The sequence below is a fragment of the Idiotropiscis lumnitzeri genome, unplaced genomic scaffold (genome assembly GCF_059441095.1).
Source record: "Idiotropiscis lumnitzeri isolate Australia: NSW breed Sydney's pygmy pipehorse unplaced genomic scaffold, RoL_Ilum_1.0 HiC_scaffold_118, whole genome shotgun sequence".
NCBI lineage: Eukaryota > Metazoa > Chordata > Actinopteri > Syngnathiformes > Syngnathidae > Idiotropiscis > Idiotropiscis lumnitzeri.
In genome coordinates this window covers 2743-146921 of record NW_028283656.1, presented here as the reverse complement: position 1 = coordinate 146921, position 144179 = coordinate 2743, and the positions used below count along the sequence as shown (strand labels likewise).

At 42.7% G+C, this 144179-nt stretch overlaps 1 long non-coding RNA gene across 1 annotated transcript; it reads right to left on the bottom strand.

Moving 5' to 3' along the window:
- Window positions 1–18121: 18121 nt before the first annotated feature.
- Window positions 18122–19421, bottom strand: LOC148315116 (uncharacterized). Its single transcript, XR_015841257.1, has 3 exons — window positions 19091–19421; window positions 18471–18524; window positions 18122–18381 (listed from the first exon to the last, which is right to left on the bottom strand). It is a non-coding gene; the product is annotated as an uncharacterized LOC148315116 (long non-coding RNA).
- Between the last annotated feature and the right edge of the window lie 124758 nt (window positions 19422–144179).

The following is a 144179-nucleotide window of genomic DNA, read 5'->3' as shown; positions in this document are numbered from 1 at the left end:
AAAAAACCAAACTTTTATAACAACTAAACCAAACGTTTCCAATGTAAATTTCCACCTTTATATAGTGTAAAAAGACATCCTGGAGCCTGGGCAGTCATTAATTTGATTGTCCAATATTTCCCTTATGAGATAATGCCTCTCATAGCAAATGTGTACAGCGCGAGCTGAAAATGCATTTACAGCACTAAAAAAACAAACTTTTATAACAGCTAAACCAAACGTTTCCAATGTACATTTCCACCTTTATATAGTGTAGAAAGGCATCCTGAAGCCTGGAAAGTCATTAATTTGATTGTCCAGTATTTCCTTCATGAGATATTGCAACACTTAGAAAAAGTGTACAGCGCCAGCAGACAATGAATTTTCAGCACTAAAAAAACCAAACTTCATTAACAGCTAAACTAAACGTTTCCAATGTAAATTTCCACCTTTATATAGTGTAAAAAGACATCCTGAAGCCTGGGCAGTCATTAATTTGATTGTCCAATATTTCCCTTATGAGATAATGCCTCTCATAGCAAATGTGTACAGCGCGAGCTGAAAATGCATTTACAGCACTAAAAAACCAAAGTTTTATAACAGCTAAACCAAACGTTTCCAATGTAAATTTCCACCTTTATATAGTGTAGAAAGGCATCCTGAAGCCTGGAAAGTCATTAATTTGATTGTCCAGTATTTCCTTCATGAGATATTGCAACACTTAGAAAAAGTGTACAGCGCCAGCAGACAATGAATTTTCAGCACTAAAAAAACGAAACTTCATTAACAGCTAAACCAAACGTTTCCAATGTAAATTTCCACATTTATAGAGTGTAAAAAGGCATCCTGAAGCCTGGGAAGTCATTAATTTGATTGTCCAGTATTTCCCTTATGAGATAATGCCTCACATAGCAAATGTGTACAGTGCGAGCTGAAAATGCATTTTCAGCACTAAAAAACCAAACTTTTATAACAGCTAAACCAAACGTTTCCAATGTAAATTTCCACGTTTATATAGTGTAAAAAGACATCCTGAAGCCTGGGCAGTCATTAATTTGATTGTCCAGTATTTCCCTTATGAGATAATGCCTCACATAGCAAATGTGTACAGCGCGAGCTGAAAATGCATTTACAGCACTAAAAAAACAAACTTTTATAACAGCTAAACTAAACGTTTCCAATGTAAATTTCCACCTTTATATAGTGTAAAAAGACATCCTGAAGCCTGGGCAGTCATTAATTTGATTGTCCAATATTTCGCTTATGAGATAATGCCTCTCATAGCAAATGTGTACAGCGCGAGCTGAAAATGCATTTACAGGACTAAAAACCCAAACTTTTATAACAGCTAAACCAAACGTTTCCAATGTAAATTTCCACCTTTATATAGTGTAGAAAGGCATCTTGAAGCCTGGAAAGTCATTAATTTGATTGTCCAGTATTTCCTTCATGAGATATTGCAACACTTAGAAAAGGTGTACAGCGCCAGCAGACAATGAATTTTCAGCACTAAAAAAACGAAACTTCATTAACAGCTAAACCAAACGTTTCCAATGTAAATTTCCACATTTATAGAGTGTAAAAAGGCATCCTGAAAGCCTGGGAAGTCATTAATTTGATTGTCCAGTATTTCCCTTATGAGATAATGCCTCACATAGCAAATGTGTACAGTGCGAGCTGAAAATGCATTTTCAGCACTAAAAAACCAAACTTTTATAACAGCTAAACCAAACGTTTCCAATGTAAATTTCCACCTTTATATAGTGTAAAAAGACATCCTGAAGCCTGGGCAGTCATTAATTCGATTGTCCAATATTTCCTTTATGAGATAATGCCTCTCATTGCAAATGTGTACAGCGCGAGCTGAAAATGCATTTACAGCACTAAAAAACCAAACTTTTATAACAGCTAAACCAAACGTTTCCAATGTAAATTTCCACCTTTATATAGTGTAAAAAGGCATCCTGAAGCCTGGAAAGTCATTAATTTGATTGTCCAGTATTTCCTTCATGAGATAATGCCTCACATAGCAAATGTGTACAGTGCGAGCTGAAAATGCATTTTCAGCACTAAAAAACCAAACTTTTATAACAGCTAAACCAAACGTTTCCAATGTAAATTCCACCTTTATATAGTGTAAAAAGACATCCTGAAGCCTGGGCAGTCATTAATTTGATTGTCCAATATTTCCCTTTTGAGATAATGCCTCTCATAGCATATGTGTACAGCGCGAGCTGAAAATGCATTTACAGCACTAAAAAACCAAACTTTTATAACAGCTAAACCAAACGTTTCCAATGTAAATTTCCACCTTTATATAGTGTAGAAAGGCATCCTGAAGCCTGGAAAGTCATTAATTTGATTGTCCAGTATTTCCTTCATGAGATATTGCAACACTTAGAAAAAGTGTACAGCGCCAGGAGACAATGAATTTTCAGCACTAAAAAACCGAAACTTCATTAACAGCTAAACTAAACGTTTCCAATGTAAATTTCCACCTTTATATAGTGTAAAAAGACATCCTGAAGCCTGGGCAGCCATTAATTTGATTGTCCAATATTTCCCTTATGAGATAATGCCTCTCATAGCAAATGTGTACAGCGCGAGCTGAAAATGCATTTACAGCACTAAAAAACCAAACTTTTATAACAGCTAAACCAAACGTTTCCAATGTAAATTTCCACCTTTATATAGTGTAAAAAGACATCCTGAAGCCTGGGCAGTCATTAATTTGATTGTCCAATATTTCCCTTATGAGATAATGCCTCTCATAGCAAATGTGTACAGCGCGAGCTGAAAATGCATTTACAGCACTAAAAAACCAAACTTTTATAACAGCTAAACTAAACGTTTCCAATGTAAATTTCTACCTTTATATAGTGTAGAAAGGCATCCTGAAGCCTGGAAAGTCATTAATTTGATTGTCCAGTATTTCCTTCATGAGATATTGCAACACTTAGAAAAAGTGTACAGGCCAGCAGACAATGAATTTTCAGCACTAAAAAAACGAAACTTCATTAACAGCTAAACTAAACGTTTCCAATGTAAATTTCCACCTTTATATAGTGTAAAAAGACATCCTGAAGCCTGGGCAGTCATTAATTTGATTGTCCAATATTTCCCTTATGAGATAATGCCTCTCATAGCAAATGTGTACAGCGCGAGCTGAAAATGCATTTACAGCACTAAAAAACCAAACTTTTATAACAGCTAAACCAAACGTTTCCAATGTAAATTTCCACCTTTATATAGTGTAAAAAGACATCCTGAAGCCTGGGCAGTCATTAATTTGATTGTCCAATATTTCCCTTATGAGATAATGCCTCTCATAGCAAATGTGTACAGCGCGAGCTGAAAATGCATTTACAGCACTAAAAAACCAAACTTTTATAACAGCTAAACCAAACGTTTCCAATGTAAATTTCCACCTTTATATAGTGTAGAAAGGCATCCTGAAGCCTGGAAAGTCATTAATTTGATTGTCCAGTATTTCCTTCATGAGATATTGCAACACTTAGAAAAAGTGTACAGCGCCAGCAGACAATGAATTTTCAGCACTAAAAAAACGAAACTTCATTAACAGCTAAACCAAACGTTTCCAATGTAAATTTCCACATTTATAGAGTGTAAAAAGGCATCCTGAAGCCTGGGAAGTAATTAATTTGATTGTCCAGTATTTCCCTTATGAGATAATGCCTCACATAGCAAATGTGTACAGTGCGAGCTGAAAATGCATTTTCAGCACTAAAAAACCAAACTTTTATAACAGCTAAACCAAACGTTTTCAATGTAAATTTCCACCTTTATATAGTGTAAAAAGACATCCTGAAGCCTGGGCAGTCATTAATTTGATTGTCCAGTATTTCCCTTATGAGATAATGCCTCACATAGCAAATGTGTACAGCGCGAGCTGAAAATGCATTTACAGCACTAAAAAAACAAACTTTTATAACAGCTAAACTAAACGTTTCCAATGTAAATTTCCACCTTTATATAGTGTAAAAAGACATCCTGAAGCCTGGGCAGTCATTAATTTGATTGTCCAATATTTCGCTTATGAGATAATGCCTCTCATAGCAAATGTGTACAGCGCGAGCTGAAAATGCATTTACAGGACTAAAAACCCAAACTTTTATAACAGCTAAACCAAACGTTTCCAATGTAAATTTCCACCTTTATATAGTGTAGAAAGGCATCTTGAAGCCTGGAAAGTCATTAATTTGATTGTCCAGTATTTCCTTCATGAGATATTGCAACACTTAGAAAAGGTGTACAGCGCCAGCAGACAATGAATTTTCAGCACTAAAAAAACGAAACTTCATTAACAGCTAAACCAAACGTTTCCAATGTAAATTTCCACATTTATAGAGTGTAAAAAGGCATCCTGAAAGCCTGGGAAGTCATTAATTTGATTGTCCAGTATTTCCCTTATGAGATAATGCCTCACATAGCAAATGTGTACAGTGCGAGCTGAAAATGCATTTTCAGCACTAAAAAACCAAACTTTTATAACAGCTAAACCAAACGTTTCCAATGTAAATTTCCACCTTTATATAGTGTAAAAAGACATCCTGAAGCCTGGGCAGTCATTAATTCGATTGTCCAATATTTCCTTTATGAGATAATGCCTCTCATAGCAAATGTGTACAGCGCGAGCTGAAAATGCATTTACAGCACTAAAAAACCAAACTTTTATAACAGCTAAACCAAACGTTTCCAATGTAAATTTCCACCTTTATATAGTGTAAAAAGGCATCCTGAAGCCTGGAAAGTCATTAATTTGATTGTCCAGTATTTCCTTCATGAGATAATGCCTCACATAGCAAATGTGTACAGTGCGAGCTGAAAATGCATTTTCAGCACTAAAAAACCAAACTTTTATAACAGCTAAACCAAACGTTTCCAATGTAAATTCCACCTTTATATAGTGTAAAAAGACATCCTGAAGCCTGGGCAGTCATTAATTTGATTGTCCAATATTTCCCTTTTGAGATAATGCCTCTCATAGCAAATGTGTACAGCGCGAGCTGAAAATGCATTTACAGCACTAAAAAACCAAACTTTTATAACAGCTAAACCAAACGTTTCCAATGTAAATTTCCACCTTTATATAGTGTAAAAAGGCATCCTGAAGCCTGGAAAGTCATTAATTTGATTGTCCAGTATTTCCTTCATGAGATAATGCCTCACATAGCAAATGTGTACAGTGCGAGCTGAAAATGCATTTTCAGCACAAAAAACCAAACTTTTATAACAGCTAAACCAAACGTTTCCAATGTAAATTCCACCTTTATATAGTGTAAAAAGACATCCTGAAGCCTGGGCAGTCATTAATTTGATTGTCCAGTATTTCCCTTATGAGATAATGCCTCACATAGCAAATGTGTACAGTGCGAGCTGAAAATGCATTTTCAGCACTAAAAAAACCAAACTTTTATAACAGCTAAACCAAACGTTTCCAATGTAAATTTCCACCTTTATATAGTGTAAAAAGACATCCTGAAGCCTGGGCAGTCATTAATTTGATTGTCCAATATTTCCCTTATGAGATAATGCCTCTCATAGCAAATGTGTACAGCGCGAGCTGAAAATGCATTTACAGCACTAAAAAACCAAACTTTTATAACAGCTAACCAAACGTTTCCAATGTAAATTTCCACCTTTATATAGTGTAGAAAGGCATCCTGAAGCCTGGAAAGTCATTAATTTGATTGTCCAGTATTTCCTTCATGAGATATTGCAACACTTAGAAAAAGTGTACAGCGCCAGCAGACAATGAATTTTCAGCACTAAAAAAAACGAAACTTCATTAACAGCTAAACTAAACGTTTCCAATGTAAATTTCCACCTTTATATAGTGTAAAAAGACATCCTGATGCCTGGGCAGTCATTAATTTGATTGTCCAATATTTCCCTTATGAGATAATGCCTCTCATAGCAAATGTGTACAGCGCGAGCTGAAAATGCATTTACAGCACTAAAAAACCAAACTTTTATAACAGCTAAACCAAAACTGGGTTTAGCTAGTCAGTAAAACACTCTTTATAGTGTAGCAACGTTAGTAACGCTAAATTCTTACCTAGTTTATGAGACGAGTGCTGTACTTGACTATTTTTTGTAATTTATTATTATTTTTTTTTTTTAATGCTTTATAGAGCAAATTGCACCTATGACAGTTGTTATTACCACAGAAGCCATCTCAAATGGTTGCAAACTCTGAGGGTGACTTTGAACCGGAAGTCCCGCCTCAATCGTCATCTGATTGACAGCGGAATCCTGGAGCCAGAGAAGAGAAAAGAATCAGACACGAAGTTGAAGAAGCGAAAAAAAATAAACATCGAATCTTAAAGTTCTCGCAACGAGGGTGACTGTTGGGGTCTGGAGAAGTGACCGGGAGATGGGGAGCCCCGTATTTTGGTCTTGGTAAGAGGGTAACTCACTTGATGTTGACGAGGGAACCTATGCCGCTATGCTATATACCGCCGTGAGAAAACTACGGCCTGGGGGCCACATGCGGCCCGTTAAACGTTTTAATCCGGCCCGCCGAATTTGAAAAAAAAATAAATAAACCTTGTTAATGTTTTATTTTCAAAATAGTGTGGTTTTTCAAAGACAAGCTTTTGTTCACTTTCATTTAAAATTAAATGTATTTTTTTTCTCAGATGAGATGAGGTTACCAAAACACTCCATCCATCTGCTCCTGGTCCAGCCCCTCTGTCAAATTTTAGAACCCATTGTGGCCCGCCAATAAAAAAGTTTTCCCACCCCTGCTATATACTATAAACTATGTTAATGTCGTCAGGCCATTATAGAGTATTTCTTCTGACATTTTGAAGGAGAAATAATACTCAACGTTTTATTTTTTTATGATGTTTGAGGCATTCTGACTGAAATACAGTTAAATTGAGGTTACCAGTAGTCATTTCCATTACCTGTAAATGTAAATTAGAATGTAACTTACTACAGTGAACCCTCGGTTATCGCGGTTAATGGGGACCGAGACCACCCGCGAAAACTGAAAATCCGCGAAGTAGCGGCGCACCTTCAAAAATGCTTAAAAAAAAAAAGTGCGAAGTAGCGGCGCACCTTCAAAAATGCTTAAAAAAAAAAAGTGCGAAGTAGCGGCGCACCTTCAAAAATGCTTAAAAAAATAAATAAATAAAATAATATATATATATATATATATATATATATATATACGGGTAGAGAGAGAGAGGGTGAAATTCATGTTATAACAAAAAAAAAAATTATTAAAACATTTTTTTATTCCCCAGCCATTATTTTTGTATTTATTCAATTACTTCTTTTTGTATTTATTTAATTACTTCGACTTTTACCTGCTGGTACGCCGTCCGGTGTGCCCTGGCATTCTTCATTTATTTATTCATTTATTCATTCATAACTGACAGCCTCGCGCTCCGCTCATGCCCGGGCGGAAGGTGTTCCTCTTCGGCTTAACAACCACGCACGCCGGCCGGTCTCCTCCGGAGCTCTCGCACGGTCCCGAACGGAGCGAAATGTCGCCCCGCTAGTGCCCGGGCGGAAGTTGTTCCTCTTCGGCTTAACTGCCACGCACGCTGGCCGGAGCTCTGGTACGGTCCGAACCGCGCGAAACGTCGCCCCAAATCGTGCCCGGGGGAACGTGCTCTTCTTTGTCCACTCTCCTCTTCGCCCACGTTCTTCTTCGGCGCACGCCGGCCGTCTAACCACTCCAGCGCCCCGTCGTGCCGCTCGGCGAAACTACAATGCCCCCGAATATTTTTTAGACCCGCGAAGCACTGAACCCGCGAAAGGTGAACCGCGAAGTAGCGAGGGTTCACTGTATTGCAGCCAGATACCTATAAAATGTCATTTAATTTGCACTGTTTTGATCGCCACTGTTTTGCTCATTGAACAACAAATGAAAAGATGAATCATACACAGTGTTTGTAAAGATAATTGTCAATGTTTTATTAAATGAAATTCCAATGTAAAATTGTGTAATATTGTGTTATATAATGGGTCTACAACATACATTTCTCACAGACAAGTAGAGCTTTTTCTCATGAAATGTGTTGAAAAAAAACTAACATTTGAACATTGTTTTGCGTTACAACATCCGTGTTTACTGGTCATAAATTATTAACTTAAGTTTAATATACACTACACGAGCTGGGTAGCCACCACGCCTCAACCACCATAACAAGTTCGCTAACCCTTTAAGTCGAACGAGGTAGCTAACATATCGGGTTCAATTTGTACCAAAAATATGCTGTTGTGCCTTGTGTCTCTGTATATGTCGTCATGACGTGTCATTTGACAAAGCCTTGTGTCGATGTTAGTTGTCGATGTAACAGTCTTTGTTAGATGTCAATGTATGTCTATGTTAGATCTCAATGTGTCGATGTTAGATGTCAATCTATGTGTCTATATTAGATGTGTTTATGTTAGATGTCTATGTAAATGTTTGTTAGATGTCGATGTGTGTAAGATGTCTATGTAAAGGTTGGTTAGATGTCGATGTCTATGTAAATGTTTATGATGGATGTCGATGTGTCTGTTAGATGTCCGTGTTTGTTAGATGTGATTGTAATGGTTTATGTTATAGACGTCAATGTAAGTGTCAATGTTAGATGCCCATGCATGTTTGTTAGATGTCGATATATGTGTCATTGTTACATTTCAACGTAAATGTTGTTCGTGCAAGTTTCCAGTCCTCCAGCCACGTGACATCATGCGCGTCAAAGTGATAACTCGTACATTTCACGGAGGGAAAAAAAACAGACACCATTGGTAGTTTTGACCGGGAAAAAAAAATCATTTATTTTTTTCGAACACCTCATGTCTCTTTCAGCGTAAGAATAAACATGACACGACCAAAATAAAATATACCAACACAGGCAAATATTTAAGGAGCACTCAAGAGATACACTTCAGCTCATTTAATCCCACCTATTTTTACTAACGCAAACCCTTCAATTCTAGCGCCCACAGAATAGTGTGCTATAATGCTATAAAAATATGGAGCCTTTACCTGACAGCGTTTGAATATAACTGAATTCCCATTGCTCACGAAAAACTGAGAAACTAAGAACAAACATTTCAAGCACAAGCTTGACTTGACTTCAACAGTTCTATTTTTTCTTTTGTGACAGCTCAGACATCAAAATAATGCTTTCCTTCTATAAAATAAAAACAGCATGACAAAAGGTGCTGAAATAAACTATATACGGAAGTGCGTGAGTGACAGTGTGTGCATGTGTTTTTGCAACGCATGTGTACACCCCGCCATACAAATTACACAATTCGTTGGGTATGTGGTATACACTTAAAAACAATTGCCTTGGAGCAAGTGAACACAACACGTCTCACACTGTATACATGCTGTAGAAGGGCTGGGCGATATGACCTCAAATCAATATCGCGAGAAATCGAGCAATTTTACCTCGATAACGATAAATGCACAATAAATTCCCACGTGGACTAAAATCAAAATAAATGCAGGAATTGCATATTGACTGTTTTTTTTATTGACCAACTGGTACACTTTACTTTCAATGAAAAATAAAAGTACAAAAATCATTTGTATGAACATTCCAAATAGCTTGCAGGGTTCGCGGTTAACTTTAAAAACTGCTTGCCCATAGGGCAAGTGCCACTAAAATTTGCCTTGCCCGAGTGGCCAAATTACTTGCCCGACTTGGGCAAGTGACAATTTTTTTTCTCTAAGAATAAAATGTTTATGGTTGTAAAATGTGCGCCACAAATGTAAATAAACATATAATCTGATAAGCATAAATTAATCTTGTTTTCATCGTCAACCATGAAACCCTACTCACAAGAGCAAATGTATCATCCTGTGCAGTTATTGAAAATGTTAATTGTAGTTTTAATAATTAACAAATCTGCATGTTAAATTGGGAAAATGATATTACAGCAATCCAGATGATCAATTTTAAGTCCAGGAGAGCGTATTAATTGAGGAATCACATGAGTAAATTATGAGTGTGGCAAATTTGTGTATTCCTTTAAGACCAGTGCCTGTGGTGCTGCCTCCATAAGTTTCATAGCATAAACAGAACACAGTCACTGACACTATGTCAGGTCACATCATGGAGCTAATGAATTAACAGCCAATAATCAAATATTACTCCCTTCCTTACTCACAACTGAATTGTCTACTTAAAAATATTCGAGCTATTTTAGTCATGTCAGAGGAATCCGAAATGTTCGGATTTGAACGAACTCGTCGCCAATTTTCGGCCAAAATATCGTAGGTTTTTGTTGTGTTTTTCAAACTTCAAATGAGGATGCTACGACAGCGAGTTCCAATACTGCGGGATTTATTGACGTCCACTTTAACTCGACATTCACTGAACTAACTGATCCCCGTAGCGCCCGCCCATTGCCCCCGATAAGGCCAATGGACCATACCAAAACATAAGGGGTTGTCTGGGTTAAACCATCACCATACAGTGCACACAAACAGATCACACCACCGTTTTCGTCAAAATTAAAGATATTTGGCTGCTTTAAAAAATGCTTGCCCGGTCGGGCAAGTTGCCCATAATTTTACCTTGCCCGTGGCCAAATTTCACTTGCCCCGGGCAATCGGGAAGCGGTTAACCGCGAACCCTGAGCTTGCTTTGCATGACTTGAACAATGTCACAAAGAAAAAGGGTACCTCTTGCGAAATCTTTTTCTGCAAATAGATTGCGCCAAGATGCTCTCATGATGTAAATAATGGCAAATAAAAAAACGCTAAATAAAATGAAAGAAAATGTCAATGCAAGCCAAATAAACAAGTGGGTATTATCGGGGAAAATGTGCCGTCTCGAGTACTCTGCTGCGCAGTCGCCACTTGTCATCTATGTAATGCACAGTTAGGCTCAATCAGGGATCCATGTTGCGACCCGACCACAAGTCGGATGTAGATGCAAAATGCTTGACATGTCTAAGCTCCCGGCCCGATGTAGTCCATATCGGGAAATACGGCTTTCATGAAGCGTTTAAATCCTGTGCGCGCCACGTAACTAGAGGAGCTTTATCTTTAGCTATGTGCTAAGCTATCGCGTCCACCTCTGAGACGTTCTCTCGTATGGTGTCGCCTCCGTTCATGGGCTGTTGTCACTTGTCGAACCTTGCTTCTCACTTTGAACTTTCAGCACAGCATGGTTGTGTTGTGGGTGGTGAGAAAGCTTCTGGATTTGAATCGCCAGCAACGAGAGCGACAGACGGGTGGAGTCACATGACTAGAGGCGCTGTAGCGGTCTTAAAGGGGCATGAACATTGCCGCAGACAAAAGGCTTTTCTTTTTTTATTCATCGAATTTACCGACATGGGCAAAATGATTTCGGTCATTGTAATAAATTTCGGTAACGGTAAATTTTCGGTTTATCGCCCAGCCCTATGCTGTAGCATGGCTTTTTTTGCCGTGGGTGTCAAATATTTTACTTTGTTTTCAGAGTGCTTACAGACCTCTTGGTTTTGCCTCAAAATAATTGTCTGCAAAGCAGTCTGTGCCATCCGCATCATTGATGTGCAGGAGTAGCTTGTTGGTAATAAATAGCTGCAAGAAGTCCGCTGTTTGCCGCAGCATCCAGTGGTCCAGCGCTCGCAGTGAAAGTCTTGTCTGGCAGCCCGAACCATCCCCAAACATTTCGAGATGCACGCCCACTAAATTCCAGAAATATAAACATGGACAAACTTGACATTCTTCCAGATTCTGTCTCTTTGCATTGTTTTGAAGTTACTCCTGCAACTTTTCCACTTCTTCGATCCTCCCCATTGTCTGAAAAAGAAGTGTATATTTTGATTTGAAATAATGACCTCAACATACCAATACATTTGTTTATCATCTGAACTGGATTATTTTGAAACAACATTTGGGTTGGACATCTGGGATTTGTTGTTGTGTATATTCAGAGTAATCCTTTTCTTGTATATAGCTAAAGCAATAGTCGCTGGCCTTGAAAATGGGTACAAGACTTGACCAAATTAAGATGCCATAAGGTCTAATTTGCCCCTTCTCTACCACAACTGATTTAGAGGCCATTAGTAACAGATTTGAGAAGACCACTTTTAAAGATATGAAGCCAGAGCTCGGCACCGGACCCATTTTAATTATTTATTATAATTTTAATGTATTATTGAGCAAATGACACAATATGTCAGTAGTGATTACCACAGAAGTCATGTCAAAATAGTGCAAATTCTGAGGTCGACTTCAAATCAGACAGGCGGAGACGAGCGCCAGAGAAGAGATGAGAATCAGAAGAGATGTTGAAGAAGCTAATAACAAAAAAAACAAAAAAACACATCAAATCTCCATGTAGTAGCAACGGGGATGGCTCATGGGGTCAGGAGAAGTGAGCGGGAGATGGGGAGTATGAGGTGCCGTTGGGGACAAAAGTCAGGAATCGCTTCACACTTCTGAAATGCACTCTTACACACCAGTGAAATTGTTGTTGCTCATGCATACTTATGAAACGCTATCATACATACGAGTGAAACGCTCTCATACACACTAGTGAAATAGTTGTTGCTCATACACTCGTCAAATGCGCTCATACACATAGGTGAAACATTCTCATACACACCAGTGAAAGGCGCTCAGGCACAATTGTGAAATTATTGTTATTCATAAATACAACTGAAACATGCTCATGCCCATACACGAGTGAAATGCTTTCATACAAACACCCACACTGTTGAAAATGCTGTCATGAACACAAGATCGCTTACAAATACTAAAATGTAAAAATTAATCATTTATTTAGCAGGGATGCATGGTGGGCGACTTGTTAGCACGATGGTCTCACAATGCAGAGGTCGCGGGATTGATTCCGGCTTTCCTGTTTGGAGTTTGCATGTTTCCCACACGCCTGCGTGGGTTCTCCGGTTTCCTCCCACATTCCAAACACATGCATGGCAGGTTGTTTGGACACCCTAAATTGGTGTGAGTGTGAGCGCGGATGGTTGTTTGTCTTTGTGTGACCTGCGATTGGCTGGCAACCAGTTTAGGGTGTACCCCACCTACTGCCCCAAGATAGCTGGGATAGGCTCCAGCACCCCCCGCAACCCTTGTGAGGAGAAGCCGTACAGATAATGGATGGTGGGATGGCATTCATAATGGACGGCCGCCACGGTGGGCGACTTGTGAGCACGATGGTCTCACAATGCAGAGGTTGTGGGATCGATTCCGGCTCCGGCCTTCCTGTGTAGAGTTTGCATGTTCTCCCAAGCCTGCGTAGTTTTCTCTGAGTTCGCCAGTTTCCTCGCACATTGCAAAAACATGCATCCATTTACTCTGATGCCAATGTTTTCTGTACCTTATGGCAGATTTTTCTCTTTGCCGAAGACTATTAGCACTTGTAGAGCGAGGACCTGTGCCACAGTCGTCAACTGCACCCTAAAATCAGATCATTTTGTATTTTAGACATTACACACTACACAGTTAAAGATGGTCCAAAAAAGAAAAATGGATTAATGTATTTCAACTTACATAATACTCTTTAAAGAGCTGACCAGCTCATTCCCAGAGGTACGTATTGGGGCGTATTGGTCGTCTTTACAGAAGACTCCAGGAGGTAACTCAGGTTTGACCTTCAGCCACAACAGAGTGTTGGGTGTGAGTGCTTCCAAGTCGTTGAGGTCGGAAGATGTCCTTGTGATAGGCCTGCTGTTTATAACTGCTTCAGCCTCACCAAGCAAGGTATATTGACTTTCTTCACCCGAAATTTGTTCTTTTACAGTGACATTCAGGATTTTTCTCACAGACCAAATAAGTCGCTCACAGCTTCCTCCGTGGTGGGAACCTGCTGGGGGATTGCTATGCCACTGAATACCTTTTTGCAGCATGTGTTTCTCGATTTACTTAGTGTTCCATTCTTTGATTGATTTCTTCATTTCACTGTCAGCTGATCTAAAGTTGGTTCCGTTATCAGAATACATCTCTCTCACTTGTCCTCTTCTGACAAGAAATCTTCGGATTGCGTTGAGACAAGCATCTGTGTCACGTGAAGATGCAATTTCCAGATGTACGGCTCGTACAGCGAGACATGTAAAAATCACGCCGTATCTCTTTACTTGTCCTCTAACCCTACTTACTTAGAATGGACCAAAATAATCAACGCCAATTCTCTTGAAAGGCGGATCGTCAGGTAGCACTCTTCTGATGACTCTAGCAGCTCGAGGTATCCAAAACTGTTGATGCAGATTAGCCATCATGTGGTTCCTTCCAGCGTGAGCTGTAATCTCATGAATGTATCTCAGGACTAGCTTTGTGTTATGTGAATCCTTGGCAAGATGGCTTGCTGTTTTGCTGTTTCAGGCATGGCTGCGTGGCTCAACTGTCCACCAACCCTCATGACACCATCTTGAAGTACTATATTGAACTTGTAAAGTGGGCTACTTTTCTTCACCCTTTTTTGTTTTTCAAATATGGCTAAATCTTTTTTGAAACTTCGCCTTTGACAGTATTTCACAAGTTCTCTTTCTGCTTTATCCAAGTCGTCGCAGGTCAAATACTTTCCTTTGACAGTTCTCTTGAATAAATTCATCTTGCCTTCTTCACCTAATGTGATTAACTCCTTTCTATTTTCCTTTACTCTGTCAGTAAGTCTTTCAGCTTTAGAAACCAGGCTACGGCCTGCTTCAATGCTGTCCAAGACGAATAATGGTTCATCCACTGGCCCAGAGAATCTTTGGGCTACAGTGACTGAATTACATGCACTTGAGTCACTCATTTGACCTCCAGGTCATTAATTGGTAATTTGAAGTGGTTTTTGTGTTTAACTAAATTCCTGGACACTGCCTGATTTTTTTCAGAGCTGTACAACCACTAGAAAGGGTGGTTCCCACAATGTGAGTTTTGCTCAGGTGGCCCAACAATGTCACAAAAACAAGTAGGGGTGTGTGTGTGTGTTTGTATAAGCTACATGTTGGGGACCAACATCGGACAGCACACCCACTGTAGGGGACCAAAATTTTTGTGGGGACCAAAAATCTGGGCCCCACAAAAAAGAGCATTGAATTCAGTGATAAGAAGCTCAGGGGGAGGTCCTGTCAAAGTTTCAGGGCTTCCCAGGAAGGTCACAAAAACAAGACGAGTGTGCTAGAAATGTGTGTGCGGAAAAATTACTCAGGATCGCTGTCTAGTGGTCGGTCCCGGTACTGCACTTACGCACACTTCACACACTCGGCTGGTCTGCGCATGTGCAGGACAGTCTGCTTTATGTCAGGCAGCCACCCTCCCCTCCCCCACAGCCCAACCCGAAAAATTGAGATGTTAGTTAAGTATTTATTCCTATTATTGAGTGAGATTACATATTTTTACTTGGCAGCTGGCACAACAGCTAAGCTTGGAGCACAGTTATTGCAAAATAAAATAAATAAACAGTAACAACAATAACGATTGTTAATATTGTTATACTTTATAGCGTAACCTATTTATACTAATTTTCTGTATGCAATTTCAAGTGCAACTAATATAGTTGTGCATATAGATAGCCACCAAACTCCATACATTAGATAAAAATAAGAGCCACGATGTTAACCAATTAACAGTTCAAGAAAAAAGCAGACATCCAAGAACTTGCTTTGTTACTTTTGCGTGGCCAGAACTACAAACCCCAAAGCAGAGCAAACCCAAAACATCAGAGAAAGTACAATACTTTTGTCAAGGAGTGGTGCTGCTGCTTTGCGATCGCTGCCACCATAGTGAACGCGCTCCCACATTCGTGCACACGCACACATGCCACACACCTGTTTTCCACGTCCTGTCAGTCCACTCCGTCGGTCCGCATTTATTTCGTTGGTCAGCCATCACGGTTGGGTGCGCACTAGATCGCTGTTAAACCATCTTCTACGCCACAGTCCTCGTGTTCAACAAACATTTCTCCCGAATTCGCCTACCATGCACAACTCTCCACTTTCAAACCGAGCGCCGCTGTTACTTCCGGGTTTTTAGCGCCAAGCACTTGACGCTAGCGTGTGACGTCATGGCGAAATACTAGGTTTTAAAATAAAAATTTTCTTTTTTTTGTACAGTCTAAGTGCATGGGGTTATGATAGATCGAATGAGTATACCTTTATGTACTCACTAACATTTATGTTGATCATAAAATGTTGTTTTGATGAAGAAAACTGTTATTTTTTAGAATCAATTGGCTTAGGGCACTTGGGCAAACTACGGCCCGGGGGCCACTTGTGGCCCGTTAAACGTTTCAATCCAGCCCCCCAAACTTGAAAAAAATTAAATGAATAAGCCTTGTTAATGGTTTATTTTCTAAATACTGTGGTTTTTCAAAGACATATATATTGTTGTAATGCTTTTGTTCACTTTCGTTTAAAATTAAATGTATTTTAGGACTCATTGTGCCCCCCCCCTCCCAATCAAAAAGTTTGCCCATCCCTGGCATAGTGGATGGGCCGAGGAGTTTAAAAGGCACACATCATGCATTTTTCAGTCAGTTTTAGCCAGGGCTTGGTATGTGGAAGACCAGCTGGTTTACATGTAATCATTAAATTTTCCCAAGTTTTATTTAAGTTAATTGGACAAAACAAAAAAAACGCAATATTCTTCTGCCAGAGAGTATGTAATATTCTTCTGCCATTTTATTGTAGAGGGCCATTTTGAGCCCCTAACAATATTATTCAACCAAGAGATCATGAGTCGTCGCCCACTTACTTTCTGAAGTCAGCTGGGATGTCACGGCTGTGACCCTCGTGAGGATAAAGTGGTTCAGATGGAAAAGTAGGACTAAGGGCTTTTTCTCAGGTTTCCATGCGCAAATCCATGTATATTAGGTTAATTGGAGACTCTAAATTCTCTACTCATCAAATGACATTCGTGACCCTGATGGATAGATAAAATAGATTATTAATCTGCCATGGGAAGTCCAAGGTGTCTGGTAGAAAGAAATGCATTCATACACTCATTACACAGTCAACCAAGCAAAGACACAAAGCCTAGGGCAGGGGCGGGCAAACTTTTTGATTGGAGGACCACAATGGGTTCTAAAATATGACAGAGGGGCCGGACCAGGAGCAGATGGATGGAGTGTTTTGGAAACCTCACCTCATCTGAGAAAAAAAATACATTTAATTTTAAATGAAAGTGAATAAAAGCATTCCAACAATAATATTTGTCTTTGAAAACCACAGTGTTTAGAAAATAAAACATTAACAAGGTTTATTCATTAAATTTTTTTCAAGTTCGGCGGCCCGGATTAAAACTTAACGGGCCGCATGTGGCCCCCGGGCCGTAGTTTGCCCTCGCCTGGCCTAGGGCATAAACACATACATGTAATATCCAATCCGCTTATTCTCACAAGGATAGCGTGCTGGAGCCTACCCAGCTGTCAACGGACAGTAGGCGGGGCACACCCTGAAGTGGTTGCCAGCCAATCGCAGGGCACGCAAAGACGAACAACCATCTGCGCTCAAACTCACTCACAAATGCAACCTCCACACAGGAAAGCTGGGTCCCGGGATCGAACCCTGCACCTTGGGACTGCGAGCCGGATGTCCTAACCAGTCTTAACTCATTAAATACCAGCCATTTTCACTGGAGCAACCCGCTCAATCCCAGCGTTTTCCTGGGTTTTGACTAATATTGCAAGGCCCACAGAATATAGTATTCTAATGCTATATAGACATGGAGCACACCCGAAGAAAGATGAGACTCTCTTCTTTCAACAGAAAAAAATGTTTGTTCCTATCTTTTTCCATTCTTGAGCAATCGGCATTTGAAAATAGCTAAATTTCATGAAAACTCCAATCCCTGGGGAAAAAACTGAGAAAATGAGCTTTTTGTAAACTGATGCATTTTGACCATAATTTGAATTTTGACACTATTATTTATGGCTTTTATGACACCTCTAACATCTAAATAATGCATGCCTTCTATAAAATAACAAAAAAAAGCACAAAAAATGTTTTTGATAAAATAAATTTATTTGCACATAACACTAAACGACTGAACTGTTGAACTATGTACAAAAATGAAATACATCAGTGTCATACATACTTTTTTTTTGTGTGATATAAAATAAAACAGTTGCCTTGATGCAAGGGCACACAACATAGTTCACACCACATTCTTGTTTCACTCCGTTTGCCTTTGCACAAACAGACCCGACACTTTCGTTGTGGTCTGGCTTTGCTGGTCCGTGGAAAATAGGCGAGCTTGTGTTTGTCCACTGGGGTTTGTGTGAAAATAATTGTCTGGGAAGTGATTGCTGGCATCCGCGATGTGCTGCAGAAGCTCATCCGTGAGAAACAGCTGCAGGAAATCAGCTGGCTCCTCAGACTCCAAATGGGCAGCGGCATTCAGTGGTCCAGGGGTTGCTGTAAAGTCGATTTTCCTCGGTTGCCATCCAGTGTGACGCCATCCGGAACCACTGCTTCCTGATGCACAACCTGTAAATTACAGAAATACAAACAATTGGAAATATATATTTATTGCTGCATTTTATTGCTGGCGTGTGAAGTTTCATATTATAATTTACCTTTCTTTACACCAACAAGACGAGGAGGAACTTTCTTGCCGCGGGATGCACAATCTGTGAATTTTAGAAAGTATGCATGATTACCACACCATTCAGTATTGTTGTTTCCTCGTCGGGGAGGAGATGCGCTCGCGCGTAACTGCACATTTACGCGACATTTTCTGCCCGCAAGATGCATGATATGTACAATAAAAGCATGAGGGCTAAAACCACATGTTCAATGGTAACTTGCGAGCGTTTACTTCCTCGTCGGCGAGGACTTACGCTCGCGTGTAATTGTGCAATAGGCGCCCGGACGAGAAAGTCAGCGAGCAAGCTTGCGTCTAACTGCACATTTACGCGACATTTTCTGCCCGCAAGATGCATGATATGTACAATAAAAGCATGAGGGCTAAAACCACATGTTTAATGGTAACTTGCGAGCGTTTACTTCCTCGTCGGCGAGGACTTACGCTCGCGTGTAATTGTGCAATAGAGGCGGCCGGATGAGGAAGTCAGCGAGCAAGCTCGCGTCTAACTGCACATTTACGCGACATTTTCTGCCCGCAAGATGCATGATATGTACAATAAAAGCATGAGGGGTAAAACCACATGTTCAATGGTAACTTGCGAGCGCTTACCTCCTCGTTCGGGGGGATCTGGTGAGGACTCTCAGCTGCTTTGGCTATTGTCCGAAGGCAGGCGATGCAGGCCGCAAGGCACGCGCACCCTCTTTAGACGCCGTTTTGTTGTGACGACGACGAAGCGTCATCCTCTCAACCAAAGCGTCTCCATCGCCTTGATGCTTTTAGGAAGCTTTTTTTTAAAAAAAAAGCATTCCTCGATCGTCATTTGCTTGGAGGATTTCATTGCTAACGCTACTAATGCGACTGCTGCTAGTGCTGCCGATGCTGCTGCTACCCACGCTGCTCTCCACACTTATAAGTCTACCCCAGGATCCCGCCCCCCCATTTGTACCTCTGGCGCAGATTCAAGGCGGATCTTTTGCACCTCTGCCCCCTGCTGGGTGATTTTTACATGATTCACAATGCGGACAAGGCTGATTCTCAGTCAGAGGTTGCATCAGACCCTTATGTACACTATGACGTAAAAAAGACAGGAAACGTACTTATACGTCTTTGGTAGAGGGCGCCATTGCATTAAAAGACGTCTTTGTACGTCTAAGGGAGTAAATGAGTTGAACAAAGTACAGGGTCCTTCACCTGACTACAGATGATCTTCTGGGGACTTTATTTGGTTTTAATCACTTTTGGGGTCTGTATCCATGCACACTCCCTGGTTTTGCTACCTTCCCGGGTACCACATACACACTGCTTAGTTTCTCTGCCTTCGTGGGTACCACATACATATTGCTTGGTTTCTCTGCCTTCCTGGGTACGACATACACACTGCCTGGTTTTGCTACCTTCCTGGGTACCAGTCACACAAACGTCAGACGACTCAGCACATACCGACTGTCTCAGCACTACACACTTTCACTCCAAGGCAGTGCTGTGAACCAACTTACTGACAAGAGGTAGTATTTAGAATTTTAAAAAGTGCTTGAAAGGTTTTGTTCATGTAAAACCAACAGATTATGACATTATTATTATTATTTAAATCAGTATTAAACAGCATCAGCATAGGTTAAAGATATTATACAGACTATATACGATAAAAAAATACTAAACCACCCTTGCTTTTCCGTCATTTCTTGTATAAGTTAACACACAGATGTATAACATTTGTTTATACAAATATAACGATTAAAAAGTAGCTGATTAGAGTTTTAATTTTGTATTCATTAATCTGTAATAAAAATGGACATATTTTGGTTAATAAAATTAACAAGAAATAAAAGTAAAGGGTGTTCTAATACTTTTTTCAAGATTGTCCTAACATACATTTACTGTTTACAGTATATGTCTTCGGAAGAAGCGCAGCATTAGATTTTTTTTTTGTTCTCTCTCTTTGACTTCTGAATTTGAATTTCTGTCACAGATGTGCTTGAATTCTATTTTGGATGATTTGTGTTAAACTGCACAAATATTTGAAGAGCCATAGAATTCAAGAATCACACCAGTGCTGCTACTCCTCCGAACGGGTGAACGCCCTTGATTAACAACCTGCGTTGAGGTGGCTTTTGAGATTCGTGGTGTGGGAGAAAAATCTCTGAAGGCATTCTTAGACTTCAAGAGAGGGTCCACAATTTTCAAAGATTCACTTCCGTCTGAATCAGAGGCCTCACTTGTATCCGGAATATATTCATCTCCACCGTCATCTGAGTTGGAGTAATAATGCTTCTCCATTCCAAAGTCAGCCTGTTTTTTTAATCTAAAAAACAACAACAACAACGAAATATAAAGGATAGAAGGCAGGAGACCAATAAAATATATGCAATTTGCTTGTAAGATTCCCTGAAATCTATATGGGTTGTTTACCTGTATACTTTTGGTCCTCCTGAGCCTTGGGATAGTAATATGGTCTGGGTCTGAGGCACAAAGTTCAGGGGCAGGATTTGACAATGATTCGTCAGAATCTGTGTCGTTATTCCAAGGAAGATTCAGCCCATATTTTTTGTCCAAGGGAGGAGACTGGGTTGCATCAGAGTCCAAGAGAAAATTGAGAACCCATTAAATACTTAATCCCCAGAGGAATCTGCACAGAAAAAGGTCTTAATTCTATTTGAAAAAAAAAAAAAACTAAAATATTGATGAATGATATTATGACAAAATAATGTCATAAAATTAGAATGATTTTAGGAAATTATTTGCAAAACCAAAACATTGTGGTACGATAATAATGCATATAATTATTCTACGCAGCTATATTTAACAAAAACACTTAATTGACCGTAACAAAAAGCTCCCGGGAGGAAAACTACATTAAATGTTTTTTTAACAGGGCAGTGAAAATATTGGAAAATAAAAAAAATAATGAATAAAATAATACGAAAAAAGAATTCAATGTGTATCGATGGACCCATATGAAATACTTATATCGCTATGTACTTATCAGCCATATCGCCCAGCCCAATATGTAACTGCAACTTCAAAACCTCGGGCCATAACAGGATTGTAACATGGGATGCATATCTTCATTCCTAAATTTGTAGATCCCGAGGAGGCTGCTCAATGGTCCTGGTAATGTAAACCTCAACCAATTCGGTCACAGCCAATGTTCTCCATCCTTGTTAAGAAGTTTTGAAATGATTTAATAGATATACTATTGCAAACTATACCAGAATTTTATACATTTTAAACTTTTGATCACAATTTTACCTATTTTCTAAAAATCTGAAGAATCCACATGCCAAATCACCTGCTGTGGACACATAGGTTCTGTTCTGACAGATAATTCAGTTACAGGTTGTGTACTTAAAGCCAATAAGAGGGCAATGCAGCAGTCGACAGCCTGACGAAAGCTTAAGTCTCCCAATGAGAGAACTGTAGTGGCTGGTAGGTTCTTAGATTGTAACATAGTAAAGACATACACTACGCATAACTGTATATCATATGATGATGAGGGAAAATATTATTAGCTACGATTTATGTCCAGATATATTAGAAAACTTGTCCAACCAGCACAGGTCTATCTAACTGTAATTTTAACATCTCAAGACACGACAGGATGACCACATGATACGCATACCTCCTTTTCAGAGTCTGTCAAACCTTGAGAAGGCTGCTTCGATGTTCTGGTGGCATCAACCTCAGCCGATTCAGTCATTGTCGGTTGTCCTCCATCCTAATGAACAAGTTGAATATTAATTTAATGAATTCAAAAAAAGAAAATGGATCAGAATTTTACACATTTTAACGAACAAGTTCACGAATGAAACAAAACCAATTACTTTAGCGCATGACAATTAATCTTCAGTAGAGATATGTTGTGACTGATATTTCAGTCACAGGTTGTCTTTTGAACGCCACCAGGGCCGCAATGGAGCACAGGACAGCCAAAAGTCTTCTTGTCGGACAGCTGTAGTGGCTGGTAGGTTCTAAGATTATAACATAGTAAAGGCACATACAACTCCTAACTGTATTTCATATGATAATGAAGGAAAAGATGATTAGCTATGATTTATGTCAACAATAAAAATGGCTCTACGGGGTCCCCACGAACGCAAACCTGACAGTTGGGTGTCAGATGGCCAACATACCTGACTCGCAATTCAACTCAACTGGACCCCACAACACAAGAAAAAGCTGAGTGAGCCTCAAACCAGACATACACATTCACTGACAAATATCCTGTGACACCAGATATATTAGAAGTCTTGTCTAATCAGCACACGTCTATCTAACTGCAATTTTAACATCTCGAGACACGACAGGATGAGCACACGATACGCATACCTCCATTTCTGAGTCTGTAAAGCCTGGAGGAGGCTGCTTCGATGTTTTAGTAGCATCATAAATTTATTGAATTAATTATATTTGAGGTTGGATTAGATTTTTACACATTTTAAGCCTTAGCCACCCAAAACAAAACATAAGCTCATGAATGAAATAAAACTAATTAATTTCGCCCATGCCAATTAATCTTCTGTAGACACGTGTTGTGACCAGTGTTGTTTTTGGCAGGCATTTTAGATTTTGTCCAAGTCATTTGGACAAAGTGCTGATTTGTTTACATCACATTTAGTCATCCCAATTCGTTATAGTTTTAGTCCAGTTTTAGTCAACGAAAACTAAAAAAAGGGTTTTAGTCCAGTTTTAATCGACGGAAACGCAAAAAAAGTTTTACCCTAGTTTTCGTCAATTTATTCACAAAGGTTTTAGTCCAAGCGGCACGGTGGCCCAACTGGTTAGCATGATGGCCTCACAATATTGAGGTCGTAGGTACGATTCTGGCTCCGGCCTTCCTGCGTGGGTTTCCTCTGGGTAATCCGGTTTCCTCCCATATTCTTAAAACATGCATGGCAAGTTGCTTGGACACTCTAATTGCCCCGAGGCATGAGTGTGAGCGTGGATGGTTGTTCGTCTATGCATGTCCTGCGATTGGCTGGACACCAATTCAGGGTGTACCTCGCCTACTGCCGAAGACAGCTGGGATAGGCTCCAACACCCCCCGCGACCCTAGTGAGGAGAAGCGGTACAGATAACGGATGGATGGATGGATGGATGGGTTTAAGTCCATTTGAGTTAAAACAAGGCATTCAAGGTTTCCACCCAATAACAAAGACTTTTGGATGGACTACTAAGGATTCTTCATTACAAACAGAAAAAAGTGGCAACAGTGGAATCAATACTCACTACTCCAAAATAAGCAGAGAAGCAAAACATTTTGTTGGGCAACTGTTGTGGCTTTATTTCACTAAAAGCAACATAAAATAATTTATGAACCACATGCTAACAATTTTGTCTAGTCAACGAAAAAAATTCATGTACATCACGTCATGTTTTCGTCATAAAAGAACCTCGTATAGCTTGTCATCGTCATTAAAAAAGGGGCGTTAACGAAGTATTTTCGTCATAGTCATCAGTGACGAAAACAACACTGGTTGTGACTGATATTTCAGTCCCAGGTTGTCTCCTGAACACCACCAATTGGGCAAGGGAGCGCAGGAAAGCCTGGGGTCTTCTATTTTTACAGTATAGAAAGGCTAAATATCAAATTGAAACAGTGTTTTATATCATGAATATACAGGGTTGGTGCTGGTTCTGGTAGGGAAACCACAACATAAAGATGTCCTTAATTAGTCCCACAATGGGGATATTTGCAATATGGCATATGATGGCCTAACAGGGCCACCGCCCAGAAAGGAGTAACGCAGAACTTTGTAATACTGTCACTCCCTGACCAGTTCGTTGTTCCTGCAGAGCCAAACTTTGACTCAGACCCACAAATTTGAATTACAGATAGTGGACAATGGAGAACTCCCCCAGTCAGTCATCATGTTCAACTTCCATAGAAACTTCACATACATTTATTAGATTGCCAAACTAATTGGAAACTACATCACCAGAACACCACAAGTGGGCTCTGTTATTGTACTTAAAGATGCATCTTACAAACCTGTGTTCTCCAAGGCCAGCTGGTCCATAGTCTTAAGTTATTTCTTCGCCAACATCAATGTCTCGGAGCGCAAACAGACAGAGGTGTGGTCTGTCCTCTGTTGTCATCTTCTTCATTTTACAGTTGGGGTGCATGTGGTCATCATTAACCAGTCTTCCCAGACTGCCATCTTCTTGAGCTGCATCAACACTTAAAATAGATTAAAAAAAAAAAAAACAATTATTCAATCAATGTCAGAAATTAATCTTTGAGACAATCTTGTGTACACAAAACATAAAAATAGGAAATCCACAATTTTTAAATCTAAATCAAATCATACAAGAAATTTCTATTGGAATCAGACCCTATTAACAGCTTGTCTTTGAGACTTCATGATCTATATTTTCATTTGTACAGATTCAACGCATGAATAAAAGTAATTATACATTTTTGCTTAGAGAATGATTTTTCCCCTAACACTTATGGGATGAGTATGTGTTTATTTTTTTAAATAAAAACAAAAATAAGATAACATCTCAATCTTTGCCTCACCTCCAAGTTTTTTCTTGCCGGCGGAAGTCAAACAAAAAGACAGTGCCTCTTCCATCCATCTTCCTGCGTTGAGATTCATCAGAATCTATCAATTTTCCTCTGTACTCCATAATAAAGAATAAAGTCGTCTTTCCTGAAAGGGGCCTTGGTAAATACTCCTCGACCTAGTTAACAGGGAAATCAAGTTAGCTTCGTCATATTTTTAAGCACACAAATAAGGAGTCATCATATTCATTTGGGCCACTATCCTAATGTAGGGTGGTTTGAAACATTGCTTCTTGTGAGGGATAGAGCAGAGCCCTTCTTTATGATTTTAAAGGAACAGACCAGCCAAAATTCATTTTCCAGCATTGCATTAGCCAGTATGTATTAGGACTGAAAGTACAAATGTCAATTGCACCTGGTTACGTAAAAAAAAAACTTTAAGATTATTTAGTTTCAAAACAATGACATACACTGTACACAGTCATATTGGATCGCGTCACGTGATCTCTGTGACGTATTACGTGCTTTACACTAGACTATCAATATCGGACTTGTTCACCGGTCTATTGTGGTATAAAAATGCCGGAGGGCGTCATCAAGTACAGCCTTAATTTAGATAGAACTCCTACCATCAGGTTTCACACTCACTGAAATAACTTGAAACTGACAAAAGTGGCAAAAGAAAAGGTCAAGACACTCTTAATGTAAAATAACCACTTAAAAAACGATGTCAGCTTGGTTATCAGAAAACAATAATATATCTTAGCAAAAGCGTTAACATCATACCTTTAAATTAGTTTATATACTTCGCTTCTAACTCTGCAGTCTTGTCCAGACCCTTGACTGCATGTTCAATAGTATCCTGCTTTGGGGACTTCCTGCATCTCAGGGAAGGCATTGTTTATTCTATAAAGAAAAAAGACAGTATTGTGTTGAGAATTATTAATACTATGGGCTAAATGGAGTTTTAACAATATCAGTGTAAGAAAAATAAATTATAAATTAAAAAAATATCAATTCCTCCATCCCAATTAACGATTTCAACCATAATAGTTTATATTGAAGTTTAAACAACAGACACAGACAGATTTATGCAGTGCGACTACAAAAATCTTACCAAAATTGCATTCACAGTAACCTTTGCTTTAAGAATCATGTAATTAACCAGTGAACATCGTGTCTTACACAAAAATTAATGACAGAAATTATCATGGTACTTGCATTCTGTGGTTCTATAACAAAAGTGCAAGCTGTTAGCTCCGCAAAGCTAACGCAACAAGCTAGCGTCCCTCGTGCTCACATTCAATGCAAACCTGACCACCGGATGACAATACGCGTCGGTTTAGTTCTTTAAATGAGTAAAAGCACCATGACGTTTTATAATTATTCAATGCTTAACTGGAGCTCGTCAATTATGTCGATGTAGGAGCACATGTTTGCTAGGCCAGTGTTGTAGGCCCACATCCATGGTGCTACTTTGTATAGTGTTTTCCACACAACTATCTCTAACTATGAACAAATGCACTCGACGCATGTTTTGAAAAAAACCCAACGAAAAACACTTACCTCTCCGTTTCAACAGCAGTTCGAACTTCGAAGTGGTGATATTCTCCAGCGTTAAGCACCTGCTCGAACTGCGAATAGGTCAAATTCAACAGCGTCTTTTTTCTGTCTTAATAAGGACGCGATGAGAGGAGGAGCGCTTGCCTTTTCGTCAGCACGCCCCGCGCGGGTGGTGCTGCTTTATCACTCTCTATCTGTGCCCGCCCGCCGGCACGTCGATAGAAAAATAATATTCCTTCAAACATTACTTTCATCTTCTTAACGTTTTGTAGTGAATTTAACAGGTTCACCACTTTTTTCAAATACACCAATGGAAAACAGGTCTTAATTGAGGAAACATACAAAGAGCGTCTCACAAACACCTTATGATGAGCAATGTAATTTGATCACGTTTTTTGTCACTGCCTGGACGTTGGGTTCACTGGCCTGGTGGCAGTGGCTTGTAGACACTGTCACTGAGTGGGAACGGATCTCAAGGTGGGTCAAACTAACCCAAGCAGTGGATCGGTCCGTTTTTTAAATTTATTAATTTTTTTATTTTATGTATTTATTTATTATTTAATACAAGGGCTTCGGCTCACTACCAGTGGGCGGGACCAAAGAATTTGGGTTTCCTTTGAGCTAGGAGGCAGTCAAAGGCAGTCCAATCCCCGGCAACATAAAGCGCCTAGCTCTGGGGACATGGAATGTCATTTCTCTGGTAGGGAATGAACCCGAGCTGGTGTGTGACGAGACCAGTGGTTCTCAATTATTTCCTGTCATGCCCCCCCTACCAAGAAGAAAACAATTCACACCCCCCCACCACAATTTTCTTTTACATTTCGTACTAATGTACATGTTCTTTGCATATTAATGTTAGATTGTCAATAAAATATCTTACCTTAACAAAGCTAAATTGATAAAAATAAAATATCATTTTGAGAACGACTATTGTGAGGATCTCGAAACTCAGTACTCTGTGGTGCTAATATTGATGAGATGATAAATATGTTGAAGCCACAGAACAAAAAGATTAGATATTGTTTGGAAATTAATGACGTACATAAAGGAATATCAGCCTTGATTGGAGTACATTACTGCATTTAAATTTTTAATAAAAATGAAACAATTATTGATGTTATGACCACTATGAAGAATTTAAAAAACAATATATAGGGATAATTATAGTTTTCATTTTGTTATGTGTAGTCTGTTCATGTTGCATTATTTTTATGACAAAGACGATGGTTAATCGTAGGTTTGTTGCCCAAATGTACCATTACAACCTGATTAATGTTGAGAATGACGAACTCAAACTGGACACTGAAACGTAAAAACACATGGACTTCTTGCCCCTGTCCTCACACGTGCACACACACACACACCATACACGAAGATCCGGGAGGTAAGGACGGCTGTCCTACAGGATGCGGATGGAAGAACAACTGCAGCGGAACAATGCCAGGGATGTCTGGAGGGGCCTGAAGACCATCTCAGGCCACGGACAAGCAGGTAAGACCCAGAAGGGGGGGGGGCTTCAGTGGGCAAATGAGTTGAACCTATTTTTCAATAGGTTTGATCAAATGTCTGACCCCGCTCAGGCTTCCCTGATGCAGCCCCCACCCACCCCTCCTGCCACTGCGAACAAGACCCTCTCTCCCCCTCTCTCGCCCCTCTCTCTCTCCACAGGCTCCAGTTCCCAGCCTCATCAGACAACCACCACTTCCTCCTGCTCAGCCTTGTTCCTCACAACATCTCAGGTGAAGAACCAGCTGAGGAAGATGAAGGCGAGGAAGGCGGCAGGCCCAGATGGGACCAGCTCCCAGCTCCTCAAATCCTGCGCAGACCAGCTGTGTGGAATCGTCCAGCACATGTTCAACCTGAGCTTGAAGCTGGGCAGAGTCCCCCAGCTGTGGAAAACATCCTGCCTGGTTCCGGTTCCAAAGACACCCCATCCGAAGGAGCTCAACAACTTCAGACCAGTGGCGCTGACGTCTCATCTGATGAAGACCCTGGAGAGACTGGTCCTCGTCCATCTGCGCCCCCTGGTCAGCTCCTCAATGGACCCACTCCAATTTGCATACCAGCCTGGCATCAGTGTGGATGATGCCATCATCTACCTGCTCCACACTTCACTCTTCCACCTGGAGAAGGCGGGGGGCACGGTGAGGATCATGTTCTTTGATTTCTCAAGTGCTTTCAACACCATCCAGCCCGCCTTATTGGGAGACAAGCTGGAGCAGGCGGGAGTGGCCCACCACCTCATCACATGGATTCACAACTACCTCACAAACCGGCCACAGTACGTGAGAACACAGGACTGTGTGTCTGACGTGCTCCTCTGCAGCACGGGAGCGCCGCAGGGAACTGTGCTGGCTCCCTTCCTGTTCACCCTCTACACCTCGGACTACAAATACAGTTCCACAACCTGTCACCTGCAGAAGTTCTCTGATGACTCTGCGATTGTCGGCCTCATCACTGACGATGACGATCGGGAGTACAGAGGGGTTACGCAGGGGTTCGTGGACTGGTGTCAGCAGAACCGCCTCCAAATCAACGCTGGGAAATCCAAAGAGCTGGTGGTGGATTTCCGCAAGCGTCGGCACTCTCCACCTGCACCAGTGAATATCCAGGGAACAGACGTTGAGAGGGTCTCAACTTACAAGTACCTGGGTGTTCATCTGAACAATAAACTGGACTGGAGCGACAACACAGACGCTCTCTATAGGAAGGGTCAGAGCAGACTCTTCCTACTCAGGCGGCTGAGGTCCTTTGGCGTTCGGGGAACACTCCTCAGGAACTTCTATGACTCGGTGGTTTCATCAGTCATCTTCTATGGAGTGGTCTCCTGGGCAGGAGGCATCTCGGGCCGAGACAAAAAGAGACTGGACAAACTGGTGAGGAGGGCCAGCTCTGTCCTGGGCTGCTCCCTGGACTCTGTGGACTCAGTGGGGGGCAGAAGGATGACGGCAAAACTGTCATCAATGCTGGACAAACCAGCCCACCCATTCAATGACACTCTGAGAACACTTTACAGCTCCTTCAGTGACAGACTTTTACACCCTCGCTGTACCAAAGAGAGATTTCGCCGCTCCTTCCTGCCAACTGCTGTCAGACTTTTTAACAAGAACATTGGGTCAGGCCTACAAACGGGAGGGCATTAGTGCAATTGTGCAGTCCTAGGATGCAATATTAACTACTACTGTACTTTCAGCCAAGGGTGTACTTAAATATTGACCAATGATGTATTTTGTTTACCATTACAGTATTCTTATTACAATACTTCTATCACTGTAGTATTTCTACCACTGCAGGATGTTCACTATTACAGTACTTTTATCATTGCAGTACTTTTATCATTGCAGTATTTTTCTATCATTGCGGTACTTTTACTATTACAGTACTTTTACCATTGCAGTACTTTTACCATTGCAGTACTTTCATCATTGCAGTATTTTTCTATCGTTGCAGTACTTTTACTATTACAGTACTTTTACCATTGCAGTATTTTCTATCATGCAGTACTTTTCTATCATTTCAGTACTCTTACCATTACAGTACTTTTATCATTGCAATATTTTTATGATTGCAGTATTTTCAATCATTCAGTAGTTTTTATCATTACAGCGTTTCCCCCTCCGTATAATGGACAAACATTAGGAGTGTTTCCTTACACTTAGATACGTTTATACTGTGTATATTTGCATGCTTTTTCTGAATGTCTGCTGCTAATGTTATACATTAACGGCTACATTACGCCGCCGACTCTGTGTGATATATATCTTTGCTGCTGTAACACCTCAAATTTCCCCATTGTGGGACTAATAAAGGACATCTTATCTTATCTTATCTTATCTTATCTCTCCTACAACGAGGCAAGGGCCTCCACCAAGTCACCCCAGGGACAAGTTTTATTCCCTGATGGTCATCAAATTATGAGGATCTCATTCTACGCCGGAAGGGAGGAGGGGAATTTTTCCCTAATGTGAGGTTTTCGCTCCTCCACTGATGATCACACTGTTGTATGATTTCATTATGATGATCTGTCTTAAAGCCGTAAGGACATGATTTTTAAATCCACAACAGGGGGGAAATGTAAGATGGGCTGAGGATAGGTAATCAGTTTGTGTATTCATAATCATGTTTTTATACACTCATTAATGTTGAACACACACAGAGACACTTACTTGTTATTTTAACACACACACACACAGACACCGTATCCTGAAGATGTGTTTAGTTAAACTGACCTTGGGTTATGATTTTCTGCCTGCTGGAGTCCCTGGTGATTAGTTATTGATGCTTTAGTTAAACTGACCTTTATACCGTGAGTTATTGATGTTTTCTGTCTCTTGGTGATTAGTTGTTGATGCTTTTCTGTCTTCTGGTGATTAGTTATTGATGAGTTAGTTTCAATAAAAAGGCAGAACGGAGGGTGAGAGTCAGAGGGTGTGCGGGATTGAACTGGCAAGACGGCTGTTTCGCCTCCTGGCTCCCTCTCCCATTCTGAATGGCACAAAACGAAAACTTTAGTAAGTTATTTCAGTCTAAAAAAGGCGTCAGGGCATTTTTAAACCGGACAGTAAGTCGCCACTGTCTTGGTTCCTTTTTGTGCCTTGACCCATACCGGAATTATTGAAAGGATGCAGTCCTATTTACAGGCCCAAGTGACACCCCAGGTTTCTGTTGTTTGTACGAGGGCGCTTAATAGGTACTGCTATTCACAATCGTCTTAGGCTGTTTCTTTGCAGAAGTTTATGGACAATGTGTAGTGCTGTAGGATGCAGTCTAGAGCATTCTTGACATTGAAGCTTTTGTTTCCAGCAACTGCTAATGCGACCGTGCATCAAACATGCAAAACACAGACCCTTGCTCCTCAAGAAGTCAATCTTATCCTTGTGATGCTTTCTCCTAAATTCCTTACCAATTGTGAGACTGTGTTGCTCTCCATTACAATTAGCACATGGTTTGGCAATAGCATCCACTGAAACAGGTTCTGCCTTTGGCGTGGTGGTTTTGTTGTTTTCCATCTTGGCGGGCACAATGACTGTTGTGAAGACTTTCTTTGATTTTGTTGTTTCTGTGTGTTGTGATTTTGTTTTCTGTTTTATAGAAATCTTTCGTGCTTGTCAACAAAGTCAACAAAATCCTTAAACTTCACTCTTCTATTTGTTCTTTCTTGGAGATTGCAGGCAAATTTTCTCCAAGATTCTATAAGTCTGTATGGAAGTTTGTTTGCCAATGCCTTTATATTAGCCATGTTGTCCAAGTCCTCCATGTAATTAACATCTGCCATTATGTTCGAACAGCCCATAAGGAATAATGTGAAAGACTGAAGTGCAACACCATCTTCAGACTTGATTGTTGGCCAATCCATGGCTTCCTTTAAATATGCTTCTGCTATCATGAAGTCATCACCATAAAACTCCTTCAAGATTTGTTTTGCTTTGGTATATCCTGTCAGAGGTTCCATATGGATGCAGCTCTTCACCAACTCATGTGGTTGTTCACTAGTATACTGCAGCTAAAATTGAAGATGATCACGGTTATCACTTGTACGGCCTTCAATCCCATGTTCAATGGCACCTATACAGGTTTTATAATGCAGAGGGTCGCCTGTAAAACGTAGGAATGGAAAGTTCGGGAAGAAGCGATGCTTTTTGACTCTTTGCTAAGTATTCTGCGACACTGGCTTGCTGTGAGATTGCGTGGCAAAGGCCATCAAGCACATGTCCCTGTTGTTCTCTACTTTCTGTCTGATGTGGAAATCTAGCCATTGGAATAGTCGAAGTGGGAGCATTTCAGGTCAACACTGCTTGTTGCTCTGATAGGCTGTGATGGTAATTGAATGTTTTTCCTTGTTTAAATTGTAACACACTCATCAGGAATGTGGATACCATCCTCCTGGGTATTTTCATATCTTCTCAAGACATCCAATTTAGCATCAGACTCAGGGAGTGCCGTTTGCATTGCATGCATTTCCTTCTTTGCTTTAATTGCAGCTTCTTCTTGCTCAAGTGCCAACCTTTGTTGTAAATCAGCAGCCTTTGCCTTTAAACATGCTCGTTCCATTTGAGCCTTTAATTTAATTGAAGACGTTGACAGAAGTGAGCTTCTGTCTGTTAGATTCTTTACTTCTACTTCTGTGGGTGTAGTTAGTTGATGCAGATCTACTATCAGCAGGTGATATTTGTTTATTGCATCCTTCCTCTGCACGTTTCAAAACGTCCTTCTTCCATTGCTCACATTTCCATTAATTACATTTTTTGGATCAAACCAGTTATTTTGGTCATCGGCAAAATCCTCTTCAGTCTTTAAATTTTGCAGACCGGAATTGAGGTCCACAAATTCTTGCTCCATGCCGCTAAAGCAAACACGAACCTCAGTTTTTTACAGCGTCAACATTTGCATCATCCTCCATCAATTGTTCAATTTGACGTTGCATGGAGGTCAATTGAGCAAATTTGCAGCTGCGTGCCTGCATCCGTTTAGGCTTGTGATCTTCTACAGCTTTTCTCCGTCATTTTTAATGTCCGCTTTCCACTGTCTTGTTCCTCCATGTCAATCCACAATGAAGCAAACAAAAACGTCAAACTGACTGTAGCGTCTCAATTTGCAGGTCAGCCGAATGACGATCAAAGTTTTAAGCAGTTTACTCACGCACCTGTTACGTGCGCGTCCTTGTTAACTCGCGATGCTTGTCAAGTATGGACGCATGCTAACAGCTAGCAGCTCATTGTCCCGACTGGAAAGTTGCTCCTTAGCTGTGATGTGCCTAGGGTTACACTATCTATCATTAACAAACACAGCCAGCCCTCCTCTTTCCTCTTACCGCTTTCCAGTGTCCTGTCCGCAAGTAGTATTTGGAAGCCGTCAAATTCCACAACGGTGTCCGGCGTTAGCTCTGTTAGCCATGAATCCGTGAACATCAGCAAGCTAGCTCATTGGAAGTTCCTCTCGTGCCGCGTTAGCGCTGTTAGCTCGTCCATTTTCTTGGGAAGGTATCTAACATTTCCCATAAAAACGGACGGGAGGACGGGGTGGTCACGCCTCCTCTTTGCCTGGCGTTTCGCCCCCGCGCGACATCCCCCGTCTCTTCCTCCTCAACTCGTGGGGGATATCGGGTCTCGCTCCGGGAGTCGGCACGGGGTTAGCACGAAGTGCTAACAGCTGATCTCTTGTGTAAACGATTGATCCGTAGCTCCCAGTGACATCTCCGGACACGATCACGCAAAAAACAGCCCTCAGCAGCAATAAAACCACCGCAATTTGGATGTCCATTGCTGCGATGAGGTAAAATAAATAAAACTGGGTAAAGGGAAAAACACGCGAAAAAGGCTCAAATAGTGAGCCGTGCTGCTCTAGCAGGTAGCCACTCGCGTGGCGACGGAACCGGAAAAACAAATGTGGTCCCATCAAAATCTGATTGGATATTTAAAAATAAAAGCGTGAAAATTTGCTTATTTGTCTGTCGTCACCAATGATTAAAAAAATTAAAATCATTACAAAATCCTCAAGCTATCGTGATACCAGACGAGTTCTGCGGGACACCAGACCACCCCAGTTGTCCACAAAAAGTGGTCACTTCAAAATTTGATGTGGCATTTCAAAATAAAAAAATCACCTGAAATATGCACTGTGATCAACACTGATTTAAAAGAAAAATCTTTAAAAAATATCCTCAAACTATCGTGATACCAAACCAGGACTGGGGATACTAGACCACACCAGCTGTCCACCAAAAGTGGTCACATCAAAATGTGATGTGGCACTTCAAAATAAAAGTAGCCTGAAATTCGCTTATTTCACGGTCATCACCACTGAGTTAAAAAAAAACATAGCTCGAGCTTTCGTGATACCAGACCAGTTTTGTGGGACACGAGACTACCCCAGCTGTCCATAAAAAGTGGTCCCATTGAAATCTAATTTGTAATTTCAAACTAAAAGTTGCCTGAAATCTGCACATTTCACTGTCATCATGCCTGACTTTAAAATTTCATTAAAAAATATCCTCTAGCTATGGTAATACCAAACCAGGTTTGGAGGACACTAGACAACACAGCTTTCCACCAAAAGTAGTCCCATCAAAATGTAAGGAGGCATTTTAAAATAAAAGAGCTGGAGCTGTCGTAATACCAGACTAGTTTTGTTGGACACTCGACGACCCCAGCTGTTCATCAAAAGTGGTCCCATCAAAATCTGGTGTAATTTCACAATAAAAAAAAAAACACCTGAAATATGCACATTTCATTGTCATCAACACTGATTTTAAAATAATCATTTCAAAATACCCTCGAGCTATCGTGATATCAGACCCATTTTGGGGGACACTAGACAACCCCAGTTGTCCATCAATTGCGGTCCCACCAAAATGTGATACGGCATTTCAAAATAAAAGTAGCCTGAAATCAGCATACATCACTGTTATCACGCCTGACTAAAATATCATGACAAAATATCCTCCAGCTATCATGATACCAGACCAGACATATTTCACTGTCATCACCATTGATTTTAAAAAATTAATTAAAAACTAGAGCTGCGAGCAGCTATAAAGGGCCCTCGCCACCCGGACAACGTTGGGGTACTGGCACGTTGGAAATGTGAAATATTTCCGAGAAATAACGTGAGGAATCTTCAAGAGGAATTTGCTTGTAGTTAAAGTTAGAGCAGCTTTTGTTTTCAAAGCCTCGTCAATGTTTGAAGTAAATTTGTTGGCAGGCACTACAGGTGCATCAAATCAAAGACTAATAGACTGAAAAACATTTTCTTTCCGAGAGCCATCACCATTCTGAACTCTCACACACATGCACACACACACGACCACCCTTACCTTGCTGAACAGCGACGTATTGTGTTGTATTTCTCCAATTTCATACTATTTTCCATCACAATATTTATTCTCTTATTTATCTAATTTATATATTTGATTAAATTATTGTTGTATTGCACTGGAGAGGGGAGCTCCCTAATCTTGTTGCACACTGTACAATGACAATAAAAGGATTTCGGATTCTGATAAATTTAGAATGGCCGACTTCCTGTTCAATTTAGCATACGGCTCCATGAGACTTTTTATTAGGTCTTGGCTTTGTACACACTTCATCAAATTTTCAGTTTGGTGAAACAGAGATATGGGGCTGTTTTTTTTTGTTGTTTTTTTTTTCTAGGGGGCGATAGCGAGCCATTTTTAAACAACTGTACGACAAAATAATAAAATATTGTGAATATTGAATCAACTCCCGGTTGGGTGGACGCTGGCACGTTTGGCTGCCACTGCTCACCGGTAACTCTCAGAAATTTTTTGGATCCGCTTGTTGTACCTGCTTTAGCAGTTTACAATCCCTCCAGTTACAGTGATTTTATTTATTATCTGTATGTTGAGCGATCCCGATTCTCATGAATGCCACCCACCGATTGCATAGTCGCTGACGCGTCTACTGTGGCTAAAGTTTAGCTTACCTATCAAAGTTAGCACCTTATGTACAGGGTAAGTTTGGGATTTTTTTAGAGCATGAGCAGGGGAGTTTTTAAGCATTTAGTCCATTGTGGTGAACCGCCCCCATTTAAGTAAATTCAAAATGGCCGACTTCCTGTAAAACCTAGCGCATGGCTCCAAGAGACTTTTTTGTAGGTCTTGGCCTTATACATACTCCATCGAATTTACAAAAAGTAGGTGAATCACTCAACCAGGGCTGATGTTTTTGAATATTTCTAGAGGGCCATGGCAAGCCATTTTAAAAAAGCTGCACATTCCATTCCGCAGGATTGCTATGGACATTGTGGGTCCTTTGACAAAAAGCAGTGGTGTAGTGTGTGACAACGCCACACGTTTCCCAGAGGCATTTCCATTGCGCACAATCACTGCTCCGGCAGTACTTTGTGCCTTGGTGCAACTCCTTTCCAGAGTTGGCATACCAGATGAGATTCTAACAGACCAGGGAACCAATTTCACTTCAAGGTTAATGCAACTGTTCAACAAACAACTGGGCATCTCCGCCATCAAAACCACTCCATACCACCCATAGACTGATGGACTAGTGGAAAGGTTCAATCAGACCTTAAAGAAGATGCTCCAGAAATTTGTGGATGATACTGGAAAAGACTGGGACCGGTGGCTGCCCTTTTTGCTGTTTGCCTATCGCGAAGTTCCTCAGGCGTCAACAGGTTTCTCTCCCTTTGAACTCTTGCATGCTTGGGAGGTTCAGGGGCCATTGGACTTGCTCCGAAAGGCCTAGGAGGCACCTTCCACCACGTGAAGTGATCGGGGGGTGGTGAAATTTGTGCTGGAAATGAGGGAGAGACTGGCCAGGTACCAGTAGGAGGCAGAGGTCAACCTGCGGGAGGCCCAGAAAAGCCAGAAGACCTGGTATGACCAGCAAGCTCGCCACCGGGAGTTTAAACCCGGCCAAAAAGTATTGCGGCTTCTCCCCACATGCAACAACAAGCTTTTAGTAAAGTGGCAGGGGCCATATGAGGTCACCCGGAAGATGGGTCCAGTGACCTATGAGATTTTCCATCCGGAGAAGAAAAAAAATAAACAAACTTATCATGTGAACCTCCTCAAAGAGTGGAAGGAGCGTTCAAACCAGGCTCCAAAGGAGGTCATACTCGCGCGGAAGGTGGAGGAGGACGACGACGACGACAAGGACGAGGACGACGACAATGATGATGATGATGATGATGATGACGAGGCAGAGCTGGAGTCCTCGACGACGACAGATGCGCCTGCACTGGCACGTCGGAAACCCAAGCAAGTCACAGAGATGTGCTTAATTTTCAAGACGGTGCCTTCTCTTTTTTCCGCCAGCCCAGGGAAGACGACGGTGGTAGAACACGTCATTCGTCTCAAAGAAGGATTACCAATTCGTCAGCGCCCCTACCGAGTTCCGCAACACTTGGTGGAGAGACTAACCAAGGAGCTCCAGGAAATGCTGAAGCTTGGAGTCATTGAGCCTTCCAAGTCGGAGTGGTGCAGTCCGGTGGTTATCATCTCCAAGAAAGATGTGTGCTGATTTAGAAAGAGAGTGAAAGACGTTTAAGAGAAGAAGCAGAAAGTACTTAATATGGAGATAAAGAAAGACGAAGAAACAGGAGCGAGAAAAAAAGGAGGAAATGCACCAGCCGAGGATCAAAGAGACAGTGACAGTGAAAAAGGAAGTCAGGGTGAGAGAGCTGAGGAGGAGGGCCAGCGAGAAAAGGAGCCGGGATTGCCTCAACAAGTGGACAACAGCGCCCTGGGAAGCCTGCCACAAGAGATGAATGCAAAGCGGCCTGCCAAACAATCACACCAATCCAAGATAATATGCGTAAATGGGCTGCGGGCCTCACGACCACCCCGTCAGCACCGATCTTCTACCAAGGACGTGGAAGAGGAAGAGGACACCTGCCAACAAAAGACGACGTCTGCTACAACTGTAGGAAACATGGCCACTTTGCTCGAAACTGCCGTCAACCACCCAGGAAAACCGATTACAATTTACACAGACAGAATCAAGTTTGATAAGAAATTTGTGATTTGTCAGGACCAGTCGTGAAAGCAACGGAGGATCACGTGACGTAAAAAACAAACAAAAAAAGCAAGTGGAGAAGCAGTTCTACATGAACGTGCGTTTTACTTATTAGGCCGTGATACACTGACACAATTGGACCTTAATATCAGAGTCAATAAGCAAGGGCGAATTCAAACAAACGTCAAAACTTTAAAAGGGCACATTATTATCGGTTGCTACATTTGGAAGAACAAAATAGGACGTCAATAAATTATTAGAAGTAGCTCACAATAGAGTCTGTTTGGGCGATGACGTGCAACACATGGTTAGTCTGCAAGGGACTATCAGATACAATGTATCAAAAGTAAGTGAAAACGCAACTATGGTTTCGTGCACCACCACATGCAACACTTGCACCATTCTCATGGAAAGACTCTCCCTGCTGGAGGGACGTGTCCGCCAGCTAGAGCAGAGTACTGTGGTAAGCGTAAATGTGGCGGACAGCACCGGTTAGCATTGGCCGTAAACGGCTTGCTAATCGCGTTGAGCCTGTTAAGACACAGAGCAGTTCCATTCCACCTCGGTCTCCTGGCTCCCGCACTTTAGTGAAAGGTGACTCCATTACTCGATACATTAAGCTTGAAAATCCAACCACAGAATGTGTATTGCTGGGGCCAGAGCACCCGACATTGAAGCTAATCTTATGGAGCTAGCACACAAGAGACCTAGACACCAGCGCAGTGCAAACAACGCTAGCTATTCAGATATAGTAATACACGTCGGCTCCAATGACACTAGTGTTACTGCCGTTTCAATGATACGCTGGCTAAAGAAAGTTTTAACGCGCACTCACTCACCATGGGTTGAAGTTGCGATGACGTTCGCTCGGCTTCACTGGTCTTGATGTTGATGTGTAGTTATGTATGTCACGTCAAACAGTCAAGGGTTAGTCTTAATCGTAGTCATTTCAGTCCAGATGTCATGCCGTGAAGTCAAGTAAATCAAATAAATAAATCAATGGCTACGGTCTTCCAAACTTCAAATCAAAAACATCCGCGCATATGCGGTAATCAATACAATATACTATCTTCTATCTTCCAGTTTGTACATAAATAATGCGTCTTGAGTAAGTGCGGTTGAAAAACGGTATCCGACCAGCGTTCCCCCACCTGTCCTGCATTTGTTATTTATGGATGAACGCAACCAGTGCTGACGTCATCAATTGCCCTAGTGGTGGTGTTGCCATACTGCATTACTCAAAAGAAAACTGCTCCAACAACTAGGATGAAGCAATCAGAGATCACAAAGAAAAAACATAGCAAGGACTTGTGATCTCGCCAGAAAGATGAGTCTGAGTCGAGTAATTGTCTCTGGCCCCTTGCCTGCGAGAGGCAATGATGAGAAAGATGGGGGTGTAGCCCTCATTTCCGAATTTAATCTAAAACTTAGTCCTCGTCCTAGCAATTCCTTCAAAACATTTGAAGTTCTCATTATGCGATCCACGGCCGCACTGCCGTTTTATCTTGCCGTTTTTTACCGTCCCCCTGGCTCTTACTCAGGCTTTTTAGATGAATTTTCTGAATTTGTGGCTGATTTGGTAACTCATGCGGATAATATATCATGGGCGACTTCAACATTCATATGAATCTCCCGTCGGAACCACTTACCGTGGCGTTTCGGACAATAATTGATATGTTTGGTTTCATGCAAATAATAGATGAAGCAACGCATATAAATGGTAACACGTTAGATTTGGTATTAACCCGGGGCTTAGCATCCTCAAAAATAATTGTATTACCATATACTAGTGCTATAGCTGACCATTACTTAATCAAATTTGAAGTCTTGGCGCATTGCCATCGTTCTGACCATGATCAAAGCTATAGCAGCCGCAACATTAGCTCCTTAACCACCGCTGCGCTCTCTGAGCTACTCCCTTTAGTAACCGATTCGTTTCCTAATTATATTGGTACGATTGATGATCTTACAAACAACTTTAATGTCGCTCTGTTAAATGCGCCTGACTCCGTCGCACCTTTAAAAACTAAAACTTGTCCAAAGAGGCTGACTCCGTGGTTTTATGAGGAAACACGCATACTGAAACGATTCTTGTAGGAAGCTTGAGCGCAAATGGCGTGCGACCAAACTGGAGGTCTTCCGTCAGGCATGGTGCGCTAGTTTATACAAGGAAGCGCTCAATCTAGCCAAAACTAATTATTACTCTAGATTAATTGTTTTACATAAAAACAACCCTAAATATTTATTTGCTACTGTAGCAATGCTAACGCAACAGCAACCAACCTCGGATAGCTCTTCCTATTCAGCTCACGATTTCATGCAATTCTTTACTCAGAAGATTGAGTGTATTCGTGATGAGATTAAAGACACTGTTCTTACAATTCCGTTGAATTCCGTCATAAATGGTGTTAATAGGGACATTAGGGCTGATAACTGTCCGATAACCTTATCTCAATTTAAAAAAGTATCTCTTGAAAGCCAAACAAAATTGGTTAGTGGGGCAAAACCGACAACTTGTGTGCTCGATCCGCTTCCTGGCAAACTAATTAAAGAACTGTTTATGACCCTAGGACCGTCTGTCTTAAATATTATTAATCTATCACTTACCACGGGTATAGTACCAGCAGCTTTAGGACCGCCATTATGCGACCGCTACTTAAGCAACCAAACCTCGACCCAGAGAGTCTCAACAACTATAGACCGGTTTCAAATCTTCCGTTTATTGCAAAAATCTTGAAAAACTTAATGAATATATGACTAGTAATAATCAATTTGAACCTTTCCAATCAGGTTTTACCGAATGGAAGCTACGGAGGAGGAGGGCATGCTCGCGTCACAGTTAAGCCGAAGAGGAGCACCTTCCCCGGGCACGGGCGGTGTCAAGCGGCCCCTAAGTTTAACCGAATGGAAGCTCCGGAGGAGGAGGGCATGCTCGCGTCACAGTTAAGCCGAAGAGGAGCACCTCTTCCCCCCGGGCACGAGCGGAGCGCGAGGCTGTCAGTTATGAATGAATAAATGAATAAATAAATAAATGAAGAATGCCACCTTTCATTTCACTGGCATGATCCGTGCCTGTCATGCCGCGTGTGTTTTTGTTTTTTCAGCTGTGTGGGCGTTCCTCCAGCGATCGTCTCGCGCCATGCGGTCAGCTGCTGCGAGACGCGCCCACCAGCCCCGCACCGGATTCCCATTCACTCACTGATTACACTCACTACCACCTACACTGACTACCTGGCGTCGGATTGTTATCCTACTTGTGTCTGCGTTTGGAGAGTCCTGCTCAATCCTCCAGCTCTGCTGGAGGATCATAACATTCACAGGGCACACCGGACGGCGTACCAGAAGTTAAAAGTCGAAGTAATTAAATAAATACAAAAATAAGTAATTGAATAAATACAAAAATAATGGCTGGGGAATAAAAAAATAAGAAGTTTTAATAATAATTTTTTTTTGTTATAACATGAATTTCACTCTCTCTCTCTCTACCCGTATATATATATATATATATATATATATATATATATAATTTAAGCATTTTTGAAGGTGCGCCGCTACTTCGCGGATTTTCAGTTTTCGCGGGTGGTCTCGGTCCCCATTAACCGCGATAACCGAGGGTTCACTGTATTACTCTTACTCGATCTTGGCGCCGCTTTTGACACTTGATCATAACATATTATTAAAACGCCTTGAAACTTGTGTTGGCATTTCAGGTTCAGCGCTTTCTTGGTTTAATTCGTATCTGTCGGAGAGGAGGCACCGTGTAATTCATGGCAATGCGACTTCTGATCTTTGTAAGATCACACGCGGAGTTCCGCAGGGATTGGTACTAGATGCTACCGCTTGGTGATATTATACGGAAATATAACATTAGTTTTCATTGTTATGCTGATGATACGCAATTATACATGCCGTTGGATATAACGAATCCGTGTGATTGCTATAAATTAGAGGCATGCCTTGCCGAAATTAAACTATGAATGTCTTTCAATTTTTTGCGTCTTAACTCAGATAAAACCGAGATGCTGATCATTGGACCAGCGCGTCATCGGTACCTTTTTCAAAGACACCACTATGAGTATCGATAAATTGCCCAAAAGGATTCAACAAGATCAATGTCTAAAGTCATTTTTGGCCAATTTTCAATCAGATTCGTTAAAAGGGCACCGTGCAGTACGTCAAAATGTAAAAAATTATAATTTTTGTCACCACTGGGTGGTGCAAGGTGGTCGCTGCTCAGGCCCTAATAATAATAATAATAATAATAATAATAAAAGTAATAATATTTTCTACAAAAACAATAGGGACCTCGCAGCCGTCGCAGCTCGGGCCCTAATAACAATTTCTACAAAAACAATAGGGACCTCGCCGCGGTCGCTGCTCGGGCCCCAATAATAATTTCTACACAAAGTCCATTGTGGTGACCCGCCCCCTTTTAAGTAAATTCAAAATGGCCGACTTCCTGTAAAACCTAGCTCATTGCTCCAAGAGACTATTTTGTAGGTCTTGGTCTTATACATACAGTGAACCCTCGCTACTTCGCGGTTCACCTTTCGCGGGTTCAGTGCTTCGCGGGTCTAAAAAATATTCGGGGGCATTGTAGTTTCGCCGAGCGACACAACGGGGCGCTGGAGCGGTTAGACGGCCGGCGTGCGCCGAAGAAGAGCGTGGGCGAAGAGGAGAGTGGACGAAGAAGAGCACGTTCCCCCGGACACGATCGGTGGCGACGTTTCGCGTGGTTCGGACCGTACCAGAGCTCCGGCCAGCGTGCGTGGCAGTTAAGCCGTAGAGGAGCACCTTCCCCGGGCACGGGCGGTTCCAAGCGGCCCCTAAGTTTAACCGAATGGAAGCTCCGGAGGAGGAGGGCATGCTCGCGTCACAGTAAGCCGAAGAGGAGCACCTTCCCCGGGCACGGGCGGTGCCAAGCGGCCCCTAAGTTTAACCGAATGGAAGCTCCGGGGGAGGAGGGCGGGCGTGTGTCACAGTTAAGCCAAATTGGAGCACCTCTTCTGCCCGGGCACGAGCGGAGCGCGAGGCTGTCAGTTATGAATGAATAAATGAATAAATAAATAAAGAATGCCACCTTTCATTTCACAGGGCACACCGGACGGCGTACCAGCAGGTAAAAGTCGGAGTAATTAAATAAATACAAAAAGAATGGCTGGGGAATAAAAAAATAATACGTTTTAATAATAATTTGGTTTTTTTGTTATAACATGAATTTCACTCTCTCTCTCCCCGTATATATATATATATATATATATATATATATTTATTATATATATTGTATATTTTTTTTAAGCATTTTTGAAGGTGCGCCGCTACTTCGCGGATTTTCAGTTTTCGCGGGTGGTCTCGGTCCCCGTTAACCGCGATAACCGAGGGTTCACTGTACTCCATAAAATTTACAAAAAGCGAGGTGAAACACTCAACCAGAGCTGCTTTTTTTAACATTTCTCGAGGGCCATGGCGAGCCATTTCAAAAAAGCTGCACAACTAACGTATAAAATATTGATAAATTTGCTCGGCCTGATGTGTGTGTAAAGTTTTACGAGTTGTCGTTCATATTTAGAACCTCATAATCAGCTTTGTTTTATTGACGAACAGTGCAATGCCACTCCCACAACTTTTCATGAAAAAGGACGAATTTCGTATTGTGACATCCTCATGGCCGAAACAGTCATCCGAGCATATATGAGGGCGACCTTGTTGAGTTGCACGGAGAAAAACATCCAAGAAAATAACTTGTATTAGCTTTTACCAGTTGGTGGCGCTACTACTACGATGTAAAATAAGTTGGTAGATGTCTTCAGGGCTGAAGTATCCTCAAATGTGTACAACTTCGAGAAGATAGGATCATCTGAGTCATGTTGCCGGAGCTTTTGTTGCCACAGAGTACAATCAGACTTTTCAGCACCTTAATAGCCACGCCTTTTGCCAAAACGTCACAAAATTCGGCAGAGAGTAAGATCATTGTCTTGAGTCTTTTCTGACTCATTTTCAGTCGGATTCGTCAAAAGGGCACCGTGCAGTACGTGAAAATTAAAATAAAAACAAATTTTTGATTCCACTTGGCGGCACTGTGTGTATAACAAAATAATAACATTAAGATGTCTTCAGGTCGGGACGTTTTATTTACAGGTGAAGGTTTGGATTTTTAGGAGCATGTGCAGGGGAGTTATTAAGCATTCATTTATTTGTATTAGGTTCATTTTGTCTTCTTATTATTGATATTTGACTGATTCATTAAAAGCAGACAATTATGTTTTAGGTTAATTTTTTACCTGACATGTTTCGGCGAGTCTTTCGCCTTCTTCAGAGTGTCGCATGATGGTGTCTTGAGCTGATGTTCCATGAGGGTGTGACTTACCTGTCAAAAAAATGAAAAAAATCAGAGCAGTAAAAGAACAAGCACAACATGAACATTACAAATCAGCAATCACTGACCACTGCAAAAGGGAAAACCACATCATGGACCGGGAGAAGGGCAGGGTCATCCGCACAGAAGAGAACAAACAACAGCGCTGGATCAGAGAGGCCATTGAGATCTGCAAGCGAGGCATAAAAACCATGAACAGAGACAAGGGAGCCTTCATCCTCTCTACCACCTGGACCAGCATCTTGGCGGAGTGAACGGACAGCGGGGGGCGTGACTTGCCTTCATTCTTGTGACAGGTAAGTCACGCCCTCATGGAACATCAGCTGATAAAGACGGGTCACAAGACAGCATCATGTGACACTCTGAAGAAGGCGAAAGACTTTCGTATTGTGACATGCTCAAGGCCTAAACACTCATCCGAGCAAATATAAGGTAGATTTTGTTCACTTGCCCGGAGAAAAACATCAACAAAAATAATTTGTATTTGTTTTAACCAGTTGGTGGCACTACCACTGCGATCAAAAATAAGTTGGCAGCCGTCTTCAGGGCCTGAATATCCTCAAATGTGAAAGATTTCCAGAAGATGGATCATCTGAATCATTTTGCAGGAACTTTTGTTGCCACGGAGAATAATCAGAATCTGCGGCACCGTAATAGCCACGCCCTTTGAAGGAAAGTCATAAAAATAGGGATAGAGTAAGATCAATGTCTTGAGTCTTTTCTAGCCAATTTTCAATCGGATTCGTTAAAAGGGCACCGTGCAGTACGTCAAAATGTAAAAATTGATATTGATTGGCGCAAGGTGTATAACTGAATATAAACATATAGATGTCTTCAGGTACCGACTCTTTATGTACATGTGAAGTTTTGGATTTTTAGCAGCATGTGCAGGAGAGTTATTAAGCATTTTGTCCATTGCGGCGAAGGAAATCTTAAGTGAAAACTTTGAAGCCCCGCCCCCGTCATATAGTATTTCGGAAACAAAAAATTTTAGCCCCAGTGTTTGTCCCAGGTCTTAAGATGCTCCAGACAGAACTTTAAGGCAATCAGATGAAGCCTTTAGGATCAGGGTGCAAAAGAATGACCCCTGTAAACATGCAAAAAAGGGCAAAAGTCGGACTTTCAAAAATTCATAACTCACTTCCTGTTCATATTAGACGTTAAAAAATATAAAATTTTTCGCCATGCCCGATGAGACTGCCAAGTTTGGTGAGTTTTTGTGCATGTTTCGGGGGTCAAAAATGCGATCGAACAATCGGAAAAATAATAATAATAATAATTTCTACAAAAACAATAGGGACTTCGCAGCGGTCGCTGCTCAGGCCCTAATAATAATAATAATAAAAGTAATAATATTTTCTACAAAAACAATAGGGACCTCGCCGCGGTCGCTGCTCGGGCCCCAATAATAATTTCTACACAAAGTCCATTGTGGTGACCCGCCCCCTTTTAAGTAAATTCAAAATGGCCGACTTCCTGTAAAACCTAGCTCATTGCTCCAAGAGACTTTTTTGTAGGTCTTGGTCTTATACATACAGTGAACCCTCGCTACTTCGTGGTTCACCTGTCGCGGGTTCAGTGCTTCACGGGTCTAAAAAATATTCGGGGGCATTGTAGTTTCGCCAAGCGGCACGACGGGGCGCTGGAGCGGTTAGACGGCCGGCGTGCGCCGAAGAAGAGCGTGGGCGAAGAGGAGAGTGGACGAAGAAGAGCACGTTCCCCCGGACACGATCGGTGGCGACGTTTCGCGCGGTTCGGACCGTACCAGAGCTCCGGCCGGCGTGTGTGGCAGTTAAGCCGTAGAGGAGCACCTTCCCCGGGCACGGGCGGTGCCAAGCGGCCCCTAAGTTTAACCGAATGGAAGCTCCGGAGGAGGAGGGCATGTTCGCGTCACAGTAAGCCGAAGAGGAGCACCTTCCTCGGGCACGGGCGGTTCCAAGCGGCCCCTAAGTTTAACCGAATGGAAGCTCCGGAGGAGGAGGGCATGCTCGCGTCACAGTAAGCCGAAGAGGAGCACCTTCCCCGGGCACGGGCGGTTCCAAGCGGCCCCTAAGTTTAACCGAATGGAAGCTCCGGAGGAGGAGGGCATGCTCGCGTCACAGTAAGCCGAAGAGGAGCACCTTCCCCGGGCACGGCGGTGCCAAGCGGCCCCTAAGTTTAACCGAATGGAAGCTCCGGGGGAGGAGGGCGGGCGTGTGTCACAGTTAAGCCGAATTGGAGCACCTCTTCTGCCCGGGCACGAGCGGAGCGCGAGGCTGTCAGTTATGAATGAATAAATGAATAAATAAATAAAGAATGCTACCTTTCATTTCACAGGGCACACCGGACGGCGTACCAGCAGGTAAAAGTCGGAGTAATTAAATAAATACAAAAAGAATGGCTGGGGAATAAAAAAATAATACGTTTTAATAATAATTTGTTTTTTTTGTTATAACATGAATTTCACTCTCTCTCTCCCCGTATATATATATATATATATATATATATATATATATATATATATATATATATATATATATATATATATATTTATTTTATATATTGTATATTTTTTTTAAGCATTTTTGAAGGTGCGCCGCTACTTCGCGGATTTTCAGTTTTCGCGGGTGGTCTCGGTCCCCATTAACCGCGATAACCGAGGGTTCACTGTACTCCATAAAATTTACAAAAAGCGAGGTGAAACACTCAACCAGAGCTGCTTTTTTTTAACATTTCTCGAGGGCCATGGCGAGCCATTTCAAAAAAGCTGCACAACTAACGTATAAAATATTGATAAATTTGCTCGGCCTGATGTGTGTGTAAAGTTTTACGAGTTGTCGTTCATATTTAGAACCTCATAATCAGCTTTGTTTTATTGCCGAACAGTGCAATGCCACTCCCACAACTTTTCACGAAAAAGGACGAATTTCGTATTGTGACATCCTCATGGCCGAAACAGTCATCCGAGCATATATGAGGGCGACCTTGTTGAGTTGCACGGAGAAAAACATCCAAGAAAATAACTTGTATTAGCTTTTACCAGTTGGTGGCGCTACTACTACGATGTAAAATAAGTTGGTAGATGTCTTCAGGGCTGAAGTATCCTCAAATGTGTACAACTTCGAGAAGATAGGATCATCTGAGTCATGTTGCCGGAGCTTTTGTTGCCACAGAGTACAATCGGACTTTTCAGCACCTTAATAGCCACGCCTTTTGCCAAAACGTCACAAAATTCGGCAGAGAGTAAGATCATTGTCTTGAGTCTTTTCTGACTAATTTTCAGTCGGATTCGTCAAAAGGGCACCGTGCAGTACGTGAAAATTAAAATAAAAACACATTTTTGATTCCACTTGGCGGCACTGTGTGTATAACAAAATAATAACATTAAGATGTCTTCAGGTCGGGACGTTTTATTTACAGGTGAAGGTTTGGATTTTTAGGAGCATGTGCAGGGGAGTTATTAAGCATTCATTTATTTGTATTAGGTTCATTTTGTCTTCTTATTATTGATATTTCACTGATTCATTAAAAGCAGACAATTATGTTTTAGGTTAATTTTTTACCTGACATGTTTCGGCGAGTCTTTCGCCTTCTTCAGAGTGTCGCATGATGGTGTCTTGAGCTGATGTTCCATGAGGGTGTGACTTACCTGTCAAAAAAATGAAAAAATCAGAGCAGTAAAAGAACAAGCACAACATGAACATTACAAATCAGCAATCACTGACCACTGCAAAAGGGAAAACCACATCATGGACCGGGAGAAGGGCAGGGTCATCCGCACAGAAGAGAACAAACAACAGCGCTGGATCAGAGAGGCCATTGAGATCTGCAAGCGAGGCATAAAAACCATGAACAGAGACAAGGGAGCCTTCATCCTCTCTACCACCTGGACCAGCATCTTGGCGGAGTGAACGGACAGCGGGGGGCGTGACTTGCCTTCATTCTTGTGACAGGTAAGTCACGCCCTCATGGAACATCAGCTGATAAAGACGGGTCACAAGACAGCATCATGTGACACTCTGAAGAAGGCGAAAGACTTTTGTATTGTGACATGCTCAAGGCCTAAACACTCATCCGAGCAAATATAAGGTAGATTTTGTTCACCTGCCCGGAGAAAAACATCAACGAAAATAATTTGTATTTGTTTTAACCAGTTGGTGGCGCTACCACTGCGATCAAAAATAAGTTGGCAGCCGTCTTCAGGGCCTGAATATCCTCAAATGTGAAAGATTTCCAGAAGATGGATCATCTGAATCATTTTGCAGGAACTTTTGTTGCCACGGAGAATAATCAGACTCTGCGGCACCGTAATAGCCACGCCCTTTGAAGGAAAGTCATAAAAATAGGGATAGAGTAAGATCAATGTCTTGAGTCTTTTCTAGCCAATTTTCAATCGGATTCGTTAAAAGGGCACCGTGCAGTACGTCAAAATGTAAAAATTTATATTGATTGGCGCAAGGTGTATAACTGAATATAAACATATAGATGTCTTCAGGTACCGACTCTTTATGTACATGTGAAGTTTTGGATTTTTAGCAGCACGTGCAGGAGAGTTATTAAGCATTTTGTCCATTGCGGCGAAGGAAATCTTAAGTGAAAACTTTGAAGCCCCGCCCCCGTCATATAGTATTTCGGAAACAAAAAATTTTAGCCCCAGTGTTTGTCCCAGGTCTTAAGATGCTCCAGACAGAACTTTAAGGCAATCAGATGAAGCCTTTAGGATCAGGGTGCAAAAGAATGACCCCTGTAAACATGCAAAAAAGGGCAAAAGTCGGACTTTCAAAAATTCATAACTCACTTCCTGTTCATATTAGACGTTAAAAAATATCAAATTTTTCGCCATGCCCGATGAGACTGCCAAGTTTGGTGAGTTTTTGTGCATGTTTCGGGGGTCAAAAATGCGATCGAACAATCGGAAAAATAATAATAATAATAATTTCTACAAAAACAATAGGGACTTCGCAGCGGTCGCTGCTCAGGCCCTAATAATAATAATAATAATAATAATAATAATAAAAGTAATAATATTTTCTACAAAAACAATAGGGACCTCGCCGCGGTCGCTGCTCGGGCCCCAATAATAATTTCTACACAAAGTCCATTGTGGAGACTCGCCCCCTTTTAAGTAAATTCAAAATGGCCGACTTCCTGTAAAACCTAGCTCATTGCTCCAAGAGACTTTTTTGTAGGTCTTGGTCTTATACATACAGTGAACCCTCGCTACTTCGAGGTTCACCTTTCGCGGGTTCAGTGCTTCGCGGGTCTAAAAAATATTCGGGGGCATTGTAGTTTCGCCGAGCGGCACGACGGGGCGCTGGAGCGGTTAGACGGCCGGCGGGCGCCGAAGAAGAGCGTGGGCGAAGAGGAGAGTGGACGAAGAAGAGCACGTTCCCCCTTGCCGAACAGTGCAATGCCACTCCCACAACTTTTCATGAAAAAGGACGAATTTCGTATTGTGACATCCTCATGGCCGAAACAGTCATCCGAGCATATATGAGGGCGACCTTGTTGAGTTGCACGGAGAAAAACATCCAAGAAAATAACTTGTATTAGCTTTTACCAGTTGGTGGCGCTACTACTACGATGTAAAATAAGTTGGTAGATGTCTTCAGGGCTGAAGTATCCTCAAATGTGTACAACTTCGAGAAGATAGGATCATCTGAGTCATGTTGCCGGAGCTTTTGTTGCCACAGAGTACAATCGGACTTTTCAGCACCTTAATAGCCACGCCTTTTGCCAAAACGTCACAAAATTCGGCAGAGAGTAAGATCATTGTCTTGAATCTTTTCTGACTCATTTTCAGTCGGATTCGTCAAAAGGGCACCGTGCAGTACGTGAAAATTAAAATAAAAACAAATTTTTGATTCCACTTGGCGGCACTGTGTGTATAACAAAATAATAACATTAAGATGTCTTCAGGTCGGGACGTTTTATTTACAGGTGAAGGTTTGGATTTTTAGGAGCATGTGCAGGGGAGTTATTAAGCATTCATTTATTTGTATTAGGTTCATTTTGTCTTCTTATTATTGATATTTGACTGATTCATTAAAAGCAGACAATTATGTTTTAGGTTAATTTTTTACCTGACATGTTTCGGCGAGTCTTTTGCCTTCTTCAGAGTGTCGCATGATGGTGTCTTGAGACCCGTCTTTATCAGCTGATGTTCCATGAGGGTGTGACTTACCTGTCAAAAAAATGAAAAATCAGAGCAGTAAAAGAACAAGCACAACATGAACATTACAAATCAGCAATCACTGACCACTGCAAAAGGGAAAACCACATCATGGACCGGGAGAAGGGCAGGGTCATCCGCACCGAAGAGAACAAACAACAGCGCTGGATCAGAGAGGCCATTGAGATCTGCAAGCGAGGCATAAAAACCATGAACAGAGACAAGGGAGCCTTCATCCTCTCTACCACCTGGAGCAGCATTTTGGCGGAGTGAACGGACAGCGGGGGGCGTGACTTGCCTTCATTCTTGTGACAGGTAAGTCACGCCCTCATGGAACATCAGCTGATAAAGACGGGCCACAAGACACCATCATGTGACACTCTGAAGAAGGCGAAAGACTTTCGTATTGTGACATCCTCAAGGCCTAAACACTCATCCGAGCAAATGTAAGGTAGATTTTGTTAACCTGCCCGGAGAAAAAAATCAACGAAAATAATTTGTATTTGTTTTAACCAGTTGGTGGCGCTACCACTGCGATCAAAAATAAGTTGGCAGCCGTCTTCAGGGCCTGAATATCCTCAAATGTGAAAAATTTCGAGAAGATGGATCATCTGAATCATTTTGCAGGAACTTTTGTTGCCACGGAGAATAATCAGACTCTGCGGCACCGTAATAGCCACGCCCTTCGAAGGAAAGTCACAAAAATAGGGATAGAGTAAGATCAATGTCTTGAGTCTTTTCTAGCCAATTTTCAATCAGATTCGTTAAAAGGGCACCGTGCAGTACGTCAAAATGTAAAAAATGATATTGATTGGCGCAAGGTCTATAACTGAATATAAACATATAGATGTCTTCAGGTACAGACTCTTTATGTACATGTGAAGTTTTGGATTTTTAGCAGCATGTGCAGGAGAGTTATTAAGCATTTTGTCCATTGCGGCGAAGGAAATCTTAAGTGAAAACTTTGATGCCCCGCCCCCGTCATATAGTATTTCGGAAACAAAAAATTTTAGCCCCAGTGTTTGTGCCAGGTCTTCAGATGCTACAGACATAATTTTAAGGCAATCAGATGAAGCCTTTAGGATCAGGGTGCAAAAGAATGACCCCTGTAAACATGCAAAAAAGGGCAAAAGTCGGACTTTCAAAAATTCATAACTCACTTCCTGTTCATATTAGACGTTAAAATATCAAAATTTTCGCCATGCCCGATGAGACTGCCAAGTTTGGTGAGTTTTTGTGCATGTTTCGGTGGTCAAAAATGCGATCGAACAATCGGAAAAATAATAATAATAATAATTTCTACAAAAACAATAGGGACTTCGCAGCGGTCGCTGCTCAGGCCCTAATAATAATAATAATAATAATAATAAAAGTAATAATATTTTCTACAAAAACAATAGGGACCTCGCCGCGGTCGCTGCTCGGGCCCCAATAATAATTTCTACACAAAGTCCATTGTGGTGACCCGCCCCCTTTTAAGTAAATTCAAAATGGCCGACTTCCTGTAAAACCTAGCTCATTGCTCCAAGAGACTTTTTTGTAGGTCTTGGTCTTATACATACAGTGAACCCTCGCTACTTCGCGGTTCACCTTTCGCGGGTTCAGTGCTTCGCGGGTCTAAAAAATATTCGGGGGCATTGTAGTTTCGCCGAGCGGCACGACGGGGCGCTGGAGCGGTTAGACGGCCGGCGTGCGCCGAAGAAGAGCGTGGGCGAAGAGGAGAGTGGACGAAGAAGAGCACGTTCCCCCGGACACGATCGGTGGCGACGTTTCGCGCGGTTCGGACCGTACCAGAGCTCCGGCCAGCGTGCGTGGCAGTTAAGCCGTAGAGGAGCACCTTCCCCGGGCACGGGCGGTGCCAAGCGGCCCCTAAGTTTAACCGAATGGAAGCTCCGGAGGAGGAGGGCATGCTCGCGTCACAGTAAGCCGAAGAGGAGCACCTTCCCCGGGCACGGGCGGTTCCAAGCGGCCCCTAAGTTTAACCGAATGGAAGCTCCGGAGGAGGAGGGCATGCTCGCGTCACAGTAAGCCGAAGAGGAGCACCTTCCCCGGGCACGGGCGGTGCCAAGCGGCCCCTAAGTTTAACCGAATGGAAGCTCCGGGGGAGGAGGACGGGCGTGTGTCACAGTTAAGCCAAATTGGAGCACCTCTTCTGCCCGGGCACGAGCGGAGCGCGAGGCTGTCAGTTATGAATGAATAAATGAATAAATAAATAAAGAATGCCACCTTTCATTTCACAGGGCACACCGGACGGCGTACCAGCAGGTAAAAGTCGGAGTAATTAAATAAATACAAAAAGAATGGCTGGGGAATAAAAAAATAATACGTTTTAATAATAATTTGTTTTTTTTGTTATAACATGAATTTCACTCTCTCTCTCCCCGTATATATATATATATATATATATTTATATATTTATTATATATATTGTATATTTTTTTTAAGCATTTTTGAAGGTGCGCCGCTACTTCGCGGATTTTCAGTTTTCGCGGATGGTCTCGGTCCCCATTAACCGCGATAACCGAGGGTTCACTGTACTCCATAAAATTTACAAAAAGCGAGGTGAAACATTCAACCAGAGCTGCTTTTTTTTAACATTTCTCGAGGGCCATGGCGAGCCATTTCAAAAAAGCTGCACAACTAACGTATAAAATATTGATAAATTTGCTCGGCCTGATGTGTGTGTAAAGTTTTACGAGTTTTCGTTCATATTTAGAACCTCATAATCAGCTTTGTTTTATTGCCGAACAGTGCAATGCCACTCCCACAACTTTTCACGAAAAATCACGAATTTCGTATTGTGACATCCTCATGGCCGAAACAGTCATCCGAGCATATATGAGGGCGACCTTGTTGAGTTGCACGGAGAAAAACATCCAAGAAAATAACTTGTATTAGCTTTTACCAGTTGGTGGCGCTACTACTACGATGTAAAATAAGTTGGTAGATGTCTTCAGGGCTGAAGTATCCTCAAATGTGTACAACTTCGAGAAGATAGGATCATCTGAGTCATGTTGCCGGAGCTTTTGTTGCCACAGAGTACAATCGGACTTTTCAGCACCTTAATAGCCACGCCTTTTGCCAAAACGTCACAAAATTCGGCAGAGAGTAAGATCATTGTCTTGAGTCTTTTCTGACTAATTTTCAGTCGGATTTGTCAAAAGGGCACCGTGCAGTACGTGAAAATTAAAATAAAAACAAATTTTTGATTCCACTTGGCGGCACTGTGTGTATAACAAAATAATAACATTAAGATGTCTTCAGGTCGGGACGTTTTATTTACAGGTGAAGGTTTGGATTTTTAGGAGCATGTGCAGGGGAGTTATTAAGCATTCATTTATTTGTATTAGGTTCATTTTGTCTTCTTATTATTGATATTTGACTGATTCATTAAAAGCAGACAATTATGTTTTAGGTTAATTTTTTACCTGACATGTTTCGGCGAGTCTTTCGCCTTCTTCAGAGTGTCGCATGATGGTGTCTTGAGACCCGTCTTTATCAGCTGATGTTCCATGAGGGTGTGACTTACCTGTCAAAAAAATGAAAAATCAGAGCAGTCAAAGAACAAGCACAACATGAACATTACAAATCAGCAATCACTGACCACTGCAAAAGGGAAAACCACATCATGGACCGGGAGAAGGGCAGGGTCATCCGCACCGAAGAGAACAAACAACAGCGCTGGATCAGAGAGGCCATTGAGATCTGCAAGCGAGGCATAAAAACCATGAACAGAGACAAGGGAGCCTTCATCCTCTCTACCACCTGGACCAGCATCTTGGCGGAGTGAACGGACAGCGGGGGGCGTGACTTGCCTTCATTCTTGTGACAGGTAAGTCACGCCCTCATGGAACATCAGCTGATAAAGACGGGTCACAAGACAGCATCATGTGACACTCTGAAGAAGGCGAAAGACTTTTGTATTGTGACATGCTCAAGGCCTAAACACTCATCCGAGCAAATATAAGGTAGATTTTGTTCACCTGCCCGGAGAAAAACATCAACGAAAATAATTTGTATTTGTTTTAACCAGTTGGTGGCGCTACCACTGCGATCAAAAATAAGTTGGCAGCCGTCTTCAGGGCCTGAATATCCTCAAATGTGAAAGATTTCCAGAAGATGGATCATCTGAATCATTTTGCAGGAACTTTTGTTGCCACGGAGAATAATCAGACTCTGCGGCACCGTAATAGCCACGCCCTTTGAAGGAAAGTCATAAAAATAGGGATAGAGTAAGATCAATGTCTTGAGTCTTTTCTAGCCAATTTTCAATCGGATTCGTTAAAAGGGCACCATGCAGTACGTCAAAATGTAAAAAATGATATTGATTGGCGCAAGGTGTATAACTGAATATAAACATATAGATGTCTTCAGGTACAGACTCTTTATGTACATGTGAAGTTTTGGATTTTTAGCAGCATGTGCAGGAGAGTTATTAAGCATTTTTTCCATTGCGGCGAAGGAAATCTTAAGTGAAAACTTTGAAGCCCCGCCCCCGTCATATAGTATTTCGGAAACAAAAAATTTTAGCCCCAGTGTTTGTCCCAGGTCTTCAGATGCTACAGACAGAATTTTAAGGCAATCAGATGAAGCCTTTAGGATCAGGGTGCAAAAGAATGACCCCTGTAAACATGCAAAAAAGGGCAAAAGTCGGACTTTCAAAAATTCATAACTCACTTCCTGTTCATATTAGACGTTAAAATATCAAATTTTTCGCCATGCCCGATGAGACTGCCAAGTTTGGTGAGTTTTTGTGCATGTTTCGGGGGTCAAAAATGCGATCGAACAATCGGAAAAATAATAATAATAATAATTTCTACAAAAACAATAGGGACCTCGCCGCGGTCGCTGCTCGGGCCCCAATAATAATTTCTACACAAAGTCCATTGTGGTGACCCGCCCCCTTTTAAGTAAATTCAAAATGGCCGACTTCCTGTAAAACCTAGCTCATTGCTCCAAGAGACTTTTTTGTAGGTCTTGGTCTTATACATACAGTGAACCCTCGCTACTTCGCGGTTCACCTTTCGCGGGTTCAGTGCTTCGCGGGTCTAAAAAATATTCGGGGGTCATTGTAGTTTCGCCGAGCGGCACGACGGGGCGCTGGAGCGGTTAGACGGCCGGCGTGCGCCGAAGAAGAGCGTGGGCGAAGAGGAGAGTGGACGAAGAAGAGCACGTTCCCCCGGACACGATCGGTGGCGACGTTTCGCGCGGTTCGGACCGTACCAGAGCTCCGGCCGGCGTGCGTGGCAGTTAAGCCGTAGAGGAGCACCTTCCCCGGGCACGGGCGGTTCCAAGCGGCCCCTAAGTTTAACCGAATGGAAGCTCCGGAGGAGGAGGGCATGCTCGCGTCACAGTAAGCCGAAGAGGAGCACCTTCCCCGGGCACGGGCGGTGCCAAGCGGCCCCTAAGTTTAACCGAATGGAAGCTCCGGGGGAGGAGGGCGGGCGTGTGTCACAGTTAAGCCAAATTGGAGCACCTCTTCTACCCGGGCACGAGCGGAGCGCGAGGCTGTCAGTTATGAATGAATAAATGAATAAATAAATAAAGAATGCCACCTTTCATTTCACAGGGCACACCGGACGGCGTACCAGCAGGTAAAAGTCGGAGTAATTAAATAAATACTAAAAGAATGGCTGGGGAATAAAAAAATAATACGTTTTAATAATAATTTGGTTTTTTTGTTATAACATGAATTTCACTCTCTCTCTCCCCGTATATATATATATATATATATATATATATATATATATATATATAATATATATTGTATATTTTTTTTAAGCATTTTTGAAGGTGCGCCGCTACTTCGCGGATTTTCAGTTTTCGCGGGTGGTCTCGGTCCCCATTAACCGCGATAACCGAGGGTTCACTGTACTCCATAAAATTTACAAAAAGCGAGGTGAAACACTCAACCAGAGCTGCTTTTTTTAACATTTCTCGAGGGCCATGGCGAGCCATTTCAAAAAAGCTGCACAACTAACGTATAAAATATTGATAAATTTGCTCGGCCTGATGTGTGTGTAAAGTTTTACGAGTTGTCGTTCATATTTAGAACCTCATAATCAGCTTTGTTTTATTGCCGAACAGTGCAATGCCACTCCCACAACTTTTCACGAAAAAGGACGAATTTCGTATTGTGACATCCTCATGGCCGAAACAGTCATCCGAGCATATATGAGGGCGACCTTGTTGAGTTGCACGGAGAAAAACATCCAAGAAAATAACTTGTATTAGCTTTTACCAGTTGGTGGCGCTACTACTACGATGTAAAATAAGTTGGTAGATGTCTTCAGGGCTGAAGTATCCTCAAATGTGTACAACTTCGAGAAGATAGGATCATCTGAGTCATGTTGCCGGAGCTTTTGTTGCCACAGAGTACAATCGGACTTTTCAGCACCTTAATAGCCACGCCTTTTGCCAAAACGTCACAAAATTCGGCAGAGAGTAAGATCATTGTCTTGAGTCTTTTCTGACTAATTTTCAGTCGGATTCGTCAAAAGGGCACCGTGCAGTACGTGAAAATTAAAATAAAAACAAATTTTTGATTCCACTTGGCGGCACTGTGTGTATAACAAAATAATAACATTACGATGTCTTCAGGTCGGGACGTTTTATTTACAGGTGAAGGTTTGGATTTTTAGGAGCATGTGCAGGGGAGTTATTAAGCATTCATTTATTTGTATTAGGTTCATTTTGTCTTCTTATTATTGATATTTGACTGATTCATTAAAAGCAGACAATTATGTTTTAGGTTAATTTTTTACCTGACATGTTTCGGCGAGTCTTTCGCCTTCTTCAGAGTGTCGCATGATGGTGTCTTGAGCTGATGTTTCATGAGGGTGTGACTTACCTGTCAAAAAAATGAAAAAAATCAGAGCAGTAAAAGAACAAGCACAACATGAACATTACAAATCAGCAATCACTGACCACTGCAAAAGGGAAAACCACATCATGGACCGGGAGAAGGGCAGGGTCATCCGCACAGAAGAGAACAAACAACAGCGCTGGATCAGAGAGGCCATTGAGATCTGCAAGCGAGGCATAAAAACCATGAACAGAGACAAGGGAGCCTTCATCCTCTCTACCACCTGGACCAGCATCTTGGCGGAGTGAACGGACAGCGGGGGGCGTGACTTGCCTTCATTCTTGTGACAGGTAAGTCACGCCCTCATGGAACATCAGCTGATAAAGACGGGTCACAAGACAGCATCATGTGACACTCTGAAGAAGGCGAAAGACTTTTGTATTGTGACATGCTCAAGGCCTAAACACTCATCCGAGCAAATATAAGGTAGATTTTGTTCACCTGCCCGGAGAAAAACATCAACGAAAATAATTTGTATTTGTTTTAACCAGTTGGTGGCGCTACCACTGCGATCAAAAATAAGTTGGCAGCCGTCTTCAGGGCCTGAATATCCTCAAATGTGAAAGATTTCCAGAAGATGGATCATCTGAATCATTTTGCAGGAACTTTTGTTGCCACGGAGAATAATCAGACTCTGCGGCACCGTAATAGCCACGCCCTTTGAAGGAAAGTCATAAAAATAGGGATAGAGTAAGATCAATGTCTTGAGTCTTTTCTAGCCAATTTTCAATCGGATTCGTTAAAAGGGCACCATGCAGTACGTCAAAATGTAAAAAATGATATTGATTGGCGCAAGGTGTATAACTGAATATAAACATATAGATGTCTTCAGGTACAGACTCTTTATGTACATGTGAAGTTTTGGATTTTTAGCAGCATGTGCAGGAGAGTTATTAAGCATTTTGTCCATTGCGGCGAAGGAAATCTTAAGTGAAAACTTTGAAGCCCCGCCCCCGTCATATAGTATTTCGGAAACAAAAAATTTTAGCCCCAGTGTTTGTCCCAGGTCTTCAGATGCTACAGACAGAATTTTAAGGCAATCAGATGAAGCCTTTAGGATCAGGGTGCAAAAGAATGACCCCTGTAAACATGCAAAAAAGGGCAAAAGTCGGACTTTCAAAAATTCATAACTCACTTCCTGTTCATATTAGACGTTAAAATATCAAATTTTTCGCCATGCCCGATGAGACTGCCAAGTTTGGTGAGTTTTTGTGCATGTTTCGGGGGTCAAAAATGCGATCGAACAATCGGAAAAATAATAATAATAATAATTTCTACAAAAACAATAGGGACTTCGCAGCGGTCGCTGCTCAGGCCCTAATAATAATAATAATAATAATAATAAAAGTAATAATGTTTTCTACAAAAACAATAGGGACCTGGCCGCGGTCGCTGCTCGGGCCCCAATAATAATTTCTACACAAAGTCCATTGTGGTGACCCGCCCCCTTTTAAGTAAATTCAAAATGGCCGACTTCCTGTAAAACCTAGCTCATTGCTCCAAGAGACTTTTTTGTAGGTCTTGGTCTTATACATACAGTGAACCCTCGCTACTTCGCGGTTCACCTTTCGCGGGTTCAGTGCTTCGCGGGTCTAAAAAATATTCGGGGGCATTGTAGTTTCGCCGAGCGGCACGACGGGGCGCTGGAGCGGTTAGACGGCCGGCGTGCGCCGAAGAAGAGCGTGGGCGAAGAGGAGAGTGGACGAAGAAGAGCACGTTCCCCCGGACACGATCGGTGGCGACGTTTCGCGCGGTTCGGACCGTACCAGAGCTCCGGCCGGCGTGCGTGGCAGTTAAGCCGTAGAGGAGCACCTTCCCCGGGCACGGGCGGTTCCAAGCGGCCCCTAAGTTTAACCGAATGGAAGCTCCGGAGGAGGAGGGCATGCTCGCGTCACAGTAAGCCGAAGAGGAGCACCTTCCCCGGGCACGGGCGGTGCCAAGCGGCCCCTAAGTTTAACCGAATGGAAGCTCCGGGGGCGGAGGGCGGGCGTGTGTCACAGTTAAGCCAAATTGGAGCACCTCTTCTGCCCGGGTACGAGCGGAGCGCGAGGCTGTCAGTTATGAATGAATAAATGAATAAATAAATAAAGAATGCCACCTTTCATTTCACAGGGCACACCGGACGGCGTACCAGCAGGTAAAAGTCGGAGTAATTAAATAAATACTAAAAGAATGGCTGGGGAATAAAAAAATAATACGTTTTAATAATAATTTGGTTTTTTTGTTATAACATGAATTTCACTCTCTCTCTCCCCGTATATATATATATATATATATATATATATATATATATATATATATATATATATATTATTATATATATTGTTTATTTTTTTTAAGCATTTTTGAAGGTGCGCCGCTACTTCGCGGATTTTCAGTTTTCGCGGGTGGTCTCGGTCCCCATTAACCGCGATAACCGAGGGTTCACTGTACTCCATAAAATTTACAAAAAGCGAGGTGAAACACTCAACCAGAGCTGCTTTTTTTAACATTTCTCGAGGGCCATGGCGAGCCATTTCAAAAAAGCTGCACAACTAACGTATAAAATATTGATAAATTTGCTCGGCCTGATGTGTGTGTAAAGTTTTACGAGTTGTCGTTCATATTTAGAACCTCATAATCAGCTTTGTTTTATTGCCGAACAGTGCAATGCCACTCCCACAACTTTTCATGAAAAAGGACGAATTTCGTATTGTGACATCCTCATGGCCGAAACAGTCATCCGAGCATATATGAGGGCGACCTTGTTGAGTTGCACGGAGAAAAACATCCAAGAAAATAACTTGTATTAGCTTTTACCAGTTGGTGGCGCTACTACTACGATGTAAAATAAGTTGGTAGATGTCTTCAGGGCTGAAGTATCCTCAAATGTGTACAACTTCGAGAAGATAGGATCATCTGAGTCATGTTGCCGGAGCTTTTGTTGCCACAGAGTACAATCGGACTTTTCAGCACCTTAATAGCCACGCCTTTTGCCAAAACGTCACAAAATTCGGCAGAGAGTAAGATCATTGTCTTGAATCTTTTCTGACTCATTTTCAGTCGGATTCGTCAAAAGGGCACCGTGCAGTACGTGAAAATTAAAATAAAAACAAATTTTTGATTCCACTTGGCGGCACTGTGTGTATAACAAAATAATAACATTAAGATGTCTTCAGGTCGGGACGTTTTATTTACAGGTGAAGGTTTGGATTTTTAGGAGCATGTGCAGGGGAGTTATTAAGCATTCATTTATTTGTATTAGGTTCATTTTGTCTTCTTATTATTGATATTTGACTGATTCATTAAAAGCAGACAATTATGTTTTAGGTTAATTTTTTACCTGACATGTTTCGGCGAGTCTTTTGCCTTCTTCAGAGTGTCGCATGATGGTGTCTTGAGCTGATGTTCCATGAGGGTGTGACTTACCTGTCAAAAAAATGAAAAAATCAGAGCAGTAAAAGAACAAGCACAACATGAACATTACAAATCAGCAATCACTGACCACTGCAAAAGGGAAAACCACATCATGGACCGGGAGAAGGGCAGGGTCATCCGCACAGAAGAGAACAAACAACAGCGCTGGATCAGAGAGGCCATTGAGATCTGCAAGCGAGGCATAAAAACCATGAACAGAGACAAGGGAGCCTTCATCCTCTCTACCACCTGGAGCAGCATCTTGGCGGAGTGAACGGACAGCGGGGGGCGTGACTTGCCTTCATTCTTGTGACAGGTAAGTCACGCCCTCATGGAACATCAGCTGATAAAGACGGGTCACAAGACAGCATCATGTGACACTCTGAAGAAGGCGAAAGACTTTCGTATTGTGACATGCTCAAGGCCTAAACACTCATCCGAGCAAATATAAGGTAGATTTTGTTCACCTGCCCGGAGAAAAACATCAACGAAAATAATTTGTATTTGTTTTAACCAGTTGGTGGCACTACCACTGCGATCAAAAATAAGTTGGCAGCCGTCTTCAGGGCCTGAATATCCTCAAATGTGAAAGATTTCCAGAAGATGGATCATCTGAATCATTTTGCAGGAACTTTTGTTGCCACGGAGAATAATCAGACTCTGCGGCACCGTAATAGCCACGCCCTTTGAAGGAAAGTCGTAAAAATAGGGATAGAGTAAGATCAATGTCTTGAGTCTTTTCTAGCCAATTTTCAATCAGATTCGTTAAAAGGGCACCGTGCAGTACGTCAAAATGTAAAAAATGATATTGATTGGCGCAAGGTGTATAACTGAATATAAACATATAGATGTCTTCAGGTACAGACTCTTTATGTACATGTGAAGTTTTGGATTTTTAGCAGCATGTGCAGGAGAGTTATTAAGCATTTTGTCCATTGCGGCGAAGGAAATCTTAAGTGAAAACTTTGATGCCCCGCCCCCGTCATATAGTATTTCGGAAACAAAATATTTTAGCCCCAGTGTTTGTCCCAGGTCTTCAGATGCTACAGACAGAATTTTAAGGCAATCAGATGAAGCCTTTAGGATCAGGGTGCAAAAGAATGACCCCTGTAAACATGCAAAAAAGGGCAAAAGTCGGACTTTCAAAAATTCATAACTCACTTCCTGTTCATATTAGACGTTAAAATATCAAATTTTTCGCCATGCCCGATGAGACTGCCAAGTTTGGTGAGTTTTTGTGCATGTTTCGGGGGTCAAAAATGCGTTCGAACAATCGGAAAAATAATAATAATAATAATTTCTACAAAAACAATAGGGACTTCGCAGCGGTCGCTGCTCAGGCCCTAATAATAATAATAATAATAATAATAAAAGTAATAATATTTTCTACAAAAACAATAGGGACCTCGCCGCGGTCGCTGCTCGGGCCCCAATAATAATTTCTACACAAAGTCCATTGTGGTGACCCGCCCCCTTTTAAGTAAATTCAAAATGGCCGACTTCCTGTAAAACCTAGCTCATTGCTCCAAGAGACTTTTTTGTAGGTCTTGGTCTTATACATACAGTGAACCCTCGCTACTTCGCGGTTCACCTTTCGCGGGTTCAGTGCTTCGCGGGTCTAAAAAATATTCGGGGGCATTGTAGTTTCGCCGAGCGGCACGACGGGGCGCTGGAGCGGTTAGACGGCCGGCGTGCGCCGAAGAAGAGCGTGGGCGAAGAGGAGAGTGGACGAAGAAGAGCACGTTCCCCCGGACACGATCGGTGGCGACGTTTCGCGCGGTTCGGACCGTACCAGAGCTCCGGCCAGCGTGCGTGGCAGTTAAGCCGTAGAGGAGCACCTTCCCCGGGCACGGGCGGTGCCAAGCGGCCCCTAAGTTTAACCGAATGGAATCTCCGGGGGAGGAGGACGGGCGTGTGTCATAGTTAAGCCAAATTGGAGCACCTCTTCTGCCCGGGCACGAGCGGAGCGCGAGGCTGTCAGTTATGAATGAATAAATAAATAAAGAATGCCACCTTTCATTTCACAGGGCACACCGGACGGCGTACCAGCAGGTAAAAGTCGGAGTAATTAAATAAATACAAAAAGAATGGCTGGGGAATAAAAAAATAATACGTTTTAATAATAATTTGGTTTTTTTGTTATAACATGAATTTCACTCTCTCTCTCCCCGTATATATATATATATATATATATATATATATATATATATATATATATTTATATATTTATTATATATATTGTATATTTTTTTTAAGCATTTTTGAAGGTGCGCCGCTACTTCGCGGATTTTCAGTTTTCGCGGGTGGTCTCGGTCCCCATTAACCGCGATAACCGAGGGTTCACTGTACTCCATAAAATTTACAAAAAGCGAGGTGAAACACTCAACCAGAGCTGCTTTTTTTTAACATTTCTCGAGGGCCATGGCGAGCCATTTCAAAAAAGCTGCACAACTAACGTATAAAATATTGATAAATTTGCTCGGCCTGATGTGTGTGTAAAGTTTTACGAGTTGTCGTTCATATTTAGAACCTCATAATCAGCTTTGTTTTATTGCCGAACAGTGCAATGCCACTCCCACAACTTTTCACGAAAAATCACGAATTTCGTATTGTGACATCCTCATGGCCGAAACAGTCATCCGAGCATATTGTTGAGTTGCACGGAGAAAAACATCCAAGAAAATAACTTGTATTAGCTTTTACCAGTTGGTGGCGCTACTACTACGATGTAAAATAAGTTGGTAGATGTCTTCAGGGCTGAAGTATCCTCAAATGTGTACAACTTCGAGAAGATAGGATCATCTGAGTCATGTTGCCGGAGCTTTTGTTGCCACAGAGTACAATCGGACTTTTCAGCACCTTAATAGCCACGCCTTTTGCCAAAACGTCACAAAATTCGGCAGAGAGTAAGATCATTGTCTTGAGTCTTTTCTGACTAATTTTCAGTCGGATTCGTCAAAAGGGCACCGTGCAGTACGTGAAAATTAAAATAAAAACACATTTTTGATTCCACTTGGCGGCACTGTGTGTATAACAAAATAATAACATTAAGATGTCTTCAGGTCGGGACGTTTTATTTACAGGTGAAGGTTTGGATTTTTAGGAGCATGTGCAGGGGAGTTATTAAGCATTCATTTATTTGTATTAGGTTCATTTTGTCTTCTTATTATTGATATTTGACTGATTCATTAAAAGCAGACAATTATGTTTTAGGTTAATTTTTTACCTGACATGTTTCGGCGAGTCTTTCGCCTTCTTCAGAGTGTCGCATGATGGTGTCTTGAGACCCGTCTTTATCAGCTGATGTTCCATGAGGGTGTGACTTACCTGTCAAAAAAATGAAAAATCAGAGCAGTAAAAGAACAAGCACAACATGAACATTACAAATCAGCAATCACTGACCACTGCAAAAGGGAAAACCACATCATGGACCGGGAGAAGGGCAGGGTCATCCGCACCGAAGAGAACAAACAACAGCGCTGGATCAGAGAGGCCATTGAGATCTGCAAGCGAGGCATAAAAACCATGAACAGAGACAAGGGAGCCTTCATCCTCTCTACCACCTGGAGCAGCATTTTGGCGGAGTGAACGGACAGCGGGGGGCGTGACTTGCCTTCATTCTTGTGACAGGTAAGTCACGCCCTCATGGAACATCAGCTGATAAAGACGGGCCACAAGACACCATCATGTGACACTCTGAAGAAGGCGAAAGACTTTCGTATTGTGACATCCTCAAGGCCTAAACACTCATCCGAGCAAATGTAAGGTAGATTTTGTTAACCTGCCCGGAGAAAAAAATAAACGAAAATAATTTGTATTTGTTTTAACCAGTTGGTGGCGCTACCACTGCGATCAAAAATAAGTTGGCAGCCGTCTTCAGGGCCTGAATATCCTCAAATGTGAAAAATTTCGAGAAGATGGATCATCTGAATCATTTTGCAGGAACTTTTGTTGCCACGGAGAATAATCAGACTCTGCGGCACCGTAATAGCCACGCCCTTCGAAGGAAAGTCACAAAAATAGGGATAGAGTAAGATTAATGTCTTGAGTCTTTTCTAGCCAATTTTCAATCAGATTCGTTAAAAGGGCACCGTGCAGTACGTCAAAATGTAAAAAATGATATTGATTGGCGCAAGGTGTATAACTGAATATAAACATATAGATGTCTTCAGGTACAGACTCTTTATGTACATGTGAAGTTTGGGATTTTTAGCAGCATGTGCAGGAGAGTTATTAAGCATTTTGTCCATTGCGGCAAAGGAAATCTTAAGTGAAAACTTTGATGCCCCGCCCCCGTCATATAGTATTTCGGAAACAAAAAATTTTAGCCCCAGTGTTTGTGCCAGGTCTTCAGATGCTACAGACAGAATTTTAAGGCAATCAGATGAAGCCTTTAGGAACAGGGTGCAAAAGAATGACCCCTGTAAACATGCAAAAAAGGGCAAAAGTCGGACTTTCAAAATTTCATAACTCACTTCCTGTTCATATTAGACGTTAAAATATCAAATTTTTCGCCATGCCCGATGAGACTGCCAAGTTTGGTGAGTTTTTGTGCATGTTTCGGGGGTCAAAAATGCGATAGAACAATCGGAAAAATAATAATAATAATAATTTCTACAAAAACAATAGGGACTTCGCAGCGGTCGCTGCTCAGGCCCAAATAATAATAATAATAATAATAATAAAAGTAATAATATTTTCTACAAAAACAATAGGGACCTCGCCGCGGTCGCTGCTCGGGCCCCAATAATAATTTCTACACAAAGTCCATTGTGGTGACCCGCCCCCTTTTAAGTAAATTCAAAATGTAAAACCTAGCTCATTGCTCCAAGAGACTTTTTTGTAGGTCTTGGTCTTATACATACAGTGAACCCTCGCTACTTCGCGGTTCACCTTTCGCGGATTCAGTGCTTCGCGGGTCTAAAAAATATTCGGGGGCATTGTAGTTTCGCCGAGCGGCACGACGGGGCGCTGGAGCGGTTAGACGGCCGGCGTGCGCCGAAGAAGAGCGTGGGCGAAGAGGAGAGTGGACGAAGAAAAGCACGTTCCCCCGGACACGATCGGTGGCGACGTTTCGCGCGGTTCGGACCGTACCAGAGCTCCGGCCAGCGTGCGTGGCAGTTAAGCCGTAGAGGAGCACCTTCCCCGGGCACGGGCGGTGCCAAGCGGCCCCTAAGTTTAACCGAATGGAAGCTCCGGAGGAGGAGGGCATGCTCGCGTCACAGTAAGCCGAAGAGGAGCACCTTCCCCGGGCACGGGCGGTTCCAAGCGGCCCCTAAGTTTAACCGAATGGAAGCTCCGGAGGAGGAGGGCATGCTCGCGTCACAGTAAGCCGAAGAGGAGCACCTTCCCCGGGCACGGGCGGTGCCAAGCGGCCCCTAAGTTTAACCGAATGGAAGCTCCGGGGGAGGAGGGCGGGCGTGTGTCACAGTTAAGCCAAATTGGAGCACCTCTTCTGCCCGGGCACGAGCGGAGCGCGAGGCTGTCAGTTATGAATGAATAAATGAATAAATAAATAAAGAATGCCACCTTTCATTTCACAGGGCACACCGGACGGCGTACCAGCAGGTAAAAGTCGGAGTAATTAAATAAATACAAAAAGAATGGCTGGGGAATAAAAAAATAATACGTTTTAATAATAATTAGTTTTTTTTGTTATAACATGAATTTCACTCTCTCTCTTCCCGTATATATATATATATATATATATATATATATATATATATATTTATTATATATATTGTATATTTTTTTTAAGCATTTTTGAAGGTGCGCCGCTACTTCGCGGATTTTCAGTTTTCGCGGGTGGTCTCGGTCCCCATTAACCGCGATAACCGAGGGTTCACTGTACTCCATAAAATTTACAAAAAGCGAGGTGAAACACTCAACCAGAGCTGCTTTTTTTTAACATTTCTCGAGGGCCATGGCGAGCCATTTCAAAAAAGCTGCACAACTAACGTATAAAATATTGATAAATTTGCTCGGCCTGATGTGTGTGTAAAGTTTCACGAGTTGTCGTTCATATTTAGAACCTCATAATCAGCGTTGTTTTATTGCCGAACAGTGCAATGCCACTCCCACAACTTTTCACGAAAAAGGACTAATTTCGTATTGTGACATCCTCATGGCCGAAACAGTCATCCGAGCATATATGAGGGCGACCTTGTTGAGTTGCACGGAGAAAAACATCCAAGAAAATAACTTGTATTAGCTTTTACCAGTTGGTGGCGCTACTACTATGATGTAAAATAAGTTGGTAGATGTCTTCAGGGCTGAAGTATCCTCAAATGTGTACAACTTCGAGAAGATAGGATCATCTGAGTCATGTTGCCGGAGCTTTTGTTGCCACAGAGTACAATCGGACTTTTCAGCACCTTAATAGCCACGCCTTTTGCCAAAACGTCACAAAATTCGGCAGAGAGTAAGATCATTGTCTTGAGTCTTTTCTGACTAATTTTCAGTCGGATTCGTCAAAAGGGCACCGTGCAGTACGTGAAAATTAAAATTAAAAAAAATTTTTGATTCCACTTGGCGGCACTGTGTGTATAACAAAATAATAACATTAAGATGTCTTCAGGTCGGGACGTTTTATTTACAGGTGAAGGTTTGGATTTTTAGGAGCATGTGCAGGGGAGTTATTAAGCATTCATTTATTTGTATTAGGTTCATTTTGTCTTCTTATTATTGATATTTGACTGATTCATTAAAAGCAGACAATTATGTTTTAGGTTAATTTTTTACCTGACATGTTTCGGCGAGTCTTTCGCCTTCTTCAGAGTGTCGCATGATGGTGTCTTGAGACCCGTCTTTATCAGCTGATGTTCCATGAGGGTGTGACTTACCTGTCAAAAAAATGAAAAAATCAGAGCAGTAAAAGAACAAGCACAACATGAACATTACAAATCAGCAATCACTGACCACTGCAAAAGGGAAAACCACATCATGGACCGGGAGAAGGGCAGGGTCATCCGCACAGAAGAGAACAAACAACAGCGCTGGATCAGAGAGGCCATTGAGATCTGCAAGCGAGGCATAAAAACCATGAACAGAGACAAGGGAGCCTTCATCCTTTCTACCACCTGGACCAGCATCTTGGCGGAGTGAACGGACAGCGGGGGGCGTGACTTGCCTTCATTCTTGTGACAGGTAAGTCACGCCCTCATGGAACATCAGCTGATAAAGACGGGTCACAAGACAGCATCATGTGACACTCTGAAGAAGGCGAAAGACTTTTGTATTGTGACATGCTCAAGGCCTAAACACTCATCCGAGCAAATATAAGGTAGATTTTGTTCACCTGCCCGGAGAAAAACATCAACGAAAATAATTTGTATTTGTTTTAACCAGTTGGTGGCGCTACCACTGCGATCAAAAATAAGTTGGCAGCCGTCTTCAGGGCCTGAATATCCTCAAATGTGAAAGATTTCCAGAAGATGGATCATCTGAATCATTTTGCAGGAACTTTTGTTGCCACGGAGAATAATCAGACTCTGCGGCACCGTAATAGCCACGCCCTTTGAAGGAAAGTCATAAAAATAGGGATAGAGTAAGATCAATGTCTTGAGTCTTTTCTAGCCAATTTTCAATCGGATTCGTTAAAAGGGTACCATGCAGTACGTCAAAATGTAAAAAATGATATTGATTGGCGCAAGGTGTATAACTGAATATAAACATATCGATGTCTTCAGGTACAGACTCTTTATGTACATGTGAAGTTTTGGATTTTTAGCAGCATGTGCAGGAGAGTTATTAAGCATTTTGTCCATTGCGGCGAAGGAAATCTTAAGTGAAAACTTTGAAGCCCCGCCCCCGTCATATAGTATTTCGGAAACAAAAAATTTTAGCCCCAGTGTTTGTCCCAGGTCTTCAGATGCTACAGACAGAATTTTAAGGCAATCAGATGAAGCCTTTAGGATCAGGGTGCAAAAGAATGACCCCTGTAAACATGCAAAAAAGGGCAAAAGTCGGACTTTCAAAAATTCATAACTCACTTCCTGTTCATATTAGACGTTAAAATATCAAATTTTTCGCCATGCCCGATGAGACTGCCAAGTTTGGTGAGTTTTTGTGCATGTTTCGGGGGTCAAAAATGCGATCGAGCAATCGGAAAAATAATAATAATAATAATTTCTACAAAAACAATAGGGACTTCGCAGCGGTCGCTGCTCAGGCCCTAATAATAATAATAATAATAATAATAAAAGTAATAATGTTTTCTACAAAAACAATAGGGACCTCGCCGCGGTCGCTGCTCGGGCCCCAATAATAATTTCTACACAAAGTCCATTGTGGTGACCCGCCCCCTTTTAAGTAAATTCAAAATGGCCGACTTCCTGTAAAACCTAGCTCATTGCTCCAAGAGACTTTTTTGTAGGTCTTGGTCTTATACATACAGTGAACCCTCGCTACTTCGCGGTTCACCTTTCGCGGGTTCAGTGCTTCGCGGGTCTAAAAAATATTCGGGGGCATTGTAGTTTCGCCGAGCGGCACGACGGGGCGCTGGAGCGGTTAGACGGCCGGCGTGCGCCGAAGAAGAGCGTGGGCGAAGAGGAGAGTGGACGAAGAAGAGCACGTTCCCCCGGACACGATCGGTGGTGACGTTTCGCGCGGTTCGGACCGTACCAGAGCTCCGGCCGGCGTGCGTGGCAGTTAAGCCGTAGAGGAGCACCTTCCCCGGGCACGGGCGGTTCCAAGCGGCCCCTAAGTTTAACCGAATGGAAGCTCCGGAGGAGGAGGGCATGCTCGCGTCACAGTAAGCCGAAGAGGAGCACCTTCCCCGGGCACGGGCGGTGCCAAGCGGCCCCTAAGTTTAACCGAATGGAAGCTCCGGGGGAGGAGGGCGGGCGTGTGTCACAGTTAAGCCAAATTGGAGCACCTCTTCTGCCCGGGCACGAGCGGAGCGCGAGGCTGTCAGTTATGAATGAATAAATAAATAAATAAATAAAGAATGCCACCTTTCATTTCACAGGGCACACCGGACGGCGTACCAGCAGGTAAAAGTCGGAGTAATTAAATAAATACTAAAAGAATGGCTGGGGAATAAAAAAATAATACGTTTTAATAATAATTTGGTTTTTTTGTTATAACATGAATTTCACTCTCTCTCTCCCAGTATATATATATATATATATATTTATATATATATATATATATATATATATTTATTATATATATTGTATATTTTTTTTAAGCATTTTTGAAGGTGCGCCGCTACTTCGCGGATTTTCAGTTTTCGCGGGTGGTCTCGGTCCCCATTAACCGCGATAACCGAGGGTTCACTGTACTCCATAAAATTTACAAAAAGCGAGGTGAAACACTCAACCAGAGCTGCTTTTTTTAACATTTCTCGAGGGCCATGGCGAGCCATTTCAAAAAAGCTGCACAACTAACGTATAAAATATTGATAAATTTGCTCGGCCTGATGTGTGTGTAAAGTTTTACGAGTTGTCGTTCATATTTAGAACCTCATAATCAGCTTTGTTTTATTGCCGAACAGTGCAATGCCACTCCCACAACTTTTCACGAAAAAGGACGAATTTCGTATTGTGACATCCTCATGGCCGAAACAGTCATCCGAGCATATATGAGGGCGACCTTGTTGAGTTGCACGGAGAAAAACATCCAAGAAAATAACTTGTATTAGCTTTTACCAGTTGGTGGCGCTACTACTACGATGTAAAATAAGTTGGTAGATGTCTTCAGGGCTGAAGTATCCTCAAATGTGTACAACTTCGAGAAGATAGGATCATCTGAGTCATGTTGCCGGAGCTTTTGTTGTCACAGAGTACAATCGGACTTTTCAGCACCTTAATAGCCACGCCTCTAATCTCGTTGCACACTTGAGTACAATGACAATAAAGGGATTTCTATTATTTCTATTCTTTTGCCAAAACGTCACAAAATTCGGCAGAGAGTAAGATCATTGTCTTGAGTCTTTTCTGACTAATTTTCAGTCGGATTCGTCAAAAGGGCACCGTGCAGTACGTGAAAATTAAAATAAAAACAAATTTTTGATTCCACTTGGCGGCACTGTGTGTATAACAAAATAATAACATTACGATGTCTTCAGGTCGGGACGTTTTATTTACAGGTGAAGGTTTGGATTTTTAGGAGCATGTGCAGGGGAGTTATTAAGCATTCATTTATTTGTATTAGGTTCATTTTGTCTTCTTATTATTGATATTTGACTGATTCATTAAAAGCAGACAATTATGTTTTAGGTTAATTTTTTACCTGACATGTTTCGGCGAGTCTTTCGCCTTCTTCAGAGTGTCGCATGATGGTGTCTTGAGCTGATGTTCCATGAGGGTGTGACTTACCTGTCAAAAAAATGAAAAAAATCAGAGCAGTAAAAGAACAAGCACAACATGAACATTACAAATCAGCAATCACTGACCACTGCAAAAGGGAAAACCACATCATGGACCGGGAGAAGGGCAGGGTCATCCGCACAGAAGAGAACAAACAACAGCGCTGGATCAGAGAGGCCATTGAGATCTGCAAGCGAGGCATAAAAACCATGAACAGAGACAAGGGAGCCTTCATCCTCTCTACCACCTGGACCAGCATCTTGGCGGAGTGAACGGACAGCGGGGGGCGTGACTTGCCTTCATTCTTGTGACAGGTAAGTCACGCCCTCATGGAACATCAGCTGATAAAGACGGGTCACAAGACAGCATCATGTGACACTCTGAAGAAGGCGAAAGACTTTCGTATTGTGACATGCTCAAGGCCTAAACACTCATCCGAGCAAATATAAGGTAGATTTTGTTCACCTGCCCGGAGAAAAACATCAACGAAAATAATTTGTATTTGTTTTAACCAGTTGGTGGCGCTACCACTGCGATCAAAAATAAGTTGGCAGCCGTCTTCAGGGCCTGAATATCCTCAAATGTGAAAAATTTCGAGAAGATGGATCATCTGAATCATTTTGCAGGAACTTTTGTTGCCACGGAGAATAATCAGACTCTGCGGCACCGTAATAGCCACGCCCTTCGAAGGAAAGTCACAAAAATAGGGATAGAGTAAGATCAATGTCTTGAGTCTTTTCTAGCCAATTTTCAATCAGATTCGTTAAAAGGGCACCGTGCAGTACGTCAAAATGTAAAAAATGATATTGATTGGCGCAAGGTGTATAACTGAATATAAACATATAGATGTCTTCAGGTACAGACTTTTTATGTACATGTGAAGTTTTGGATTTTTAGCAGCATGTGCAGGAGAGTTATTAAGCATTTTGTCCATTGCGGCGAAGGAAATCTTAAGTGAAAACTTTGAAGCCCCGCCCCCGTCATATAGTATTTCGGAAACAAAAAATTTTAGCCCCAGTGTTTGTCCCAGGTCTTCAGATACTACAGACAGAATTTTAAGGCAATCAGATGAAGCCTTTAGGATCAGGGTGCAAAAGAATGACCCCTGTAAACATGCAAAAAAGGGCAAAAGTCGGACTTTCAAAAATTCATAACTCACTTCCTGTTCATATTAGACGTTAAAATATCAAATTTTTCGCCATGCCCGATGAGACTGCCAAGTTTGGTGAGTTTTTGTGCATGTTTCGGGGGTCAAAAATGCGATCGAACAATCGGAAAAATAATAATAATAATAATTTCTACAAAAACAATAGGGACTTCGCAGCGGTCGCTGCTCAGGCCCTAATAATAATAATAATAATATTAATAATAATAAAAGTAATAATATTTTCTACAAAAACAATAGGGACCTCGCAGCCGTCGCAGCTCGGGCCCTAATAACAATTTCTAGAAAAACAATAGGGACCTCGCAGCGGTCACTGCTCGGGCCCTAATAATAATAATAATAAAAATAATAATAATTTCCACAAAAACAATGGGGACCTCGTAGCGGTCGCTGCTCAGGCCCTAATAATAATTTCTACAAAAACAATAGGGACCTCGCCGCCGTCGCTGCTCGGGCCCCAATAATAATTTCTACACAAAGTCCATTGTGGTGACCCGCCCCCTTTTAAGTAAATTCAAAATGGCCGACTTCCTGTAAAACCTAGCTCATTGCTCCAAGAGACTTTTTTGTAGGTCTTGGTCTTATACATACAGTGAACCCTCGCTACTTCGCGGTTCACCTTTCGCGGGTTCAGTGCTTCGCGGGTCTAAAAAATATTCGGGGGCATTGTAGTTTCGCCGAGCGGCACGACGGGGCGCTGGAGCGGTTAGACGGCCGGCGTGCGCCGAAGAAGAGCGTGGGCGAAGAGGAGAGTGGACGAAGAAGAGCACGTTCTCCCGGACACGATCGGTGGCGACGTTTCGCGCGGTTCGGACCGTACCAGAGCTCCGGCCGGCGTGCGTGGCAGTTAAGCCGTAGAGGAGCACCTTCCCCGGGCACGGGCGGTGCCAAGCGGCCCCTAAGTTTAACCGAATGGAAGCTCCGGAGGAGGAGGGCATGCTCGCGTCACAGTAAGCCGAAGAGGAGCACCTTCCCCGGGCACGGGCGGTTCCAAGCGGCCCCTAAGTTTAACTGAATGGAAGCTCCGGAGGAGGAGGGCATGCTCGCGTCACAGTAAGCCGAAGAGGAGCACCTTCCCCGGGCACGGGCGGTGCCAAGCGGCCCCTAAGTTTAACCGAATGGAAGTTCCGGGGGAGGAGGGCGGGCGTGTGTCACAGTTAAGCCGAATTGGAGCACCTCTTCCGCCCGGGCACGAGCGGAGCGCGAGGCTGTCAGTTATGAATGAATAAATGAATAAATAAATAAAGAATGCCACCTTTCATTTCACAGGGCACACCGGACGGCGTACCAGCAGGTAAAAGTCGGAGTAATTAAATAAATACTAAAAGAATGGCTGGGGAATAAAAAAATAATACGTTTTAATAATAATTTGGTTTTTTTGTTGTAAAATGAATTTCACTCTCTCTCTCCCCGTATATATATATATATATATATATATATATATTTATTATATATATTGTATATTTTTTTTAAGCATTTTTGAAGGTGCGCCGCTACTTCGCGGATTTTCAGTTTTCGCGGGTGGTCTCGGTCCCCATTAACCGCGATAACCGAGGGTTCACTGTACTCCATAAAATTTACAAAAAGCGAGGTGAAACACTCAACCAGAGCTGCTTTTTTTTAACATTTCTCGAGGGCCATGGCGAGCCATTTCAAAAAAGCTGCACAACTAACTTATAAAATATTGATAAATTTGCTCGGCCTGATGTGTGTGTAAAGTTTTACGAGTTGTCGTTCATATTTAGAACCTCATAATCAGCTTTGTTTTATTGCCGAACAGTGCAATGCCACTCCCACAACTTTTCACGAAAAATCACGAATTTCGTATTGTGACATCCTCATGGCCGAAACAGTCATCCGAGCATATATGAGGGCGACCTTGTTGAGTTGCACGGAGAAAAACATCCAAGAAAATAACTTGTATTAGCTTTTACCAGTTGGTGGCGCTACTACTACGATGTAAAATAAGTTGGTAGATGTCTTCAGGGCTGAAGTATCCTCAAATGTGTACAACTTCGAGAAGATAGGATCATCTGAGTCATGTTGCCGGAGCTTTTGTTGCCACAGAGTACAATCGGACTTTTCAGCACCTTAATAGCCACGCCTTTTGCCAAAACGTCACAAAATTCGGCAGAGAGTAAGATCATTGTCTTGAGTCTTTTCTGACTAATTTTCAGTCGGATTCGTCAAAAGGGCACCGTGCAGTACGTGAAAATTAAAATAAAAACAAATTTTTGATTCCACTTGGCGGCACTGTGTGTATAACAAAATAATAACATTAAGATGTCTTCAGGTCGGGACGTTTTATTTACAGGTGAAGGTTTGGATTTTTAGGAGCATGTGCAGGGGAGTTATTAAGCATTCATTTATTTGTATTAGGTTCATTTTGTCTTCTTATTATTGATATTTGACTGATTCATTAAAAGCAGACAATTATGTTTGAGGTTAATTTTTTACCTGACATGTTTCGGCGAGTCTTTCGCCTTCTTCAGAGTGTCGCATGATGGTGTCTTGAGCTGATGTTCCATGAGGGTGTGACTTACCTGTCAAAAAAATTAAAAAAATCAGAGCAGTAAAAGAACAAGCACAACATGAACATTACAAATCAGCAATCACTGACCACTGCAAAAGGGAAAACCACATCATGGACCGGGAGAAGGGCAGGGTCATCCGCACAGAAGAGAACAAACAACAGCGCTGGATCAGAGAGGCCATTGAGATCTGCAAGCGAGGCATAAAAACCATGAACAGAGACAAGGGAGCCTTCATCCTCTCTACCACCTGGACCAGCATCTTGGCGGAGTGAACGGACAGCGGGGGGCGTGACTTGCCTTCATTCTTGTGACAGGTAAGTCACGCCCTCATGGAACATCAGCTGATAAAGACGGGTCACAAGACACCATCATGTGACACTCTGAAGAAGGCGAAAGACTTTCGTATTGTGACATGCTCAAGGCCTAAACACTCATCCGAGCAAATATAAGGTAGATTTTGTTAACATGCCCGGAGAAAAACATCAACGAAAATAATTTGTATTTGTTTTAACCAGTTGGTGGCGCTACCACTGCGATCAAAAATAAGTTGGCAGCCGTCTTCAGGGCCTGAATATCCTCAAATGTGAAAAATTTCGAGAAGATGGATCATCTGAATCATTTTGCAGGAACTTTTGTTGCCACGGAGAATAATCAGACTCTGCGGCACCGTAATAGCCACGCCCTTTGAAGGAAAGTCACAAAAATAGGGATAGAGTAAGATCAATGTCTTGAGTCTTTTCTAGCCAATTTTCAATCAGATTCGTTAAAAGGGCACCGTGCAGTACGTCAAAATGTAAAAAATGATATTGATTGGCGCAAGGTGTATAACTGAATATAAACATATAGATGTCTTCAGGTACAGACTCTTTATGTACATGTGAAGTTTTGGATTTGTAGCAGCATGTGCAGGAGAGTTATTAAGCATTTTGTCCATTGCGGCGAAGGAAATCTTAAGTGAAAACTTTGATGCCCCGCCCCCGTCATATAGTATTTCGGAAACAAAAAATTTTAGCCCCAGTGTTTGTCCCAGGTCTTCAGATGCTACAGACAGAATTTTAAGGCAATCAGATGAAGCCTTTAGGATCAGGGTGCAAAAGAATGACCCCTGTAAACATGCAAAAAAGGGCAAAAGTCGGACTTTCAAAAATTCATAACTCACTTCCTGTTCATATTAGACATTAAAATATCAAATTTTTCGCCATGCCCGATGAGACTGCCAAGTTTGGTGAGTTTTTGTGCATGTTTCGGGGGTCAAAAATGCGATCGAACAATCGGAAAAATAATAATAATAATAATTTCTACAAAAACAATAGGGACTTCGCAGCGGTCGCTGCTCAGGCCCTAATAATAATAATAATAATAATAATAAAAGTAATAATATTTTCTACAAAAACAATAGGGACCTCGCCGCGGTCGCTGCTCGGGCCCCAATAATAATTTCTACACAAAGTCCATTGTGGTGACCCGCCCCCTTTTAAGTAAATTCAAAATGGCCGACTTCCTGTAAAACCTAGCTCATTGCTCCAAGAGACTTTTTTGTAGGTCTTGGTCTTATACATACAGTGAACCCTCGCTACTTCGCGGTTCACCTTTCGCGGGTTCAGTGCTTCGCGGGTCTAAAAAATATTCGGGGGCATTGTAGTTTCGCCGAGCGGCACGACGGGTCGCTGGAGAGATTAGACGGCCGGCGTGCGCCAAAGAAGAGCGTGGGCGAAGAGGAGAGTGGACGAAGAAGAGCACGTTCCCCCGGACACGATCGGTGCCGACGTTTCGCGCGGTTCGGACCGTACCAGAGCTCCGGCCGGCGTGCGTGGCAGTTAAGCCGTAGAGGAGCACCTTCCCCGGGCACGGGCGGTTCCAAGCGGCCCCTAAGTTTAACCGAATGGAAGCTCCGGAGGAGGAGGGCATGCTCACGTCACAGTAAGCCGAAGAGGAGCACCTTCCCCGGGCACGGGCGGTGCCAAGCGGCCCCTAAGTTTAACCGAATGGAAGCTCCGGGGGAGGAGGGCGGGCGTGTGTCACAGTTAAGCCAAATTGGAGCACCTCTTCTGCCCGGGCACGAGCGGAGCGCGAGGCTGTCAGTTATGAATGAATAAATGAATAAATAAATAAAGAATGCCACCTTTCATTTCACAGGGCACACCGGACGGCGTACCAGCAGGTAAAAGTCGGAGTAATTAAATAAATACAAAAAGAATGGCTGGGGAATAAAAAAATAATACGTTTTAATAATAATTTGGTTTTTTTGTTATAACATGAATTTCACTCTCTCTCTCCCCGTATATATATATATATATATATATATATTTATTATATATATTGTATATTTTTTTTAAGCATTTTTGAAGGTGCACCGCTACTTCGCGGATTTTCAGTTTTCGCGGGTGGTCTCGGTCCCCATTAACCGCGATAACCGAGGGTTCACTGTACTCCATAAAATTTACAAAAAGCGAGGTGAAACACTCAACCAGAGCTGCTTTTTTTAACATTTCTCGAGGGCCATGGCGAGCCATTTCAAAAAAGCTGCACAACTAACGTATAAAATATTGATAAATTTGCTCGGCCTGGTGTGTGTAAAGTTTTACGAGTTGTCGTTCATATTTAGAACCTCATAATCAGCTTTGTTTTATTGCCGAACAGTGCAATGCCACTCCCACAACTTTTCACGAAAAAGGACGAATTTCGTATTGTGACATCCTCATGGCCGAAACAGTCATCCGAGCATATATGAGGGCGACCTTGTTGAGTTGCACGGAGAAAAACATCCAAGAAAATAACTTGTATTAGCTTTTACCAGTTGGTGGCGCTACTACTACGATGTAAAATAAGTTGGTAGATGTCTTCAGGGCTGAAGTATCCTCAAATGTGTACAATTCGAGAAGATAGGATCATCTGAGTCATGTTGCCGGAGCTTTTGTTGCCACAGAGTACAATCGGACTTTTCAGCACCGTAATAGCCACGCCTTTTGCCAAAACGTCACAAAATTCGGCAGAGAGTAAGATCATTGTCTTGAGTCTTTTCTGACTAATTTTCAGTCGGATTCGACAAAAGGGCACCGTGCAGTACGTGAAAATTAAAATAAAAACAAATTTTTGATTCCACTTGGCGGCGCTGTGTGTATAACAAAATAATAACATTAAGATGTCTTCAGGTCGGGACGTTTTATTTACAGGTGAAGGTTTGGATTTTTAGGAGCATGTGCAGGGGAGTTATTAAGCATTCATTTATTTGTATTAGGTTCATTTTGTCTTCTTATTATTGATATTTGACTGATTCATTAAAAGCAGACAATTATGTTTTAGGTTAATTTTTTCACTGACATGTTTCGGCGAGTCTTTCGCCTTCTTCAGAGTGTCGCATGATGGTGTCTTGAGCTGATGTTCCATGAGGGTGTGACTTACCTGTCAAAAAAATGAAAAAAATCAGAGCAGTAAAAGAACAAGCACAACATGAACATTACAAATCAGCAATCACTGACCACTGCAAAAGGGAAAACCACATCATGGACCGGGAGAAGGGCAGGGTCATCCGCACAGAAGAGAACAAACAACAGCGCTGGATCAGAGAGGCCATTGAGATCTGCAAGCGAGGCATAAAAACCATGAACAGAGACAAGGGAGCCTTCATCCTCTCTACCACCTGGACCAGCATCTTGGCGGAGTGAACGGACAGCGGGGGGCGTGACTTGCCTTCATTCTCGTGACAGGTAAGTCACGCCCTCATGGAACATCAGCTGATAAAGACGGGTCACAAGACACCATCATGTGACACTCTGAAGAAGGCGAAAGACTTTCGTATTGTGACATCCTCAAGGCCTAAACACTCATCCGAGCAAATATAAGGTAGATTTTGTTAACCTGCCCGGAGAAAAACATCAACGAAAATAATTTGTATTTGTTTTAACCAGTTGGTGGCGCTACCACTGCGATCAAAAATAAGTTGGCAGCCGTCTTCAGGGCCTGAATATCCTCAAATGTGAAAAATTTCGAGAAGATGGATCATCTGAATCATTTTGCAGGAACTTTTGTTGCCACGGAGAATAATCAGACTCTGCGGCACCGTAATAGCCACGCCCTTCGAAGGAAAGTCACAAAAATAGGGATAGAGTAAGATCAATGTCTTGAGTCTTTTCTAGCCAATTTTCAATCAGATTCGTTAAAAGGGCACCGTGCAGTACGTCAAAATGTAAAAAATGATATTGATTGGCGCAAGGTGTATAACTGAATATAAACATATAGATGTCTTCAGGTACCGACTCTTTATGTACATGTGAAGTTTTGGATTTTTAGCAGCACGTGCAGGAGAGTTATTAAGCATTTTGTCCATTGCGGCGAAGGAAATCTTAAGTGAAAACTTTGAAGCCCCGCCCCCGTCATATAGTATTTCGGAAACAAAAATTTTTAGCCCCAGTGTTTGTCCCAGGTCTTAAGATGCTACAGACAGAATTTTAAGGCAATCAGATGAAGCCTTTAGGATCAGGGTGCAAAAGAATGACCCCTGTAAACATGCAAAAAAGGGCAAAAATCGGACTTTCAAAAATTCATAACTCACTTCCTGTTCATATTAGACGTTAAAATATCAAATTTTTCGCCATGCCCGATGAGACTGCCAAGTTTGGTGAGTTTTTGTGCATGTTTCGGGGGTCAAAAATGCGATCGAACAATCGGAAAAATAATAATAATAATAATTTCTACAAAAACAATAGGGACCTCGCCGCGGTCGCTGCTCGGGCCCCAATAATAATTTCTACACAAAGTCCATTGTGGTGACCCGCCCCCTTTTAAGTAAATTCAAAATGGCCGACTTCCTGTAAAACCTAGCTCATTGCTCCAAGAGACTTTTTTGTAGGTCTTGGTCTTATACATACAGTGAACCCTCGCTACTTCGCGGTTCACCTTTCGCGGGTTCAGTGCTTCGCGGGTCTAAAAAATATTCGGGGGCATTGTAGTTTCGCCGAGCGGCACGACGGGGCGCTGGAGCAGTTAGACGGCCGGCGTGCGCCGAAGAAGAGCGTGGGCGAAGAGGAGAGTGGACGAAGAAGAGCACGTTCCCCCGGACACGATCGGTGGCGACGTTTCGCGCGGTTCGGACCGTACCAGAGCTCCGGCCGGCGTGCGTGGCAGTTAAGCCGTAGAGGAGCACCTTCCCCGGGCACGGGCGGTGCCAAGCGGCCCCTAAGTTTAACCGAATGGAAGCTCCGGAGGAGGAGGGCATGCTCGCGTCACAGTAAGCCGAAGAGGAGCACCTTCCCCGGGCACGGGCGGTTCCAAGCGGCCCCTAAGTTTAACCGAATGGAAGCTCCGCAGGAGGAGGGCATGCTCGCGTCACAGTAAGCCGAAGAGGAGCACCTTCCCCGGGCACGGGCGGTGCCAAGCGGCCCCTAAGTTTAACCGAATGGAAGCTCCGGGGGAGGAGGGCGGGCGTGTGTCACAGTGAAGCCGAATTGGAGCACCTCTTCTGCCCGGGCACGAGCGGAGCGCGAGGCTGTCAGTTATGAATGAATAAATGAATAAATAAATAAAGAATGCCACCTTTCATTTCACAGGGCACACCGGACGGCGTACCAGCAGGTAAAAGTCGGAGTAATTAAATAAATACAAAAAGAATGGTTGGGGAATAAAAAAATAATAAGTTTTAATAATAATTTGTTTTTTTTGTTATAACATGAATTTCACTCTCTGTCTCTCTCTCTCCCCCCGTATATATATATATATATATATATATATATATATATATATATATATATATATATATATTTATATATTTATTATATATATTGTATATTTTTTTTAAGCATTTTTGAAGGTGCGCCGCTACTTCGCGGATTTTCAGTTTTTGCGGGTGGTCTCGGTCCCCATTAACCGCGATAACCGAGGGTTCACTGTACTCCATAAAATTTACAAAAAGCGAGGTGAAACACTCAACCAGGGCTGCTTTTTTGAACATTTCTCGAGGGCCATGGCGAGCCATTTCAAAAAAGCTGCACAACTAACGTATAAAATATTGATAAATTTGCTCGGCCTGATGTGTGTGTAAAGTTTCACGAGTTGTCGTTCATATTTAGAACCTCATAATCAGCTTTGTTTTATTGCCGAACAGTGCAATGCCACTCCCACAACTTTTCATGAAAAAGGACGAATTTCGTATTGTGACATCCTCATGGCCGAAACAGTCATCCGAGCATATATGAGGGCGACCTTGTTGAGTTGCACGGAGAAAAACATCCAAGAAAATAACTTGTATTAGCTTTTACCAGTTGGTGGCGCTACTACTACGATGAAAAATAAGTTGGTAGATGTCTTCAGGGCTTAAGTATCCTCAAATGTGTGCAACTTCGAGAAGATAGGATCACCTGAGTCATGTTGCTGGAGCTTTTGTTGCCACAGAGTACAATCGGACTTTTCAGCACCGTAATAGCCACGCCTTTTGCCAAAACGTCACAAAATTCGGCAGAGAGTAAGATCATTGTCTTGAGTCTTTTCTGACTAATTTTCAGTCGGATTCGTCGAAAGGGCACCGTGCAGTACGTGAAAATTAAAATAAAAACAAATTTTTGATTCCACTTGGCGGCACTGTGTGTATAACAAAATAATAACATTAAGATGTCTTCAGGTCGGGACGTTTTATTTACAGGTGAAGGTTTGGATTTTTAGGAGCATGTGCAGGGGAGTTATTAAGCATTCATTTATTTGTATTAGGTTCATTTTGTCTTCTTATTATTGATATTTGACTGATTCATTAAAAGCAGACAATTATGTTTTAGGTTAATTTTTTACCTGACATGTTTCGGCGAGTCTTTCGCCTTCTTCAGAGTGTCGCATGATGGTGTCTTGAGACCCGTCTTTATCAGCTGATGTTCCATGAGGGTGTGACTTACCTGTCAAAAAAATGAAAAATCAGAGCAGTAAAAGAACAAGCACAACATGAACATTACAAATCAGCAATCACTGACCACTGCAAAAGGGAAAACCACATCATGGACCGGGAGAAGGGCAGGGTCATCCGCACCGAAGAGAACAAACAACAGCGCTGGATCAGAGAGGCCATTGAGATCTGCAAGCGAGGCATAAAAACCATGAACAGAGACAAGGGAGCCTTCATCCTCTCTACCACCTGGAGCAGCATTTTGGCGGAGTGAACGGACAGCGGGGGGCGTGACTTGCCTTCATTCTTGTGACAGGCAAGTCACGCCCTCATGGAACATCAGCTGATAAAGACGGGCCACAAGACACCATCATGTGACACTCTGAAGAAGGCGAAAGACTTTCGTATTGTGACATCCTCAAGGCCTAAACACTCATCCGAGCAAATGTAAGGTAGATTTTGTTAACCTGCCCGGATAAAAAAATCAATGAAAATGATTTGTATTTGTTTTAACCAGTTGGTGGCGCTACCACTGCGATCAAAAATAAGTTGGCAGCCGTCTTCAGGGCCTGAATATCCTCAAAGTGAAAAATTTCGAGAAGATGGATCATCTGAATCATTTTGCAGGAACTTTTGTTGCCACGGAGAATAATCAGACTCTGCGGCACCGTAATAGCCACGCCCTTCGAAGGAAAGTCACAAAAATAGGGATAGAGTAAGATCAATGTCTTGAGTCTTTTCTAGCCAATTTTCAATCAGATTCGTTAAAAGGGCACCGTGCAGTACGTCAAAATGTAAAAAATGATATTGATTGGCGCAAGGTGTATAACTGAATATAAACATATAGATGTCTTCAGGTACAGACTCTTTATGTACATGTGAAGTTTTGGATTTTTAGCAGCATGTGCAGGAGAGTTATTAAGCATTTTGTCCATTGCGGCGAAGGAAATCTTAAGTGAAAACTTTGATGCCCCGCCCCCGTCATATAGTATTTCGGAAACAAAAAATTTTAGCCCCAGTGTTTGTGCCAGGTCTTCAGATGCTACAGACAGAATTTTAAGGCAATCAGATGAAGCCTTTAGGATCAGGGTGCAAAAGAATGACCCCTGTAAACATGCAAAAAAGGGCAAAAGTCGGACTTTCAAAAATTCATAACTCACTTCCTGTTCATATTAGACGTTAAAATATCAAATTTTTCGCCATGCCCGATGAGACTGCCAAGTTTGGTGAGTTTTTGTGCATGTTTCAGGGGTCAAAAATGCGATCGAACAATCGGAAAAATAATAATAATAATAATTTCGACAAAAACAATAGGGACTTCGCAGCGGTCGCTGCTCAGGCCCTAATAATAATAATAATAATAATAATAAAAGTAATAATATTTTCTACAAAAACAACAGGGACCTCGCCGCGGTCGCTGCTCGGGCCCCAATAATAATTTCTACACAAAGTCCATTGTGGTGACCCGCCCCCTTTTAAGTAAATTCAAAATGGCCGACTTCCTGTAAAACCTAGCTCATTGCTCCAAGAGACTTTTTTGTAGGTCTTGGTCTTATACATACAGTGAACCCTCGCTACTTCGCGGTTCACCTTTCGCGGGTTCAGTGCTTCGCGGGTCTAAAAAATATTCGGGGGCATTGTAGTTTCGCCGAGCGGCACGACGGGGCGCTGGAGCGGTTAGACGGCCGGCGTGCGCCGAAGAAGAGCGTGGGCGAAGAGGAGAGTGGACGAAGAAGAGCACATTCCCCCGGACACGATCAGTGGCGACGTTTCGCGCGGTTCGGACCGTACCAGAGCTCCGGCCAGCGTGCGTGGCAGTTAAGCCGTAGAGGAGCACCTTCCCCGGGCACGGGCGGTGCCAAGCGGCCCCTAAGTTTAACCGAATGGAAGCTCCGGAGGAGGAGGGCATGCTCGCGTCACAGTAAGCCGAAGAGGAGCACCTTCCCCGGGCACGGGCGGTTCCAAGCGGCCCCTAAGTTTAACCGAATGGAAGCTCCGGAGGAGGAGGGCATGCTCGCGTCACAGTAAGCCGAAGAGGAGCACCTTCCCCGGGCACGGGCGGTGCCAAGCGGCCCCTAAGTTTAACCGAATGGAAGCTCCGGGGGAGGAGGACGGGCGTGTGTCACAGTTAAGCCAAATTGGAGCACCTCTTCTGCCCGGGCACGAGCGGAGCGCGAGGCTGTCAGTTATGAATGAATAAATGAATAAATAAATAAAGAATGCCACCTTTCATTTCACAGGGCACACCGGACGGCGTACCAGCAGGTAAAAGTCGGAGTAATTAAATAAATACAAAAAGAATGGCTGGGGAATAAAAAAATAATACGTTTTAATAATAATTTGTTTTTTTTGTTATAACATGAATTTCACTCTCTCTCTCCCCGTATATATATATATATATATATATATATATATATATATATATATATATATATATATATATTTATATATTTATTATATATATTGTATATTTTTTTTAAGCATTTTTGAAGGTGCGCCGCTACTTCGCGGATTTTCAGTTTTCGCGGGTGGTCTCGGTCCCCATTAACCGCGATAACCGAGGGTTCACTGTACTCCATAAAATTTTCAAAAAGCGAGGTGAAACACTCAACCAGAGCTGCTTTTTTTTAACATTTCTCGAGGGCCATGGCGAGCCATTTCAAAAAAGCTGCACAACTAACGTATAAAATATTGATAAATTTGCTCGGCCTGATGTGTGTGTAAAGTTTTACGAGTTGTCGTTCATTTTTAGAACCTCATAATCAGCTTTGTTTTATTGCTGAACAGTGCAATGCCACTCCCACAACTTTTCACGAAAAATCACGAATTTCGTATTGTGACATCCTCATGGCCGAAACAGTCATCCGAGCATATATGAGGGCGACCTTGTTGAGTTGCACGGAGAAAAACATCCAAGAAAATAACTTGTATTAGCTTTTACCAGTTGGTGGCGCTACTACTACGATGTAAAATAAGTTGGTAGATGTCTTCAGGGCTGAAGTATCCTCAAATGTGTACAACTTCGAGAAGATAGGATCATCTGAGTCATGTTGCCGGAGCTTTTGTTGCCACAGAGTACAATCGGACTTTTCAGCACCTTAATAGCCACGCCTTTTGCCAAAACGTCACAAAATTCGGCAGAGAGTAAGATCATTGTCTTAAGTCTTTTCTGACTAATTTTCAGTCGGATTCGTCAAAAGGGCACCATGCAGTACGTGAAAATTAAAATAAAAACAAATTTTTGATTCCACTTGGCGGCACTGTGTGTATAACAAAATAATAACATTAAGATGTCTTCAGGTCGGGACGTTTTATTTACAGGTGAAGGTTTGGATTTTTAGGAGCATGTGCAGGGGAGTTATTAAGCATTCATTTATTTGTATTAGGTTCATTTTGTCTTCTTATTATTGATATTTGACTGATTCATTAAAAGCAGACAATTATGTTTTAGGTTAATTTTTTACCTGACATGTTTCGGCGAGTCTTTCGCCTTCTTCAGAGTGTCGCATGATGGTGTCTTGAGCTGATGTTCCATGAGGGTGTGACTTACCTGTCAAAAAAATCAAAAAATCAGAGCAGTAAAAGAACAAGCACAACATGAACATTACAAATCAGCAATCACTGACCACTGCAAAAGGGAAAACCACATCATGGACCGGGAGAAGGGCAGGGTCATCCGCACAGAAGAGAACAAACAACAGCGCTGGATCAGAGAGGCCATTGAGATCTGCAAGCGAGGCATAAAAACCATGAACAGAGACAAGGGAGCCTTCATCCTCTCTACCACCTGGACCAGCATCTTGGCGGAGTGAACGGACAGCGGGGGGCGTGACTTGCCTTCATTCTTGTGACAGGTAAGTCACGCCCTCATGGAACATCAGCTGATAAAGACGGGTCACAAGACACCATCATGTGACACTCTGAAGAAGGCGAAAGACTTTCGTATTGTGACATGCTCAAGGCCTAAACACTCATCCGAGCAAATATAAGGTAGATTTTGTTAACCTGCCCGGAGAAAAACATCAACGAAAATAATTTGTATTTGTTTTAACCAGTTGGTGGCGCTACCACTGCGATCAAAAATAAGTTGGCAGCCGTCTTCAGGGCCTGAATATCCTCAAATGTGAAAGATTTCCAGAAGATGGATAGTCTGAATCATTTTGCAGGAACTTTTGTTGCCACGGAGAATAATCAGACTCTGCGGCACCGTAATAGCCACGCCCTTTGAAGGAAAGTCATAAAAATAGGGATAGAGTAAGATCAATGTCTTGAGTCTTTTCTAGCCAATTTTCAGTCGGATTCGTTAAAAGGGCACCGTGCAGTACGTCAAAATGTAAACATTTATATTGATTGGCGCAAGGTGTATAACTGAATATAAACATATAGATGTCTTCAGGTACCGACTCTTTATGTACATGTGAAGTTTTGGATTTTTAGCAGCACGTGCAGGAGAGTTATTAAGCATTTTGTCCATTGCGGCGAAGGAAATCTTAAGTGAAAACTTTGAAGCCCCGCCCCCGTCATATAGTATTTCGGAAACAAAAAATTTTAGCCCCAGTGTTTGTCCCAGGTCTTAAGATGCTCCAGACAGAACTTTAAGGCAATCAGATGAAGCCTTTAGGATCAGGGTGCAAAAGAATGACCCCTGTAAACATGCAAAAAAGGGCAAAAGTCGGACTTTCAAAAATTCATAACTCACTTCCTGTTCATATTAGACGTTAAAAAATATCAAATTTTTCGCCATGCCCGATGAGACTGCCAAGTTTGGTGAGTTTTTGTGCATGTTTCGGGGGTCAAAAATGCGATCGAACAATCGGAAAAATAATAATAATAATAATTTCTACAAAAACAATAGGGACTTCGCAGCGGTCGCTGCTCAGGCCCTAATAATAATAATAATAATGATAATAATAAAAGTAATAATATTTTCTACAAAAACAATAGGGACCTCGCCGCGGTCGCTGCTCAGGCCCCAATAATAATTTCTACACAAAGTCCATTGTGGAGACCCGCCCCCTTTTAAGTAAATTCAAAATGGCCGACTTCCTGTAAAACCTAGCTCATTGCTCCAAGAGACTTTTTTGTAGGTCTTGGTCTTATACATACAGTGAACCCTCGCTACTTCGAGGTTCACCTTTCGCGGGTTCAGTGCTTCGCGGGTCTAAAAAATATTCGGGGGCATTGTAGTTTCGCCGAGCGGCACGACGGGGCGCTGGAGCGGTTAGACGGCCGGCGTGCGCCGAAGAAGAGCGTGGGCGAAGAGGAGAGTGGACGAAGAAGAGCACGTTCCCCCGGACACGATCGGTGGCGACGTTTCGCGCGGTTCGGACCGTACCAGAGCTCCGGCCGGCGTGCGTGGCAGTTAAGCCGTAGAGGAGCACCTTCCCCGGGCACGGGCGGTTCCAAGCGGCCCCTGAGTTTAACCGAATGGAAGCTCCGGAGGAGGAGGGCATGCTCGCGTCACAGTAAGCCGAAGAGGAGCACCTTCCCCGGGCACGGGCGGTTCCAAGCGGCCCCTAAGTTTAACCGAATGGAAGCTCCGGAGGAGGAGGGCATGCTCGCGTCACAGTAAGCCGAAGAGGAGCACCTTCCCCGGGCACGGGCGGTGCCAAGCGGCCCCTAAGTTTAACCGAATGGAAGCTCCGGGGGAGGAGGGCGGGCGTGTGTCACAGTTAAGCCGAATTGGAGCACCTCTTCTGCCGGGCACAAGCGGAGCGCGAGGCTGTCAGTTATGAATGAATAAATGAATAAATAAATAAAGAATGCCACCTTTCATTTCACAGGGCACACCGGACGGCGTACCAGCAGGTAAAAGTCGGAGTAATTAAATAAATACAAAAAGAATGGTTGGGGAATAAAAAAAAAAATAAGTTTTAATAATAATTTGTTTTTTTTGTTATAACATGAATTTCACTCTCTCTCTCTCTCTCTCCCCCCGTATATATATATATATATATATATATATATATATATATATATATATATATATATTTATATATTTATTATATATATTGTATATTTTTTTTAAGCATTTTTGAAGGTGCGCCGCTACTTCGCGGATTTTCAGTTTTCGCGGGTGGTCTCGGTCCCCATTAACCGCGATAACCGAGGGTTCACTGTACTCCATAAAATTTACAAAAAGCGAGGTGAAACACTCAACCAGGGCTGCTTTTTTGAACATTTCTCGAGGGCCATGGCGAGCCATTTCAAAAAAGCTGCACAACTAACGTATAAAATATTGATAAATTTGCTCGGCCTGATGTGTGTGTAAAGTTTCACGAGTTGTCGTTCATATTTAGAACCTCATAATCAGCTTTGTTTTATTGCCGAACAGTGCAATGCCACTCCCACAACTTTTCATGAAAAAGGACGAATTTCGTATTGTGACATCCTCATGGCCGAAACAGTCATCCGAGCATATATGAGGGCGACCTTGTTGAGTTGCACGGAGAAAAACATCCAAGAAAATAACTTGTATTAGCTTTTACCAGTTGGGGGCGCTACTACTACGATGAAAAATAAGTTGGTAGATGTCTTCAGGGCTGAAGTATCCTCAAATGTGTGCAACTTCGAGAAGATAGGATCATCTGAGTCATGTTGCTGGAGCTTTTGTTGCCACAGAGTACAATCGGACTTTTCAGCACCGTAATAGCCACGCCTTTTGCCAAAACGTCACAAAATTCGGCAGAGAGTAAGATCATTGTCTTGAGTCTTTTCTGACTAATTTTCAGTCGGATTCGTCGAAAGGGCACCGTGCAGTACGTGAAAATTAAAATAAAAACAAATTTTTGATTCCACTTGGCGGCACTGTGTGTATAACAAAATAATAACATTAAGATGTCTTCAGGTCGGGACGTTTTATTTACAGGTGAAGGTTTGGATTTTTAGGAGCATGTGCAGGGGAGTTATTAAGCATTCATTTATTTGTATTAGGTTCATTTTGTCTTCTTATTATTGATATTTGACTGATTCATTAAAAGCAGACAATTATGTTTTAGGTTAATTTTTTACCTGACATGTTTCGGCGAGTCTTTCGCCTACTTCAGAGTGTCGCATGATGGTGTCTTGAGCTGATGTTCCATGAGGGTGTGACTTACCTGTCAAAAAAATGAAAAAAATCAGAGCAGTAAAAGAACAAGCACAACATGAACATTACAAATCAGCAATCACTGACCACTGCAAAAGGGAAAACCACATCATGGACCGGGAGAAGGGCAGGGTCATCCGCACAGAAGAGAACAAACAACAGCGCTGGATCAGAGAGGCCATTGAGATCTGCAAGCGAGGCATAAAAACCATGAACAGAGACAAGGGAGCCTTCATCCTCTCTACCACCTGGACCAGCATCTTGGCGGAGTGAACGGACAGCGGGGGGCGTGACTTGCCTTCATTCTTGTGACAGGTAAGTCACGCCCTCATGGAACATCAGCTGATAAAGGCGGGTCACAAGACACCATCATGTGACACTCTGAAGAAGGCGAAAGACTTTCGTATTGTGACATGCTCAAGGCCTAAACACTCATCCGAGCAAATATAAGGTAGATTTTGTTAACATGCCCGGAGAAAAACATCAACGAAAATAATTTATATTTGTTTTAACCAGTTGGTGGCGCTACCACTGCGATCAAAAATAAGTTGGCAGCCGTCTTCAGGGCCTGAATATCCTCAAATGTGAAAAATTTCGAGAAGATGGATCATCTGAATCATTTTGCAGGAACTTTTGTTGCCACGGAGAATAATCAGACTCTGCGGCACCGTAATAGCCACGCCCTTCGAAGGAAAGTCACAAAAATAGGGATAGAGTAAGATCAATGTCTTGAGTCTTTTCTAGCCAATTTTCAATCAGATTCGTTAAAAGGGCACCGTGCAGTACGTCAAAATGTATAAAATGATATTGATTGGCGCAAGGTGTATAACTGAATATAAACATATAGATGTCTTCAGGTACAGACTCTTTATGTACATGTGAAGTTTTGGATTTTTAGCAGCATGTGCAGGAGAGTTATTAAGCATTTTGTCCATTGCGGCGAAGGAAATCTTAAGTGAAAACTTTGATGCCCCGCCCCCGTCATATAGTATTTCGGAAACAAAAAATTTTAGCCCCAGTGTTTGTCCCAGGTCTTCAGATGCTACAGACAGAATTTTAAGGCAATCAGATGAAGCCTTTAGGATCAGGGTGCAAAAGAATGACCCCTGTAAACATGCAAAAAAGGGCAAAAGTCGGACTTTCAAAAATTCATAACTCACTTCCTGTTCATATTAGACGTTAAAATATCAAATTTTTCGCCATGCCCGATGAGACTGCCAGGTTTGGTGAGTTTTTGTGCATGTTTCGGGGGTCAAAAATGCGATCGAACAATCGGAAAAATAATAATAATAATTTCTACAAAAACAATAGGGACTTCGCAGCGGTCGCTGCTCAGGCCCTAATAATAATAATAATAATAATAATAAAAGTAATAATATTTTCTACAAAAACAATAGGGACCTCGCCGCGGTCGCTGCTCGGGCCCCAATAATAATTTCTACACAAAGTCCATTGTGGTGACCCGCCCCCTTTTAAGTAAATTCAAAATGGCCGACTTCCTGTAAAACCTAGCTCATTGCTCCAAGAGACTTTTTTGTAGGTCTTGGTCTTATACATACAGTGAACCCTCGCTACTTCGCGGTTCACCTTTCGCAGGTTCAGTGCTTCGCGGGTCTAAAAAATATTCGGGGGCATTGTAGTTTCGCCGAGCGGCACGACGGGGCGCTGGAGCGGTTAGACGGCCGGCGTGCGCCGAAGAAGAGCGTGGGCGAAGAGGAGAGTGGACGAAGAAGAGCACGTTCCCCCGGACACGATCGGTGGCGACGTTTCGCGCGGTTCGGACCGTACCAGAGCTCCGGCCAGCGTGCGTGGCAGTTAAGCCGTAGAGGAGCACCTTCCCCGGGCACGGGCGGTGCCAAGCGGCCCCTAAGTTTAACCGAATGGAAGCTCCGGAGGAGGAGGGCATGCTCGCGTCACAGTAAGCCGAAGAGGAGCACCTTCCCCGGGCACGGGCGGTTCCAAGCGGCCCCTAAGTTTAACCGAATGGAAGCTCCGGAGGAGGAGGGCATGCTCGCGTCACAGTAAGCCGAAGAGGAGCACCTTCCCCGGGCACGGGCGGTGCCAAGCGGCCCCTAAGTTTAACCGAATGGAAGCTCCGGACGGAGGAGGACGGGCGTGTGTCACAGTTAAGCCAAATTGGAGCACCTCTTCTGCCCGGGCACGAGCGGAGCGCGAGGCTGTCAGTTATGAATGAATAAATGAATAAATAAATAAAGAATGCCACCTTTCATTTCACAGGGCACACCGGACGGCGTACCAGCAGGTAAAAGTCGGAGTAATTAAATAAATACAAAAAGAATGGCTGGGGAATAAAAAAATAATACGTTTTAATAATAATTTGTTTTTTTTGTTATAACATGAATTTCACTCTCTCTCTCCCCGTATATATTTATATATATATATATATATATATATATATATATATATATATATATATATATATTCATTATATATATTGTATATTTTTTTTAAGCATTTTTGAAGGTGCGCCGCTACTTCGCGGATTTTCAGTTTTCGCGGGTGGTCTCGGTCCCCATTAACCGCGATAACCGAGGGTTCACTGTACTCCATAAAATTTACAAAAAGCGAGGTGAAACACTCAACCAGAGCTGCTTTTTTTTAACATTTCTCGAGGGCCATGGCGAGCCATTTCAAAAAAGCTGCACAACTAACGTATAAAATATTGATAAATTTGCTCGGCCTGATGTGTGTGTAAAGTTTTACGAGTTGTCGTTCATATTTAGAACCTCATAATCAGCTTTGTTTTATTGCCGAACAGTGCAATGCCACTCCCACAACTTTTCACGAAAAATCACGAATTTCGTATTGTGACATCCTCATGGCCGAAACAGTCATCCGAGCATATATGAGGGCGACCTTGTTGAGTTGCACGGAGAAAAACATCCAAGAAAATAACTTGTATTAGCTTTTACCAGTTGGTGGCGCTACTACTACGATGTAAAATAAGTTGGTAGATGTCTTCAGGGCTGAAGTATCCTCAAATGTGTACAACTTCGAGAAGATAGGATCATCTGAGTCATGTTGCCGGAGCTTTTGTTGCCACAGAGTACAATCGGACTTTTCAGCACCTTAATAGCCACGCCTTTTGCCAAAACGTCACAAAATTCGGCAGAGAGTAAGATCATTGTCTTGAGTCTTTTCTGACTAATTTTCAGTCGGATTCGTCAAAAGGGCACCGTGCAGTACGTGAAAATTAAAATAAAAACAAATTTTTGATTCCACTTGGCGGCACTGTGTGTATAACAAAATAATAACATTAAGATGTCTTCAGGTCGGGACGTTTTATTTACAGGTGAAGGTTTGGATTTTTAGGAGCATGTGCAGGGGAGTTATTAAGCATTCATTTATTTGTATTAGGTTCATTTTGTCTTCTTATTATTGATATTTGACAGATTCATTAAAAGCAGACAATTATGTTTTAGGTTAATTTTTTACCTGACATGTTTCGGCGAGTCTTTCGCCTTCTTCAGAGTGTCGCATGATGGTGTCTTGAGACCCGTCTTTATCAGCTGATGTTCCATGAGGGTGTGACTTACCTGTCAAAAAAATGAAAAATCAGAGCAGTCAAAGAACAAGCACAACATGAACATTACAAATCAGCAATCACTGACCACTGCAAAAGGGAAAACCACATCATGGACCGGGAGAAGGGCAGGGTCATCCGCACCGAAGAGAACAAACAACAGCGCTGGATCAGAGAGGCCATTGAGATCTGCAAGCGAGGCATAAAAACCATGAACAGAGACAAGGGAGCCTTCATCCTCTCTACCACCTGGAGCAGCATTTTGGCGGAGTGAACGGACAGCGGGGGGCGTGACTTGCCTTCATTCTTGTGACAGGTAAGTCACGCCCTCATGGAACATCAGCTGATAAAGACGGGCCACAAGACACCATCATGTGACACTCTGAAGAAGGCGAAAGACTTTCGTATTGTGACATCCTCAAGGCCTAAACACTCATCCGAGCAAATGTAAGGTAGATTTTGTTAACCTGCCCGGAGAAAAAAATCAACGAAAATGATTTGTATTTGTTTTAACCAGTTGGTGGCGCTACCACTGCGATCAAAAATAAGTTGGCAGCCGTCTTCAGGGCCTGAATATCCTCAAATGTGAAAAATTTCGAGAAGATGGATCATCTGAATCATTTTGCAGGAACTTTTGTTGCCACGGAGAATAATCAGACTCTGCGGCACCGTAATAGCCACGCCCTTCGAAGGAAAGTCACAAAAATAGGGATAGAGTAAGATCAATGTCTTGAGTCTTTTCTAGCCAATTTTCAATCAGATTCGTTAAAAGGGCACCGTGCAGTACGTCAAAATGTAAAAAATTATATTGATTGGCGCAAGGTGTATAACTGAATATAAACATATAGATGTCTTCAGGTACAGACTATGTACATGTGAAGTTTTGGATTTTTAGCAGCATGTGCAGGAGAGTTATTAAGCATTTTGTCCATTGCGGCGAAGGAAATCTTAAGTGAAAACTTTGATGCCTCGCCCCCGTCATATAGTATTTCGGAAACAAAAAATTTTAGCCCCAGTGTTTGTGCCAGGTCTTCAGATGCTACAGACAGAATTTTAAGGCAATCAGATGAAGCCTTTAGGATCAGGGTGCAAAAGAATGACCCCTGTAAACATGCAAAAAAGGGCAAAAGTCGGACTTTCAAAAATTCATAACTCACTTCCTGTTCATATTAGACGTTAAAATATCAAATTTTTCGCCATGCCCGATGAGACTGCCAAGTTTGGTGAGTTTTTGTGCATGTTTCGGGGGTCAAAAATGCGATCGAACAATCGGAAAAATAATAATAATAATAATTTCTACAAAAACAATAGGGACTTCGCAGCGGTCGCTGCTCAGACCCTAATAATAATAATAATAATAATAATAAAAGTAATAATATCTTCTACAAAAACAATAGGGACCTCGCCGCGGTCGCTGCTCGGGCCCCAATAATAATTTCTACACAAAGTCCATTGTGGTGACCCGCCCCCTTTTAAGTAAATTCAAAATGGCCGACTTCCTGTAAAACCTAGCTCATTGCTCCAAGAGACTTTTTTGTAGGTCTTGGTCTTATACATACAGTGAACCCTCGCTACTTCGCGGTTCACCTTTCGCGGGTTCAGTGCTTCGCGGGTCTAAAAAATATTCGGGGGCATTGTAGTTTCGCCGAGCGGCACGACGGGGCGCTGGAGCGGTTAGACGGCCGGCGTGCGCCGAAGAAGAGCGTGGGCGAAGAGGAGAGTGGACGAAGAAGAGCACGTTCCCCCGGACACGATCGGTGGCGACGTTTCACGCGGTTCGGACCGTACCAGAGCTCCGGCCAGCGTGCGTGGCAGTTAAGCCGTAGAGGAGCACCTTCCCCGGGCACGGGCGGTGCCAAGCGGCCCCTAAGTTTAACCGAATGGAAGCTCCGGAGGAGGAGGGCATGCTCGCGTCACAGTAAGCCGAAGAGGAGCACCTTCCCCGGGCACGGGCGGTTCCAAGCGGCCCCTAAGTTTAACCGAATGGAAGCTCCGGAGGAGGAGGGCATGCTCGCGTCACAGTAAGCCGAAGAGGAGCACCTTCCCCGGGCACGGGCGGTGCCAAGCGGCCCCTAAGTTTAACCGAATGGAAGCTCCGGGGGAGGAGGACGGGCGTGTGTCACAGTTAAGCCAAATTTGAGCACCTCTTCTGCCCGGGCACGAGCGGAGCGCGAGGCTGTCAGTTATGAATGAATAAATGAATAAATAAATAAAGAATGCCACCTTTCATTTCACAGGGCACACCGGACGGCGTACCAGCAGGTAAAAGTCGGAGTAATTAAATAAATACAAAAAGAATGGCTGGGGAATAAAAAAATAATACGTTTTAATAATAATTTGTTTTTTTTGTTATAACATGAATTTCACTCTCTCTCTCCCCGTATATATATATATATATATATATATATATATATATATATATATATATATTTATATATTTATTATATATATTGTATATTTTTTTTAAGCATTTTTGAAGGTGCGCCGCTACTTCGCGGATTTTCAGTTTTCGCGGATGGTCTCGGTCCCCATTAACCGCGATAACAGAGAGTTCACTGTACTCCATAAAATTTACAAAAAGCGAGGTGAAACATTCAACCAGAGCTGCTTTTTTTTAACATTTCTCGAGGGCCATGGCGAGCCATTTCAAAAAAGCTGCACAACTAACGTATAAAATATTGATAAATTTGCTCGGCCTGATGTGTGTGTAAAGTTTTACGAGTTGTCGTTCATATTTAGAACCTCATAATCAGCTTTGTTTTATTGCCGAACAGTGCAATGCCACTCCCACAACTTTTCACGAAAAATCACGAATTTCGTATTGTGACATCCTCATGGCCGAAACAGTCATCCGAGCATATATGAGGGCGACCTTGTTGAGTTGCACGGAGAAAAACATCCAAGAAAATAACTTGTATTAGCTTTTACCAGTTGGTGGCGCTACTACTACGATGTAAAATAAGTTGGTAGATGTCTTCAGGGCTGAAGTATCCTCAAATGTGTACAACTTCGAGAAGATAGGATCATCTGAGTCATGTTGCCGGAGCTTTTGTTGCCACAGAGTACAATCGGACTTTTCAGCACCTTAATAGCCACGCCTTTTGCCAAAACGTCACAAAATTCGGCAGAGAGTAAGATCATTGTCTTGAGTCTTTTCTGACTAATTTTCAGTCGGATTCGTCAAAAGGGCACCGTGCAGTACGTGAAAATTAAAATAAAAACAAATTTTTGATTCCACTTGGCGGCACTGTGTGTATAACAAAATAATAACATTAAGATGTCTTCAGGTCGGGACGTTTTATTTACAGGTGAAGGTTTGGATTTTTAGGAGCATGTGCAGGGGAGTTATTAAGCATTCATTTATTTGTATTAGGTTCATTTTGTCTTCTTATTATTGATATTTGACTGATTCATTAAAAGCAGACAATTATGTTTTAGGTTAATTTTTTACCTGACATGTTTCGGCGAGTCTTTCGCCTTCTTCAGAGTGTCGCATGATGGTGTCTTGAGACCCGTCTTTATCAGCTGATGTTCCATGAGGGTGTGACTTACCTGTCAAAAAAATGAAAAATCAGAGCAGTCAAAGAACAAGCACAACATGGACATTACAAATCAGCAATCACTGACCACTGCAAAAGGGAAAACCACATCATGGACCGGGAGAAGGGCAGGGTCATCCGCACCGAAGAGAACAAACAACAGCGCTGGATCAGAGAGGCCATTGAGATCTGCAAGCGAGGCATAAAAACCATGAACAGAGACAAGGGAGCCTTCATCCTCTCTACCACCTGGAGCAGCATTTTGGCGGAGTGAACGGACAGCGGGGGGCGTGACTTGCCTTCATTCTTGTGACAGGTAAGTCACGCCCTCATGGAACATCAGTTGATAAAGACGGGCCACAAGACACCATCATGTGACACTCTGAAGAAGGCGAAAGACTTTCGTATTGTGACATCCTCAAGGCCTAAACACTCATCCGAGCAAATGTAAGGTAGATTTTGTTAACCTGCCCGGAGAAAAAAATCAACGAAAATAATTTGTATTTGTTTTAACCAGTTGGTGGCGCTACCACTGCGATCAAAAATAAGTTGGCAGCCGTCTTCAGGGCCTGAATATCCTCAAATGTGAAAAATTTCGAGAAGATGGATCATCTGAATCATTTTGCAGGAACTTTTGTTGCCACGGAGAATAATCAGACTCTGCGGCACCGTAATAGCCACGCCCTTCGAAGGAAAGTCACAAAAATAGGGATAGAGTAAGATCAATGTCTTGAGTCTTTTCTAGCCAATTTTCAATCAGATTCGTTAAAAGGGCACCGTGCAGTACGTCAAAATGTAAAAAATGATATTGATTGGCGCAAGGTGTATAACTGAATATAAACATATAGATGTCTTCAGGTACAGACTCTTTATGTACATGTGAAGTTTTGGATTTTTAGCAGCATGTGCAGGAGAGTTATTAAGCATTTTGTCCATTGCGGCGAAGGAAATCTTAAGTGAAAACTTTGATGCCCCGCCCCCGTCATATAGTATTTTGGAAACAAAAAATTTTAGCCCCAGTGTTTGTGCCAGGTCTTCAGATGCTACAGACAGAATTTTAAGGCAATCAGATGAAGCCTTTAGGATCAGGGTGCAAAAGAATGACCCCTGTAAACATGCAAAAAAGGGCAAAAGTCGGACTTTCAAAAATTCATAACTCACTTCCTGTTCATATTAGACGTTAAAATATCAAATTTTTCGCCATGCCCGATGAGACTGCCAAGTTTGGTGAGTTTTTGTGCATGTTTCGGGGGTCAAAAATGCGATCGAACAATCGGAAAAATAATAATAATAATAATTTCTTCAAAAACAATAGGGACTTCGCAGCGGTCGCTGCTCAGGCCCTAATAATAATAATAATAATAATAATAAAAGTAATAATATCTTCTACAAAAACAATAGGGACCTCGCCGCGGTCGCTGCTCGGGCCCCAATAATAATTTCTACACAAAGTCCATTGTGGTCACCCGCCCCCTTTTAAGTAAATTCAAAATGGCCGACTTCCTGTAAAACCTAGCTCATTGCTCCAAGAGACTTTTTTGTAGGTCTTGGTCTTATACATACAGTGAACCCTCGCTACTTCGCGGTTCACCTTTCGCGGGTTCAGTGCTTCGCGGGTCTAAAAAATATTCGGGGGCATTGTAGTTTCGCCGAGCGGCACGACGGGGCGCTGGAGCGGTTAGACGGCCGGCGTGCGCCGAAGAAGAGCGTGGGCGAAGAGGAGAGTGGACGAAGAAGAGCACGTTCCCCCGGACACGATCGGTGGCGACGTTTCGCGCGGTTCGGACCGTACCAGAGCTCCGGCCAGCGTGCGTGGCAGTTAAGCCGTAGAGGAGCACCATCCCCGGGCACGGGCGGTGCCAAGCGGCCCCTAAGTTTAACCGAATGGAAGCTCCGGAGGAGGAGGGCATGCTCGCGTCACAGTAAGCCGAAGAGGAGCACCTTCCCCGGGCACGGGCGGTTCCAAGCGGCCCCTAAGTTTAACCGAATGGAAGCTCCGGAGGAGGAGGGCATGCTCGCGTCACAGTAAGCCGAAGAGGAGCACCTTCCCCGGGCACGGGCGGTGCCAAGCGGCCCCTAAGTTTAACCGAATGGAAGCTCCGGGGGAGGAGGACGGGCGTGTGTCACAGTTAAGCCAAATTGGAGCACCTCTTCTGCCCGGGCACGAGCGGAGCGCGAGGCTGTCAGTTATGAATGAATAAATGAATAAATAAATAAAGAATGCCACCTTTCATTTCACAGGGCACACCGGACGGCGTACCAGCAGGTAAAAGTCGGAGTAATTAAATAAATACAAAAAGAATGGCTGGGGAATAAAAAAATAATACGTTTTAATAATAATTTGGTTTTTTTGTTATAACATGAATTTCACTCTCTCTCTCCCCGTATATATATATATATATATATATATATATATATATATATATATATATTTATTATATATATTGTATATTTTTTTTAAGCATTTTTGAAGGTGCGCCGCTACTTCGCGGATTTTCAGTTTTCGCGGGTGGTCTCGGTCCCCATTAACCGCGATAACCGAGGGTTCACTGTACTCCATAAAATTTACAAAAAGCGAGGTGAAACACTCAACCAGAGCTGCTTTTTTTAACATTTCTCGAGGGCCATGGCGAGCCATTTCAAAAAAGCTGCACAACTAACGTATAAAATATTGATAAATTTGCTCGGCCTGATGTGTGTGTAAAGTTTTACGAGTTGTCGTTCATATTTAGAACCTCATAATCAGCTTTGTTTTATTGCCGAACAGTGCAATGCCACTCCCACAACTTTTCACGAAAAAGGACGAATTTCGTATTGTGACATCCTCATGGCCGAAACAGTCATCCGAGCATATATGAGGGCGACCTTGTTGAGTTGCACGGAGAAAAACATCCAAGAAAATAACTTGTATTAGCTTTTACCAGTTGGTGGCGCTACTACTACGATGTAAAATAAGTTGGTAGATGTCTTCAGGGCTGAAGTATCCTCAAATGTGTACAACTTCGAGAAGATAAGATCATCTGAGTCATGTTGCCGGAGCTTTTGTTGCCACAGAGTACAATCGGACTTTTCAGCACCTTAATAGCCACGCCTTTTGCCAAAACGCCACAAAATTCGGCAGAGAGTAAGATCATTGTCTTGAGTCTTTTCTGACTAATTTTCAGTCGGATTCGTCAAAAGGGCACCGTGCAGTACGTGAAAATTAAAATAAAAACAAATTTTTGATTCCACTTGGCGGCACTGTGTGTATAACAAAATAATAACATTACGATGTCTTCAGGTCGGGACGTTTTATTTACAGGTGAAGGTTTGGATTTTTAGGAGCATGTGCAGGGGAGTTATTAAGCATTCATTTATTTGTATTAGGTTCATTTTGTCTTCTTATTATTGATATTTGACTGATTCATTAAAAGCAGACAATTATGTTTTAGGTTAATTTTTTACCTGACATGTTTCGGCGAGTCTTTCGCCTTCTTCAGAGTGTCGCATGATGGTGTCTTGAGCTGATGTTCCATGAGGGTGTGACTTACCTGTCAAAAAAATGAAAAAAATCAGAGCAGTAAAAGAACAAGCACAACATGAACATTACAAATCAGCAATCACTGACCACTGCAAAAGGGAAAACCACATCATGGACCGGGAGAAGGGCAGGGTCATCCGCACAGAAGAGAACAAACAACAGCGCTGGATCAGAGAGGCCATTGAGATCTGCAAGCGAGGCATAAAAACCATGAACAGAGACAAGGGAGCCTTCATCCTCTCTACCACCTGGACCAGCATCTTGGCGGAGTGAACGGACAGCGGGGGGCGTGACTTGCCTTCATTCTTGTGACAGGTAAGTCACGCCCTCATGGAACATCAGCTGATAAAGACGGGTCACAAGACAGCATCATGTGACACTCTGAAGAAGGCGAAAGACTTTCGTATTGTGACATGCTCAAGGCCTAAACACTCATCCGAGCAAATATAAGGTAGATTTTGTTCACCTGCCCGGAGAAAAACATCAACGAAAATAATTTGTATTTGTTTTAACCAGTTGGTGGCGCTACCACTGCGATCAAAAATAAGTTGGCAGCCGTCTTCAGGGCCTGAATATCCTCAAATGTGAAAAATTTCGAGAAGATGGATCATCTGAATCATTTTGCAGGAACTTTTGTTGCCACGGAGAATAATCAGACTCTGCGGCACCGTAATAGCCACGCCCTTCGAAGGAAAGTCACAAAAATAGGGATAGAGTAAGATCAATGTCTTGAGTCTTTTCTAGCCAATTTTCAATCAGATTCGTTAAAAGGGCACCGTGCAGTACGTCAAAATGTAAAAAATGATATTGATTGGCGCAAGGTGTATAACTGAATATAAACATATAGATGTCTTCAGGTACAGACTTTTTATGTACATGTGAAGTTTTGGATTTTTAGCAGCATGTGCAGGAGAGTTATTAAGCATTTTGTCCATTGCGGCGAAGGAAATCTTAAGTGAAAACTTTGAAGCCCCGCCCCCGTCATATAGTATTTCGGAAACAAAAAATTTTAGCCCCAGTGTTTGTCCCAGGTCTTCAGATGCTACAGACAGAATTTTAAGGCAATCAGATGAAGCCTTTAGGATCAGGGTGCAAAAGAATGACCCCTGTAAACATGCAAAAAAGGGCAAAAGTCGGACTTTCAAAAATTCATAACTCACTTCCTGTTCATATTAGACGTTAAAATATCAAATTTTTCGCCATGCCCGATGAGACTGCCAAGTTTGGTGAGTTTTTGTGCATGTTTCGGGGGTCAAAAATGCGATCGAACAATCGGAAAAATAATAATAATAATAATTTCTACAAAAACAATAGGGACTTTGCAGCGGTCGCTGCTCAGGCCCTAATAATAATAATAATAATATTAATAATAATAAAAGTAATAATATTTTCTACAAAAACAATAGGGACCTCGCAGCCGTCGCAGCTCGGGCCCTAATAACAATTTCTAGAAAAACAATAGGGACCTCGCAGCGGTCACTGCTCGGGCCCTAATAATAATAATAATAAAAATAATAATAATTTCCACAAAAACAATGGGGACCTCGTAGCGGTCGCTGCTCAGGCCCTAATAATAATTTCTACAAAAACAATAGGGACCTCGCCGCGGTCGCTGCTCGGGCCCCAATAATAATTTCTACACAAAGTCCATTGTGGTGACCCGCCCCCTTTTAAGTAAATTCAAAATGGCCGACTTCCTGTAAAACCTAGCTCATTGCTCCAAGAGACTTTTTTGTAGGTCTTGGTCTTATACATACAGTGAACCCTCGCTACTTCGCGGTTCACCTTTCGCGGGTTCAGTGCTTCGCGGGTCTAAAAAATATTCGGGGGCATTGTAGTTTCGCCGAGCGGCACGACGGGGCGCTGGAGCGGTTAGACGGCCGGCGTGCGCCGAAGAAGAGCGTGGGCGAAGAGGAGAGTGGACGAAGAAGAGCACGTTCTCCCGGACACGATCGGTGGCGACGTTTCGCGCGGTTCGGACCGTACCAGAGCTCCGGCCGGCGTGCGTGGCAGTTAAGCCGTAGAGGAGCACCTTCCCCGGGCACGGGCGGTGCCAAGCGGCCCCTAAGTTTAACCGAATGGAAGCTCCGGAGGAGGAGGGCATGCTCGCGTCACAGTAAGCCGAAGAGGAGCACCTTCCCCGGGCACGGGCGGTTCCAAGCGGCCCCTAAGTTTAACCGAATGGAAGCTCCGGAGGAGGAGGGCATGCTCGCGTCACAGTAAGCCGAAGAGGAGCACCTTCCCCGGGCACGGGCGGTTCCAAGCGGCCCCTAAGTTTAACTGAATGGAAGCTCCGGAGGAGGAGGGCATGCTCGCGTCACAGTAAGCCGAAGAGGAGCACCTTCCCCGGGCACGGGCGGTGCCAAGCGGCCCCTAAGTTTAACCGAATGGAAGTTCCGGGGGAGGAGGGCGGGCGTGTGTCACAGTTAAGCCGAATTGGAGCACCTCTTCCGCCCGGGCACGAGCGGAGCGCGAGGCTGTCAGTTATGAATGAATAAATGAATAAATAAATAAAGAATGCCACCTTTCATTTCACAGGGCACACCGGACGGCGTACCAGCAGGTAAAAGTCGGAGTAATTAAATAAATACAAAAAGAATGGCTGGGGAATAAAAAAATAATACGTTTTAATAATAATTTGGTTTTTTTGTTATAAAATGAATTTCACTCTCTCTCTCCCCATATATATATATATATATATATATATATATATATATATATATTTATGATATATATTGTATATTTTTTTTAAGCATTTTTGAAGGTGCGCCGCTACTTCGCGGATTTTCAGTTTTCGCGGGTGGTCTCGGTCCCCATTAACCGCGATAACCGAGGGTTCACTGTACTCCATAAAATTTACAAAAAGCGAGGTGAAACACTCAACCAGAGCTGCTTTTTTTTAACATTTCTCGAGGGCCATGGCGAGCCATTTCAAAAAAGCTGCACAACTAACTTATAAAATATTGATGAATTTGCTCGGCCTGATGTGTGTGTAAAGTTTTACGAGTTGTCGTTCATATTTAGAACCTCATAATCAGCTTTGTTTTATTGCCGAACAGTGCAATGCCACTCCCACAACTTTTCACGAAAAATCACGAATTTCGTATTGTGACATCCTCATGGCCGAAACAGTCATCCGAGCATATATGAGGGCGACCTTGTTGAGTTGCACGGAGAAAAACATCCAAGAAAATAACTTGTATTAGCTTTTACCAGTTGGTGGCGCTACTACTACGATGTAAAATAAGTTGGTAGATGTCTTCAGGGCTGAAGTATCCTCAAATGTGTACAACTTCGAGAAGATAGGATCATCTGAGTCATGTTGCCGGAGCTTTTGTTGCCACAAAGTACAATCGGACTTTTCAGCACCTTAATAGCCACGCCTTTTGCCAAAACGTCACAAAATTCGGCAGAGAGTAAGATCATTGTCTTGAGTCTTTTCTGACTAATTTTCAGTCGGATTCGTCAAAAGGGCACCGTGCAGTACGTGAAAATTAAAATAAAAACAAATTTTTGATTCCACTTGGCGGCACTGTGTGTATAACAAAATAATAACATTAAGATGTCTTCAGGTCGGGACGTTTTATTTACAGGTGAAGGTTTGGATTTTTAGGAGCATGTGCAGGGGAGTTATTAAGCATTCATTTATTTGTATTAGGTTCATTTTGTCTTCTTATTATTGATATTTGACTGATTCATTAAAAGCAGACAATTATGTTTTAGGTTAATTTTTTACCTGACATGTTTCGGCGAGTCTTTCGCCTTCTTCAGAGTGTCGCATGATGGTGTCTTGAGACCCGTCTTTATCAGCTGATGTTCCATGAGGGTGTGACTTACCTGTCAAAAAAATGAAAAATCAGAGCAGTAAAAGAACAAGCACAACATGAACATTACAAATCAGCAATCACTGACCACTGCAAAAGGGAAAACCACATCATGGACCGGGAGAAGGGCAGGGTCATCCGCACCGAAGAGAACAAACAACAGCGCTGGATCAGAGAGGCCATTGAGATCTGCAAGCGAGGCATAAAAACCATGAACAGAGACAAGGGAGCCTTCATCCTCTCTACCACCTGGAGCAGCATTTTGGCGGAGTGAACGGACAGCGGGGGGCGTGACTTGCCTTCATTCTTGTGACAGGTAAGTCACGCCCTCATGGAACATCAGCTGATAAAGACGGGCCACAAGACACCATCATGTGACACTCTGAAGAAGGCGAAAGACTTTCGTATTGTGACATCCTCAAGGCCTAAACACTCATCCGAGCAAATGTAAGGTAGATTTTGTTAACCTGCCCGGAGAAAAAAATCAACGAAAATAATTTGTATTTGTTTTAACCAGTTGGTGGCGCTACCACTGCGATCAAAAATAAGTTGGCAGCCGTCTTCAGGGCCTGAATATCCTCAAATGTGAAAAATTTCGAGAAGATGGATCATCTGAATCATTTTGCAGGAACTTTTGTTGCCACGGAGAATAATCAGACTCTGCGGCACCGTAATAGCCACGCCCTTCGAAGGAAAGTCACAAAAATAGGGATAGAGTAAGATCAATGTCTTGAGTCTTTTCTAGCCAATTTTCAATCAGATTCGTTAAAAGGGCACCGTGCAGTACGTCAAAATGTAAAAAATGATATTGATTGGCGCAAGGTGTATAACTGAATATAAACATATAGATGTCTTCAGGTACAGACTCTTTATGTACATGTGAAGTTTTGGATTTTTAGCAGCATGTGCAGGAGAGTTATTAAGCATTTTGTCCATTGCGGCGAAGGAAATCTTAAGTGAAAACTTTGATGCCCCGCCCCCGTCATATAGTATTTCGGAAACAAAAAATTTTAGCCCCAGTGTTTGTGCCAGGTCTTCAGATGCTACAGACAGAATTTTAAGGCAATCAGATGAAGCCTTTAGGAACAGGGTGCAAAAGAATCACCCCTGTAAACATGCAAAAAAGGGCAAAAGTCGGACTTTCAAAAATTCATAACTCACTTCCTGTTCATATTAGACGTTAAAATATCAAATTTTTCGCCATGCCCGATGAGACTGCCAAGTTTGGTGAGTTTTTGTGCATGTTTCGGGGGTCAAAAATGCGATCGAACAATCGGAAAAATAATAATAATAATAATTTCTACAAAAACAATAGGGACTTCGCAGCGGTCGCTGCTCAGGCCCTAATAATAATAATAATAATAACAATAAAAGTAATAATGTTTTCTACAAAAACAATAGGGACCTCGCCGCGGTCGCTGCTCGGGCCCCAATAATAATTTCTACACAAAGTCCATTGTGGTGACCCGCCCCCTTTTAAGTAAATTCAAAATGGCCGACTTCCTGTAAAACCTAGCTCATTGCTCCAAGAGACTTTTTTGTAGGTCTTGGTCTTATACATACAGTGAACCCTCGCTACTTCGCGGTTCACCTTTCGCGGGTTCAGTGCTTCGCGGGTCTAAAAAATATTCGGGGGCATTGTAGTTTCGCCGAGCGGCACGACGGGGCGCTGGAGCGGTTAGACGGCCGGCGTGCGCCAAAGAAGAGCGTGGGCGAAGAGGAGAGTGGACGAAGAAGAGCACGTTCCCCCGGACACGATCGGTGGCGACGTTTCGCGCGGTTCGGCCGTACCAGAGCTCCGGCCGGCGTGCGTGGCAGTTAAGCCGTAGAGGAGCACCTTCCCCGGGCATGGGCGGTTCCAAGCGGCCCCTAAGTTTAACCGAATGGAAGCTCCGGAGGAGGAGGGCATGCTCGCGTCACAGTAAGCCGAAGAGGAGCACCTTCCCCGGGCACGGGCGGTGCCAAGCGGCCCCTAAGTTTAACCGAATGGAAGCTCCGGGGGAGGAGGGCGGGCGTGTGTCACAGTTAAGCCAAATTGGAGCACCTCTTCTGCCCGGGCACGAGCGGAGCGCGAGGCTGTCAGTTATGAATGAATAAATGAATAAATAAATAAAGAATGCCACCTTTCATTTCACAGGGCACACCGGACGGCGTACCAGCAGGTAAAAGTCGGAGTAATTAAATAAATACTAAAAGAATGGCTGGGGAAGAAAAAAATAATACGTTTTAATAATAATTTGGTTTTTTTGTTATAACATGAATTTCACTCTCTCTCTCCCCGTATATATATATATATATATATATATATATATATATATATATATATATATATATATATATATATATATTATTATATATATTGTTTATTTTTTTTAAGCATTTTTGAAGGTGCGCAGCTACTTCGCGGATTTTCAGTTTTCGCGGGTGGTCTCGGTCCCCGTTAACCGCGATAACCGAGGGTTCACTGTACTCCATAAAATTTACAAAAAGCGAGGTGAAACACTCAACCAGAGCTGCTTTTTTTAACATTTCTCGAGGGCCATGGCGAGCCATTTCAAAAAAGCTGCACAACTAACGTATAAAATATTGATAAATTTGCTCGGCCTGATGTGTGTGTAAAGTTTTACGAGTTGTCGTTCATATTTAGAACCTCATAATCAGCTTTGTTTTATTGCCGAACAGTGCAATGCCACTCCCACAACTTTTCACGAAAAAGGACGAATTTCGTATTGTGACATCCTCATGGCCGAAACAGTCATCCGAGCATATATGAGGGCGACCTTGTTGAGTTGCACGGAGAAAAACATCCAAGAAAATAACTTGTATTAGCTTTTACCAGTTGGTGGCACTACTACTACGATGTAAAATAAGTTGGTAGATGTCTTCAGGGCTGAAGTATCCTCAAATGTGTACAACTTCGAGAAGATAGGATCATCTGAGTCATGTTGCCGGAGCTTTTGTTGCCACAGAGTACAATCGGACTTTTCAGCACCTTAATAGCCACGCCTTTTGCCAAAACGTCACAAAATTCGGCAGAGAGTAAGATCATTGTCTTGAGTCTTTTCTGACTAATTTTCAGTCGGATTCGTCAAAAGGGCACCGTGCAGTACGTGAAAATTAAAATAAAAACAAATTTTTGATTCCACTTGGCGGCACTGTGTGTATAACAAAATAATAACATTACGATGTCTTCAGGTCGGGACGTTTTATTTACAGGTGAAGGTTTGGATTTTTAGGAGCATGTGCAGGGGAGTTATTTAGCATTCATTTATTTGTATTAGGTTCATTTTGTCTTCTTATTATTGATATTTGACTGATTCATTAAAAGCAGACAATTATGTTTTAGGTTAATTTTTTACCTGACATGTTTCGGCGAGTCTTTCGCCTTCTTCAGAGTGTCGCATGATGGTGTCTTGAGCTGATGTTCCATGAGGGTGTGACTTACCTGTCAAAAAAATGAAAAAAATCAGAGCAGTAAAAGAACAAGCACAACATGAACATTACAAATCAGCAATCACTGACCACTGCAAAAGGGAAAACCACATCATGGACCGGGAGAAGGGCAGGGTCATCCGCACAGAAGAGAACAAACAACAGCGCTGGATCAGAGAGGCCATTGAGATCTGCAAGCGAGGCATAAAAACCATGAACAGAGACAAGGGAGCCTTCATCCTCTCTACCACCTGGACCAGCATCTTGGCGGAGTGAACGGACAGCGGGGGGCGTGACTTGCCTTCATTCTTGTGACAGGTAAGTCACGCCCTCATGGAACATCAGCTGATAAAGACGGGTCACAAGACAGCATCATGTGACACTCTGAAGAAGGCGAAAGACTTTCGTATTGTGACATGCTCAAGGCCTAAACACTCATCCGAGCAAATATAAGGTAGATTTTGTTCACCTGCCCGGAGAAAAACATCAACGAAAATAATTAGTATTTGTTTTAACCAGTTGGTGGCGCTACCACTGCGATCAAAAATAAGTTGGCAGCCGTCTTCAGGGCCTGAATATCCTCAAATGTGAAAAATTTCGAGAAGATGGATCATCTGAATCATTTTGCAGGAACTTTTGTTGCCACGGAGAATAATCAGACTCTGCGGCACCGTAATAGCCACGCCCTTCGAAGGAAAGTCACAAAAACAGGGATAGAGTAAGATCAATGTCTTGAGTCTTTTCTAGCCAATTTTCAATCAGATTCGTTAAAAGGGCACCGTGCAGTACGTCAAAATGTAAAAAATGATATTGATTGGCGCAAGGTGTATAACTGAATATAAACATATAGATGTCTTCAGGTACAGACTTTTTATGTACATGTGAAGTTTTGGATTTTTAGCAGCATGTGCAGGAGAGTTATTAAGCATTTTGTCCATTGCGGCGAAGGAAATCTAAAGTGAAAACTTTGAAGCCCCGCCCCCGTCATATAGTATTTCGGAAACAAAAAATTTTAGCCCCAGTGTTTGTCCCAGGTCTTCAGATGCTACAGACAGAATTTTAAGGCAATCAGATGAAGCCTTTAGGATCAGGGTGCAAAAGAATGACCCCTGTAAACATGCAAAAAAGGGCAAAAGTCGGACTTTCAAAAATTCATAACTCACTTCCTGTTCATATTAGACGTTAAAATATCAAATTTTTCGCCATGCCCGATGAGACTGCCAAGTTTGGTGAGTTTTTGTGCATGTTTCGGGGGTCAAAAATGCGATCGAACAATCGGAAAAATAATAATAATAATAATTTCTACAAAAACAATAGGGACTTCGCAGCGGTCGCTGCTCAGGCCCTAATAATAATAATAATAATATTAATAATAATAAAAGTAATAATATTTTCTACAAAAACAATAGGGACCTCGCAGCCGTCGCAGCTCGGGCCCTAATAACAATTTCTAGAAAAACAATAGGGACCTCGCAGCGGTCACTGCTCGGGCCCTAATAATAATAATAATAAAAATAATAATAATTTCCACAAAAACAATGGGGACCTCGTAGCGGTCGCTGCTCAGGCCCTAATAATAATTTCTACAAAAACAATAGGGACCTCGCCGCCGTCGCTGCTCGGGCCCCAATAATAATTTCTACACAAAGTCCATTGTGGTGACCCGCCCCCTTTTAAGTAAATTCAAAATGGCCGACTTCCTGTAAAACCTAGCTCATTGCTCCAAGAGACTTTTTTGTAGGTCTTGGTCTTATACATACAGTGAACCCTCGCTACTTCGCGGTTCACCTTTCGCGGGTTCAGTGCTTCGCGGGTCTAAAAAATATTCGGGGGCATTGTAGTTTCGCCGAGCGGCACGACGGGGCGCTGGAGCGGTTAGACGGCCGGCGTGCGCCGAAGAAGAGCGTGGGCGAAGAGGAGAGTGGACGAAGAAGAGCACGTTCTCCCGGACACGATCGGTGGCGACGTTTCGCGCGGTTCGGACCGTACCAGAGCTCCGGCCGGCGTGCGTGGCAGTTAAGCCGTAGAGGAGCACCTTCCCCGGGCACGGGCGGTGCCAAGCGGCCCCTAAGTTTAACCGAATGGAAGCTCCGGAGGAGGAGGGCATGCTCGCGTCACAGTAAGCCGAAGAGGAGCACCTTCCCCGGGCACGGGCGGTTCCAAGCGGCCCCTAAGTTTAACCGAATGGAAGCTCCGGAGGAGGAGGGCATGCTCGCGTCACAGTAAGCCGAAGAGGAGCACCTTCCCCGGGCACGGGCGGTTCCAAGCGGCCCCTAAGTTTAACTGAATGGAAGCTCCGGAGGAGGAGGGCATGCTCGCGTCACAGTAAGCCGAAGAGGAGCACCTTCCCCGGGCACGGGCGGTGCCAAGCGGCCCCTAAGTTTAACCGAATGGAAGTTCCGGGGGAGGAGGGCGGGCGTGTGTCACAGTTAAGCCGAATTGGAGCACCTCTTCCGCCCGGGCACGAGCGGAGCGCGAGGCTGTCAGTTATGAATGAATAAATGAATAAATAAATAAAGAATGCCACCTTTCATTTCACAGGGCACACCGGACGGCGTACCAGCAGGTAAAAGTCGGAGTAATTAAATAAATACAAAAAGAATGGCTGGGGAATAAAAAAATAATACGTTTTAATAATAATTTGGTTTTTTTGTTATAAAATGAATTTCACTCTCTCTCTCCCCGTATATATATATATATATATATATATATATATATATATATATATATTATATATATATATTTATTATATATATTGTATATTTTTTTTAAGCATTTTTGAAGGTGCGCCGCTACTTCGCGGATTTTCAGTTTTCGCGGGTGGTCTCGGTCCCCATTAACCGCGATAACCGAGGGTTCACTGTACTCCATAAAATTTACAAAAAGCGAGGTGAAACACTCAATCAGGGCTGCTTTTTTGAACATTTCTCGAGGGCCATGGCGAGCCATTTCAAAAAAGCTGCACAACTAACGTATAAAATATTGATAAATTTGCTCGGCCTGATGTGTGTGTAAAGTTTCACGAGTTGTCGTTCATATTTAGAACCTCATAATCAGCGTTGTTTTATTGGCGAACAGTGCAATGCCACTCCCACAACTTTTCACGAAAAAGGACTAATTTCGTATTGTGACATCCTCATGGCCGAAACAGTCATCCGAGCATATATGAGGGCGACCTTGTTGAGTTGCACGGAGAAAAACATCCAAGAAAATAACTTGTATTAGCTTTTACCAGTTGGTGGCGCTACTACTACGATGAAAAATAAGTCGGTAGATGTCTTCAGGGCTGAAGTATCCTCAAATGTGTACAACTTCGAGAAGATAGGATCATCTGAGTCATGTTGCCGGAGCTTTTGTTGCCACAGAGTACAATCGGACTTTTCAGCACCGTAATAGCCACGCCTTTTGCCAAAACGTCACAAAATTCGGCAGAGAGTAAGATCATTGTCTTGAGTCTTTTCTGACTAATTTTCAGTCGGATTCGTCAAAAGGGCACCGTGCAGTACGTGAAAATTAAAATAAAAACAAATTTTTGATTCCACTTGGCGGCGCTGTGTGTATAACAAAATAATAACATTGTCTTCAGGTCGGGACGTTTTATTTACAGGTGAAGGTTTGGATTTTTAGGAGCATGTGCAGGGGAGTTATTAAGCATTCATTTATTTGTATTAGGTTCATTTTGTCTTCTTATTATTGATATTTGACTGATTCATTAAAAGCAGACAATTATGTTTTAGGTTAATTTTTTACCTGACATGTTTCGGCGAGACTTTTGCCTTCTTCAGAGTGTCGCATGATGGTGTCTTGAGACCCGTCTTTATCAGCTGATGTTCCATGAGGGTGTGACTTACCTGTCAAAAAAATGAAAAAATCAGAGCAGTAAAAGAACAAGCACAACATGAACATTACAAATCAGCAATCACTGACCACTGCAAAAGGGAAAACCACATCATGGACCGGGAGAAGGGCAGGGTCATCCGCACCGAAGAGAACAAACAACAGCGCTGGATCAGAGAGGCCATTGAGATCTGCAAGCGAGGCATAAAAACCATGAACAGAGACAAGGGAGCCTTCATCCTCTCTACCACCTGGAGCAGCATTTTGGCGGAGTGAACGGACAGCGGGGGGCGTGACTTGCCTTCATTCTTGTGACAGGTAAGTCACGCCCTCATGGAACATCAGCTGATAAAGACGGGCCACAAGACACCATCATGTGACACTCTGAAGAAGGCGAAAGACTTTCGTATTGTGACATCCTCAAGGCCTAAACACTCATCCGAGCAAATGTAAGGTAGATTTTGTTAACCTGCCCGGAGAAAAAAATCAACGAAAATAATTTGTATTTGTTTTAACCAGTTGGTGGCGCTACCACTGCGATCAAAAATAAGTTGGCAGCCGTCTTCAGGGCCTGAATATCCTCAAATGTGAAAAATTTCGAGAAGATGGATCATCTGAATCATTTTGCAGGAACTTTTGTTGCCACGGAGAATAATCAGACTCTGCGGCACCGTAATAGCCACGCCCTTCGAAGGAAAGTCACAAAAATAGGGATAGAGTAAGATCAATGTCTTGAGTCTTTTCTAGCCAATTTTCAATCAGATTCGTTAAAAGGGCACCGTGCAGTACGTCAAAATGTAAAAAATGATATTGATTGGCGCAAGGTGTATAACTGAATATAAACATATAGATGTCTTCAGGTACAGACTCTTTATGTACATGTGAAGTTTTGGATTTTTAGCAGCATGTGCAGGAGAGTTATTAAGCATTTTGTCCATTGCGGCGAAGGAAATCTTAAGTGAAAACTTTGATGCCCCGCCCCCGTCATATAGTATTTCGGAAACAAAAAATTTTAGCCCCAGTGTTTGTCCCAGGTCTTCAGATGCTACAGACAGAATTTTAAGGCAATCAGATGAAGCCTTTAGGATCAGGGTGCAAAAGAATGACCCCTGTAAACATGCAAAAAAGGGCAAAAGTCGGACTTTCAAAAATTCATAACTCACTTCTTGTTCATATTAGACGTTAAAATATCAAATTTTTCGCCATGCCCGATGAGACTGCCAAGTTTGGTGAGTTTTTGTGCATGTTTCGGGGGTCAAAAATGCGATCGAACAATCCGAAAAATAATAATAATAATAATTTCTACAAAAACAATAGGGACTTCGCAGCGGTCGCTGCTCAGGCCCTAATAATAATAATAATAATAATAATAAAAGTAATAATATTTTCTACAAAAACAATAGGGACCTCGCCGCGGTCGCTGCTCGGGCCCCAATAATAATTTCTACACAAAGTCCATTGTGGTGACCCGCCCCCTTTTAAGTAAATTCAAAATGGCCGACTTCCTGTAAAACCTAGCTCATTGCTCCAAGAGACTTTTTTGTAGGTCTTGGTCTTATACATACAGTGAACCCTCGCTACTTCGCGGTTCACCTTTCGCGGGTTCAGTGCTTCGCGGGTCTAAAAAATATTCGGGGGCATTGTAGTTTCGCCGAGCGGCACGACGGGGCGCTGGAGCGGTTAGACGGCCGGCGTGCGCCGAAGAAGAGCGTGGGCGAAGAGGAGAGTGGACGAAGAAGAGCACGTTCCCCCGGACACGATCGGTGGCGACGTTTCGCGCGGTTCGGACCGTACCAGAGCTCCGGCCAGCGTGCGTGGCAGTTAAGCCGTAGAGGAGCACCTTCCCCGGGCACGGGCGGTTCCAAGCGGCCCCTAAGTTTAACCGAATGGAAGCTCCGGAGGAGGAGGGCATGCTCGCGTCACAGTAAGCCGAAGAGGAGCACCTTCCCCGGGCACGGGCGGTTCCAAGCGGCCCCTAAGTTTAACCGAATGGAAGCTCCGGAGGAGGAGGGCATGCTCGCGTCACAGTAAGCCGAAGAGGAGCACCTTCCCCGGGCACGGGCGGTGCCAAGCGGCCCCTAAGTTTAACCGAATGGAAGCTCCGGGGGAGGAGGACGGGCGTGTGTCACAGTTAAGCCAAATTGGAGCACCTCTTCTGCCCGGGCACGAGCGGATGCGCGAGGCTGTCAGTTATGAATGAATAAATGAATAAATAAATAAAGAATGCCACCTTTCATTTCACAGGGCACACCGGACGGCGTACCAGCAGGTAAAAGTCGGAGTAATTAAATAAATACAAAAAGAATGGCTGGGGAATAAAAAAATAATACGTTTTAATAATAATTTGGTTTTTTTGTTATAACATGAATTTCACTCTCTCTTTCCCCGTATATATATATATATATATATATATATATATATATATATATATATATATATATATATATATATATATATTTATATATTTATTATATATATTGTATATTTTTTTTAAGCATTTTTGAAGGTGCGCCGCTACTTCGCGGATTTTCAGTTTTCGCGGGTGGTCTCGGTCCCCATTAACCGCGATAACCGAGGGTTCACTGTACTCCATAAAATTTACAAAAAGCGAGGTGAAACACTCAACCAGAGCTGCTTTTTTTTAACATTTCTCGAGGGCCATGGCGAGCCATTTCAAAAAAGCTGCACAACTAACGTATAAAATATTGATAAATTTGCTCGGCCTCATGTGTGTGTAAAGTTTCACGAGTTGTCGTTCATATTTAGAACCTCATAATCAGCGTTGTTTTATTGCCGAACAGTGCAATGCCACTCCCACAACTTTTCACGAAAAAGGACTAATTTCGTATTGTGACATCCTCATGGCCGAAACAGTCATCCGAGCATATATGAGGGCGACCTTGTTGAGTTGCACGGAGAAAAACATCCAAGAAAATAACTTGTATTAGCTTTTACCAGTTGGTGGCGCTACTACTACGATGTAAAATAAGTTGGTAGATGTCTTCAGGGCTGAAGTATCCTCAAATGTGTACAACTTCGAGAAGATAGGATCATCTGAGTCATGTTGCCGGAGCTTTTGTTGCCACAGAGTACAATCGGACTTTTCAGCACCTTAATAGCCACGCCTTTTGCAAAAACGTCACAAAATTCGGCAGAGAGTAAGATCATTGTCTTGAGTCTTTTCTGACTAATTTTCAGTCGGATTCGTCAAAAGGGCACCGTGCAGTACGTGAAAATTAAAATTAAAAAAAAATTTTGATTCCACTTGGCGGCACTGTGTGTATAACAAAATAATAACATTAAGATGTCTTCAGGTCGGGACGTTTTATTTACAGGTGAAGGTTTGGATTTTTAGGAGCATGTGCAGGGGAGTTATTAAGCATTCATTTATTTGTATTAGGTTCATTTTGTCTTCTTATTATTGATATTTGACTGATTCATTAAAAGCAGACAATTATGTTTTAGGTTAATTTTTTACCTGACATGTTTCGGCGAGTCTTTCGCCTTCTTCAGAGTGTCGCATGATGGTGTCTTGAGACCCGTCTTTATCAGCTGATGTTCCATGAGGGTGTGACTTACCTGTCAAAAAAATGAAAAAATCAGAGCAGTAAAAGAACAAACACAACATGAACATTACAAATCAGCAATCACTGACCACTGCAAAAGGGAAAACCACATCATGGACCGGGAGAAGGGCAGGGTCATCCGCACAGAAGAGAACAAACAACAGCGCTGGATCAGAGAGGCCATTGAGATCTGCAAGCGAGGCATAAAAACCATGAACAGAGACAAGGGAGCCTTCATCCTCTCTACCACCTGGACCAGCATCTTGGCGGAGTGAACGGACAGCGGGGGGCGTGACTTGCCTTCATTCTTGTGACAGGTAAGTCACGCCCTCATGGAACATCAGCTGATAAAGACGGGTCACAAGACAGCATCATGTGACACTCTGAAGAAGGCGAAAGACTTTTGTATTGTGACATGCTCAAGGCCTAAACACTCATCCGAGCAAATATAAGGTAGATTTTGTTCACCTGCCCGGAGAAAAACATCAACGAAAATAATTTGTATTTGTTTTAACCAGTTGGTGGCGCTACCACTGCGATCAAAAATAAGTTGGCAGCCGTCTTCAGGGCCTGAATATCCTCAAATGTGAAAGATTTCCAGAAGATGGATCATCTGAATCATTTTGCAGGAACTTTTGTTGCCACGGAGAATAATCAGACTCTGCGGCACCGTAATAGCCACGCCCTTTGAAGGAAAGTCATAAAAATAGGGATAGAGTAAGATCAATGTCTTGAGTCTTTTCTAGCCAATTTTCAATCGGATTCGTTAAAAGGGCACCATGCAGTACGTCAAAATGTAAAAAATGATATTGATTGGCGCAAGGTGTATAACTGAATATAAACATATAGATGTCTTCAGGTACAGACTCTTTATGTACATGTGAAGTTTTGGATTTTTAGCAGCATGTGCAGGAGAGTTATTAAGCATTTTGTCCATTGCGGCGAAGGAAATCTTAAGTGAAAACTTTGAAGCCCCGCCCCCGTCATATAGTATTTCGGAAACAAAAAATTTTAGCCCCAGTGTTTGTCCCAGGTCTTCAGATGCTACAGACAGAATTTTAAGGCAATCAGATGAAGCCTTTAGGATCAGGGTGCAAAAGAATGACCCCTGTAAACATGCAAAAAAGGGCAAAAGTCGGACTTTCAAAAATTCATAACTCACTTCCTGTTCATATTAGACGTTAAAATATCAAATTTTTCGCCATGCCCGATGAGACTGCCAAGTTTGGTGAGTTTTTGTGCATGTTTCAGGGGTCAAAAATGCAATCGAACAATCGGAAAAATAATAATAATAATAATTTCTACAAAAACAATAGGGACTTCGCAGCGGTCGCTGCTCAGGCCCTAATAATAATAATAATAATAATAATAAAAGTAATAATAATTTCTACAAAAACAATAGGGACCTCGCCGCGGTCGCTGCTCGGGCCCCAATAATAATTTCTACACAAAGTCCATTGTGGTGACCCGCCCCCTTTTAAGTAAATTCAAAATGGCCGACTTCCTGTAAAACCTAGCTCATTGCTCCAAGAGACTTTTTTGTAGGTCTTGGTCTTATACATACAGTGAACCCTCGCTACTTCGCGGTTCACCTTTCGCGGGTTCAGTGCTTCGCGGGTCTAAAAAATATTCGGGGGCATTGTAGTTTCGCCGAGCGGCACGACGGGGCGCTGGAGCGGTTAGACGGCCGGCGTGCGCCGAAGAAGAGCGTGGGCGAAGAGGAGAGTGGACGAAGAAGAGCACGTTCCCCCGGACACGATCGGTGGCGACGTTTCGCGCGGTTCGGACCGTACCAGAGCTCCGGCCGGCGTGCGTGGCAGTTAAGCCGTAGAGGAGCACCTTCCCCGGGCACGGGCGGTTCCAAGCGGCCCCTAAGTTTAACCGAATGGAAGCTCCGGAGGAGGAGGGCATGCTCGCGTCACAGTAAGCCGAAGAGGAGCACCTTCCCCGGGCACGGGCGGTGCCAAGCGGCCCCTAAGTTTAACCGAATGGAAGCTCCGGGGGAGGAGGGCGGGCGTGTGTCACAGTTAAGCCAAATTGGAGCACCTCTTCTACCCGGGCACGAGCGGAGCGCGAGGCTGTCAGTTATGAATGAATAAATGAATAAATAAATAAAGAATGCCACCTTTCATTTCACAGGGCAAACCGGACGGCGTACCAGCAGGTAAAAGTCGGAGTAATTAAATAAATACTAAAAGAATGGCTGGGGAATAAAAAAATAATACGTTTTAATAATAATTTGGTTTTTTTGTTATAACATGAATTTCACTCTCTCTCTCCCCGTATATATATATATATATATATATATATATATATATATATATATATATATATATATTTATTATATATATTGTATATTTTTTTTAAGCATTTTTGAAGGTGCGCCGCTACTTCGCGGATTTTCAGTTTTCGCGGGTGGTCTCGGTCCCCATTAACCGCGATAACCGAGGGTTCACTGTACTCCATAAAATTTACAAAAAGCGAGGTGAAACACTCAACCAGAGCTGCTTTTTTTAACATTTCTCGAGGGCCATGGCGAGCCATTTCAAAAAAGCTGCACAACTAACGTATAAAATATTGATAAATTTGCTCGGCCTGATGTGTGTGTAAAGTTTTACGAGTTGTCGTTCATATTTAGAACCTCATAATCAGCTTTGTTTTATTGCCGAACAGTGCAATGCCACTCCCACAACTTTTCACGAAAAAGGACGAATTTCGTATTGTGACATCCTCATGGCCGAAACAGTCATCCGAGCATATATGAGGGCGACCTTGTTGAGTTGCACGGAGAAAAACATCCAAGAAAATAACTTGTATTAGCTTTTACCAGTTGGTGGCGCTACTACTACGATGTAAAATAAGTCGGTAGCTGTCTTCAGGGCTGAAGTATCCTCAAATGTGTACAACTTCGAGAAGATAGGATCATCTGAGTCATGTTGCCGGAGCTTTTGTTGCCACAGAGTACAATCGGACTTTTCAGCACCTTCATAGCCACGCCTTTTGCCAAAACGTCACAAAATTCGGCAGAGAGTAAGATCATTGTCTTGAGTCTTTTCTGACTAATTTTCAGTCGGATTCGTCAAAAGGGCACCGTGCAGTACGTGAAAATTAAAATAAAAACAAATTTTTGATTCCACTTGGCGGCACTGTGTGTATAACAAAATAATAACATTACGATGTCTTCAGGTCGGGACGTTTTATTTACAGGTGAAGGTTTGGATTTTTAGGAGCATCTGCAGGGGAGTTATTAAGCATTCATTTATTTGTATTAGGTTCATTTTGTCTTCTTATTATTGATATTTGACTGATTCATTAAAAGCAGACAATTATGTTTTAGGTTAATTTTTTACCTGACATGTTTCGGCGAGTCTTTCGCCTTCTTCAGAGTGTCGCATTATGGTGTCTTGAGCTGATGTTCCATGAGGGTGTGACTTACCTGTCAAAAAAATGAAAAAAATCAGAGCAGTAAAAGAACAAGCACAACATGAACATTACAAATCAGCAATCACTGACCACTGCAAAAGGGAAAACCACATCATGGACCGGGAGAAGGGCAGGGTCATCCGCACAGAAGAGAACAAACAACAGCGCTGGATCAGAGAGGCCATTGAGATCTGCAAGCGAGGCATAAAAACCATGAACAGAGACAAGGGAGCCTTCATCCTCTCTACCACCTGGACCAGCATCTTGGCGGAGTGAACGGACAGCGGGGGGCGTGACTTGCCTTCATTCTTGTGACAGGTAAGTCACGCCCTCATGGAACATCAGCTGATAAAGACGGGTCACAAGACAGCATCATGTGACACTCTGAAGAAGGCGAAAGACTTTCGTATTGTGACATGCTCAAGGCCTAAACACTCATCCGAGCAAATAAAAGGTAGATTTTGTTCACCTGCCCGGAGAAAAACATCAACGAAAATAATTTGTATTTGTTTTAACCAGTTGGTGGCGCTACCACTGCGATCAAAAATAAGTTGGCAGCCGTCTTCAGGGCCTGAATATCCTCAAATGTGAAAAATTTCGAGAAGATGGATCATCTGAATCATTTTGCAGGAACTTTTGTTGCCACAGAGAATAATGAGACTCTGCGGCACCGTAATAGCCACGCCCTTCGAAGGAAAGTCACAAAAATAGGGATAGAGTAAGATCAATGTCTTGAGTCTTTTCTAGCCAATTTTCAATCAGATTCGTTAAAAGGGCACCGTGCAGTACGTCAAAATGTAAAAAATGATATTGATTGGCGCAAGGTGTATAACTGAATATAAACATATAGATGTCTTCAGGTACAGACTTTTTATGTACATGTGAAGTTTTGGATTTTTAGCAGCATGTGCAGGAGAGTTATTAAGCATTTTGTCCATTGCGGCGAAGGAAATCTTAAGTGAAAACTTTGAAGCCCCGCCCCCGTCATATAGTATTTCGGAAACAAAAAATTTTAGCCCCAGTGTTTGTCCCAGGTCTTCAGATGCTACAGACAGAATTTTAAGGCAATCAGATGAAGCCTTTAGGATCAGGGTGCAAAAGAATGACCCCTGTAAACATGCAAAAAAGGGCAAAAGTCGGACTTTCAAAAATTCATAACTCACTTCCTGTTCATATTAGACGTTAAAATATCAAATTTTTCGCCATGCCCGATGAGACTGCCAAGTTTGGTGAGTTTTTGTGCATGTTTCGGGGGTCAAAAATGCGATCGAACAATCGGAAAAATAATAATAATAATAATTTCTACAAAAACAATAGGGACTTCGCAGCGGTCGCTGCTCAGGCCCTAATAATAATAATAATAATATTAATAATAATAAAAGTAATAATATTTTCTACAAAAACAATAGGGACCTCGCAGCCGTCGCAGCTCGGGCCCTAATAACAATTTCTAGAAAAACAATAGGGACCTCGCAGCGGTCACTGCTCGGGCCCTAATAATAATAATAATAAAAATAATAATAATTTCCACAAAAACAATGGGGACCTCGTAGCGGTCGCTGCTCAGGCCCTAATAATAATTTCTACAAAAACAATAGGGACCTCGCCGCCGTCGCTGCTCGGGCCCCAATAATAATTTCTACACAAAGTCCATTGTGGTGACCCGCCCCCTTTTAAGTAAATTCAAAATGGCCGACTTCCTGTAAAACCTAGCTCATTGCTCCAAGAGACTTTTTTGTAGGTCTTGGTCTTATACATACAGTGAACCCTCGCTACTTCGCGGTTCACCTTTCGCGGGTTCAGTGCTTCGCGGGTCTAAAAAATATTCGGGGGCATTGTAGTTTCGCCGAGCGGCACGACGGGGCGCTGGAGCGGTTAGACGGCCGGCGTGCGCCGAAGAAGAGCGTGGGCGAAGAGGAGAGTGGACGAAGAAGAGCACGTTCTCCCGGACACGATCGGTGGCGACGTTTCGCGCGGTTCGGACCGTACCAGAGCTCCGGCCGGCGTGCGTGGCAGTTAAGCCGTAGAGGAGCACCTTCCCCGGGCACGGGCGGTGCCAAGCGGCCCCTAAGTTTAACCGAATGGAAGCTCCGGAGGAGGAGGGCATGCTCGCGTCACAGTAAGCGGGCGTGTGTCACAGTTAAGCCGAATTGGAGCACCTCTTCCGCCCGGGCACGAGCGGAGCGCGAGGCTGTCAGTTATGAATGAATAAATGAATAAATAAATAAAGAATGCCACCTTTCATTTCACAGGGCACACCGGACGGCGTACCAGCAGGTAAAAGTCGGAGTAATTAAATAAATACAAAAAGAATGGCTGGGGAATAAAAAAATAATACGTTTTAATAATAATTTGGTTTTTTTGTTATAAAATGAATTTCACTCTCTCTCTCCCCGTATATATATATATATATATATATATATATATATATATATATATATATATATATATTTATTATATATATTGTATATTTTTTTTAAGCATTTTTGAAGGTGCGCCGCTACTTCGCGGATTTTCAGTTTTCGCGGGTGGTCTCGGTCCCCATTAACCGCGATAACCGAGGGTTCACTGTACTCCATAAAATTTACAAAAAGCGAGGTGAAACACTCAATCAGGGCTGCTTTTTTGAACATTTCTCGAGGGCCATGGCGAGCCATTTCAAAAAAGCTGCACAACTAACGTATAAAATATTGATAAATTTGCTCGGCCTGATGTGTGTGTAAAGTTTCACGAGTTGTCGTTCATATTTAGAACCTCATAATCAGCGTTGTTTTATTGCCGAACAGTGCAATGCCACTCCCACAACTTTTCACGAAAAAGGACTAATTTCGTGTTGTGACATCCTCATGGCCGAAACAGTCATCCGAGCATATATGAGGGCGACCTTGTTGAGTTGCACAGAGAAAAACATCCAAGAAAATAACTTGTATTAGCTTTTACCAGTTGGTGGCGCTACTACTACGATGAAAAATAAGTCGGTAGATGTCTTCAGGGCTGAAGTATCCTCAAATGTGTACAACTTCGAGAAGATAGGATCATCTGAGTCATGTTGCCGGAGCTTTTGTTGCCACAGAGTACAATCGGACTTTTCAGCACCTTAATAGCCACGCCTTTTGCCAAAACGTCACAAAATTCGGCAGAGAGTAAGATCATTGTCTTGAGTCTTTTCTGACTAATTTTCAGTCGGATTCGTCAAAAGGGCACCGTGCAGTACGTGAAAATTAAAATAAAAACAAATTTTTGATTCCACTTGGCGGCGCTGTGTGTATAACAAAATAATAACATTAAGATGTCTTCAGGTCGGGACGTTTTATTTACAGGTGAAGGTTTGGATTTTTAGGAGCATGTGCAGGGGAGTTATTAAGCATTCATTTATTTGTATTAGGTTCATTTTGTCTTCTTATTATTGATATTTGACTGATTCATTAAAAGCAGACAATTATGTTTTAGGTTAATTTTTTACCTGACATGTTTCGGCGAGTCTTTTGCCTTCTTCAGAGTGTCGCATGATGGTGTCTTGAGACCCGTCTTTATCAGCTGATGTTCCATGAGGGTGTGACTTACCTGTCAAAAAAATGAAAAAATCAGAGCAGTAAAAGAACAAGCACAACATGAACATTACAAATCAGCAATCACTGACCACTGCAAAAGGGAAAACCACATCATGGACCGGGAGAAGGGCAGGGTCATCCGCACCGAAGAGAACAAACAACAGCGCTGGATCAGAGAGGCCATTGAGATCTGCAAGCGAGGCATAAAAACCATGAACAGAGACAAGGGAGCCTTCATCCTCTCTACCACCTGGACCAGCATCTTGGCGGAGTGAACGGACAGCGGGGGGCGTGACTTGCCTTCATTCTTGTGACAGGTAAGTCACGCCCTCATGGAACATCAGCTGATAAAGACGGGTCACAAGACAGCATCATGTGACACTCTGAAGAAGGCGAAAGACTTTCGTATTGTGACATGCTCAAGGCCTAAACACTCATCCGAGCAAATATAAGGTAGATTTTGTTCACCTGCCCGGAGAAAAACATCAACGAAAATAATTTGTATTTGTTTTAACCAGTTGGTGGCGCTACCACTGCGATCAAAAATAAGTTGGCAGCCGTCTTCAGGGCCTGAATATCCTCAAATGTGAAAAATTTCGAGAAGATGGATCATCTGAATCATTTTGCAGGAACTTTTGTTGCCACAGAGAATAATGAGACTCTGCGGCACCGTAATAGCCACGCCCTTCGAAGGAAAGTCACAAAAATAGGGATAGAGTAAGATCAATGTCTTGAGTCTTTTCTAGCCAATTTTCAATCAGATTCGTTAAAAGGGCACCGTGCAGTACGTCAAAATGTAAAAAATGATATTGATTGGCGCAAGGTGTATAACTGAATATAAACATATAGATGTCTTCAGGTACAGACTTTTTATGTACATGTGAAGTTTTGGATTTTTAGCAGCATGTGCAGGAGAGTTATTAAGCATTTTGTCCATTGCGGCGAAGGAAATCTTAAGTGAAAACTTTGAAGCCCCGCCCCCGTCATATAGTATTTCGGAAACAAAAAATTTTAGCCCCAGTGTTTGTCCCAGGTCTTCAGATGCTACAGACAGAATTTTAAGGCAATCAGATGAAGCCTTTAGGATCAGGGTGCAAAAGAATGACCCCTGTAAACATGCAAAAAAGGGCAAAAGTCGGACTTTCAAAAATTCATAACTCACTTCCTGTTCATATTAGACGTTAAAATATCAAATTTTTCGCCATGCCCGATGAGACTGCCAAGTTTGGTGAGTTTTTGTGCATGTTTCGGGGGTCAAAAATGCGATCGAACAATCGGAAAAATAATAATAATAATAATTTCTACAAAAACAATAGGGACTTCGCAGCGGTCGCTGCTCAGGCCCTAATAATAATAATAATAATATTAATAATAATAAAAGTAATAATATTTTCTACAAAAACAATAGGGACCTCGCAGCCGTCGCAGCTCGGGCCCTAATAACAATTTCTAGAAAAACAATAGGGACCTCGCAGCGGTCACTGCTCGGGCCCTAATAATAATAATAATAAAAATAATAATAATTTCCACAAAAACAATGGGGACCTCGTAGCGGTCGCTGCTCAGGCCCTAATAATAATTTCTACAAAAACAATAGGGACCTCGCCGCCGTCGCTGCTCGGGCCCCAATAATAATTTCTACACAAAGTCCATTGTGGTGACCCGCCCCCTTTTAAGTAAATTCAAAATGGCCGACTTCCTGTAAAACCTAGCTCATTGCTCCAAGAGACTTTTTTGTAGGTCTTGGTCTTATACATACAGTGAACCCTCGCTACTTCGCGGTTCACCTTTCGCGGGTTCAGTGCTTCGCGGGTCTAAAAAATATTCGGGGGCATTGTAGTTTCGCCGAGCGGCACGACGGGGCGCTGGAGCGGTTAGACGGCCGGCGTGCGCCGAAGAAGAGCGTGGGCGAAGAGGAGAGTGGACGAAGAAGAGCACGTTCTCCCGGACACGATCGGTGGCGACGTTTCGCGCGGTTCGGACCGTACCAGAGCTCCGGCCGGCGTGCGTGGCAGTTAAGCCGTAGAGGAGCACCTTCCCCGGGCACGGGCGGTGCCAAGCGGCCCCTAAGTTTAACCGAATGGAAGCTCCGGAGGAGGAGGGCATGCTCGCGTCACAGTAAGCCGAAGAGGAGCACCTTCCCCGGGCACGGGCGGTTCCAAGCGGCCCCTAAGTTTAACCGAATGGAAGCTCCGGAGGAGGAGGGCATGCTCGCGTCACAGTAAGCCGAAGAGGAGCACCTTCCCCGGGCACGGGCGGTTCCAAGCGGCCCCTAAGTTTAACTGAATGGAAGCTCCGGAGGAGGAGGGCATGCTCGCGTCACAGTAAGCCGAAGAGGAGCACCTTCCCCGGGCACGGGCGGTGCCAAGCGGCCCCTAAGTTTAACCGAATGGAAGTTCCGGGGGAGGAGGGCGGGCGTGTGTCACAGTTAAGCCGAATTGGAGCACCTCTTCCGCCCGGGCACGAGCGGAGCGCGAGGCTGTCAGTTATGAATGAATAAATGAATAAATAAATAAAGAATGCCACCTTTCATTTCACAGGGCACACCGGACGGCGTACCAGCAGGTAAAAGTCGGAGTAATTAAATAAATACAAAAAGAATGGCTGGGGAATAAAAAAATAATACGTTTTAATAATAATTTGGTTTTTTTGTTATAAAATGAATTTCACTCTCTCTCTCCCCGTATATATATATATATATATATATATATATATATATATATATATATATTTATTATATATATTGTATATTTTTTTTAAGCATTTTTGAAGGTGCGCCGCTACTTCGCGGATTTTCAGTTTTCGCGGGTGGTCTCGGTCCCCATTAACCGCGATAACCGAGGGTTCACTGTACTCCATAAAATTTACAAAAAGCGAGGTGAAACACTCAATCAGGGCTGCTTTTTTTAACATTTCTCGAGGGCCATGGCGAGCCATTTCAAAAAAGCTGCACAACTAACGTATAAAATATTGATAAATTTGCTCGGCCTGATGTGTGTGTAAAGTTTCACGAGTTGTCGTTCATATTTAGAACCTCATAATCAGCGTTGTTTTATTGCCGAACAGTGCAATGCCACTCCCACAACTTTTCACGAAAAAGGACTAATTTCGTGTTGTGACATCCTCATGGCCGAAACAGTCATCCGAGCATATATGAGGGCGACCTTGTTGAGTTGCACAGAGAAAAACATCCAAGAAAATAACTTGTATTAGCTTTTACCAGTTGGTGGCGCTACTACTACGATGAAAAATAAGTCGGTAGATGTCTTCAGGGCTGAAGTATCCTCAAATGTGTACAACTTCGAGAAGATAGGATCATCTGAGTCATGTTGCCGGAGCTTTTGTTGCCACAGAGTACAATCGGACTTTTCAGCACCTTAATAGCCACGCCTTTTGCCAAAACGTCACAAAATTCGGCAGAGAGTAAGATCATTGTCTTGAGTCTTTTCTGACTAATTTTCAGTCGGATTCGTCAAAAGGGCACCGTGCAGTACGTGAAAATTAAAATAAAAACAAATTTTTGATTCCACTTGGCGGCGCTGTGTGTATAACAAAATAATAACATTAAGATGTCTTCAGGTCGGGACGTTTTATTTACAGGTGAAGGTTTGGATTTTTAGGAGCATGTGCAGGGGAGTTATTAAGCATTCATTTATTTGTATTAGGTTCATTTTGTCTTCTTATTATTGATATTTGACTGATTCATTAAAAGCAGACAATTATGTTTTAGGTTAATTTTTTACCTGACATGTTTCGGCGAGTTTTTTGCCTTCTTCAGAGTGTCGCATGATGGTGTCTTGAGACCCGTCTTTATCAGCTGATGTTCCATGAGGGTGTGACTTACCTGTCAAAAAAATGAAAAAATCAGAGCAGTAAAAGAACAAGCACAACATGAACATTACAAATCAGCAATCACTGACCACTGCAAAAGGGAAAACCACATCATGGACCGGGAGAAGGGCAGGGTCATCCGCACCGAAGAGAACAAACAACAGCGCTGGATCAGAGAGGCCATTGAGATCTGCAAGCGAGGCATAAAAACCATGAACAGAGACAAGGGAGCCTTCATCCTCTCTACCACCTGGAGCAGCGTTTTGGCGGAGTGAACGGACAGCGGGGGGCGTGACTTGCCTTCATTCTTGTGACAGGTAAGTCACGCCCTCATGGAACATCAGCTGATAAAGACGGGCCACAAGACACCATCATGTGACACTCTGAAGAAGGCGAAAGACTTTCGTATTGTGACATCCTCAAGGCCTAAACACTCATCCGAGCAAATGTAAGGTAGATTTTGTTAACCTGCCCGGAGAAAAAAATCAACGAAAATAATTTGTATTTGTTTTAACCAGTTGGTGGCGCTACCACTGCGATCAAAAATAAGTTGGCAGCCGTCTTCAGGGCCTGAATATCCTCAAATGTGAAAAATTTCGAGAAGATGGATCATCTGAATCATTTTGCAGGAACTTTTGTTGCCACGGAGAATAATCAGACTCTGCGGCACCGTAATAGCCACGCCCTTCGAAGGAAAGTCACAAAAATAGGGATAGAGTAAGATCAATGTCTTGAGTCTTTTCTAGCCAATTTTCAATCAGATTCGTTAAAAGGGCACCGTGCAGTACGTCAAAATGTAAAAAATGATATTGATTGGCGCAAGGTGTATAAATGAATATAAATATATAGATGTCTTCAGGTACAGACTCTTTATGTACATGTGAAGTTTTGGATTTTTAGCAGCATGTGCAGGAGAGTTATTAAGCATTTTGTCCATTGCGGCGAAGGAAATCTTAAGTGAAAACTTTGATGCCTCGCCCCCGTCATATAGTATTTCGGAAACAAAAAATTTTAGCCCCAGTGTTTTTGCCAGGTCTTCAGATGCTACAGACAGAATTTTAAGGCAATCAGATGAAGCCTTTAGGATCAGGGTGCAAAAGAATGACCCCTGTAAACATGCAAAAAAGGGCAAAAGTCGGACTTTCAAAAATTCATAACTCACTTCCTGTTCATATTAGACGTTAAAATATCAAATTTTTCGCCATGCCCGATGAGACTGCCAAGTTTGGTGAGTTTTTGTGCATGTTTCGGGGGTCAAAAATGCGATCGAACAATCGGAAAAATAATAATAAAAATAATTTCTACAAAAACAATAGGGACTTCGCAGCGGTCGCTGCTCAGACCCTAATAATAATAATAATAATAATAATAAAAGTAATAATATCTTCTACAAAAACAATAGGGACCTCGCCGCGGTCGCTGCTCGGGCCCCAATAATAATTTCTACACAAAGTCCATTGTGGTGACCCGCCCCCTTTTAAGTAAATTCAAAATGGCCGACTTCCTGTAAAACCTAGCTCATTGCTCCAATAGACTTTTTTGTAGGTCTTGGTCTTATACATACAGTGAACCCTCGCTACTTCGCGGTTCACCTTTCGCGGGTTCAGTGCTTCGCGGGTCTAAAAAATATTCGGGGGCATTGTAGTTTCGCCGAGCGGCACGACGGGGCGCTGGAGCGGTTAGACGGCCGGCGTGCGCCGAAGAAGAGCGTGGGCGAAGAGGAGAGTGGACGAAGAAGAGCACGTTCCCCCGGACACGATCGGTGGCGACGTTTCGCGCGGTTCGGACCGTACCAGAGCTCCGGCCAGCGTGCGTGGCAGTTAAGCCGTAGAGGAGCACCTTCCCCGGGCACGGGCGGTGCCAAGCGGCCCCTAAGTTTAACCGAATGGAAGCTCCGGAGGAGGAGGACATGCTCGCGTCACAGTAAGCCGAAGAGGAGCACCTTCCCCGGGCACGGGCGGTTCCAAGCGGCCCCTAAGTTTAACCGAATGGAAGCTCCGGAGGAGGAGGGCATGCTCGCGTCACAGTAAGCCGAAGAGGAGCACCTTCCCCGGGCACGGGCGGTGCCAAGCGGCCCCTAAGTTTAACCGAATGGAAGCTCCGGGGGAGGAGGACGGGCGTGTGTCACAGTTAAGCCAAATTGGAGCACCTCTTCTGCCCGGGCACGAGCGGAGCGCGAGGCTGTCAGTTATGAATGAATAAATGAATAAATAAATAAAGAATGCCACCTTTCATTTCACAGGGCACACCGGACGGCGTACAAGCAGGTAAAAGTCGGAGTAATTAAATAAATACAAAAAGAATGGCTGGGGAATAAAAAAATAATACGTTTTAATAATAATTTGGTTTTTTTGTTATAACATGAATTTCACTCTCTCTCTCCCCGTATATATATATATATATATATATATATATATATATATATATATATATATATATATATTTATTATATATATTGTATATTTTTTTTAAGCATTTTTGAAGGTGCGCCGCTACTTCGCGGATTTTCAGTTTTCGCGGGTGGTCTCGGTCCCCATTAACCGCGATAACCGAGGGTTCACTGTACTCCATAAAATTTACAAAAAGCGAGGTGAAACACTCAACCAGAGCTGCTTTTTTTTAACATTTCTCGAGGGCCATGGCGAGCCATTTCAAAAAAGCTGCACAACTAACGTATAAAATATTGATAAATTTGCTCGGCCTGATGTGTGTGTAAAGTTTTACGAGTTGTCGTTCATATTTAGAACCTCATAATCAGCTTTGTTTTATTGCCGAACAGTGCAATGCCACTCCCACAACTTTTCACGAAAAATCACGAATTTCGTATTGTGACATCCTCATGGCCGAAACAGTCATCCGAGCATATATGAGGGCGACCTTGTTGAGTTGCACGGAGAAAAACATCCAAGAAAATAACTTGTATTAGCTTTTACCAGTTGGTGGCGCTACTACTACGATGTAAAATAAGTTGGTAGATGTCTTCAGGGCTGAAGTATCCTCAAATGTGTACAACTTCGAGAAGATAGGATCATCTGAGTCATGTTGCCGGAGCTTTTGTTACCACAGAGTACAATCGGACTTTTCAGCACCTTAATAGCCACGCCTTTTGCCAAAACGTCACAAAATTCGGCAGAGAGTAAGATCATTGTCTTGAGTCTTTTCTGACTAATTTTCAGTCGGATTCGTCAAAAGGGCACCGTGCAGTACGTGAAAATTAAAATAAAAACAAATTTTTGATTCCACTTGGCGGCACTGTGTGTATAACAAAATAATAACATTAAGATGTCTTCAGGTCGGGACGTTTTATTTACAGGTGAAGGTTTGGATTTTTAGGAGCATGTGCAGGGGAGTTATTAAGCATTCATTTATTTGTATTAGGTTCATTTTGTCTTCTTATTATTGATATTTGACTGATTCATTAAAAGCAGACAATTATGTTTTAGGTTAATTTTTTACCTGACATGTTTCGGCGAGTCTTTCGCCTTCTTCAGAGTGTCGCATGATGGTGTCTTGAGACCCGTCTTTATCAGCTGATGTTCCATGAGGGTGTGACTTACCTGTCAAAAAAATGAAAAATCAGAGCAGTAAAAGAACAAGCACAACATGAACATTACAAATCAGCAATCACTGACCACTGCAAAAGGGAAAACCACATCATGGACCGGGAGAAGGGCAGGGTCATCCGCACCGAAGAGAACAAACAACAGCGCTGGATCAGAGAGGCCATTGAGATCTGCAAGCGAGGCATAAAAACCATGAACAGAGACAAGGGAGCCTTCATCCTCTCTACCACCTGGAGGAGCATTTTGGCGGAGTGAACGGACAGCGGGGGGCGTGACTTGCCTTCATTCTTGTGACAGGTAAGTCACGCCCTCATGGAACATCAGCTGATAAAGACGGGCCACAAGACACCATCATGTGACACTCTGAAGAAGGCGAAAGACTTACGTATTGTGACATCCTCAAGGCCTAAACACTCATCCGAGCAAATGTAAGGTAGATTTTGTTAACCTGCCCGGAGAAAAAAATCAACGAAAATAATTTGTATTTGTTTTAACCAGTTGGTGGCGCGACCACTGCGATCAAAAATAAGTTGGCAGCCGTCTTCAGGGCCTGAATATCCTCAAATGTGAAAAATTTCGAGAAGATGGATCATCTGAATCATTTTGCAGGAACTTTTGTTGCCACGGAGAATAATCAGACTCTGCGGCACCGTAATAGCCACGCCCTTCGAAGGAAAGTCACAAAAATAGGGATAGAGTAAGATCAATGTCTTGAGTCTTTTCTAGCCAATTTTCAATCAGATTCGTTAAAAGGGCACCGTGCAGTACGTCAAAATGTAAAAAATGATATTGATTGGCGCAAGGTGTATAACTGAATATAAACATATAGATGTCTTCAGGTACAGACTCTTTATGTACATGTGAAGTTTTGGATTTTTAGCAGCATGTGCAGGAGAGTTATTAAGCATTTTGTCCATTGCGGCGAAGGAAATCTTAAGTGAAAACTTTGATGCCCCGCCCCCGTCATATAGTATTTCGGAAACAAAAAATTTTAGCCCCAGTGTTTGTGCCAGGTCTTCAGATGCTACAGACAGAATTTTAAGGCAATCAGATGAAGCCTTTAGATCAGGGTGCAAAAGAATGACCCCTGTAAACATGCAAAAAAGGGCAAAAGTCAGACTTTCAAAAATTCATAACTCAATTCCTGTTCATATTAGACGTTAAAATATCAAATTTTTCGTCATGCCCGATGAGACTGCCAAGTTTGGTGAGTTTTTGTGCATGTTTCGGGGGTCAAAAATGCGATCGAACAATCGGAAAAATAATAATAATAATAATTTCTACAAAAACAATAGGGACTTCGCAGCTGTCGCTGCTCAGGCCCTAATAATAATAATAATAATAATAATAAAAGTAATAATATTTTCTACAAAAACAATAGGGACCTCGCCGCGGTCGCTGCTCGGGCCCCAATAATAATTTCTACACAAAGTCCATTGTGGTGACCCGCCCCCTTTTAAGTAAATTCAAAATGGCCGACTTCCTGTAAAACCTAGCTCATTGCTCCAAGAGACTTTTTTGTAGGTCTTGGTCTTATACATACAGTGAACCCTCGCTACTTCGCGGTTCACCTTTCGCGGGTTCAGTGCTTCGCGGGTCTAAAAAATATTCGGGGGCATTGTAGTTTCGCCGAGCGGCACGACGGGGCGCTGGAGCGGTTAGACGGCCGGCGTGCGCCGAAGAAGAGCGTGGGCGAAGAGGAGAGTGGACGAAGAAGAGCACGTTCTCCCGGACACGATCGGTGGCGACGTTTCGCGCGGTTCGGACCGTACCAGAGCTCCGGCCGGCGTGCGTGGCAGTTAAGCCGTAGAGGAGCACCTTCCCCGGGCACGGGCGGTGCCAAGCGGCCCCTAAGTTTAACCGAATGGAAGCTCCGGAGGAGGAGGGCATGCTCGCGTCACAGTAAGCCGAAGAGGAGCACCTTCCCCGGGCACGGGCGGTTCCAAGCGGCCCCTAAGTTTAACCGAATGGAAGCTCCGGAGGAGGAGGGCATGCTCGCGTCACAGTAAGCCGAAGAGGAGCACCTTCCCCGGGCACGGGCGGTTCCAAGCGGCCCCTAAGTTTAACTGAATGGAAGCTCCGGAGGAGGAGGGCATGCTCGCGTCACAGTAAGCCGAAGAGGAGCACCTTCCCCGGGCACGGGCGGTGCCAAGCGGCCCCTAAGTTTAACCGAATGGAAGTTCCGGGGGAGGAGGGCGGGCGTGTGTCACAGTTAAGCCGAATTGGAGCACCTCTTCCGCCCGGGCACGAGCGGAGCGCGAGGCTGTCAGTTATGAATGAATAAATGAATAAATAAATAAAGAATGCCACCTTTCATTTCACAGGGCACACCGGACGGCGTACCAGCAGGTAAAAGTCGGAGTAATTAAATAAATACAAAAAGAATGGCTGGGGAATAAAAAAATAATACGTTTTAATAATAATTTGGTTTTTTTGTTATAAAATGAATTTCACTCTCTCTCTCCCCGTATATATATATATATATATATATATATATATATATATATATATTTATTATATATATTGTATATTTTTTTTAAGCATTTTTGAAGGTGCGCCGCTACTTCGCGGATTTTCAGTTTTCGCGGGTGGTCTCGGTCCCCATTAACCGCGATAACCGAGGGTTCACTGTACTCCATAAAATTTACAAAAAGCGAGGTGAAACACTCAATCAGGGCTGCTTTTTTGAACATTTCTCGAGGGCCATGGCGAGCCATTTCAAAAAAGCTGCACAACTAACGTATAAAATATTGATAAATTTGCTCGGCCTGATGTGTGTGTAAAGTTTCACGAGTTGTCGTTCATATTTAGAACCTCATAATCAGCGTTGTTTTATTGCCGAACAGTGCAATGCCACTCCCACAACTTTTCACGAAAAAGGACTAATTTCGTATTGTGACATCCTCATGGCCGAAACAGTCATCCGAGCATATATGAGGGCGACCTTGTTGAGTTGCACGGAGAAAAACATCCAAGAAAATAACTTGTATTAGCTTTTACCAGTTGGTGGCGCTACTACTACGATGAAAAATAAGTCGGTAGATGTCTTCAGGGCTGAAGTATCCTCAAATGTGTACAACTTCGAGAAGATAGGATCATCTGAGTCATGTTGCCGGAGCTTTTGTTGCCACAGAGTACAATCGGACTTTTCAGCACCTTAATAGCCACGCCTTTTGCCAAAACGTCACAAAATTCGGCAGAGAGTAAGATCATTGTCTTGAGTCTTTTCTGACTAATTTTCAGTCGGATTCGTCAAAAGGGCACCGTGCAGTACGTGAAAATTAAAATAAAAACAAATTTTTGATTCCACTTGGCGGCGCTGTGTGTATAACAAAATAATAACATTAAGATGTCTTCAGGTCGGGACGTTTTATTTACAGGTGAAGATTTGGATTTTTAGGAGCATGTGCAGGGGAGTTATTAAGCATTCATTTATTTGTATTAGGTTCATTTTGTCTTCTTATTATTGATATTTGACTGATTCATTAAAAGCAGACAATTATGTTTTAGGTTAATTTTTTACCTGACATGTTTCGGCGAGTCTTTCGCCTTCTTCAGAGTGTCGCATGATGGTGTCTTGAGCTGATGTTCCATGAGGGTGTGACTTACCTGTCAAAAAAATGAAAAAATCAGAGCAGTAAAAGAACAAGCACAACATGAACATTACAAATCAGCAATCACTGACCACTGCAAAAGGGAAAACCACATCATGGACCGGGAGAAGGGCAGGGTCATCCGCACAGAAGAGAACAAACAACAGCGCTGGATCAGAGAGGCCATTGAGATCTGCAAGCGAGGCATAAAAACCATGAACAGAGACAAGGGAGCCTTCATCCTCTCTACCACCTGGAGCAGCATCTTGGCGGAGTGAACGGACAGCGGGGGGCGTGACTTGCCTTCATTCTTGTGACAGGTAAGTCACGCCCTCATGGAACATCAGCTGATAAAGACGGGTCACAAGACAGCATCATGTGACACTCTGAAGAAGGCGAAAGACTTTCGTATTGTGACATGCTCAAGGCCTAAACACTCATCCGAGCAAATATAAGGTAGATTATGTTCACCTGCCCGGAGAAAAACATCAACGAAAATAATTTGTATTTGTTTTAACCAGTTGGTGGCACTACCACTGCGATCAAAAATAAGTTGGCAGCCGTCTTCAGGGCCTGAATATCCTCAAATGTGAAAGATTTCCAGAAGATGGATCATCTGAATCATTTTGCAGGAACTTTTGTTGCCACGGAGAATAATCAGACTCTGCGGCACCGTAATAGCCACGCCCTTTGAAGGAAAGTCGTAAAAATAGGGATAGAGTAAGATCAATGTCTTGAGTCTTTTCTAGCCAATTTTCAATCAGATTCGTTAAAAGGGCACCGTGCAGTACGTCAAAATGTAAAAAATGATATTGATTGGCGCAAGGTGTATAACTGAATATAAACATATAGATGTCTTCAGGTACAGACTCTTTATGTACATGTGAAGTTTTGGATTTTTAGCAGCATGTGCAGGAGAGTTATTAAGCATTTTGTCCATTGCGGCGAAGGAAATCTTAAGTGAAAACTTTGATGCCTCGCCCCCGTCATATAGTATTTCGGAAACAAACAATTTTAGCCCCAGTGTTTGTCCCAGGTCTTCAGATGCTACAGACAGAATTTTAAGGCAATCAGATGAAGCCTTTAGGATCAGGGTGCAAAAGAATGACCCCTGTAAACATGCAAAAAAGGGCAAAAGTCGGACTTTCAAAAATTCATAACTCACTTCCTGTTAATATTAGACGTTAAAATATCAAATTTTTCGCCATGCCCGATGAGACTGCCAAGTTTGGTGAGTTTTTGTGCATGTTTCGGGGGTCAAAAATGCGATCGAACAATCGGAAAAATAATAATAATAATAATTTCTACAAAAACAATAGGGACTTCGCAGCGGTCGCTGCTCAGGCCCTAATAATAATAATAATAATAATAATAAAAGTAATAATATTTTCTACAAAAACAATAGGGACCTCGCCGCGGTCGCTGCTCGGGCCCCAATAATAATTTCTACACAAAGTCCATTGTGGTGACCCGCCCCCTTTTAAGTAAATTCAAAATGGCCGACTTCCTGTAAAACCTAGCTCATTGCTCCAAGAGACTTTTTTGTAGGTCTTGGTCTTATACATACAGTGAACCCTCGCTACTTCGCGGTTCACCTTTCGCGGGTTCAGTGCTTCGCGGGTCTAAAAAATATTCGGGGGCATTGTAGTTTCGCCGAGCGGCACGACGGGGCGCTGGAGCGGTTAGACGGCCGGCGTGCGCCGAAGAAGAGCGTGGGCGAAGAGGAGAGTGGACGAAGAAGAGCACGTTCCCCCGGACACGATCGGTGGCGACGTTTCGCGCGGTTCGGACCGTACCAGAGCTCCGGCCAGCATGTGTGGCAGTTAAGCCGTAGAGGAGCACCTTCCCCGGGCACGGGCGGTGCCAAGCGGCCCCTAAGTTTAACCGAATGGAAGCTCCGGAGGAGGAGGGCATGCTCGCGTCACAGTAAGCCGAAGAGGAGCACCGTCCCCGGGCACGGGCGGTTCCAAGCGGCCCCTAAGTTTAACCGAATGGAAGCTCCGGAGGAGGAGGGCATGCTCGCGTCACAGTAAGCCGAAGAGGAGCACCTTCCCCGGGCACGGGCGGTGCCAAGCGGCCCCTAAGTTTAACCGAATGGAATCTCCGGGGGAGGAGGACGGGCGTGTGTCACAGTTAAGCCAAATTGGAGCACCTCTTCTGCCCGGGCACGAGCGGAGCGCGAGGCTGTCAGTTATGAATGAATAAATGAATAAATAAATAAAGAATGCCACCTTTCATTTCACAGGGCACACCGGACGGCGTACCAGCAGGTAAAAGTCGGAGTAATTAAATAAATACAAAAAGAATGGCTGGGGAATAAAAAAATAATACGTTTTAATAATAATTAGTTTTTTTTGTTATAACATGAATTTCACTCTCTCTCTCCCCGTATATATATATATATATATATATATATATATATATATATATATATATATATATATATATATATATATATATATATATATTTATATATTTATTGTATATATTGTATATTTTTTTTAAGCATTTTTGAAGGTGCGCCGCTACTTCGCGGATTTTCAGTTTTCGCGGGTGGTCTCGGTCCCCATTAACCGCGATAACCGAGGGTTCACTGTACTCCATAAAATTTACAAAAAGCGAGGTGAAACACTCAACCAGAGCTGCTTTTTTTTAACATTTCTCGAGGGCCATGGCGAGCCATTTCAAAAAAGCTGCACAACTAACGTATAAAATATTGATAAATTTGCTCGGCCTGATGTGTGTGTAAAGTTTTACGAGTTGTCGTTCATATTTAGAACCTCATATTCAGCTTTGTTTTATTGCCGAACAGTGCAATGCCACTCCCACAACTTTTCACGAAAAATCACAAATTTCGTATTGTGACATCCTCATGGCCGAAACAGTCATCCGAGCATATATGAGGGCGACCTTGTTGAGTTGCACGGAGAAAAACATCCAAGAAAATAACTTGTATTAGCTTTTACCAGTTGGTGGCGCTACTACTACAATGTAAAATAAGTTGGTAGATGTCTTCAGGGCTGAAGTATCCTCAAATGTGTACAACTTCGAGACGATAGGATCATCTGAGTCATGTTGCCGGAGCTTTTGTTGCCACAGAGTACAATCGGACTTTTCAGCACCTTAATAGCCACGCCTTTTGCCAAAACGTCACAAAATTCGGCAGAGAGTAAGATCATTGTCTTGAGTCTTTTCTGACTAATTTTCAGTCGGATTCGTCAAAAGGGCACCGTGCAGTACGTGAAAATTAAAATAAAAAAAAATTTTTGATTCCACTTGGCGGCACTGTGTGTATAACAAAATAATAACATTAAGATGTCTTCAGGTCGGGACGTTTTATTTACAGGTGAAGGTTTGGATTTTTAGGAGCATGTGCAGGGGAGTTATTAAGCATTCATTTATTTGTATTAGGTTCATTTTGTCTTCTTATTATTGATATTTGACTGATTCATTAAAAGCAGACAATTATGTTTTAGGTTAATTTTTTACCTGACATGTTTCGGCGAGTCTTTCGCCTTCTTCAGAGTGTCGCATGATGGTGTCTTGAGACCCGTCTTTATCAGCTGATGTTCCATGAGGGTGTGACTTACCTGTCAAAAAAATGAAAAAATCAGAGCAGTAAAAGAACAAGCACAACATGAACATTACAAATCAGCAATCACTGACCACTGCAAAAGGGAAAACCACATCATGGACCGGGAGAAGGGCAGGGTCATCCGCACAGAAGAGAACAAACAACAGCGCTGGATCAGAGAGGCCATTGAGATCTGCAAGCGAGGCATAAAAACCATGAACAGAGACAAGGGAGCCTTCATCCTCTCTACCACCTGGACCAGCATCTTGGCGGAGTGAACGGACAGCGGGGGGCGTGACTTGCCTTCATTCTTGTGACAGGTAAGTCACGCCCTCATGGAACATCAGCTGATAAAGACGGGTCACAAGACACCATCATGTGACACTCTGAAGAAGGCGAAAGACTTTTGTATTGTGACATGCTCAAGGCCTAAACACTCATCCGAGCAAATATAAGGTAGATTTTGTTCACCTGCCCGGAGAAAAACATCAACGAAAATAATTTGTATTTGTTTTAACCAGTTGGTGGCGCTACCACTGCGATCAAAAATAAGTTGGCAGCCGTCTTCAGGGCCTGAATATCCTCAAATGTGAAAGATTTCCAGAAGATGGATCATCTGAATCATTTTGCAGGAACTTTTGTTGCCACGGAGAATAATCAGACTCTGCGGCACCGTAATAGCCACGCCCTTTGAAGGAAAGTCATAAAAATAGGGATAGAGTAAGATCAATGTCTTGAGTCTTTTCTAGCCAATTTTCAATCGGATTCGTTAAAAGGGCACCATGCAGTACGTCAAAATGTAAAAAATGATATTGATTGGCGCAAGGTGTATAACTGAATATAAACATATAGATGTCTTCAGGTACAGACTCTTTATGTACATGTGAAGTTTTGGATTTTTAGCAGCATGTGCAGGAGAGTTATTAAGCATTTTGTCCATTGCGGCGAAGGAAATCTTAAGTGAAAACTTTGAAGCCCCGCCCCCGTCATATAGTATTTCGGAAACAAAAAATTTTAGCCCCAGTGTTTGTCCCAGGTCTTCAGATGCTACAGACAGAATTTTAAGGCAATCAGATGAAGCCTTTAGGATCAGGGTGCAAAAGAATGACCCCTGTAAACATGCAAAAAAGGGCAAAAGTCGGACTTTCAAAAATTCATAACTCACTTCCTGTTCATATTAGACGTGAAAATATCAAATTTTTCGCCATGCCCGATGAGACTGCCAAGTTTGGTGAGTTTTTGTGCATGTTTCGGGGGTCAAAAATGCGATCGAACAATCGGAAAAATAATAATAATAATAATTTCTACAAAAACAATAGGGACTTCGCAGCGGTCGCTGCTCAGGCCCTAATAATAATAATAATAATAATAATAAAAGTAATAATGTTTTCTACAAAAACAATAGGGACCTCGCCGCGGTCGCTGCTCGGGCCCCAATAATAATTTCTACACAAAGTCCATTGTGGTGACCCGCCCCCTTTTAAGTAAATTCAAAATGGCCGACTTCCTGTAAAACCTAGCTCATTGCTCCAAGAGACTTTTTTGTAGGTCTTGGTCTTATACATACAGTGAACCCTCGCTACTTCGCGGTTCACCTTTCGCGGGTTCAGTGCTTCGCGGGTCTAAAAAATATTCGGGGGCATTGTAGTTTCGCCGAGCGGCACGACGGGGCGCTGGAGCGGTTAGACGGCCGGCGTGCGCCGAAGAAGAGCGTGGGCGAAGAGGAGAGTGGACGAAGAAGAGCACGTTCCCCCGGACACGATCGGTGGCGACGTTTCGCGCGGTTCGGACCGTACCAGAGCTCCGGCCGGCGTGCGTGGCAGTTAAGCCGTAGAGGAGCACCTTCCCCGGGCACGGGCGGTTCCAAGCGGCCCCTAAGTTTAACCGAATGGAAGCTCCGGAGGAGGAGGGCATGCTCGCGTCACAGTAAGCCGAAGAGGAGCACCTTCCCCGGGCACGGGCGGTGCCAAGCGGCCCCTAAGTTTAACCGAATGGAAGCTCCGGGGGAGGAGGGCGGGCGTGTGTCACAGTTAAGCCAAATTGGAGCACCTCTTCTGCCCGGGCACGAGCGGAGCGCGAGGCTGTCAGTTATGAATGAATAAATAAATAAAGAATGCCACCTTTCATTTCACAGGGCACACCGGACGGCGTACCAGCAGGTAAAAGTCGGAGTAATTAAATAAATACTAAAAGAATGGCTGGGGAATAAAAAAATAATACGTTTTAATAATAATTTAGTTTTTTTGTTATAACATGAATTTCACTCTCTCTCTCCCCGTATATATATATATATATATATATATATATATATATATATATATATATATATTTATTATATATATTGTTTATTTTTTTTAAGCATTTTTGAAGGTGCGCCGCTACTTCGCGGATTTTCAGTTTTCGCGGGTGGTCTCGGTCCCCGTTAACCGCGATAACCGAGGGTTCACTGTACTCCATAAAATTTAAAAAAAGCGAGGTGAAACACTCAACCAGAGCTGCTTTTTTTAACATTTCTCGAGGGCCATGGCGAGCCATTTCAAAAAAGCTGCACAACTAACGTATAAAATATTGATAAATTTGCTCGGCCTGATGTGTGTGTAAAGTTTTACGAGTTGTCGTTCATATTTAGAACCTCATAATCAGCTTTGTTTTATTGCCGAACAGTGCAATGCCACTCCCACAACTTTTCATGAAAAAGGACGAATTTCGTATTGTGACATCCTCATGGCCGAAACAGTCATCCGAGCATATATGAGGGCGACCTTGTTGAGTTGCACGGAGAAAAACATCCAAGAAAATAACTTGTATTAGCTTTTACCAGTTGGTGGCGCTACTACTACGATGTAAAATAAGTTGGTAGATGTCTTCAGGGCTGAAGTATCCTCAAATGTGTACAACTTCGAGAAGATAGGATCATCTGAGTCATGTTGCCGGAGCTTTTGTTGCCACAGAGTACAATCGGACTTTTCAGCACCTTAATAGCCACGCCTTTTGCCAAAACGTCACAAAATTCGGCAGAGAGTAAGATCATTGTCTTGAATCTTTTCTGACTCATTTTCAGTCGGATTCGTCAAAAGGGCACCGTGCAGTATGTGAAAATTAAAATAAAAACAAATTTTTGATTCCACTTGGCGGCACTGTGTGTATAACAAAATAATAACATTAAGATGTCTTCAGGTCGGGACGTTTTATTTACAGGTGAAGGTTTGGATTTTTAGGAGCATGTGCAGGGGAGTTATTAAGCATTCATTTATTTGTATTAGGTTCATTTTGTCTTCTTATTATTGATATTTGACTGATTCATTAAAAGCAGACAATTATGTTTTAGGTTAATTTTTTACCTGACATGTTTCGGCGAGTCTTTTGCCTTCTTCAGAGTGTCGCATGATGGTGTCTTGAGCTGATGTTCCATGAGGGTGTGACTTACCTGTCAAAAAAATGAAAAAATCAGAGCAGCAAAAGAACAAGCACAACATGAACATTACAAATCAGCAATCACTGACCACTGCAAAAGGGAAAACCACATCATGGACCGGGAGAAGGGCAGGGTCATCCGCACAGAAGAGAACAAACAACAGCGCTGGATCAGAGAGGCCATTGAGATCTGCAAGCGAGGCATAAAAACCATGAACAGAGACAAGGGAGCCTTCATCCTCTCTACCACCTGGAGCAGCATCTTGGCGGAGTGAACGGACTGCGGGGGGCGTGACTTGCCTTCATTCTTGTGACAGGTAAGTCACGCCCTCATGGAACATCAGCTGATAAAGACGGGTCACAAGACAGCATCATGTGACACTCTGAAGAAGGCGAAAGACTTTCGTATTGTGACATGCTCAAGGCCTAAACACTCATCCGAGCAAATATAAGGTAGATTATGTTCACCTGCCCGGAGAAAAACATCAACGAAAATAATTTGTATTTGTTTTAACCAGTTGGTGGCACTACCACTGCGATCAAAAATAAGTTGGCAGCCGTCTTCAGGGCCTGAATATCCTCAAATGTGAAAGATTTCCAGAAGATGGATCATCTGAATCATTTTGCAGGAACTTTTGTTGCCACGGAGAATAATCAGACTCTGCGGCACCGTAATAGCCACGCCCTTTGAAGGAAAGTCGTAAAAATAGGGATAGAGTAAGATCAATGTCTTGAGTCTTTTCTAGCCAATTTTCAATCAGATTCGTTAAAAGGGCACCGTGCAGTACGTCAAAATGTAAAAAATGATATTGATTGGCGCAAGGTGTATAACTGAATATAAACATATAGATGTCTTCAGGTACAGACTCTTTATGTACATGTGAAGTTTTGGATTTTTAGCAGCATGTGCAGGAGAGTTATTAAGCATTTTGTCCATTGCGGCGAAGGAAATCTTAAGTGAAAACTTTGATGCCCCGCCCCCGTCATATAGTATTTCGGAAACAAACAATTTTAGCCCCAGTGTTTGTCCCAGGTCTTCAGATGCTACAGACAGAATTTTAAGGCAATCAGATGAAGCCTTTAGGATCAGGGTGCAAAAGAATGACCCCTGTAAACATGCAAAAAAGGGCAAAAGTCGGACTTTCAAAAATTCATAACTCACTTCCTGTTCATATTAGACGTTAAAATATCAAATTTTTCGCCATGCCCGATGAGACTGCCAAGTTTGGTGAGTTTTTGTGCATGTTTCGGGGGTCAAAAATGCGATCGAACAATCGGAAAAATAATAATAATAATAATTTCTACAAAAACAATAGGGACTTCGCAGCGGTCGCTGCTCAGGCCCTAATAATAATAATAATAATAATAATAAAAGTAATAATATTTTCTACAAAAACAATAGGGACCTCGCCGCGGTCGCTGCTCGGGCCCCAATAATAATTTCTACACAAAGTCCATTGTGGTGACCCGCCCCCTTTTAAGTAAATTCAAAATGGCCGACTTCCTGTAAAACCTAGCTCATTGCTCCAAGAGACTTTTTTGTAGGTCTTGGTCTTATACATACAGTGAACCCTCGCTACTTCGCGGTTCACCTTTCGCGGGTTCAGTGCTTCGCGGGTCTAAAAAATATTCGGGGGCATTGTAGTTTCGCCGAGCGGCACGACGGGGCGCTGGAGCGGTTAGACGGCCGGCGTGCGCCGAAGAAGAGCGTGGGCGAAGAGGAGAGTGGACGAAGAAGAGCACGTTCCCCCGGACACGATCGGTGGCGACGTTTCGCGCGGTTCGGACCGTACCAGAGCTCCGGCCAGCGTGCGTGGCAGTTAAGCCGTAGAGGAGCACCTTCCCCGGGCACGGGCGGTGCCAAGCGGCCCCTAAGTTTAACCGAATGGAAGCTCCGGAGGAGGAGGGCATGCTCGCGACACAGTAAGCCGAAGAGGAGCACCGTCCCCGGGCACGGGCGGTTCCAAGCGGCCCCTAAGTTTAACCGAATGGAAGCTCCGGAGGAGGAGGGCATGCTCGCGTCACAGTAAGCCGAAGAGGAGCACCTTCCCCGGGCACGGGCGGTGCCAAGCGGCCCCTAAGTTTAACCGAATGGAATCTCCGGGGGAGGAGGACGGGCGTGTGTCACAGTTAAGCCAAATTGGAGCACCTCTTCTGCCCGGGCACGAGCGGAGCGCGAGGCTGTCAGTTATGAATGAATAAATGAATAAATAAATAAAAAATGCCACCTTTCATTTCACAGGGCACACCGGACGGCGTACCAGCAGGTAAAAGTCGGAGTAATTAAATAAATACAAAAAGAATGGCTGGGGAATAAAAAAATAATACGTTTTAATAATAATTTGGTTTTTTTGTTATAACATGAATTTCACTCTCTCTCTCCCCGTATATATATATATATATATATATATATATATATATATATATATATATATATATATATATATTTATATATTTATTGTATATATTGTATATTTTTTTTAAGCATTTTTGAAGGTGCGCCGCTACTTCGCGGATTTTCAGTTTTCGCGGGTGGTCTCGGTCCCCATTAACCGCGATAACCGAGGGTTCACTGTACTCCATAAAATTTACAAAAAGCGAGGTGAAACACTCAACCAGAGCTGCTTTTTTTTAACATTTCTCGAGGGCCATGGCGAGCCATTTCAAAAAAGCTGCACAACTAACGTATAAAATATTGATAAATTTGCTCGGCCTGATGTGTGTGTAAAGTTTTACGAGTTGTCGTTCATATTTAGAACCTCATATTCAGCTTTGTTTTATTGCCGAACAGTGCAATGCCACTCCCACAACTTTTCACGAAAAATCACAAATTTCGTATTGTGACATCCTCATGGCCGAAACAGTCATCCGAGCATATATGAGGGCGACCTTGTTGAGTTGCACGGAGAAAAACATCCAAGAAAATAACTTGTATTAGCTTTTACCAGTTGGTGGCGCTACTACTACAATGTAAAATAAGTTGGTAGATGTCTTCAGGGCTGAAGTATCCTCAAATGTGTACAACTTCGAGAAGATAGGATCATCTGAGTCATGTTGCCGGAGCTTTTGTTGCCACAGAGTACAATCGGACTTTTCAGCACCTTAATAGCCACGCCTTTTGCCAAAACGTCACAAAATTCGGCAGAGAGTAAGATCATTGTCTTGAGTCTTTTCTGACTAATTTTCAGTCGGATTCGTCAAAAGGGCACCGTGCAGTACGTGAAAATTAAAATAAAAAAAAAATTTTTATTCCACTTGGCGGCACTGTGTGTATAACAAAATAATAACATTAAGATGTCTTCAGGTCGGGACGTTTTAATTACAGGTGAAGGTTTAGATTTTTAGGAGCATGTGCAGGGGAGTTATTAAGCATTCATTTATTTGTATTAGGTTCATTTTGTCTTCTTATTATTGATATTTGACTGATTCATTAAAAGCAGACAATTATGTTTTAGGTTAATTTTTTACCTGACATGTTTCGGCGAGTCTTTCGCCTTCTTCAGAGTGTCGCATGATGGTGTCTTGAGACCCGTCTTTATCAGCTGATGTTCCATGAGGGTGTGACTTACCTGTCAAAAAAATGAAAAAATCAGAGCAGTAAAAGAACAAGCACAACATGAACATTACAAATCAGCAATCACTGACCACTGCAAAAGGGAAAACCACATCATGGACCGGGAGAAGGGCAGGGTCATCCGCACAGAAGAGAACAAACAACAGCGCTGGATCAGAGAGGCCATTGAGATCTGCAAGCGAGGCATAAAAACCATGAACAGAGACAAGGGAGCCTTCATCCTCTCTACCACCTGGACCAGCATCTTGGCGGAGTGAACGGCCAGCGGGGGGCGTGACTTGCCTTCATTCTTGTGACAGGTAAGTCACGCCCTCATGGAACATCAGCTGATAAAGACGGGTCACAAGACAGCATCATGTGACACTCTGAAGAAGGCGAAAGACTTTTGTATTGTGACATGCTCAAGGCCTAAACACTCATCCGAGCAAATATAAGGTAGATTTTGTTCACCTGCCCGGAGAAAAACATCAACGAAAATAATTTGTATTTGTTTTAACCAGTTGGTGGCGCTACCACTGCGATCAAAAATAAGTTGGCAGCCGTCTTCAGGGCCTGAATATCCTCAAATGTGAAAGATTTCCAGAAGATGGATCATCTGAATCATTTTGCAGGAACTTTTGTTGCCACGGAGAATAATCAGACTCTGCGGCACCGTAATAGCCACGCCCTTTGAAGGAAAGTCATAAAAATAGGGATAGAGTAAGATCAATGTCTTGAGTCTTTTCTAGCCAATTTTCAATCGGATTCGTTAAAAGGGCACCATGCAGTACGTCAAAATGTAAAAAATGATATTGATTGGCGCAAGGTGTATAACTGAATATAAACATATAGATGTCTTCAGGTACAGACTCTTTATGTACATGTGAAGTTTTGGATTTTTAGCAGCATGTGCAGGAGAGTTATTAAGCATTTTGTCCATTGCGGCGAAGGAAATCTTAAGTGAAAACTTTGAAGCCCCGCCCCCGTCATATAGTATTTCGGAAACAAAAAATTTTAGCCCCAGTGTTTGTCCCAGGTCTTCAGATGCTACAGACAGAATTTTAAGGCAATCAGATGAAGCCTTTAGGATCAGGGTGCAAAAGAATGACCCCTGTAAACATGCAAAAAAGGGCAAAAGTCGGACTTTCAAAAATTCATAACTCACTTCCTGTTCATATTAGACGTTAAAATATCAAATTTTTCGCCATGCCCGATGAGACTGCCAAGTTTGGTGAGTTTTTGTGCATGTTTCGGGGGTCAAAAATGCGATCGAACAATCGGAAAAATAATAATAATAATAATTTCTACAAAAACAATAGGGACTTCGCAGCGGTCGCTGCTCAGGCCCTAATAATAATAATAATAATAATAATAAAAGTAATAATGTTTTCTACAAAAACAATAGGGACCTCGCCGCGGTCGGTGCTCGGGCCCCAATAATAATTTCTACACAAAGTCCATTGTGGTGACCCGCCCCCTTTTAAGTAAATTCAAAATGGCCGACTTCCTGTAAAACCTAGCTCATTGCTCCAAGAGACTTTTTTGTAGGTCTTGGTCTTATACATACAGTGAACCCTCGCTACTTCGCGGTTCACCTTTCGCGGGTTCAGTGCTTCGCGGGTCTAAAA